The sequence below is a fragment of the Alternaria hordeiaustralica genome (genome assembly GCF_023758085.1).
Source record: "Alternaria hordeiaustralica strain BMP 2776 chromosome Unknown scaffold_46, whole genome shotgun sequence".
Lineage (NCBI taxonomy): Eukaryota > Fungi > Ascomycota > Dothideomycetes > Pleosporales > Pleosporaceae > Alternaria > Alternaria hordeiaustralica.
Window position 1 is genome coordinate 18,933 of NW_026056818.1, and position 123,963 is coordinate 142,895.

The window sequence follows — 123,963 nt, forward strand, 5'->3', positions numbered from 1 at the left end:
GGATAACGTGGCACATGGGATGATTGTATTAGTATCAGGGAAATCACGGCATTTGTGTCGTGGTAGCAAAGAGTAGTAATTCATTAATCGCACGCTACTTTACAGACAGAGAAACAACGCGCCGTCAATTGCCCAAAGCATTCCATCTTGCAAACTCAAACAACAATAAAAACACAACGAAACATCGCTGTGCATCCAAAGAAATACTTCTGCAAAACAGTCTTCTCACGCTTTGTGTACCCTCTCACGCCTACGCATACCGTAGGATCCACCAGGAAGCTCACTCTCCGGCGCCTGCGGTATACCGATATGCGTAGTGAACCCAGTCTCGATAGCGGCTGCGGTCATAACAGCAGTAGGGTTCTGATGCATTGGCCATGGAGTCTCGAGTCCGGCTGCGCCGAGTGAAAATTTCTTGGATACGAAGTTGTCCATGACGGAATGCGGACAGCGAGTTAGGCCACCATGCACGCCTGTGCATTCGAAATGGACATTGCTAGTCGGCGAGGGAGTCGGCGTGGGAGTATGCAGTGCGTTGTAGTCTCGCAGTTTCGATAGAAAGTCTTGCGTGGCCGATACCCCACACCAAGTCAAGCCGTATTCACCCATGCATTCGAGAAAAGTACCGTTAGTCGGCAAGGGTGTTGGCCACGGAGTCTGGAGTGCAGGTATGTGGAGTTCGGAATGTTTGGATAGGACGGCGTCTGTGTAGTATTGCGGACAGCGAGTTAGGCCACCATGCTCACCCAGGCATTCCATAAAGACACCGTCAGTCGGCGACGGGGTCTCGAGTGCGGCGGGTTCGGGCTCAGTTGCGGTTCCATGAAGAACCTTCGAGGTGACCCATTCCGGACAGCTTATCAGCCAACCATCATCGCCCATGCATTCCAAAAAGACACGGTAATCAGGCTCCGGAGTCTTGAGTGCGGTTGGGTTGGGCTCCGTTGGCGTGTAGTATTGCGGATAGCGAGTCAGGCTGAAGTCTTGACGCATTATACCAATCTCGACAAGGCCATCCTCGTTCGACATGGACTGAACCGAGTCATTGCCATCGTAGTGGTCCGGATAAAGTGCCCACGAGGAACATTCGGGGGTGTCGCATGCACAGTAAACCCGCCCTTTCCCATCCCCGCAGTCGACCAAAAAAGGATGGTAAGTGAGTGGAAACATATATCCCGGTTGGTAGATCGAGAAATTCGCTGGATCGTAGCCGTTTGGACAGCAATAATGAGCGATCTCGTCGTACATGTAGCCATCGACTGGCTCGTTGGAATCGCTGGCAGTCGTCGAACCGAGTCCACCTTTAGCAACCTCACTCGCCATTTGTCGAATATGACTCCAGTCAGCGCTGTCTTCACCTAGACTCCACGCCATGACGCCTCCGAGCTTGTACTTGCGGACGATGTTGTCGAATTTCCTTGTGATGAGTTCTGGTGTGTCCCATGTCCAGAAGAGGCTGTTTGTGGCATCGAAGTAGTATTGTCCGCCAGCTACCTCATCGGTGACACCGTGCTTAGCGGCTAGTTGCCACGACGCTGTCACATCGACGTCGGTACATCCAGTCCCAAACGCGTGTTGACAGGCGCCGTTGCAGTGTTCGGGCGAAGTACCACAGTGGCCGTGTCGGGAGCAACAACTGAATTCGCATTTGTTCCCCTTTTCTGGACCGCAGGTACCGTCCAAAGCAACAGTCAGTGCCCAAGGGTTGATGGGACGCATGTGGAACCATTCGAAGGTCCAGGCGCCCGAGGTGAATGTGTCTTTGCCCCATGCATCCTCGGCGAGAGCGATGGGGCAGTTAAGTGGGCTGGCACTGCAGTCGCCTTGCGTGGTGAAGTATTTGGCGTAGTATGCGAACCCGAGGTTGAGCTTGGAGGGGGGTGCTCCCATGGCGAGGTAGTCTTTTATGCTGTTTTCAGCATCGACGACGGAGCTGTGGTGTTTGGTTACTGTGTCTCGGCGGTTCATTAGGTCGTAGCTCATCACCTGGGAGAGTTAGTATGATCTCTGCAAGGTTGGTGTGAGAGAGATGATGTCACTTACGTTGATGAAATCGACGGATGGCCAGATCTGAGGTCCGGTTGTTCGAGTGTATCCAAGCATGTCAACTACTACTTGTCAGTTGACTTGCTTCAAACATGTATATGATGACTGGCCTTCTTTCCCTGGGACAGCGATCGAAAGCAGTTTCTTCCCAATAGCGGCACGGATGGCAGCCAGTAACTTAGGGAACGCGGCGATCTGGTAAGTCTGATCCCAGTTCGCCACTTGTTTGTAGTCCGCCCCGTTGCCGCCAGGATATTCCCAATCGATGTCTTCTGTTGTGAGCATCGACAAGTAACCAATGTAGGTAGATGGTGTACTCACCGACTCCATCTGCTCCAGTCCTGGCAAGCATAGTAGCAACATCAGCGGCAAACGCGAGCATCGATGCGTCGGACTTCGTGGCTTGACAGAAACCAACCGTATCGCCCCAGCCGCCAACAGCAATCATGACCTTTGCGTTGGGGAACTCGGTGCGGATGGTGTGTATGGGAACTTTGGGCTGGAACGTAGCTGTTGCGTTGGCTGGGGCAAAGGCGAGGATGACATGGTCGATGCCAGCTCGATCTCGTGGGTTGTCTGGACGCGTTGGGTGCCATTCGTCTGCGTATATGACAAATCGGGCTGTTGCTGATATTGCGAGTATCATCGACGCAAGAAGCGCCGCGGATGGGAAACGCATGCTGGAGCTGGGATGTACTCAACAGCTTGTGAATGGTCGAATAGAAGACTAATAGACAATGGGGTGATGAATGCTACCAAGGTAAGCAATACGTGTTGTCATGGAGAAGATGGAAGCATATCATAGAGATAGATGTCTCCCAATCTGGCCTGTGGCGTCCATCGTAGCTACCTCAACGTGGTGTTTGTTCTTGCAGACTGTCTGAAATGGAAAGAGCAATGATAGTTGAGAGCTCTTTCTGACAATAACTCTAACAGCGAAACTATTCGTTCTCTCGCTCTTCGATAGAAAATAGAATGGCACGACGGAAAGCACAAAAGCCTAACAAAAGAAGTAGGCGTCGGTTGACTAGAAGGTGTAGTACATTCTGTACTGTGTGGCTCTCAACACAGTCGCCTTCCTAGTTAACCCGACGTGAAGAAGAGGAAGTCTTGCAAAGAAGCGGGGAATTCATCGTAATAGCAACATTCAGTCTGGTGAGCATTGCCATGTGCCGAGTACAACACAAGCTCGCTCGCCGCTTCAGATGCTTGCTGATCTAGAAGGGGAAATGGCGACTGGATAGAGCCTCATGAAGACATGACCTAATGCGCGCTGGAATGGGAAGTCTACAGGCGTCCACGACTATAGTCCAAGCATGAGACTGATCATATAAACAACGATATAGCAGAGATGAGAAGGGTGCAGAGTGTAAGGTTGTGTAGTCGCTCCTACCTATACTGATAGCCGAGATGCAACAAAACAGCGCGATCAACAGCTACTGGACAATTGGAAGTCGCGGCCAGCCAACGTCGATTTCCGCATAAACATGCAACTCCTACATCGAAGCACGTCGCAAATTCCATCGTCATTGGAATCGGGCCCGTCATCCGGTTTCGCAGAAATCATCGGAAATGCTTCGTCGGGCCATCGACTTCCCGAAGCCAAACCCACGTCGGTTCTATATCCTTGTTACAAGTCGTTAGTGTTGCTATGTATGACAACGTATACACAGGGAAAAGTATAGAGAAAAGCGCATTGCAGAAAAAAGAGTCAGATCTTGCAGGAGCTATTTGGAGGCATGCATAGCAGACTGTCGGAACTATAGCGACCATTCGCTCCTGGGTACAGGCTGCTGACATTCTCAGTGCGAACACCGTACAACAGCTACGTGACATTGACAGGACACACAGTCCTTGTAGCACACCAATCCAATCACTAAACTCTCCACAATCACGAAACCGTCGCTGCGGCAGGTGCTGCATGTCAGACGCGGGCGCACGTCGTGGGGACGATGATGCGGACAGCCGTTGAGAACCACGGTTCACATGCGTCGAGTCCACAAGCGACCGGACAGCTCACCCAGTCCGCGTCAATTTGCAGCACCTGGACCGCGATCGATGAACCGTCTCGCACGTGATAGTCCGGCGGATCCGTGATCGTCGGGCCACGCAGCTGCAGCCATGCTTTTCGGGCTGCAGCAATATGGAGCTCTGACCAATTATGACGCGACGAAAACGCGGTGGCTGGGGAGAGGCTTGGAGCTATCAACAGCTGGCCGCGCGCGACATGGATAGGCTGAGCTGAAAATGCCTCTCTTCACGGAGGAGCTGGCGCATCATGCATGAGCAGGCCGTCCGGCCCCAATTGAAGCATACCACGCAACATTGGGATCGGCCCACTGCCAATGGCCATGGTCGTGGAGCTGCAGCCAGGTCGGGGAAGCTCCCGGCAGCTCTGTGGAGCTCCAATGCGACTCGACTCTCGATTGCGACACCAATTGCTGGCCATTGCCCGGTCAACAGCCGTGCTAAGATCAGTTGCGCGTCCGAAATTACCTCGGTGCGAGAAGCGCCAGGATGTGATGGGTTCTCTGGGGTTGAATCGGTCCATGGCTGGGAAAAAGGGGAAGCTGATACGCGCTAGTGCTCCGTGTCAATAACGCTAGTCCCAGCTTGAACAGCTCTGCCAAAGCTTCCCAGCCTCCACAACCCTGCGACCATCGATACGCCGACACAACAGTGATCCGACTGACCGCCAATCTACTTGATCCCCCTCCTCGGCCAGCCTGACTCCATCACTCCTCCACCTACACCCCGCTACTGCATCCAATTGCGCATCTTCAAGCTGCTGCACGTCAACACCATAAAGCTGGCGACTCTTCAGTAGATCCTATATCTCCAAATATCTCCACGTGAGACCCTCAAAGGAGCCAAGAAGTTCTTCTTGATTCCTTTCGAATTGTTTTCGAACGGTTCGAAGGGTTTTCAGGAACGAACGACCAGACTCCGGCAAACTGGATTTTGAAGCACGAGTATGCTCTCTCACCGCGAGTGTATAAGCAATTATGCTAATCCACCCAGGTTCCGATCCCCTTCAGTGTCTTCCCGTCTGCGTATCGGAACGCGGAAGTAAAGGAATCTACCAGTGTCCAGGTAGAAGAACAGGAAGCACAGTTCGAGCAACAGGCTTCTCACGGACGGGAAGGTCACGAAGAGGTCCACGAATCCTTCTCCGCTACCGTCCTCCCTCCTCCTCCGGCTCCCCAACAGCAGCAGCAGTTTGAGCAGCAACACCACGACACACACGTCAAGGAAGAGGTCCGCATCTACGAAGAAGAGCGCCTCCGTCGTCCCCAGCCTCCTCCCCAGCAGCAGCAGCAGTTTCAGCAGGCTCCCCAGCCCCAGCAGTTTCACGCTCAGCAGCCTCCCCAGCACCGTGAGGAGCTACATATCCACGAGCAGACTCGCTACAGACAGCCCGGACAGCCCCAGCAGCCCCAGCCCCAGCCTCATTCTCAGCACGTTCAGCGTACTGACCGCGTAGAGTTTGAGCGATCCCACGACCGGTAAGTCCGATCCATTGTTTTGCCAGCGCATCTTCGCACGGATCAGCACAACAGACCAACCCCCTGACTTTAGCGGCACCCAGCCACGCGCTAGCCGCTAACCCCTTTCATCTGTTGTTGTCCTAGCGACATGCATGCCCCACTTTTCCCTCACCTCCTCTAAGCTCTTCCTTGCCCAACCCAAAGCTGACCTTCCTTTCTTCCTTCAGCTACCAACCTCACCCCCAACCTCCTACATCATCCCACTCCCACGTCGAGGTTCAGGACAGGACCTACGATAGACACTTCAATACAGTCCACGGCCCTGCCACCGACTACGCTCCATCCCAAATCGACGTTACTGAACGTCAGATTCGCGAACGTACCCGTCCCATCGTCGCCGGTGCAAGCTACTCGAAGGAGACTTACACCACCAAGCACGACACCTTCCCCAGCAGCAAGCACGTCGAGTCTGTTGCCTCCCACCAGCCATCTGAGGTCCGAGTAGAATCATCTGCTCGTTCCACTGCCGCACCCCCCAAGCACCGCAAGCGTGATATGGGATATTACGACAACGAGGGCCAATACCACTCGCTTCGTCAAGGAATCTCCCACGCCGCTCACAAGGTCGCCGACCGTATCCAACACCCCATCCACCCTCACCGTCACCACCACTCTCACGAGCACTCCTACCCCGGTGCCAAGTACGACGACGACCGTGAAGAGGTAATCGTTAAGGAGAAGTACACTTCGGCTACTCCTTCTGTTGCCCCTGCCCGCCCCGTCCAATCCGGAGCTCCAGTTGAAAGGGTCGTTCGCGTCCACAGCTCCCCAGCCCCAGCCCCTCCCAGGTCCACAGTCTCTGCTGCTGCACCTGCCCACCCCCACTCCATCACCCACGCACCCGCACCCGTCTCTGCTTCTATCGCACCTGTCCCGACTTCTGTCCGTACAGTCCGCAAGATGGCTTCCACCAAGACTATCACCATCCCCTGCCACCACATCCGCATTGGCGATCTCCTGATCCTCCAGGGCCGCCCTTGCCAGGTCATCCGCATCACCACCTCCTCCCAGACTGGCCAGCACCGTTACCTCGGTGTTGACCTGTTCACCAAGCAGCTCCATGAGGAGTCCTCCTTCATCTCCAACCCGGCTCCTTCCGTCGTTGTCCAGAACATGCTCGGACCTGTCTTCAAGCAGTACCGTGTTCTTGACATCCGTGAGGACGGTCGCGTTGTTGCCATGACCGAGTCTGGCGATGTCAAGCAGGGTCTTCCCGTTCTTGACCAGAGCGGTCTCATCTCCCGCCTGACCGAGTCCTTCGACAACGGCCGTGGCAGCGTCCGTATCCTCGTCATTGATGACGATGGTATGGAGATGGCTGTCGACTACAAGGTTGTCCACGGATCCAGGTTGTAGAAACATCTCGTCAATGGTAAGCATCATCACCATCACCCACTGTCATCGCGCATCATCTAACATTACTCAGGTCTCATTCAAACGTTCGATCTTCAATCATCCCTTAGGCGTTTGCTTGCTCATGGCCCCTCATCTTATACTTGTGTTCATAACTTTTGCATCGTCACTTGACGGGTAGCATGGCGCTCTCAGGCATCGATCGGTGTCTATCGCTCTCGGTGTTTGGGTTGGTGTTCATGTCTGCTTGTTCGGGTGGTGGAAATATCGGAGCTACATCTGTGGATAGTTAATGAATTGCGTCTCCTTTAACAATCGTGTCATGCATTGTGATGTCTCTGTCTTATGTTGTTGTGATTGCTCCTTCTGAACTCTATCGTCATTCCCTAGTGATGTCTATCGCCCTAGCTATCCGAGGCTACCCCGCGTTCTCCACGCGCTCCTCCACTTGGACACCTTATCACCAGCAGCTATACCCGGCCCACACAACATGCGAACAACGCACGTATCTTGCGTTCCTCCGCGATGTAGTTCACCACATGAAACATCTGACACCTACTCGCCATGCCTCACTCAGACCACTCTCCATCCCCACCACGCGATCACTTTCCCGATCTTCCAGTCTTCCCCGACAACGTACCCACCGCGCCACTTCTCCGCATCTCGCTTCAAAAGTTACTCGACCACGACGAAGAAGAACAAAACAGATGTTGGCAAGCATGTCGCGAATTGGGTTTCTTCTATCTCGACGTACGCAGCTCCAATATACATTCAAACAGTAATAGCAACAATACTTCCGATTCATCCACTGTCGATGGTGATGCGCTACTCCAAGATGTGGATTAGCTATTCGAAGTAATGCGAGACTTCTATGATCTAGATGTCTCTGAGAAGATCAAATACGATTTCAAAGACCAAGGTAGTTACTTTGGTTACAAAGGGTACGGTGAAGGTTACGTCGATAAGCAAGGGACGAAAGATCGGAATGAATTCTACAACGTACATCTTCCTCCTTTCTTTCCAACTCGAACATTGCTAGCTCAACTACTAACTCACGACTTCCAGATCTCTAAAGACGACATCCTCTGCCTCAGTGCCCCCCTTCCCTCCCCAGCGGTCCTAAACCCACACCGTAACCTATACAGATCCTATATCACCTCCTCCCACGCAATCTGCATGCTCATCACTTCCCTACTCTCCTCCCGCCTTCCTCTTGCAACAGAGACGAAGTCAGCAGGCGGCCTACCCGCAATCCACCGTCTGCAAGCCTCATCAGGCGACCAAATCCGCTTCGTCAAAGCACCACCCCAAGAACAATCCCTCAAAGGCGTCGCACTGGGCGAACACACAGATTTCGGCAGCGTGACCGTCCTATTCAACCGCCTAGGTGGCCTGCAAGTCAGACTGCCATCCCACATATCCCCTCTCGCACCAACATCCACATCCCCTCCACCCACAGCCATCGAGCAGAAACTGTGCGAAGACGGCTGGACATACGTCCGTCCATTACCGGGCCACTGCATCGTCAATCTAGGCGACGCACTGGTCAAGTTCTCAAACGGCGCGTTGAGGAGTAACATTCATCGTGTTGTTGCGCCGCCTGGGGAGCAGGGGAGCGTGGAGAGATATAGTCTTGTGTATTTTTGTCGGCCGGAGGACGATGTTTTGTTGAGGAGTTTGGTCGAGGGAGGAGGCGTGGAGGGTGAGGAGGAAGAGGTTACGGCGAAGGAATGGATATTGAGGAGGGCGTTGGGGAGGAGGGAGGCGGATGGGTGGGAGAAGAGTGGTGGGACGGAGGCGGTTAGTATGGGTGGGAGGAGTGGGGGGATGAGGACGTGATTGAGAAGAGGGGATATGTAAGTGTACAGGTGCGTGCAATACTCATGTAAAGTATGTAGCCAAAGTCCAAGGTAGGTTTAGCATAATGGCTACATACAAAGTTCTCTTACTCCAAAACTTGGAAATTGTCGAAGCCATGTTGTTTCCCTCGACACTGTCATCTCATCTTCTACCACGAAGGCAGTATATAAATCAAAAATGCTCTCTACCTCTTGCTTTCTTCTATCTTCCCCTAATATATGCGGCTTTCCCAAAAGAATGAAGACATATCTGATAGCCTTCTCTTCTCAAAATATCGAACGCATTCATGGATGATCTGTTCTCCGCCTTCGGATCCCAGCACAGCAAGAGGATATTACCAAAAAAAAAAACACTCTCGGGGGAAACGATGTCCGAAAAACCTTCCAATGTCACCTAAGTCTGAAGCGCGATTCAAAGATATTCGAAACTTTTTCATGTCGCTGTTCGTCGTTCGGAAAGAAATGGCCTGCACAACGCCCCATGCCTGCTCCTTCCCTTCTCCAAGTCTAGGCCTTCGATTACATCCAGCCTACCTATCTTCCAAAAATACGTTCGACTGGACTCATGGCATCTGTCTCGGCTCTGTGTACAACAACAAACAGCCAAGGAAAAAATTACATGTCGGCTTCTGCCAAAGCATTGCAGCTACCTAAGAAGCCCAAGGCCTAAATTTCATGTCGTTTCTCCAGCACTTCGCCGCAAACACCCCTCCGCCGCCGGTGCGTATAAAAGCACATATTCTCTCGACCTCAGGTCTTCCACGCACTCTTCACCTCCACCTTTTTCAGGACCAAAAAGCATAGCGCGCAAAGACATGTGTCTGCTTTGTCTCAAAAAGAACTAATCCAAACACATGGTCTTTGCTTCAACACACCTGGGCACTATTCACATCCACCTCTCTCTGGACCAAAAACTACGGCACCAGACAACATGTGTCTGCTTCCTCCAAAAATAAGCGCCACCAAAACAGCATGTTGCTCTCTTCCGCCATTCCCCCAAGTCAGAACCAACCACAAAAATCTCGAAGAGAGCGCGATGGCTTTTCTCTGCCTTCCGAAAAAGACACTCTTACAACGTGTGCCTCTGTGCTGCTGTGCCCCTTTTCCAGTCTTCCGCCAAATTGAATCAGATTGTATCCTCCAAAATCAGAAGTTCAAAGTTACATGGAAGAAGTGCGTTGAAACGAAACTTCAAAACAGAATGGCAACGTTATCATGTCGCTTCCTGCTCTCTCCGTCCTACAAGGACTCACAGAGGGGTAATCAAAGTCAAGGCGGTCGGAATCATGTTGCGTTCCAGATCTTGAACCTGATTTCATCAAAAGCTCCTCGGACTGCCAGTATGGAGAAGTACGAAGACCGGTTTGCAAGCAAAACCTTCCAAAACTCACAACAAGAATCGTTATGTCTGTGCTTCGACTTTCTTCCCAGGCTTGGTAAATGTGAACAAAGTTACGACACCGTCGGCCTATGTCTGTCTAATTCTGCACGTCCACCTCAAAAGGCATAGACATCGAATATGACTTCAACCAAAAAGCTGAACTCAGCAACAAATGACGGTGAACAACGATGATATTTTCTCATTCAACGATAAACTTATTTTCCAAAAACACAAAAAACGCTTGCACGCTTCACCCATAGGGCTTTGGTTCGTTGCATCATCTCAGCCATTCATCCCATCTCAAATGGCTCAAAACCAGTCCAAGAGAATTCTCCAACGAAACTGCGCTTACTGTCCACCCATCTTCTCATGCGTGCTCATCAAACTACCAATGAAAGTAGTAATAAGCCTGCTCTGCACGGCAACGATATCATCAGGCACAAGCCAGATGGTAGCGCCCATCTTTCGCGCAATACTGATAGCCAGCTTGGCGTTCTGGTAGCATTCGTCGTCGTTGCGGCCCTGGGCGACGAGGTCGTAGTCGACGTAAGCGGGCTTCATGCCGGCGAGGACGTCGAGCAGGAAGACGGCGTTGGAGAGGGAAGAGTCCTTGAAGGAGCGGACCTGGGTGCTCTTGCCGCCCTTGCGTGCCATGTCGTTGGCCCACTTGATCATGTCTGCGTCGGAGATTTCGCGCTTGCCGAGCTGTTGGGCGAGGCCGTTGAGGGTCGAGACAATGTCCTTGCGCATCAGCTGCCATACGAGACCGAGGGTGAGTGTGCGCTGGCCGTCGGTGATGTCGGCACCTTGGATACCTGGTAGCGAGAATTGGACCTGCTTGCCGAGCTCGACGGCGTAGTTGGTGTTCTCGAGGGCCTTGAAGCGCATTAGCTCTTGGCCTTCGCGCGGCTTGTTGACGTGTCGCCAGTTTACGCTGCCCGGAATGACCTTGTCGTATGCTTGTAGGATAACTGTGCCGTCCTTGAGATCCTCGTAGAACGATTGTACGACGGGCTTGACGTCGAGAGAGTTGAGCCACAGAGTAAAGACACGGGCCTCGCGCTCTCCTGCCGCATCAAAGTCGTCAATCTCGGCCTTTTCCTCCTCGGTGATGGGGTCGAGGCAGGGATGTGTGTTGAACAGGTTGGCGACGAAGGCCAGGTTGAGCTTCGGGTTTCCAGCTACGAGCGATGTGGGTGTGAGGAACTTGCGGCAGTCGAGGGCGTCGGCGTTCTGCAGGACCATCTCAGCGCGCTGGAGGAGGTCGGTTTGTTGGAGCGGCGCGCGAGAGCAGGTTTCGGGGGCGAGCTGGCTGAGGAGGACGGTGTAGTTCTCGCCATCCTTGACGTCGGTGGAGAAGTTGGAGACACTGAAAAGGTTAGCTTTATGATCAGTATGATTGAGCTTGTACATACGTTCTGTGCCACTTGGCGTTCTTCAAGTGGTAGTTGAACCATCTCAGCAAGATCTGCTCCGGGGGCAGACGCAGGAACTGCTCCAGTGTCTCGTCGTCCTCCAGTAACCTGTACAATTCAGGGTGTAGCTTGATGTCAATCTTGCCGAGCAGACCTCTCCGGATGACCTGCCAGATCAGACCCAGAATCAAGTGCTCGCGTACTTCGATGATGTCTCCACTGCCAATGTTGACGACGGAGCACCCGATACCCTTGGCCGACTCAATGACAATGTTGTTGTTCTCGGTGAAGTGGAAGTTGTTGAGCGACTTGATCTTCTTGCCCGGCTTGTTCAGCACACGTTCGTCGATGGTGTCCGGCACGCTGTCGTTGATGAGCTTGGACAGGACCAATCCGTCCTTGCAGGCGTCGAACATCTCAAACGTGTCGGTCGGGAAGGGCAGGCGGTCGCCGATGTCTGGGTCGCCGGCGAGGACGGCGTTGATATGGCGCGTGAACTCGGTGCGCTCATCTTCGTTGATGGTGTGGGTGACGTTTGCCGAAGAGCCCTGGACCTGGATCCTGCCACCACCGACGCTGCCTTTGGAGGCGTGACCTGGGTTCGAGGGCGAGTTGACGCTGGAAGCTGTGCCGGCTCGCGGGCGGGTTGGGCCGGTCGACATGCGCTGCTGGGCAGGCGACGAGACGCGCAGTTTGGAGATGAGCTGTTGCGGTTAGCTTGCACGTGGTACGTGGTATGCTGCAATGCGTACATCTACATAGTCGTCGAGCTCTACTCTCCGCGAGCTGTCGAGTTCCACCTCTTTCAGGGCCTGTCGCACCACGTCGTAGGGCTGGTGCTCCGACTGCTGGGCGCCCTTGATGACGGTGCTCTCGTCGAGGTAGCCCTTGTCGTCGATATCGAGCTTGCGGAAGGCATCCTGCAGGCCAAAGATCTCGCCCTGCTCGAACTGGGGGTATTTCCTGTGCGCAATGGCCTGTTAGCTACCGTGGAAGCCAGCGAAAACTGTAAGAAGGGCGGCGCGCCCACGTACTTTTGCAGCTTGATGATGTTCATGTTGGCGGTGCAGGTGGACAGAAGTCTAGCACAGCGGGGAGGATATACTGGGCGGCAACGTGACTGCCTGGCTCCGCCTCGTTCTGGATGCGCGTTCGTCGACTTTGAGCCTCTGTTTTGCTTACCCGATGACGACGTGGGGCGACTGCCAAGACGGACGCCTCGAGGGGCAGGTCGCAACTTGATCCCGGATTACGTACGCACGTCACCGCGCTCCCTGCATTAGGCTGCTATCCCTTCACCTGTACCCAACGCGACCACACAGCAGGTCGCACACACGACTCTCTCGTACCCCTGGACGCGCAAGTGCCCTTGAATCTTTTCGCCGCTTCATCTCTCTCCAACAACCGCCCGTCATCAATGCCCAAGGCGCCCATGGGTCCCTAGTGTGTGAAGCGGTGTCCATTGCCACCTCACCCGTCGCTAGAGCCAGCCTTAGTCTCTACTTATGAAAAAGCCGCATACATACAACGCATCACAGCACACCACGGTACATCACAGTCAATCGCGAACGCATAACATCAGTGGAAAAAGAGCTTTTGATTCCCTCATTAACATCATAAGGTCCATGTCGCCGGCTCGTCCAACGAAAATAAGACACTAAACCATCCCGTCTCCTAAATCGCTCAAAATGGCTTGACGGCTGTCCGTATGCTATTCAGCCCGAACGCACCACCTACTAAAAAACAACAGGGCGACATGTCGACTCTAGACATGTCCGCCAAATCAATGTCATCATTGCGTGAACATCCCGTCGTGTACGCCTGCATTTTCGTCAAACATGACGCGCCGTTGTTTCCCAAGCAGGAAAGAGTACTGGAGTTGTGTCGCTCACGTCGTCGGTCCCACTGCCACATGTGTCCGGTATTAACGGTGGGTGTGTTGGCGTATGTCGAGCGAGAGGATTACTGAGGTGGCAGCACGAACGACTCCGAAAAAGCTTCCAGACTCTTTCCAGCTCCAGAAAAGTAAAAGACGTGGTTGTAGAATGTACAAGACTTGCACGTGCTCGTGCCGCATGCAGAAGTCGTATATCATGAGACTGAAAGCCCAGGATATGGTGTCGTGGAACACTAGTTCCGAGAAGCAAATGGTCGTTAAAGTCGTGAATGCCGAAACGTGTTGAAATGTAGACAAGAGACATAACCAAAGGAAATATAAACACTAGGAAATACGAGAGAGCGACAAGATGGGCGTCTGCGTCGCCCCGAGTCGTTGCGTTTCGGTCCGTGAGTCTGCTGGTGAATGTCGAGGTACCATGTTGTGTTGCTGCTGAAAAGACCGCTCGCTCAATGCCGCGAAATCGCTGTAGATAGAGGCCAAACCGCCTTCTAATGTGAGAACAGGCAGCTGACCACCCGAATGCTTGCGCGAATGAGTCCGATTACCGCCTGGTACGCTGAGCCTGGGCCGTCATGGTATGCGCGCGCTGGATGCCAGGGTTGGGGTCGGCGTAGCTTCCACCAACTCCACCAACTGCACCGCCCTCCATAGTCTTGCGTCTTTTGAGGCCGCCCATATCGTCGCCTTGAACGCTGTCAGGGCGGTATGGATCCTGCTCCTCGTCGTCGCGACCGCGCTTACCGGAGTTGTTAACTCCGTTGGAGGGAGGGTATCCCTGGCTGGAGTACTGCGAGACAGCGCCGGGACCCTGGTAGGCGTCGTGAGCTGTGTTACCGTTAGGGGCACCTCGGGGATCGCTCATGACACTGTAAAGGTTGCTGGAAGGGGGTCCCTGACGTTGCGGCGTGGAGTAGCCTGGGTTCCATTGAGGTTGGCCGGTAGCTGCCGATCGAGGCGTGGCTCGTCCGGACCCGTTTTGGTGGGGCGATCCCGTCATCTCAGGAGACAGGTGGGCGTGGTCGGGGTGCATGGCGCCAGGTGCACCGTTGGAGGCGTATCCGTAAGGGCCTCTGTTTCCGTTGTAAGGAGCGCTGGCGTGGGTGTACTCATTTTCATGATCGCCCTCGCTTCCAGCTTGGGGAGGAGCCACCTGCTCGCTACCCTGCGGCATCATGCCATCGGCTGGCTTCACGTCGCCTTCATCCGGCACATCGCTGATGCGCGATGGTGGTGCCATCTCGGTCTTTGGGTAGGAGCCGTCTTGACGGTATCCCATCATGGGCTGGCCCTGTGCGTATTGGCCTGGCTGAGATGGTGGTCCTGAGTACAAGGGCCTGGAGCCATCAAAGCTCTGACCAGAAGCGTAGGACATACCCTGCTGCACAGCGCCGGGTGGAGTGCTGGCGGGGGTGGTTGGTACAGAGCGCGTGTTGCTCAGTCCAGTGTCGATGGACAGCGGCTGACCTCCTTGGGAGTTCTGGACGTTGGCGCCGTTCCACTCGTATGAGCTACCTTGGTTGCCCATACCCATGATGCTTGAGGCGCTTGTGGGAGGAGTAGGGAAAGTGTGAGCCCGGTCGATGCCTGGGCGACCTGACGAAGGGTGCGGCTGGATAGCATGCGGTGGCTGAGACATGGCAGCACCAATCGGGTTGCTCATCGAGTGGTGATGATGGAGCGACGGAGGTTGCGACGCTGCCGGTCCGGACAGGTATCGCTGATGTGTCTGCGTATGGTCAGGTCTCCGGTTCCCAACAGCAGCCATGGCAGCGCTTCCTACACTTGCCCTCGTCTGGTTCGAGGGATGATAAAGCAGTGCTCCAATGTCGTGAACAAACAGAGGATACAGCTGCTCGGTGATCTTCTCCTTGTTGGCAAACTCGAGAGCTCGCTCGAAAGGAATCCTGTCTCAAGTTAGTGTGTGGAAGTCACATGCGAAGTGGTGACACTTACCAAACACCCTTGAGATGCATTGGGCCAATCTTAACAACATGGCGCGTCTTCTCGCTCTTCAGTATGCCGTCACGACGACCCCGGGTCATTCCCGCGACATTAAGAAGCTTGGTCCCGTTGATCATGTGATTGTCTATAATGGGTCAGCTCAGTATTCCGTCGTATGATTGAAGACTGAACATACCTTCACGGCGAGCAACACAAACGCCCTTGGCTTCAACCTGGAAACAAAGACTGCCTTCGTCTTCCCACAGTGTGGCGGTCACACGAGGCTTCATTCCTGGGGGAGCGACCTGGCCAGTGTGGTCGAAGGTCTGAGATTGATAGCTCTGCGAACCTGGTAGTGATGATGCGGGGGCTCCGGACGACATAGCTAGAAGAGTCAGTTTTATCTCTGAGGAGATGGCATCAAGCTTACCTGGCAGTTGGAGCGTTGAAGGCACCATAGCCGGATTCATTGAACCAGAAGAAGCAGGCATCTGCGAAGGGACACCAGTGGGGTAGCCATATGGATATCCGGGCGGGCCTTGGCTGTACTGGTGTTGAGGCTGCATCATCGAGGATTGTTGCGGGGGGTACGAGTAATGCGACAAGCCCGAAGGGGGACCTGACGCCGGAGCGTGGGTAGCGGTAGCCATGTGGGGTTGATGCACGTCAGCATACGATTGCATCTGGTTCATGCTGTTGTAGCCGCCCGTAGCAAAGCCGTATCCGTCTTGGGTGCCGAATGGTGACTGCGCGTTCACGTGGGAGTCGCGACGGATAGACTGTGGGGTGTGTTCGGGGGAGGGCGTCTTGAACCCAGCGGCCTGACCGTTGATCGATGCGGCGTAAGATGTATGGGAACCTGCGCTTCCACCAACCACTGAACCAGAGCTAATGGAGTCGCCTCGTGGAGAAGAGGAATTTGAGGAGGCGCTAGGATGCGATTGTATCTGGGGTAGGGCTGGTAGACGCTCGTTGGACACTGCAGGCTTGGGCTGGTAGTGGGATTGGTACCAGGTATCGACGGGGCCGCGGGCGTGGACCGACGAGATCGACGGGAGCTCCAGCTTTACGGTATTGACGTGTTTTCGCGTAGAAGTCTCTGTGTCGCTCTTCGAGAAGCTTTTCGCGAGGATGCTCGAGTCAGTCCTCACGATAGCCGAGCGTATTGTTGTGGCGGAGCAATCAGTCGACGCTCACGAAACTAGATTGCAGTATCTGCGCACGTATCCGACAGACGATAGCTCGCTGATGTTATAGCTTGCCGCAAAAGGTTGACAGGACGAATGATCTTCACCGCAAGTTAGTTGTTTGCTTCCTCAAAACGAAATCGGTCGACTGCAGCGGCAGCCAACGAGACGCGGCCAGACACGTGTGCAAACAAATCCAACTGGAGAGGCAGGTTTGAGAGTACAATGGGGAGAGTCGAGTGAAGGGTGGTGGACCGGGGTGATTGGGGTGGGAGTGCAGTGGTGGTAATCGTGAATGGAGGAACTGACCAGGATGACTTGTCGATAGATAGACGCGACGCAAAGCTCAAGGCGCGAGTGAAGCTGCAGGCTAAATTCGAACGCTGCAAACAATGCTAAAGTGTCAAAAAGCTAATCGTTACGTCGTTGCAGTCGTGAAGCAGGAAGAGCTGGTAGTCGACAACGCTTTTGACGCTCAGGTGCAAAACACGCAAAGGGACGAATTGACGAATGCCGGTCTGGAAGAATAGCTGGAGATGGCTGAACGGGCTCGAAACATGTGCTGCAGGGTGGACGTGGGCGTGGGCAGTGTTGTTGTCGTGAAGGGTCGTAACGTCGTCGCGCTTCGTTAATGCGGGCCGAGCTGTATCGATACTGATAACCGCTGCACCTGCAAGAAAACACTACGCGCAGCACGCGTCAGTACTCGCACGTGGGACACAAAAGAGGAAGAAGTGAGTGCAAGACAATCAACAAGCGGCCGTATATGGGATGTAAACAGGGAAAGCCAACAGAGAGGCTTCTTCGCAGACTGCGGTGGGGAGGCGGAGGGTTTAGAGGCGGAGGTGGTTGGGATGGGACCTCTTGCTAGTGCTGGACCAACCAGACAACGCGCGACAGATAGGCGAAGGAAACGCAGGCGGCGTGTCCGGCGGGCAGCATTCGAGCGTGGCAGAACAGAAGAGAGTGGGTAGACCCTTTGACTTACCAAATTCTTCAACGAACGAACGCGAAGAGTGCGGACAACAACGACGCTGGACGGTTGCTTGCGTGTGGAGAAGGAAGTCGTTCTTGACGGCGATGCTGCAGGATTCTCTGCAGCGCTCGACAGCAGGCAGGCCGCAGCTAAGAGGGCTGACCGAGACAGGCGAGCAACGCACGCCCCGCCAGGTAGTCTGTTCGAGGTGGCCGCTTCTTTTGCAGGCGGCGTGTCCAATGCTTCTACACTGTCAGTGCGCGATGGGCGTCGCTGGCAAGTTGTTCCGTAGAGAAACGCTGTAGCTGCGTGAACGGGCCGGCGCGAGTTTGCAGGAGCGGCTCAATGAGACAGGCGATGCAGTCGAGATGAAGCCGCAGCAGCGCGTGAAGCCAGAGACGGTGCGCCCAAGGTGCAGGCTCTTTACTGTACCTAGGCGCGGGTGGTGGAGATCTTCTGGGGACTCAGCGCTGCACACACACGAGCCGCCGCGAGCACACAATCTAAATTCACATCGGGCTTGGTGAGAGTCGCAGAGGACACGATGGCATGGGGGTGGCCCGGCTTGCGCACCCAGCCTGGACCCGCGAGCAACAATCCCGTGAAAGGCAGGCCGTTTCGCTCTCGACGCACAGACTCCACCTTGGAGCATGCTGACTGGGCTGATCCGCCGACGGTGCGGTTGACAAGGGCGCTGGATGGAGAACGAGATGACAGGGACAGGGCTGCGAGGCTATACCGCGACGACCACTATGCACGCAAGCGAGCATAGCACTCTCGTGCCAGCCACCACCCTGGCCCAAAGAAACACGACAGCAGACGCATCCTCTCGCACGCCTGCTGCCATGAGCACGTCTAGGGACCGTCAGACTGCTGCTATTCCTGTTCGTCCCTCCAGACTCCTGCCAGCTTCCTAAACACTGGCGATGACATGGCGGGCAAGGATAGTGGGCTCCATGTTTAGCGGGCGCCTACTTTTTTTCACCAGTGTGCCGCTTCCTGAGGCATCGGATGGGCTCCCGATGGGGATAACACGGCTGAATACATGGGGCCATTGAGAGTAGCCGGAGATATTTGACGCGCAGTGCAAATACACCTAGTCAGTCGTCGAGTGATAGGGAGCAGTCGCGCAAGGGCTGCAGCCTTTGACTAAGCTGCGCCGGACCGCGTTGATGCGGAGCATAGCCCAGAAACGCATCCCAACAAGCGATCGGAAAGCCCCAGGTCAAACGTCTGGGTCCATATCACGCACAGTCGGCTGGAGCTGCTGAGTGGCCCGGCTGGCGCGATGATTTGCACTGCTGCGAGTCAGAGCGGGACGCTTGGTAGTGCTCACTGAGACGAAAAAGCAGAGAGAGACACTGCAGCACTGCCGGCCAGCCACGCTCGCTCTGAAACGGGCTCAACTGCCGCGGCATGCCCATGGGCTGACCATCATCGTCATCCTTTCCTCTTTCACAGCGGCAATGGATGCTTTGGGCAGGACGTAGATGAGATCCAGCTCCCCGAATGTCTCTCGACACCCTGATGCCGTGCGAATTCCCTGCTCAGGCTAAATGGGCGCCCCATCCAACTGTCGCAGGGATGAGGCCCGAGAGCGAGCGGGATAGACGGACGGTAGGCCGTGCAAGCCAGCTGGCTGTTTGGTCTGGTATTGGTCAGACCCCATCTGATTGGCTGTGTAGTCGACGGTATGGACTGAGACCAGCGTCTATCAAGGCCATCGGCTTATCCACTCGACGGCCTGGACACGCAAGACATGAAGCGAGCATGTGAAGCAGGTGCGACGTGGAGACTCGACTGTGTGCGACAGCCATGTCATGTCCGCAGCGTCGACCATAGATGCTGGAAGCCCTCCACACTGCCATCGATGGACAAACGTGCCGACCGTGACACAGGCTTGGGCTTGACGTTGGATGTGGACGCCGCAGAGTTTGATAGGATGCCCACTAGTTGCGGTGAGTAGATGCGCTGGCGACGCTAGCCCCAAGCAGCCCTGCCAAGCCGAGGTCACGCTTTCTTACTGCGCCCTCAACAGCCACCCGCACTACCGCGCTATGAGTGCAACTCAATATTCATCACCGTGTCTTGCTGTCGGAATCTCTTGACCCAGTACCCTGGCAGTGACCTAGTGCAGTATCACAAGGGCATTCCTTTCGGCCAGCTGAAACAGCAATACGGCCGGACGCCTCCCTCGCCGCAATCCTCAAAGCGAGAAACGCCCTGCCATGTCACTGCGTCACGGGATTCGCAGCACAGCGCACGGGAGAATCCGCCTCCATCCCTGCCACAACCATGCGAACGGTGACAGCCTCGACTCTGGGACTCAAAGCAGGCCAGCCACTTGACAGTTGGCACCTGTCCTGCCCATGTTATCGCCTCAGGCGCCAAACCAACTGTTCGCATCCATCTGATCCCCCCCTGCTAGCCGCGGAGCGCACACTGATGCTCTGACGGCCAATCCTCCCATGTTATCTTGCAACATGTGGTCTCAAGTCTGGTCGGGAACAACATTCCCGCACACCTGTACCACTACTGACGGCATCAGATGAGGGCTGTCGGAGCATATCGCATCGTCAGTTGATCCTCGCCAAGATTGGAATGGCCATGCCAGGAACTCTATTACAGTGCGGTAGTACAGTTGCTAGTATGTGAATCACACCAGAGGCGAAAGGTAGGACCAGAAGCTCAAGCGACCCGCACCGTATTACCGTGTGTAAGTCTACGTTCAAGGAGCTGTGCGCACCATCTCCTCACCAAGGCGCAGTCACACCCTCGTCGCGTGGACTACCGTGGCTAGCAGATATGCACAGGTGTAAATAAACGTGCAGTGCAGCCGGCGCGATGTGGGAGCGGATCGTGGAGAAAGGCCCGCGCCTGTCTCTACCTCTTACTTGCTGACCACCACCACAGCGGCAGTCGGGACTGGCAACTTCAGTGTGTCAGAGCAAATACCGTCCTTGACCGATCCGGTCGAGCGCCCAGAGGTTTCAACCTCTCAGCACAAGACCAGCGTTCTATTCTCGACCCTTTGACAGGGTTCATCAAAAGGGCGACTCTTGTTGCATCAGCCTTAGCTCCCTCGAGCATCGTGTTCTCGTGTAGTGGCCACGCAGTGGGGTCTGTGTACATTCCTGTCCAACTGGCAATAAAGCGCAATCTGTACTCGGACCACAGCTGTCTGTATCCCCGGAGGAGGGCGTCGCCCTGAGCCTGCTTAGTACAACTACCAAGCTTATCATCCGCTTGAGTGAGAAGACCGCTCTAGAGAAAACAAATCATTCTCCACGTCCAAGTCAAAGACCATCTCGAACACATGTACGAACGTTCCTGCAGCGTGAGGCAATCCCGCGATGCGGCCGCGCTTGGGACAATCTAGCCTTCGATTGGATAACGCCGCGTATGCAGCAAGCCGCACTTGCATATGCATGTGATATAGGGTATCCCTGCATGGTCTGAGCCAAGCTCGTGCCCCTCAGTCGTCCACGATCACGGCTCGATCGAACTGCTGGAATAAGGCCTTCACGTGCGGTTCCACTGACAATTTCATGTCTTCGCTTGATAGCACACGAGCGCGAAGCGACCGTCGTGGATTCAGAGCGAGATATTGAATTCTTCCGCGACGGTCATTCTGGAGCCCTTGCTTCCATATTGATCAGCACCACATCCTCGTTCAAGCGTTCAGATAGGCGTTCGGCTACCAATCACCACCGGCCACGTCAGGAGACAGCAGAGCCGTTATCGGGGTATCGACGGAGCAAGTAAGCCACGACCGCTCCTTGCAGCTCGTGGGGTGCGACCTCTGATTTTGATTGGCGGGTCGACACGCTCACCGGTCTTGCTTCATGGGTTTTCGCCCCACCCCTTGTCACGCTCTGTGGACGACTCGCTTGTTCCGACGTTCTCTAGCGTCTTTTCGATTGCACTCCAGATGCTCTTCGATGCTCAACAAAGTTCAACAATGAACAATCGAAGTGAGGGGTTCATTGTTCGGTTGAGATGACTACCCGTTTTGCCGGCAACAAACATCCTCTAGAAGCGAAACCTTCACCGCTCTTCTATTCTTGTACCTCGGATCTTCAATGGAAGGTTGAAGCAATCTAAAAGCTTGCTGGCGAGCTAGGGTGAAGTAGACGGCCGTGCTCCCCCCGCTGCGCCGCACGCTCACTGTATGTATGTACTTCTAAAGTGCCGGCAGCGACGCAGACGTTTTGAAGTCGTCACTTGAGTCAGAAAGTCGCCGGTGGGCACACATGTCGACTTCCGCCTCCATGCAGCATCTCAACGGCAACCAAAGCAGGCTGCCATCTCGCAGCAGAGTCGCTTGTGGCTAGGGCAATGCATGATCCGCACGACATACCTACATGCGTCAATTGTATGTCTTGCCACAATTCAGGGTACACTGCAGTATGCCCCACGCTATGAAGCGGATTACATACGATGATCAAGAACCTTGGAATGACTCGAATTGAGGAACATACGTTCTAAGAAGGGTCTCAGCGCAACTATGCATAGGCGGCGATGGATTTCCATGGGTGCATTCAGCCTACCGCGACGTCCTTGCTGTACTGACCGTCGGACCCAGCTGTATGGACACATAGCGACCCGGTATACTACTGCAGAACGCGGCTGTACCGGTATCGACGTTCCATACATCGACTCATCTTTATCCAAAGACGTACTTTCGCCGGGCAACAGGCGAACAGATAACGCGTGCAAGCGCTATTGCGCTATCTACTGGAAACACGCCACCTTCGATATCGTCTCGATACTACACCGGCTCGCTAGGGAAAGCAAAGTGCGTTACCCGCGTCCTTGGTAGTGGGCGGCTGGATAAATCACCACAGTCGCTTAAAGGCATGGTCAATATACCTCAGTGCGTCGGTAATATGACGGCATTCTAGAGCTCTCATCCGAGGGTCTCTACACAGGACCGAGAGCATCGCGCGATATTCTACCACACACGCCTTCCCTTCTGGCCTTCAAACCGTCTAGCGTGTTTCGATAGGTAATCAAAATCAGGACTACCGGGTCGTGTTGTCGTATCCGAGCAAAGCAAAAACACTTCGAGCCGAGCTGGTTTTGGCCGAACCTCTAATCCGTGGCTATGCGAACGGATTACTCACCGAATGTAACGGGCTATGACGCCTAGGCCCGGGCTATTCACGCCAAAGCGTTGCTAAAAGCTAGATACGCGTCAACGGTGGTCCACACACAGGATGCTCGAGCTCTTCCATCGCTATCCGAATACACCGAGGAGAACGTGCTCAGCCAGCCATCCCGGGATACGCCGGGGTGGCTGGGAAACATGGGCTGATCTGTTAGGAAAATCTCTGCATGCATCGCGGGCCGAGAGAACTCGCGCATTAATCGTGTTGTGTTCGCATGTCACCTAACTATAGAATTAGCGTTAGTGCTATTAGAACATACCTAGAATAGAAATACACTACTATAAATAAAGTTTTATATTATATTAGCTTAACTATCTCTTATATACTAGCTTAATATAGTTTAAAGTACTATATAGAATTAAAAAATAAAAAAAAATACTATAAAAGTAATATAAAAGCTTTCTAAGAGCTTTATAAAGTGCTAAGTAACTATAAGCTAATACTACCTCTCTTTTTTAGTGCTTAACTTAGGCCTATAATCTACTTTACTAACTAATAAAGTATTTAAAAATATTAAGCTAACGTTCTACTAGGCTTATATTAATAAGAAAGTTATAAATAAAAATATAGTAAAGAATATAGTAAGTATTCTAAGAAAAAGTACTTTAAATACTTTCTAAAAGCTTTCTAAAGTAAATTACTTATTCTACTTACTATAAAAAGTAATAATAGTTTTACTTTTACTATAACTACTAAGTAGTATATTATAGTAATTCTAATATACTTAAAAATAACTAAAAAAAAGTATATATATATTATATAGCTTCTAGAATTTACTACTATAATAAAAAGTGCTTTAGTAGTAGTATTATAAGTAAGCTTTATAGTAAAAAGCTTTTAAAGCACTATTTAAATACTTTCTAGTTTTAATATATAAAATATACTAAGTATAAAAAGTACTTAATATTTTTCTTTTATCTTAAATACTATATAGTATACTAAAAGTACTAATACTCTAGTATTAAGTACTATTTATACCTTTAAGAGCTTCTTAAAGAAAGATATACTTACTTTAAAGTAATACTAGTACTATATAATAAGATAAAACGCCTTAAAAATACTTTAAAAAAAAAAATTATACTTAAGTATAAAGATTTATAACTAAGTTTATAGAAAGCTTTTAGATTACTTTTAGAAAGTATTCTAATAAGCTTTAGTATATTTATTTTTATCTAAAACTAGTTTTAAGTAGAAATAGCTTATATATTATATAAAGAAGATTATAGTTCTATTTTTAGATAATAGAAAAGATAAGTAAAAAAAATATTTAACTTAAAAGGCTATTAAAATATATTTTAATAGCTTTTTAAGTACTAATAAAGAATAAGCCTTAGTATATAGAGTATAGTAGCTAGAAGTAGTATAACTAAGTAGATAAAAAGTACTTCTTTTACGCTATTTTATCTAAAATTAATATTAAGTATCTTACTTATCTATTTTAAGAGAGTTTACTATAAAAAAAGAAGTTTAGAGGTTATTATAATACCTATATCTTTATATTAATAAGAGAATAAAAGTATAGTATAATATACTATTTAAGAGCTTTCTAAAAGTATTCTAATTACTTTATAAACTATAACTACCTTTAAAGCTAAGTACCTTTAGTATTATAATTTTACTTTAATACTAAATTCTATATAGTTATCTCTTAGAATGTTATACACTACCTTTATTATATTCTTATTACTATTAGAAAATATAAGTATATTTCTTTACCTTCTACTAAGTCTATAAATAAGTATATTAATAATATTATAAAGATTTTAGCTCTAATATTAACACTAGACTTAATAGTTAGTAAGTAGCGTATAAAACGCTCTTTAAAAGCTTTCTAATAGCTATCTAGTATAGTTTCTTAGCTTTTTATAGCTTAGAGTATATCTATAGAAGTATAGCTTTAAATCTATAGAAAATATAAGTATAGTCTTTACTAATAAGTTCTATATTAAGTAGATTATCTAGTAAGAGAAGATAATTAAGTTTCTTTTTAGAGCTAGACTTAAAAGCGTAATATATAAATAAAGAATAAAGTACTAAAATTTAATAAAGATAGATACTACTTAATTACTTTTTAAAAGCTTTCTTAATACTATCTAGGCTTATATCTACTCTATTAACTTTTCTACTACTAGAACTATAATTTACTACTTTCTAAACTAATAAGCTATTCTTCTACTTAAATAGAAGACTTAGTAAATAGATATATTCTTTAAGCGCTTAAATAGACTATAGTATAAAATTCTTTTTATAATATTTAATAAGATAATAAAGAAGTATAAGTTAGTACTAAAATACTCTATAAATATATTTTAATAGCTTTTTAGTAGTTACTCTAAAAAGAATTATTACTAATAATAATAGTATTAAACTCTACGCTAATAGCTTTATAAAGTTCTTCTAGCTTATTAAAAAAAGAGTAAGTATATCTAAAAAGAGGCGTAAATTCTAGATTTACTACTTATATAGTAAAAGCTTATTAGATATTACTATTAATATAGATAATAAGTAAATAAAAAGTAAGTTACTAATAAAATACTTTTTAAATACTTTTCTAATACCTTTATATAGGCTAGAGCTTATTTTTATAGCTTATTAATAAGAAATACTATACTTAGAAGTAGTAGTACTATTATACTATCTAATTTTATATTATATACTTTATAAGAAGTATTTAGCTTATAGTTCTAAACGCTAAGTATAGCGTAAACTCTATATAAAGTAGAATAATAGCTTTTCTTACTACTATCTCTAATACTAAGTACTATACTTAGATTACTTTTCTTAAGAGTAGGTTCTTAAAATACTTTTATAAGCCTTTTTAATAGCTTTTAAGTAATAAAAGTTATATAGTTATAAATTAAGTAAGATATAAGAAGTACTTTATTATTACTATAAGTCTATACTAGGCCTATAGCTAGATACTTCTTAATATCTAAAATAAGCTAAAATCTTATTCTAATATAGCTAAGTAGGCTAGGTAGAAGAGCTACTACTATAGAATTAGTCTATTACTACTAGAAAGTATTATTAGATAAGAGCGCTTTCTAAAAGCTTTCTAAACACTTTTTAACTTATATATTTAAAGCTTATATATAAAATCTCTAAGATATTAAATAATATCTTATAAAAACTAAATATAGCGTTTACTATAAGTAGCGCACTACTTTTAATTAGACTTAATAATATAATAACTCTATAGTAAGAGAAAGTAAGTAGATATTATAATTAAAAGGCTTTTAGAGCGCTTTCTAATAGCTATCTAAAGTAGAAGATAAAGCTAGCCTATATTATAATTCTAGAAGATAATAAAACTATTCTTAAGTTAGCTAACTTCTTTAGTTATATACTTAAGTGTAGCTAATAGTTTATAAAAAGTAGAAGTAGTTAAGAACGCTAGACTAGCTTAGTTACTAGATTTTTACTAGCGCGCTTCTTTCTAGTGTACTTCTTTTTAGCGCGCTTATCTCTAATAAAAGAATAAAAGTAAGTAAACTAAAATACTTTTAAAAAGCTTTTCTAATATATTCTAAGTTTATCTAGCTTTTAAGCTTTAAAGTAGTAAGTAGTAAAAAGTAGTTAAGTACTTAAAGATAAGAAAGAGAGACTTAAACTATAGAAGTAGTAACTATAACTTTAAGAAAGAATGCTAGCTTTTAAAATAAGAAAAAGAGAAGTAAAAATTAAACTATCTTAGAACTCTAAGGCGTAGATAGCTTTTTAAATACTTTTAGAAAGCTTTTTACTAATTACTATCTAGTAGTTATAGATATTAAAACTCTTATAAAATAGTATAAAATTTAAGAAGTACTTAACTACTCTTCTTATAATCTTAGTACACTTCTTAGTAATACTATATAACTTTTTATTTATACTTTTATTTATAGTATACTATTTTATAAAAGTTTTAATATCTATAACTACTAGTATTAATAAGTAGAAGAGATTAAGCTATCTTAGAACTCTAAAAAGAAGATAGTATTTAGAGTACTTTTAGAAAGCCTTCTACTAATTAATACTTAGTAGTTATAAGTATTAAAACTCTTATAAAATAGCTAAGTATTATAACTTTTTTATTTTATATTTTATACTATTTTATAAGAGTTTTAATACTTATAACTACTAGTATTAATTAGTAAAAAAGATTAAACTATCTTAGAACTCTAAGAAGAAAATAGCCTTTAGAATACTTTTAGAAAGCCTTTAACTAATTAATACTTTACTTTTCTAAATTTATTAGCTAAGTAATTAAAGTATAAATACTAGACTAGCCTTTTATTTTTTTCTAAATTAAACCTTACTCTATTATTTTTTTTTCTCTTTTATTCTTTTTTTTTCTCTACTACTTACTATAAGTAATAAGATACTACTCTAAAATATATATATATACTAAAACGCTATTTAAAAGCGCTCTAATTATATTTTAAAAAATATACTAAAACTATACTACTTTCTTTTCTTTACTAGAGAGCTTAATAAAGTTTAAAGAGAAAGATAGTAATAGTAAGTATATTATTTTTATTAGAGAGCTCTTTTACTATTACTACTAGAAGAAAAATAGTAAGAAGCTTTATAAAGTAAGTTAGCTTTTATAAAAGTACTATAAATATATTCTAAATACTATCTAGAGAAAGTTCTTAAATTATAACTTTCTTATTATTTATATTAAGAAGTACTATCTATAGTATAAGGTAAAGACTAGAAAGGCTAGCTACTTATTACTTATAGTAAAGATAGCTACTTTTATCTTCTATAAAAAGATTTTAAAAGTTTATACTACTAGTAGCTAGCTAAAAAAAACTTTTAAGAAAAATATACTATAAAAAAGTATTCTAATTACTTTTTTAATATACTCTCTCTATCTATCTACTTTAATATCTTTACTACTAACTTAAAAGCTTTCTAAGAAGCTTAAACTTTTAAAGCTACTTTTTCTAAGAAGTAGTAAGTATAAAAGAGTAAAAGTTATACTAGTAGTATCTTTACTAAGGTATAAATTAAGTAATTATAGAGTTTAAAAGAAAGTAGTAAGCTAAGCTTTTTTATTATATTAAAAGCTATATTTCTTACTTATCTAGCTAAACTATAATATCTATAAAAAGATACTTTTAGAGTAAGATATTACTAAAGTATATAGTTAGTATAAAAAAAAAAAATTAACTAGTAAGTATACTAAAATACTCTTTAAATACTCTTCTAACGCTTTTTAGTATATTTACTTTAAAAAAACTATAAAAATATATATTATTTTAAATTTTAAAGCTTAGAGAGATTTTTTATAAAAAGTAGATATTTCTATTTTATAAAATACTATTAGACTTACTAGAAACTATATATTTAAAGTAACTTCTAGTAGCTAATATTCTTATAGTAATAGCTACTATTAATTCTATTACTAAATCTATCTCTTTTATACTTAAAGTAGTAGACTAAAAAGTATTAGTAAAGTATTTAAAGTATATTTTAGTATTCTTACTCTTACTATTAGTTCTATACTTCTTTATATAAATAGAGTAAGATATAATATAACTAGTAGTAAGTATAATACTTATTATTTACTTAAAGTTAAACTATAAAGTATAGTTAGAAAGCTTTTAAATAGTATTTAGATAGTATTTTAATTTACTTACCTCTTCTCTATAACTACTAGTTAATCTTAGAATTAGCTTTAACTTCTTAACTATTATAAAAGCTTATTAGTAAGCTAGAGTAGTAGCTTTAGTAGTAGCTTAACGCTTAGTAAAAATATAGTTATACTTAACTTAGAGCTTATTATACTATTTTATATATTATTAGAAAGCTTTTTAAGAGTATTATAATAGTATTTTAATACTTATACTTAGTAAAAGTAATAACTCTTTAGTTTAGCCTACTTTTTTTATTTTCTAAAGATACTACTTTATAAAACTTATAAATATTAAGAAAATAAGTATAAATAAAATTATAGAACTTTATTCTTTTTTATATATTATTAAAAAGCGTTTAAAAAGTAATATAAAAGTATTTTAATATAACTTACTTTATATAGTACGCTAAACTTTTTATAGTAGTAGATAACTTTACTAAAGTTAACTATAAGCTAGTTTTAGTTATTAAATTTATAGCTAGAGTAACTTAAAGGTAAAGTAGTAAAAGCTAAGTATTACTTATAATTATTCTATATATTATTAGAAAGCTTTTAAAATATATTAAAATAGCTTTTTAATAGTTTTACTTATAAAGCTATATAGTACTATAGTAGTTAGTTAGTTAGTAGGTAGTAAGTAAGTAAGTAAGTAAAAAGTAAGAGAGTTTAGTTTTAAATTATAATTTAAATATAATTTTATATATACGCGCTAGTATAAAGCAGCTTAGTATCTTAGCTATAGTCTACCTTAGCAAATCCTATAGTTAGGTAACCTGCATCCTTGATTGTGTTGCAGTCTAGCGTTGTAGTTCATTTAGTTATGTTGAAGTTGCTTGAGTTTTGCTGCGCCTGCCTTGTGGCTGGGTTCGCATTATGCGAACCACGGTACCAGGTGTCATAGCGTGGTGCTACCTTTCAGCACGCATGTATACTTACGTCTACACACCCTGCAACCACCAATACTAGGTCTTTGCCTTCTGACCCCGCATCGCAGACGGCAATGTCGGGTGTCGACCACCGACTGCTCCCCACGCGTACCTACCTAGGTACAGTTCTGCCTCAATGTACATGCAGCATGCGCATATCCACGCATTGGGTCCCATTGCCTTGCCTTTGTTGACATCAACGATATGGAATAACTGTGGAAACAACATCACTGTTACTGTTGACGACTGCATTCCAATTCGCGGGAAAGTTGACAATCCCCCGACACGTTCGGCTCCATTGCGCCTCTCATCGCGACATCATCATTCATCGCGACCGGCTAATGCTTCTCCCCAACCCACTCCGAATCACACACACCTACCAGATCCATGAAACAAGCCAGGCTAAAGCCTGAAACATACAAGTTTGCAACTACGGTAAAACCAGCAGAATACCCATCCGCAATCTCCTGCGAACACATGTTGCAGATCAAACATTCAATGTTGCAAGTGTCCACGATGCCATGTTCAACCCAAGACGGGCGCATCCCTCCTGTCGAGTAATTGACGTGCGTCGCGGGTCGGCTCTGCATGTTTTGACACGTTCGGTATCTTTGACCCTGCATTGCAGACGTGCCTCGGTGAGGCGTGCATGCGCAGGCTTGCTCGTGTCTCAGATGTGGCAGGATTGTACTGCTGCAACCTTGCTCGTGGAGGTTGTGATGTAGAGTAGGATGACATCACGTGTGTGATATGCGCCTGCATGCGCACTGCGCGTGCGCATTGCGTCTTCATGCCTCTATTGTTATGCGATTATCTGTGTCTAATAGTTCGTATATTCGCATAAGTGAAAAGTCGATAGTCGGATGAAGCCGACTTTTTGACATTCATTCGAACATCAAGTTGCGCCTGCCTCGATAAGCACGATGCATATGTGACCCCGCGTGATGTGCAATCTCAGCGCGCAGACACCCAGATCACAGATATCCAAGGTCTTTTAAGTTCTAGCTACACCAAGGTGCCCGTAGTCAATCACAGTTTCTCATCATCGACCAAATCCTGCCAAGATGATCATCGCAACGATACTCTGCCTCTTCGCTCACGTCTTTGTCACATACCCGCTGTACCGACTCTATCGTAATTACGTGTCCGCACGTAAGTCTGGCTTGCGCATCATCATAAGTCCTGTCACCCCATATAGTCTACAATGGCAGCTGGTAGCCAGTCTATTCCGAACTTGCCTGGAAAGATACCGGTGGTTCAGGGCCATTGACTGGACATGTTGCTGGCAAGACAACGACAAGTTACATCAAGAACTTGGTCTCTGCTTCATTGTGGTGGCGCCAGGGCATAATGTGCTATGTACGAGTGATCCGAAAACGATTGAATATGTACTCAAGGATTGGAGGGGTTATGTAAAACCTGACAATGTAAATGGTGAGTCCGACGATATGTGATAGGTCACTGGAAGCGGAAACTGACTACGGCTGTAGAGATATTGGGCACGTTTGGGCAAAACGTTGACACGGTATGTGCGACATTCTCTAAGAACTCGCAGTCCACCCCATATTCTTAGTACTCGGAACCGTAAAAGCTAATTCAGAAAGTCAAATGGCGATGATTGGATCCGTCATCGCAAACTCACAGCGCCTTGCTTCAACGAGCGAGCCTCAGCCGCGGTATGGAACGAAGCTCTGCAACAGTCGAAAAACATGATCGAGCGTTGGCTCTCATCACCCGGTGAAAGGACGAACAGCATGATCAAGGATACCAGTACATTGGCGCTCAATGTCATATCTTCAGTCGCTTTCGAGAATACGGAAGTTAATGAACTGACACCAGGTCACCAACTGTCACTTCGCGATGCACTAGTGACGGTTATGAGTACTCCAACCTCACCGGCTATAGCGGGTATCATGCCGCTCTTCAAATTTCCCGTATTCGAATCGCTGCTTCCAACTAATATTAAGAGACTGCTACTCGCCATGCGTGAGTTCCGGCAGTACATGGACGAAACCGTCGTGAAAGAGCGATCAAAAGTGGCCAGCGGGCAATCCAAATCTGCTACACTCATCAGCACGCTCACCAGGGCAAACGACGAAGCCAAATCTGGAAGCGGAGTGTCCAAGTCCAAACTCTCGGATGTTGAGATCAGAGGCAATATCTTCATATTCGCGGTTGGTGGACTGGAGTCTACGTCTATCACGCTATCATATGCATTGGCTTTACTGGCTGTGTATCCTGAGATCCAAGACTGGGTAGCGGAAGAGCTCGATGAAGTTCTGAAAGACGAAGCAACTGATGACCCGGAGTATGCAAGAGTATTCCCACGACTGAAGAGGGTAATGGCTGTCATGGTACGTCCTCGTTCTTCATAAACACCGGCCATCTACTATTGCGCGAAGCATGATCGTAGGCTAACAGAATGGGAAGTACGAAACGCTACGTCTCTACAGTCCTTCGCCGCCTCTTCCGCGTTCGCCCTTCCCTGCACATCCCCAGCGTACTATCCCACAGACCAGTTTAGATTCCAAGAAAGCCCATGAGAATATCGTTCTTCCGGCTAACACCCAAATCATGCTCAACTCATGGGCTTCTCACACCTCATCCGCCAACTTCCCCGATCCGCTTACTTGGAACCCGAAGCGCTGGATTCAGTCGCATTCCGCCGGCAGTAGCAAGGTAACTCTACCCGAGATACTGTCTGCTGAAGAACTCAAGCACCCAACGAGTGGTAGTGGATTCTTCGCATGGGGGACTGGCCCGAGGATCTGCCCGGGAATGAAGTTTAGTAAGGTGGAGTTTTGCAGTGTGTTGAGTAGCGTTCTGAAAAAAGTCAGGGTTGAAGTGGTGTGTCAGAAGGGCGAGAAGGTAGAGGCGGTGAGGAAGAAGGTGGTAAGTGTGTTACGGGACTCGTGTGCAGACCCGCTGCTACTCCATGTCAGACAGCCAGAAAAGTTGGAGTTGCGGTCTATCGAGCGCTAGAATTCATCGAGATTGACTTTGAACGCAATCATAGGGGAGAGGGCCCTTGAACACGTGTTATAAGACAAAAGATTTGGCAGCGGTGGTAGTTGTCAAGGTTCCGTGTAATCGCAGCAGAGTAACAAAGTACTTGTTACCCGCACTGGAGAACATATCTTTGACTAAGCTGCATATTGTGTAGTCTTCCTCTCCCGAAGTCTCCCACGCCATGCGCCTATATTGCGGCGTCTTTCCACCTCGGCCCGCGTCAACTCAGGTGCTCGCATCATAGTGGTCAACCGGCCCTCCATCTCTTTCTCGGTGAGTTCGCCTTCCACAAACTGCCAGGTATCCGTTACGACGACATATTCGACCTTATCTTCGGTACCGTGGTGCATCCAGCTTCGTCCACCCAGCTTGCTTGGGCCCTTCCAAGTCCATTCCTTCAGCTCAGTGTTCTCAGCGCTCAGATACCCCTCGAGCTCATTCCTCTGGAAGTTGCTGCCTTCTCTTCGTACAGGTAGTTTCCATTTCTTGTTTCGCTTTATGATGCGCATCATCTCCGCTTTCTTCCAACTGAGCGTCTCGTACTCAACCCTCAGTACGCGCAAGCCGGGGTTTCCTTCGAAGTAGCGAAGCCACTTCTCTTCCATACTAAGTGGCGCATTGCTTTCCCAGAACCACCAGTCGGAGTATCGTATGGTAATAGTAAGCTGGGTTGGTCGGAACTGAGGTATGCTGAGGATGTAGAATAATTGATTTCCTTCTTCGAGCCAGAACATCTGCGTGAAAAGACGAACTTTCTGGAGTGACTGAACGGCTTGTGGAGTTAGGTTGCGGCAGAATCTTTCGCACGCTGGAGTGCATGTACGGCCATCAGGTCCACGATCTACGTCGAGATCAGTTTGGCGTAACGTCACAGGCTTCGCATAAACGTACTAAACCAAAAAGCCCATTCCAGCTCTCTGAGGAACACTTTCTGACCCTCCGCGTACGCGAGCTTGCACGTGCGCAAAAGTGCAGTGCTGCCCTTGAGCGGACCTTAGAAACCTGGTCGGTACCAGTACGAGTCTTCTGGATACGCTGCTGCGCTGTCTTCATCCTGCATGAGCGCCAATTGGAAGATCTCGTTACGGATCTCGCCAGGTATGACATAGAACAGCGGGCTTTGAGGCTGAAAGTTGGAGGGTGGAGGGATAGGATCAGACGCCATTGGGACAGCGCTAGTTTCGTAGCTTGAGATAAATGGTAGATGATCGCGAAAGCTGTCGAGAAGACGTTATGAGTTTACCTAGGTATGTACGGCAGTTTGGAGGTTGTCGTATTAGGTAAAGGCTGACGGCTGCCTGTTTGGCGGCCCCGGGCACGGCCGATATGGTAAGCGGCCCTGCCCAGGCTGTCGTTGCCCAATGGACGGACGCGCTAGCCGTCGCAGACCCACCGGATGGTCAAATACGGATATTCCTTCAATGAAGGCTATGGTGAAGGAAGGAAAGCAGCAGCCCAAATCCGAACATAGACGTATAGGAACGTCGACTGGATAAAATGATGGGTCGGGCCCGAAGGTGGCGAGTGGAGCTGACACGACGGTTATCGAAGGCAAGTGCATGTGTGACCAAAGAGGGGAAATCACACGAAGCAGCTACACAATCAAACGCGACTAAAGTGACCAAGCATTTGGCAATGAGGGCGCTGCTATATCTAGGTACTGAGGACTACTACATTCGAAAGCTGGTAATATCGCTTGTAGGAAAGAGAGATGAACGGATGAACGCGTGCGGAGCTAGCATGTGAGAGTTGTGCTAGTCGTACTCTCCAATGTTGATCAAATCATTGTCGAAGGTGGAAGGAAGTTGGCACGCTGCATGGATATCCTGTGATGCTTTGCTTTCCAAAGTTATCTGGCAGTGACCCATCCTGGTGCTGCACGGGCTTTGACAGAGAGCACAGCGCGACCACTAGACGACCTTGCGATATACAGTGAGTGAAACCTGCTCGAGCTTGCGACATCTGTAAATGAAGTGAGAGAGCAGTCAGCTGATAGCGCGTTCGCAGCTTACCCAGTCGAGACTAGGCTCGTTCGCGACTTCCTGCTCTCCAGTACTGAACCAGGCTATCGCTCTTTCATCTCACCTGAGATCATCACCCCACGCCTCAGACACGCGCACTCGTCGACATGACTGACTTATGCGGTCTCCCAGACGAGCTCCTGCTCGCAGTCGCCAAATGTCTACGAGACGACACCAAGAACGGATACAGCGATCTCAATCACCTCGCGTTGAGTTGCCGGAAGCTACGACCTATTGCGCAAGAAGTGTTCTACACGGATATCTCAATCACTCCAACCCTGGAACGAGGTCTCGCGCGTCTCGCGCGCACTCTCTTGCAGCGACCCGATCTTGCGAGAAGAGTGCTGAAACTAAGCATCGAGCTGTCCGGCATACCAATCATGCATCTTGAGAGCTGTGTGTCTTCGAGAGAATATCGTCGAGATGATAGGTGTACTTGCGGTATTCCGGAGCTTGGGGCCCACTTTATCGGGTTTGCGAGCACTGTCGAGTCAAGGAACGATATCACACTCCACAACGTTGGCTGGGAAGATATGCTGATGAGTGGCGTAGAAACCGCTCTCGTCAAGCTCATCTTGTGTATCACCCCGGCTCTCAGTGATCTCACACTGGAAAACCGGGGCTCACCGTTGTATGCCAACTACAAAAACCTCGTTTGGGGTGAATTCGGAGAATTGTTCCAAGACGTAGCCAGACACAAGGAATTCGCAGAATGTTTCCAGGGTCTCTCTAGCCTGACTCGACTGACCACAAATGGTTACCCACCATGCAACTGGCTAAGTTTACCCCGACTGGAAGCCGCGAGTATCAACCTATTCGAAGACGCTTTCTATTGCGACGATTACATCAATTCCAACGAGATAATGTGGTATATCGCACCTAGCGGAACTGTTTCTACGAGTTTGACCCGTCTGATCATTCAAGCGGACTTTGAAGCGTTTCACTCTCACGAAGCCACTCATGGGCAGGGTGTGTATGGTCACATGAGAAGCGTTGTCCGTGGTCTTACAAACTTGACCCACCTCTTCATTCTATACCGCACTCTTATCGATCCATATGGCAGGTTCAATCCCCTCAACACTCCACGAGGATCTTTCGCGCACATTGTCTCGCATCTGGAGAGCCGCAGTTTGACGAATCTGACTCTGGACGTTGAGCCCGCCCTCAAAGATCTGGTCAGGTACACGATCATGTTGGAGTATACTCGCGGTGTATCTCCAATGACCTGGCTTGCTGGATTACCTAAACTTCGCAATCTCAATGCCCCACAGGAAGCTTTCTTCTCTGCGAACGAGGAATTCCGAACTTGTCATCTACCTACCACGATCGAGAGCATCAGTATCATGGATGCGACGTACGAGACCAAGCGCTACCTCAAGCATCTCCTGGATCGCCAAACAGAATGGCCAAACTTGAAGACCATCAAGATTGGGGAGAGTCCGTGCAACGACCACTCCGTATATCCAGCGGAGAGCGATGACGACGCTAGCGAAAGCGACGCAGGAGAGCGGCGGAAAGTCTCCGAGGCTGATGACTCAATCTACGAACAGGCTCGGAGCCGTGGTTTGAGGGTGGAGAAGGTGCAGGATAGAACTGCATGGAAGAAGGGATGGGAAGGTCTGGGTTTGTGAAGAGAGTATGTGAGAGCGGGGACGAGTTAGTCAGCAGACAACTGTGCGCTCAATCCGGACTGGCGAGTGGCAGAGAACGGTACCTAAGCAGACACTGCAATCCAAAATAGCAATATAAACTAGCAAATAGCGATAAGAAATATCTTACGGCTGTAGTAAATGTGAAAGCGGATGATGCATCGAACAGGTGTCTTGAGAAACTTGAACAAGCGCGATGGTACATGTCTTCTAGAAAACCCACTAGCCTCAAGACGATTGAGCACAGCAACGCGCACTTGTCATAGCTTCGGGTAAACTATGCGCAATCGGCTGAGCTTTGGGCAGCTGAGTAAACTCCGGGGGTCGCAGAGCGGGCGTTGCCTATGCTGAGACCACAAGCCATCACGAGTGGTCGCAGAGTAAGTATGGGAGCGATCATATGGCTTGAAAACTCTTGCACCGGTGCCATATCGCATGAGTCTCTTCTCTAGTGTTATGGGTCTGAAGTGGTTGCCTGAAGTTCTGAGCGATATAATAACATATCCAGGAACAACATGAGGTGCGGCGAGAACCTCCGGGCTGCAAAACTGAGTCTCGATTTTTGGTCGAAGGTTTTCGCGAGATAACGATATGTCCAGAGACACCATATGGTGCGGCGCGTACTTCCGGGCTGCAAAATCGGGTCTCGATTGTTGGTCGAAAGCTTGCGCGATACAATTCTATGTGATGCGGCGAGTACCTCTGGGCTGTAGTGTCGGGTCTCGGTTCTTGGTCGATGCGCTGATTGTATTCGTTATGTCGTGTTATAGGGTAGCTCCATGATTCTTGTGACGTGATAATATGCTCGTTGGACGCTTTGAGTGGAGCAAAGACATAGACGACCTTATGACTCTTCGCCGTCGAGTAGTGCGGTACTGCAGTTAGCGCGCTTTGAGTCTGAATAAAAGGCAGCCCATTTCCCCCTCTCTCTCTCATCAGAACTATCCTCTCATACCATTTTACCATACCCGTCCGAACTCGCTTCAGACAAAACCAGTACGCATACCAGTACGCCAGATAAAACCATTACTACATCACTACCAATACCGTCGCCATGTCTACCTTTACGCTCTTCCCAAAACTACCCAAAGAGCTCCGCGACGCCGTCTGGCAAGCGAGCATGGCCACAACAGCAACCGTCGAATTCGACGAAGACGAATACATGGTCACAAGCATTTCGTCACCAGCCGCCCTCTTCACCACATCAAAGGAGGCGCAGGCCACAGCGTCGTCCTCCTCTCACCAAAAGTTCCCCATCTGGGGCCCAGAAGACTGGGAAGATCTGGCCATAGATCCCGAGAACACGATCCTCGAGATCGTCATCAAACCATCAAAGTCCGCCACCCTCAACATCACATGGACAGACATCTGGGGTGTACTTGGCGACGCACTACCAGCCACAAAACGCCTTCACATCGCCTGCACCCAGCCTGAGCGCCTGGCCAGGCTGTACATGGCAGAGGAGGCAGAATACCTTGGCGTCGGCCAATCTTGCGTCGAAGCGGGATTGTTCAACAATGCCGAAACCGTTTCGGGTGAGCGAAAAACCCGACAATCACTACACACACACCTCACGGTCACTGCTAGCAAGCATACCGTTGAAGAAATCGACCAGAACGCCTCTGAAAAAGAGGTTACCGTCTGGAAGATGACCAAACACACTTTTTCGGAGTTTGGGCCTGAGGCCAAAGTTTCCGCCAGCAAGGGGCTAGCGCGCGTAGAGGTAGACAATGCCTGTAAGATGTCCGTAAAGCAGCTTCACGACGCTGCGAGGACCTTCGCGCTGCCCGCTGAGGAGGGGGAGGGGGAGGTGTCAGGGGTCGAGGAAGAGGTGGAGGAGAAGTCAGGGGCGGAGCTGACGGAGGATGCTATCGCAAAGCATCTGGAGTGTCAGGGGCAGTGGCCGCCTAAGGCAAAGGATTTCGACTGGGATCCAGAGGGCAGCGTCGCGAGTGGGGATGACGAGGCCGTTTGGAAGTGGCTGTAGTCGCTTCGCCGGACTTTTGTGTTTGTTTTGGCAGCGGAGAGATGCGATGTCTGCTCCTGGCTGAGGTTTGGCGGTTGCATTCGGCGCTGGGTTGCGACGCGAGTTGCTCCCGGGTGAGGTTTGGCGTTGCGGTTTGCGCTGGTTTTCGACGCGAGTTACTCTTGGCACCATCATTCGCCGCACTTGCGTTTAGTTTAGTAATAAAGTCGTCCTCAAAATACTTCGTCTTCTGCTACTGTGAATGCATTCCTGCCTACACTATTGGGTTGTAGTATCCAAACCTGTTCTTCGGATCCCACTCAACCTTCAACTTGACCAACTTAGCGAGCCTAGCATCGTGCCCATACATCTCAGGCCTATCCTCTTCTCCGTTAGCGTAATTAACATAGCAGTGTCGCTTCTGGTTGGTGCGGTCGAGGCCAGTGTATAGCGCATCACGCATCGCGCGCGTGTGTGCGTACGCATCTTTGGTGGTCTGCGTATCGTCGCCAACCCACCACAGAACCGGCGATGCAAGAATTGGATACTCGCGTTCCTCGGGTGCCAACGCAGTGGAAGATACGTCGATAGCTCGTACGCCCTGCATGCCGTAATTCTCCATCAGAGTGATCGATGTGTTGAAGCGTGGATCTGCTGTGATGTTACCAAATAACGTGAAGGCTTTGCGAACACTCTCAAGATCCCAGGTAGGTAGAGAGACACCGGCTCCTGCAATGTTCTGGTTTCGCCTGCAGGGTTGACCTCCGAGGTTGTTTCCAGTCACCGTGTATAGCTCTACGTAGTTGACGTCCGTGGAGACTGTGATAGAGATTGGGCCGAGCGCTTTAAAACGAGCAGCATAGGGTTCAGCTTCCGCTTCCGTGCCCTCGTAGGCGACAGTGTATGCCACGACAGGCTAGTAAAGAGTCAGTATCTGGCAGGTGTATTGCGAGGCTGCGCTTACATTGACGGGATCAGCAGCAGGTATCCTCACGAACAGCCCTGTGAGCGCTAGCTTCGCAGAGCGTTCCGCACTCGGCTCTTCGAATTCGTTGATTAGACTGAAAAGCTCCTCGACCTTGTCAGCCGCGAAGATGATCGAGTAGACGGTCCAGTTGGAAGGAATATCGTAAGTCTTTACTTCAAGACTTGTCACAATGCCAAATTGATGGCCTGCACCTTGTAGAGCCCAAAACAGATCGGCATGCTTCGTCCGGGAGGCTTCTACAATCTTGCCGCTGGCAACGACGATGCGCGCGGAAACGAGACCGTCAAGAGAATAGCCGTATTGATTCTGGAGGAGACTGTGGCCACCTCCCAGCAGTGGGCCTGCTACTGACACGCATTCTCCAAGCCCGGTAACTGGTGAGAGGAACAGTAAGTGGCTGTATGTCTGCAGAGACTGGGTCAAACTCACCAGCATACTTGCCCGAGGCGAACAGGGAGCGGGTGATCTCATATTGCATCGTTCCGCCTCCAACAGTAGCAGTCTTGCCGTTCTGACCGAGTGTCGTAGTATTGAGCTTCCGCATGTTGATCTGAATTCCGTACGATAGGTTGTTAAGCGTTGTGGTCCACCCATGACCACCGGTAACGGCCAGGAATGGGATGTTGAAACGATTGGCCAACGCGACCGTAGTCTGCACGTCGGACTCAGTCGCGACTTCAACTACCACGTTATAGTCAGGAGATATTCGTGGTGAAGCGCCACGGACTTGAAGGTCGTCCCAACGAGCATCCCCTGGAAACGTGATGATGGCGTCCTTGGATAGATGCAGGCTCAACGCGGACGCTGCGAGCTGCAGGTCGTACGATCCTGACGCATATGAGCGACGGGCGATGCAGAGCAGCCAAACTGCAGCGGTAAGAAGAAACATGATGACCGATCGATTCCGCCAATGCTAGAGTGGGAGGGTCGGATGCGGATAAGGAGGTCATGGAAGGTACTGTGCACTAGAGTTGCCTGTCGCTCTGCGTAAGCTTGTGCCTCAGAATGCAGGCAGCATGCTACCTCTTCTGCACTGCGCAGGTCAGTAAGTCAGCTCCGGATTGTCGCCAATCGCGCGAACGTGTCGCTATCGCACTGCATTGCTTATTCGATGATCAGGACTGCATGATGCAGAGCGACGCCGCAGAACGCCGCAGCTGCGGAGATGCCTCTCGGGAAGGCAGAGTTGTGTCATTCCTAGGCAAGCATCGATTTGCACCTGTTTGATGCAGTTAGTTTGGCTGTCTGCCCTTGCCGTATAGTCGAGGGCGATGCCAGGTGGGCGCCAGCGAATCGCGTCGGGAGGGGTTGGCAGACGCGAAGCAGCCGCCAAGGCGGCGCGCGGATGGTCCCGAGGTCCCCCTCTCGACGCGAACTACGTCCTAACCTACGACACGTCAATACCTCAGAGTCGTCGGTAACGCGACATTGTGTTACGCGACATTAGTTACGGAATCACGCCTGCCGGTAGGCGCCAAACTTTGGTATCCTAGCAAGGGAAGTTTTGCCATCTTGGTGAGCGTTGTATTCCGTTCAAGATTGGCAAGGATAGGTAGCTACGACTTGTGGCCTCATCCACGAGAGCGCCGGATAAGCGCTTGGCCAATATCATTCCATATGCCAGATTAAGATTATCTCCCTGAATGTCTCGCTGTATAATGTTCCAGTACTACATTCACCGTCCGACAAATGTCTTCGTCCAATCCACTATGGCCGTTGCACACTCCTCAGGCGCCTCCTCCGCCCCAAAATGTCCAACCCCATCCCCCAACCCATGATTCTCAATCTTGACTCCCTCACCAACCCACTCCTTCCACACATCCGGAAAGTCAAACCTACTCCCAATACTCGCCGCACTATACACCAACAGCAACGGCACTTCAATCTTTCTCCCCTCTTTCTGGTTCTTCTCTTCCCTCTCAACATCCGTCGTAGCACCTTCCTTGTAGTCTTCACAAGTAGCTTTCAGCGTATGTTCTTGGTTGAAGAAATCGCCATAGACGGTCAATGCATCATTGGCTTTCAGTTTCTCGATACCGGCGTTGCTCTTTCCAGACCAACGTAGGATCATCTCTTGACACCATTTTGAAGGGCCGAAAGCGGTGATCATACGCGTTGCTAGATCGACGTTTGCGAGCAGCGGCCAGTGAAAGTAGCCCGTTATCTCCTTTGCGGCGGTGGCTGGGGGGGTGAAGTGCTGCCATTGTGTGGAGGTTGGGACCTATCAAGATTAGCCTGCCTGACACAAGGAAGTCCAGGGCGGAAAAGCATACGATGTCAATCAAACAAACACCCAAGATCTCCACTCCATCCACCCCACTAACAGTAACGTGATGAGCAACTCTGGCTCCACGATCATGCCCAATAAGCACAACCTTTACATCCCCATCTCCGCTCTTACTTTTATTGACCTCCGTCTTCAATGCTTCGAGTACCGCCGTTCCTATACTCACTTTATCGTTCTTCGCAATCGGTGTACTAGCGCCGTAGCCAGGTAGATCTGGGACGAAGAGCGGTGCTTTAGATGAGAGCAGAGGGATTATGTGTCGCCACCTGACCTTGTGTCAGACTCTTCGACGTATTGAATGCAGGATTGGAGACGGAGGAGGAAGTTACATGTAAGCCGATTGCGGGTATCCATGAATGAGAACGAGTATGGGATTATCGTCGCTGGCATTCTCTAGTGAGCGCGTGTAGCAGCAAACTTTCTCCTTGTTCAAAGTGGACTTTGAGAGACCGAGATCGTTGAACTTGGTGTCTTGGATGTGGAGGGCGGATCTAGATGCCATGTTTGCGATCTGGGCGGCTCGGATTGGTATGTCGTTGATTGGGAGTATAAATGCGCAACTCAGAGGGACCTGAAGGTTCCAAACCGGATAATGAAGTGTGCTGTTTGGTCTCGGTCAAATGTCGTTCTTCGCGCCCTTTCGTGCTGTGGACTACAATGGGGTAACTATTAGACCGAGGTATGACGCAATCACGCGATGTCACGTGTATGAACAATCGAAGCCCTGGAGGGCACCACCTGGGCAGGTTCAACGCAAGTATTTGTTCCTGAAAGACAGGATGATGGAGTCAAATATCCCATATCTTTTAAACTACGATCAACACCCTCGGATGCACCGTATAGTACCACAGGTCCTCTACCCGAATACCAAGAACGCCAACGCTATGCAAAAATTGTACTGAACCCTTCTTTTGACTTATCATTGCTCTCTCGCCAAGATCATCTTCTCACGCTCTGCCTTTCTCCGGACTGTGCCCTTCTTCGTGTGCCTCCTCTCATTTTCTTCCTTCCTCTTGACAGCCTTGAGCTCCTCGTTCTTGATCTCACCCGCCTTCTTAACAGTCTTGGGCAGATGCCTGTGTTTCTCGATGCGCTTGATCTCTGGCATATGCTTGTATCGCTCCTTGAGCGCTGCATCGTATTCGAGCTTCTGTTTTAGAGCGAATGACTTGACGCCCTGCCTCTCGGATGCTCTGGCTCTCCATAGGCGGACATTGCCGTCGTCTGATCCGCTGAGTACGTAGTTGTTGTCAGGACTCCATGCAACGGAGAAGACGCGCTGCATTCGCTTGGTGTGGTAGACGTCCCGGGCGTGGCCCTTTGATCGCTCCCAAATTCTTATGGATCGGTCGTAGGAACCGGTGATGAGCTCCTCTCCCGTTGGAGAGAACTCAATCGACATGACTGCGGCGACATGCCCTTTCTACTTGTTGTTAGTGACTGCTGTGCCCTGACCTTTACGTTGGACTTACCAAGACTTGCAGCGCACGCTTCATGTTGCGCATGTCGAATATGTATCCATTGTGGTCTTCCGAAGCAACGGCGAAGTTGTAGGCTTCCATGGGATTCCAGGAGATGCAGTTGGCGGGGAAGTTGAGCACAGTGCGGTGTAGGGGTGAGTTCGTGCGGGCGTCGTAGAGGATGACAGCGCGGTCGGTCGCACATGATGCGAGTATCGAGGTTTCGACCTGGTTAAACTTGACGTCCGTGATGGTGTCAATGGCCTACTGATTATTAGTATACGCCTCAGGTCTGCTCTACATGAAAGACCTACCGATGGCCACACAAGATTGGAGACAGGAGCCCCTGACGTCCTCGATGTATCGTATATGGAGATGGAGCTGGATCCAGCAGCAAAGGTCGGTAGCGAGCGATGGTGCGAGACGGAGGTGAAGGCTGAGTTGCCATGCCATGTAGCTTTTGGCGCTGATTTCGAGGCTTGCGCATATGGCTCGAAGAGTTGAATCTGGCGGTCTGATCCACAGGTTATGAGTTTCTTGTCCCGCGTCCAGCACATGCCCTTGACGAGGTTCTCATGCGCCTGCGCCTGCCACTTCTCCTCCCGGCTAGTAAAGTCCCAGACCTTGACGATGCCGTCGCCACTGCCACTGGCGAAATGCTCGAGGGAGTTGGGGTCCTTGGCGAAGGAGTATACACCGTCTACGTGGCCAGGCTCGAAATCGCCGAGGAAGGGCTGCGCAAACATGCGCTCGACTTTTGTCGCATTGAGGGCTCTGGTGTATTCGCGCGCACGTTCAAACGGATGCAGGTTGGGGTCGAGGTTCCTCGTGACCTTGGCGACGCTAGAGCCGGGGGCCTGGGTGGACGCCGTGGACCGGCTGAGGGCCTTGATCTTCATGGTGGTGGTTGTCCAGCTGTGTCGACTGGCCGTCGCGAACTTTGCGGGTCTTCAAGATTTCCTAGAGGCGGCGGCGGGGCCAGCCAACCAGCGTGTTTGGCGCTAAGAATTAATGTGGGGCGGCGCCGGCCAAACTCATCGGATCAAGCGACATGCCACACACCATTTTTGCTCTGGCGACAACCTCGAACTCCAGGACCAAGAACCCCATCACTAACCCGGACAACAGCCAAAATGAAGTTGTGAGTGCCCCGATGCTGCACACGATCCTCTCTGCGATACAAATTGGCGCCCCGCGGTGCTCCCCGAAATGCGCAGCGGGACGCCAATAATCGCACCCTTGAAAGCCCACAACATGCGACAGAACAGCTGCTAACATTCCACCAGCCTCAAGGTCGGACGCGTTGTCGTACGTTTGAAATCGCTCGAAACACCCCCATCGCACTCACTCACAGTCCGCCTAGATCATCACCCGGGGCCGCTACGCCGGAAAGAAGTGCGTGATCATCTCACCACTTGACAACGGCACCAAGTCGCACCCCTTCCCCCACGCGCTCGTTGCCGGTATCGAGACCTACCCCTCCAAGGTCACCCGCCGCATGTCAAAGACCAAGCAGGCCAAGAAGAGCAAGGTCAAGCCTTTCGTCAAGCAGGTCAACTGTACGTGGACATGAGGACGCACTCGCTGGGCAGACGCTGATAGACGCAGACACCCACATTATGCCCACCCGCTACACCATCGAGCTCGAGAACCTTAAGGGCGTCATCTCCGCCGACACATTCAAGGAGGTCTCGCAACGGGAGGAGGCCAAGAAGACCGTCAAGAAGGCATTCGAGGAGCGATACCAGTCCGGAAAGAACAGGTGGTTCTTCACTCCCTTACAGTTCTAAGCTTTCCTTCGGTTACGGCTGGGCGCAGATGGGCATGATTTGATACGGAAGATGCTGCGTGAGCGGTGGATATCATAGGATGACAGGACACACAACCGGCCTGCCGTCCAGGCGTGTATTTCGGCTTGATAATCAAAGCATGAAAAATCCGGCATCCGCTCAAGGCATCCGGCTCAATTCACGAACTTCATGAAATGAACATGATTTTCACGTTGGCCTCTGTCTACTACTGGATGATACTGATGATGTAGTGAGGCTTATGCTGACAATGCAGGATTAGAACAACTAGCACTACCGAAGCGAAACAACGAGCCGATGCACGCCACGACCTGAGCGCCCCGTATTGCTGCCTTCACGTGCGACAATGTAATGAGGCAGACGGCCTCGGTCCCATCTACGAAGAAGCCGTCTAGGCCCTTGCTGGTTCAACTCACATGCTGATGCAGTGCACAGTGAACACCAATCAATGGAACAGAAGGGATATCATGTCATTAACCGGTCTATCTTTGAAGGAAAGGCGCGCAGACAGGCACAAGAAAGTTACTCGACGTTACATCGACAAGCCATACTGATGGACGCCCCTTCGCCTTTGCTTTTCCGATCAGCGAGCCCTAATCACCTCGCCTTTCATCGTACAAACGCCCCGAGATACTATGCAGGTCATAGTCGCACTCTACTGCTTAACCTCATCGACCTTCTTCTTCGTCTGCTCCTTGCCCTTGTTCAGGTATCCCAGCACAACGTCACACGCATCGCTCACCATCCTGAGCTCGAAGCTGACTGTCGCAACACCCATCTTGACGACACCGTTGTTGTAATGCGTCTTCTTGTACTCGTCTTCCCAGGTGCTTCGCACATATGTGACGGGCGAGAACGCGTACTCCTTGAGTTTTGAGGTGTCTTCCTTGACGATAGGGAGATGTGTCTCGAGGGTGGAGAGGCCAGAGTCACCAAGCTGGTCGGCGCGTGCCAGGTAGGGCGAGAGGTAGGAGTATGGTGTGCGCAGGTAGGGGTGGAAGGGTGCAACGACCGAGTTGTAGGTATTGCTGGCGAGGTTGAGGGCGCGCGAGCCGTAGGGGTTGGATTTGAAAGTCTCGACGCTGTCGTGGACTACGGGGTAGGAGTTGAGATGCTGGAGGCTGTTAGTCTCGTGCTCGTCTATCGAACCTCAAAGTATGCAGTCGCGGAAGTTCCCACGGAAGCTTTTCGGACGGCTTCCGCGAAGTAGGGTTCATGCTGTAAGAAGGTTCGTGGAATGCTGGGTTGATTGGCTGGGCCATAAGCTCCGCGCCTGCATCGTGGGTTTTGTGCGCCGTGTTACTGGTCCGAGTAGATTGCAGTTCCCAGGTGCTCGAAACCCCGCGACGGTCCGCAATCTATGCCAGATCGCAGCAAAGTGACCCATGATGTGTGTGAAGAGACGTGTTTGCGGGTGTGATGAGAAAGAGAAAAAGTAAGTAGTACATACCGACAAAGCTTTTGAGCTGGGCGTCTCGCCGTTGGTCATAGGTGCCTGAGAGCTCATGTTGCCGTCGTCGGTTGCGTGTGGTGCCATTAATCGTAATAGTAGATATGCAGTGTTGCAGGTTCTACTGTGGTGGAAGAAGAGTTGTTGGGTTGCGAGGCAGTGGAGGAGTAGCAGTAACGTAGAGCAAGAGAAAAGGGTCCTGGTCGACCTTATTATACGGCTGTGCGCTATGATGTGACTGTATTTGGTTGGGAGGCTTTGCTGAAAAGGGCGTGGTTCAGTGGGCTGGGGTGAAGCAGATGCAGTGGCATGTGAAAGTGGCTATCGTCGACAAGCGCCATGTCAATCTACGCGGGGACCTACCAGAACGTCACTACCCAAAGTCGCCTTCTCGCCTCGCATCTCGTCTCGAACGTTGAGACTCAGCGTGCGGAGTCGATGCAAGTCAGACGTTACACAGAGCAAGCCGCAACATGCTGCCTTCATGTCTGCCCCGCGTCTCGAACTCTATCGCGCGCCCGTTGAGCGTTGAGGAGCTGGCCTGCAAGGCGTACAGCTTGCGCCTGGCATGTGAAAGACGCGACGCTTTGGCCACTCACGACGCGGCGACGTCAGATAAGGTCAGCCACGCCCCTCTCCTGTTGGCGAAATATTCAAACAGCTTGGCCGCCCTGTATACACGCATATGTCGGGCTTGCATTTCTTGTCCTATCGGTCGCGTCTCGATGATACGGTACGTCGACTCCGCTTCCGCGTCAGCTATCGCGGAAGGTCCAATTGCTTGCCACAAACCTACCATGGATCGGTTGGCATCGTGCATGGCAGCTAGGAGTCCTCGCCTCGCAATTGGGTTCTCTTATCACGTCGACAATTCCAGCGCTGCCATTGAACGGTGACGGGAACTGGCTCCGTCATACGTGCCGCATAGATACCTCCTGTGCATCAGCAGGATTGCAGGACAGCGCGCGTCTCGATATCAATACGGTGGAACGTGTTGAGGCCCTTCTGGGTCCTGAATGAGAATAGAAACCTGCAAAGCATGTGAAAGTGGATGACGAGGTTTGGCAGCGCACGAATCGTGTTTTGGCGCACATGCTGAGCGCGCTTACTCACCGGGCGCCGATGCGGAGCTTGCATGTCACGCGTTGCGGCTCAAGCTCACGAGAAAATCTCCTTTCGTCTTTGTTCTTCAATGGCTTGGCTATCACGAGTCACAACGCCTTTGATCAGCTGCTACCGAGCCCCGATGGAACCGCGGCATGCATCTTCCTCCGAACCTCGATAATCGGCATTCCTACTTCAGTAGGTGGGCCTGCCGGGAAGGATGCGATAAAGACAGCACGCCACTTTTCACCACAACGGCGGCTTTCACGTGCTTATGCAGTGTGGCGGATCGACAGGCTAAGCGAGGACGGTTCATCGATGATCGCTGTCGTTTGTTGAGGCTAGTTTGACGACATGCGTTCTTGTGCATAAGGAGATGGGCGCAGAGCCTGTTGCGTAAGAAGGCAGCTACACGGCAGCGCGTGGGACGGTAAGGCGCATACCGATAGAAGCAGGTCGGCAGTCGATATCTTCCTCGAGCTTGGGATGGTTTGTCGGATCATCAGGGCTTGGCTTACTCCTACCAAGATGCAGGGCGGTGCCATGGACTGTGTATCTTGGGACGAGCTCCATTACCTGAATTGGCTCAAGGTTACATATCACTTATCAGCACGAACGGCGTCAAGGACTGTGATAGATGTAACAAGATCATAAGAGCAGGACATGTCCCGGCCTTGGGTCTGAGTTTGGGCATTTGTATATGGGCCAGCTGCTCAACTATTGGTACTTACCGATCCTGTGACTTCTGCTGGTCCCACATCCTCCGGAACTGCCCGTCCGGTTTCTGAAGCAGTTCATGGGGGTGCCCAGACTCAACCAGGCGCCCCGCATCCAAGACTACAATGGTGTCAAAGTCAACAATGGTAGCCAGCCGGTGCGCAACCGCTACAACTGTACTGCCTTCAAACTCGGTTCGCACAAGATCAAGAATCACCTTCTCTGAAAACGAATCCATAGAAGAGGTCATCTCGTCCACCACCAGGATCTTGCTTGGGCGGAGAAGTGCCCTGGCAACAGCGAATAGTTGTAGTTCACCTTGAGACAGACCAATGTCGGCCATGTCACTCTCGATACCACCCCGATCAGCGACCAGTGAAGCGAGACCGACTTTCTCCAAAGCCGAGTTCATCTCGTCGACACTCCTCTTTTGCAAAGGGTCCATATTCTCCCTCATCGAACCAGGCATGATCAGTGTCTCTTGAGGAATCGCCGTCAGGCATTCCCGGAGTGAGCTTCGAGGAATAGTAGTAAGATCAACATCGTCGATATAAATACTGTCGCTCGGGATATTCTCGAGCATTTGGAAGAACGAGAGCAGAAGAGATGATTTTCCACTTCCTGACCTGCCGCAGATACCGACTTTGGTTCCTGGTGCAATACGAAGACTGATTCCGTTGAGAACATCCGGACCATCTGGAGTATAGGTAGCGCGCAAGTCTTGGATGACGATCTTTCCATCTGCCGGCCAGTCTTGATTAGGTCTCGCGATTTCTAGTGGCGATTGCTCGTTTGGAGTCGTTTGTTCGAAATTCTGGCAGCGAAAGACGGCACTGGCAGACGTCTCAATCGTTGTCCACGCGACAACGAAAGTAGAGAGTTGACCGTTAAACCCCAAGATGTTGAGCAATGCTAAACCTAGGGAACTCGCAGATGATGTCGACGGCACGCTGACAGCTAGGGCTACAACAGCGGTGGCGATCACAGCTGTTAGAAGGTCCAGCATGAGGCCCAACCATCGTTGGATACAAAGCAAAAGGTAATGCGGGCGTTGAGAACGGTCCAAAAGGCTGATGAATTTCCCATGGGAAGCAGATTGCCATCCAAAGGCGCGAATGGTCGAAACGCCATACATCGTCTCCTGAATCGCGTCAACCAAAGGCGCTTGTGTTTCGAGGTCCATGTGACGGAGCTGGCGCGACGTGCGAAGGTAAAATCGCTGTAAGAGATAGACCGCCAAAAGCAGGAACGGCAGAGTGGCACTGGCGTAGCTCGATCCGGCCAGTATCAATGCCGCGCTGCCCAATACCATCGTAAGGCTCTCCGAAGCTTGCAAGATAGGACCGGCAGCAGCGCTCTCGATCAACGTCATGTCATTGGAGAAGCGGTTCACGATCGACCCCAGATTCGTCTTGAAGAAGAACCAGTATGGAGCGTTCATTACGCTGTTCAAGATCCGTTGATGGAGGTGCGCTGATGAGTGAGGTACAGCCCAGACGAGGATGATCCAGAATTTGGCAAAATCGAACAGCAATGCGAGCAGCGCGAACGCAATGTGCCAGCCGATCCAGTACCCCAGAGAATGTGGCGATGCTTCTGCATCAGACCACCACCGAACCCAGATCTCCATAAACTTCCAGAAAAACCCTGCCAACAATGTTGCGGCCAGAAACAGAAGGGACAATCTCAATCCGAATGATCTGAACCAGTACGCATAGGTCGAGAGCTCTCCGGTCCGGCGTGCAGAGGGAGATTCTAGAGCATCGTCTGACCCCGTGACCGAAGTCGCCGGAATCTCGACAGCATCATTCGGCCTTTCGTGGGGATTGCCCGTATCCTTCTCTTCTCGAAGCTCGATGCTATGGAGGAAACTGTTCCGATTGCTTATCAGCTTCTCGAATGACCCTTGCTCAACGATTCTGCCTTCGCATCCCAAGACGACTATTCGATCAACCTGCTGGACAAAATACGTGGCGGTATGAGTGGTCATGAGGACTGTCAGACCATGCCGCTTTGCTATGCCGGAGTAGCCAAGGACAGATCCAGCGATTTGTTTGAGGGAGACGATGTCTAGCCCACTGAAGATGTCATCTAGCACCAAAACAGGGATCCGCGAATAGAGCGCTTTTGCAAGGGCAAGACGTTGCTTCTGTCCGCCACTCAATGACATGCCTTTATTACCCACCGCTGTCTTCTCTCCGGCCGGAAATCGGGCAATGTCGATCGATAATGCGCATGCGCTCACAATTGTGCTGTACCACATCGGGTCATAGTCGGACTCTCCAACGATGATGTTCCGGATCGAGTCGTTGGGCAGCCAGGGTTCTTGACAGCAGAACGCAAATGAGTGGAAGTCCCTCGAGACGGTACGACTGCCAGTACTCAGCCTCACGTCGCCGACGATAGCGCGAAGTAGTGTCGACTTCCCGCTTCCAATCGGTCCAAGTACGAGGGTGAAAGATCCTTCTTGCAGATCCAGGGAGATATCCCGAAGGATGGGGCGTTGATGATTGCCACCAGCGTACACTGTCACATTGGTCAGACTGACGCCATTTGGAACCATCGCCGTCATCTCAATGGGTGTGGAAGCACTGTGAAGATCTAATGAGGGCTCAGCGTTATCGTCGTTGTCGCTTTGAAGGAAAGACTGAATGCGCAAAAGGCTCGTGTGAGCCAGCTGGAGGTCAATGATGGCCCAGACCACCTCTTGTATCGGCGCGGACAGTAGCGAAACCAACGACAAAGTACTGAACGCCACACTCGGGGTCAGTTTGTCGCCGCCGTTGATCAAAGTAAACATCATTAGGGTGAGAGTCGGCCCCAATGCATTGGGCACTGAGGCGAATGTTTCCCTTACCGCGACGAATTTCCGGTATCCAGCGTAGTCAGCCAGTTCCTTCACTCTCAGCCCTTGAATCTGATTCGACAGGAACTCGGTCAACCCCAGCATCTTGAAGCCTTTGGAGCAACCGAGTACAGCAGTTGTGTATGCAACACGTCGTTGAATGGCATCGTGCCAGATCCTCTGGATCGGCAGACCTCGCTTACTATTGAGGGCACTGATGATGGGCACTGCCACTCCCACTGCGATTGGAGCGATGCAAGAAACACCACTTTGACGAGCTAGCAATGCTGCGACACCCACGATTTCGAACGGGGCAGAAAACATCTCTCCGACTCGCTGCAAGCTCATGCCAATGCGCAACACGTCAGTGCTTACTAGCGTGAGCATATTCCCATCTGAGAGCTCGGTGTTGGAAAGGGCCAAGCTCTGCGAATGCAATGCGGAGATGAAAATCACGCGCAGCGTAGTGAGAAATCGGTCGGCCTGCCTTCTGTACGTCACCGTCAAGAGGGCCATGACCAGGTAGATTAGCATCGTCGCCGCGATCAAGCCTTTTCCGGTATCATGATCTCGCGAGTCGTCTCCGAGCCATTTCGTTATTCTGTCAATCAGAAGAGGCTGGGTGAGCTTCACAGCGCTGAGACAGAGACGTGGCAATATAGTCGCAAGCAGACTCCACTTGGTTGTCGATATCATTGCTCGCAGTAAGGGACGCTTTCTGGTGTGATATCGGCCTGTTCGTTTTGTCAGAAGCAGGCTAAAAAGATTTGAAATTGTGACTTACGGAAGCGTGACCAGTACTGCATGAACCGCTCTTCTACTGATTCAGACAACAGGCTGTCATCGATACCGTACAAATCCTCGAACTTAATGTTCTTTCGATACGCGAGGAGAAAGAGCGGGCCAAGCCACCACAGTGCCGTTCGATCGAAGATGTTTGCGAGTGCCTCCGGCGCGTAGGCTTGATACGGCGGAAGTAGCCATGGTCTCTTGGATCGTGCTTCGAGAAAGAGCATGACAATCTTGATGGCCAGGCAAGTAGTAAAAATGGCTGCGACGGCGGTGTCTGAGCGATGACGCAGCCATAAGGTACGAGCCTGTGGAATGTCCAGGATAATCGAGATGAGGATGAAGACGCTGATCATATCGCTGGGCTTCGCTGAGCGCATATGCTCAACGGAAGACAGCCAAAGCAGGCCCAAGCAAGCGAGGAAGGACAAGCTTGCCGCTGCCACAGCGGTTCGACTAACATTATTGGAAAGGGCCCAGGAAATCAGTACAGCGCATTGGCATAGAGCCAGGAGTGATATGATGGCTTGTTTGCCAAGGCGCACCCATGATCTTGCACATTTCGTTTGTTGTCGTCGCAATTGGGAGGCTCGGATTGGGAGAGCGAGAAGTAGTAGAGCGCATGGCGCAATCTGGAAGAAGCTCTGTTCGAAGACTAGTGTGAAGTCGAAGTCGTCGCAATACTGAGGACCGAAGGTATCGTCAGAGACGAGAGAGCAATTCATGATGAAGTCCGCGTATTTGGCAATGACTATGCAAAGACGAGAGTCGAGAACTCGCACGCAATAGCCTGTGGATCAAAACGTGGAAACAACGCGTTAAACCAACAAGAGACAATGGTAGAGCAACATCGCAACAGCTGCACACTATCGCAGAAGCGAGATCCTACACTAGCTAGAAACGATTAATAAAGATAAGAGAAGAGTAAGATGCTTTGATTGTCAAGTCCCAGGCTGCCACCTCAAAGCGGACTTACCAACGGAGATAAACACCGGCTCATCACTATCGTGGCTCGATGGCGATTCGTCTCTACCTAGGTAGTCTGCCATACCCAGGTAACAACATATCTGGCGATCTATCCCATCGTACGTCCAGTGTAGTATCACACTGTATTGTTTGGCATTGATCTTGGCAGGAATGACGACATGCGTGAAGCGGCTGCCATGATGCTGCCTAATCCCGATCTCGTAATGCGGGGTAAGGTTCTTCCATGCGAACAATGAACCTGATCCAAGGAGACCGATAGCTCAACCTACAGCTGAATATGATCTAATGCTATCTTGTTGTTCGTTCCACGTTCGGTGCGCTGTGCTACAGGTTATCGGGATGAGCCCCAGTAATGATAGTGAGCATTCATCCATTCACTACTACGTAGGTATCGCAAGAGGCACACTCGAAGCCTTGGACTATTCTTCGGGTCAAACTATTGCCAGGTTATGCAACTGACTTCTCGACAGTCTATCGGTACTTCATACTATAGAAAATATAGTTCCGCGCTGATTCGGATGGACCACATCGCATAATCCTGAGAAACCATCGCCAAATGGCTTTGGAGGATGCTTCACTATGTACCGTGTGCCAGAGGGCTTTCGATATTCCTGAAGAATCTGGTGGAAATCATAGAGCGGTTACTTACGATCCACAATGCATTGCTGATGCAGCTGCAAAAGGTTGCCGAATTTGCATTTGCCACCAACACACACTCACCGCGAAATACGGTTCTATCAAGAATCTGGAACTCAATAGCAGCCTAGATGTGTCTGCACAAAATCCATATTTTGTTCCAGGAGTCTTTCGCATCTACCCGAAAGATGATCCGAAAAATACATCACACTATCTGTACATGGAACATAACGCTCCGAATAAAGGCTTCATGGTACCGAAAAGCCTCATGGCGCGACACACAAAAGACCAAAGATGTTTCGATCAGGTGTCGAAATGGATGCAGCACTGTTTGGTGAGTCATGAACGATGTGGGAAGGCAAGATTGACCCTCACTTACGACACGTTTCCTGCGCGTCTACTGGAACTAGGAAAAGGCTACGCGCGGCTTGTCCCGAAAGACGATATCAATGATCTTGGAAGTGCGCACTACGTAACGCTGAGTCACAGATGGCAAGTCAACATAACGCCGAAGCTCTTGCGAGATAACATTTCGAGGATGCAACGAGAAATTGACCAGGAGGCCTTACCACGAACCTTTCAAGATGCCATCTTTGTCGTGAGAGAACTGGGTATCAAATATCTCTGGATAGATGCGCTATGTATCATTCAAGACGACGTCGCCGATGTGCAGCGAGAGATTGCTTTGATGGGGAAGATCTACCAAGGCGCGCTGCTGAACATTGGTGGCCTTTTGGATCAAGGGACGACAAAGGAAACCGGGGTCGGCTTATTTACGATGCGCGATCCGAGGCAACATACGCCTTTCGCTGTTAATATTAGATGGCTTGGTAAAGACTTGCAGCTTCGTGTCTACGGGTCCGCCACATTTAAAGAGATTGCGAAGGCCCCGCTCATGGGTCGCGGATGGGCGTTGCAAGAGCGTTTACTCAGTCCGAGGTCGATCTATTTCGGAGAACAAATACATTGGGAATGCACCGAAACCTCGGCATGTGAATCCTTTCCGGAGAAGAAGGCACAGCCTTTCTTTAGCTTCCCGAGGTTTGGACATTCTGTCCCTCTCCGCATCACCACACTACTCGAAGAGAACGTTCCGTTTCGAGTAGGAGAACATCACAAGCCGGATGTGTATCGAAGCTGGTTGCAAGTCGTTGAATGGTTCTCAAACTGCAAATTATCTTTCGGAGAGGATTGTTTCCCGGCCCTGTCGGGCCTTCAGCGTCAGTTTGAAGAGGTGCTGCAAGATGACTATCTGGTGGGGATGTGGCGCAATGATATGATAAATGAGCTTGGATGGTTTGTAAAGCACGAAATACATGGGTGCGAGCTTGAAGTCTATCCGGAGAAATATAGAGGTATTATCACCTAGCAGTAGCCTTTCCCACTTTTGACTTACAAGAGCAGCACCATCTTGGTCATGGGCGTCGGTTGTCACTCCAGTGGCATTTCCGATGCATTGGGACTCAAATGAGTCCTTCTCCTCAGAGAAGATCGTCGCCAGAGTCGAGTCTATCGAGACGAAACAGGACGATGGATTGAGTTCAGGCAAACTATCTAGCGGTAAATTGCGAATCTCTGGCCACATCGTACGGAGCAGTGAAAGAAAGTATGAGCAAGCACCCCGAATCATTGACTCTTTCTCCTCCAGTTACGAGGTTTACGATGCTGGATGCACTGCAGATGCGCTCCGGTCCTCTAGCGACAGCTTTCATTTTATCCTCCATCACTACGATACGACATTCGGGACTTCGCGCAAGATGGATGAAGTCAGGGTGCTGCTTGGATTGATCGTCGAATGTGTAGATCAGCGGTTGCAAACTTATCGGAGGATTGGCATGTTCAGGCACTGTTTCGGGTGTAGTGACGAACCCTGCGAGTACCATGAGTTCGATGACTGGGACCCCTCTCGAAGCGAGCGCCACACGATCACGATTGTGTGACATCGTTTAATAAGTTGCGCGAATAGGATGGGAGTCGATTGATGGGACCGTGCTGAGAAGAAGACACCAATGACATATGTGCTATGCAGACTTGAGAGCCACGTTTACAGGGTGGCTACCTTGAGTAACCTCGTGGTGCGGGGTAGGCTACGCAGGCAACTGCAGAGGGAAACAGTCTGTTCTCTCAAATAAACAGCATTACACCTTAGATTGCTACTGAGAATCCAAATCTAGGGATAGCAGATCATAATCTTCACCTAGTCATATTACATACCGCGGCGAGTCGACCCCTAGAGGATCGCAAGCTTGTCTTTCTCATTGGCGGACGCGTCCTATCGAGTGCTTTTCCTTGTAGCCTTCGCATCGTCTACTGGAATGCACGTCCTGGAACTACTGCTCCCACAACGGCAGCTGGTTTTATAGAGACGCATCCCTTTTGGATGTACTCTCTTTAGCTAGCCCTGGAGATGTCAATCCTCGCCAGTTCCGACCAGCAGTACACACATATCTAGGTAGGTACAATCATGTCTTCTATTTTTGGTTCATCGTGTTCCATCACTATTACGATGCATGCTCTTCGTTGAGCGTCGATGGAAAACGCTGCGGTCTATCTATCTTTACCTTACAGTTTGGCGACCTGCAGCTTCTTTAAAGTTAACAATCTGCATATAGACTGGTCGGAATGGAACCCGTGCTGTGTCCTTCGCTATCTCCGTCAATGCAACACGGATTTGTCTGCGCTGGTTGCCAGGAGTTTCTCGTACAGCCAGATAAAGCTGTAACTGATCCATGCCGAGTCACGCGCGAGGGGCGTACTATAGTGCTGTCGGCAGAAAGCGGCTGCCTTTTATGCAAGGCATTGGTTCGGTATCTACATCGGAGACGCGGAAGAGTGGACTCATGTTGGGAGATACACATCAGCTTCAGTGCGGACGAACCTGATACCATTCTCATAGATGAGAGCGGAGAGTACTCACTACAATCAACGACCCACTCACTGCCGCTTCTACCGACATCGTCCTACAGCGTGCCGATCGATTGGTTTTATCAACGACTCGAATTTCAAGTTAGTCAAAGTAATCCCTCTCCTGACCAACTTGCTTTGCCTACTCTACCCGAAAACACCAGCGATCGGCGGTGCATGGCCCAGGCTTCCGCATGGTTTGAAAAGTGTTCGGAAACCCACAAGCGCTGCAACCAGCTTTCAAATATCCAAGATGTGGAAACAATGCCATCGCGCTTGCTTGCGGTCAGTACGCAAACAGTGAAGGTCGTAGCCCCGGCATGCGCAGGGGACATAAAAGCCCCTGTGTATATGACAATTAGCCACAAGTGGCAGAACCCAATGCCAAAACTGCTGCAATGCAATATCAAGAAGTTGGAGTGGGGTGTGAACGTCTTCGAATTTCCACAGCTATTTCAAGACGCCTTTACATTGGCTAAGGCATTGCAGATACCATACGTCTGGATTGATGCTCTGTGCATTATACAAGATGACGAGGCTGATAAGGCATCTGAGATATCCAGGATGGACCACATTTATCAGAATGCCGTCCTCAATGTTGGTGCCACTGGAGCCGCTGATGCTGCACGACCACCGGCAGACAGCGACTGGATGCCGGACAGTGCGACCAAGGGCAAATGCGAATCAGAGATGCACGAAGAAAGCAATGTCGATTGCAGCACCGATGTTACAAATGATTGGCGTTTAAGAGATCAAGACAGGACGAGTGCAGAGAGAGATGACTGGTTCGCTTTACAACGTTCGCCTGCGAGCCCAAGTCTTGACTTGCCGGGATTCGGTAGTGGACAGAAACAACCACAAGGACTGAGTTCAGGCTTATTCGCAACCCGAGACCCCCTGGTCTATTCACCACTCGCTGTAACAATCAAGCGAAAAGGCAGAGAGTACAGCGGTATCCTCTATGATGGATATCATGCGGACGACTTCCAGGGTAGTGCTCTCTTCAAGCGTGGGTGGGTGCTACAGGAACGACTTCTCAGTCCCAGAACAGTATGTTTTGGCGAACAGATGGTCTGGGAATGCTCTGAGTTAGTTGCGTGCGAGACCTTCCCATTCGGTTTTCCATGGTACTTTCCGGAATCCAATCTTCGCCTCGGAAGGATCTTTACTGAATACAACGAGAGTACCAAGCAATATGAGCAACACAAGGCTTGGCTAAACGTGGTTAAAGCATTCAGCAAGTGTCAACTCACGTACGATTCGGACTTTTTCCCTGCCTTATCAGGTCTCGCACATCATTTTCAAGTTTCCCTTCAGGACGAGTACTGTGCCGGGCTATGGAGGAACGACTTCATCGCAGGTTTATGCTGGTTCCGCGACGACCAAGAGCTTAACCAATACTCTCCGTTCCCCAACGGCTATCGAGGTAAGCTCTCTTTCCACCATACTGCCTTTGCGCCACCTCTAATCTCATTAGCACCCTCGTGGTCTTGGGCCTCTGTGAAATTTCCCGTCAATTTCATCGATCTCGACTACCCTGACAACAGCGCAGAATCTGGGTATACGTGTATTGGGCGAATTGAGGAAATCGACGTTACACCCTCTGGTCCCAATCTTCTTGGCTGCATCTCATCCGCTCGTGTTCACATCTCCGGCCACCTTCGCAAAGGCCTTCGACAAGTATCAGAACGTAACATAAGACGCTCCTGGGAAGACAATGCTGAACAGCACGAGTGGTTCGACACAGGATATGGAGGGAAGGATTTTCTCATTCGAGACATGAGCGCTGCCTACTTCCTTCTACTTGTGCAGGACGAAAGGACGTCGTTGGCCATCGGAGATGACCACTATGTGTGCATCAAAAGGCTCATAGGTATTATTGTCGAACCTGTTGACGAAAGCAGAACAACGTGGCGCAGAATTGGTGCGTTCGATCATCCTCATCCTCGATGGATGGGACAGAAGGGCATTCCAGACTATCCCGAATTTCGTAACTGGGACCCAAATAATTACGAGAAGCATGCAATCACGCTTATCTAGACGTCTTCTTCTTATATGCACAGATCCCGATACATCATGTGTCTTGTGAGGCTTGACTTTAATGTATTGGAACTATAATTATTGATATCTGACGTGAATTACACTTCATATATGTGCAGCTGCTAGTATCTAGAGAAAGCATAAGAGAATAAAACCTCTCGCGCTCGTGTGCTGTTTCCTCCTTCATCCATCTACACAGACTCCATCATGGCGGCACAATTGGACCCAGGCACCCCGATATGTGTTGCTTTGCCAGTAGATGTCACGATTAAAGACAAGCATCGAAACCAGATGGATATGAACACTTTTGCCATTTCACAATGCAAACATGCTAAACTACATCGATATTAACCCGCCTTTTCCCCAAACGCCCAAACCATGCTTAAAACCACATGCACTCATAGTAACGTACAAGCAAAAAAGATCCGCAGAGCCTAATCGCTACTCCGCCTATGCTTCTTACTCTTCTTCTCCTTCTTCTTCGGCGACTCTTGAACGACCTCTTCCACCTCCTCAACAGCGTCCACATCCTGCATCTCCACGTCATCCATCTGAACATCGCCATCGACGTCCTCATCTTCCTCCTCTTCTTCTTCAGACTCAGACTCGGAGTCTGAATCGCGCTTCTCGCGAACACCGTTGGAGATAGCTTCATTGACCTCCTCCGCGACGTTCTTGAGCGGATCCCTGATCTTGACCGGCGCCAGCACGTCAAACGCACCCGTACCGATACCACCCAGTCTACCGACGACAATGCGTGCGCTGGGGTTCTTGAGCTCGTCCCAGTCGCGCTCCATGACGGCGTCCTTGAGGAAACCGACGGTGGTTTCGAAACTCATCTTCATGAAAGGACTGACGTTGCCCTTCATGCCGATGCGGTTGAAGGGTGTGAAGCCACCGCCCTTGGTCATGGTGTCGGCGATGAGGTTGAGATGGCGTTGGTCGACGGAGATACCGTGACCGGAGAAGACGCCGTGCATTTCTTTGACGATGGTCGCGCGGGCGGCTTCGACACCGTAGAGGTGCAGCATGGCGACGATGTCGTTGGTCATGGTGCGGTTAACGTCGATGATGTGGGCGTACTCGCGCATGGCGATCAGGTTGGAGCCTTCGGTGTTGATGACACCATCTGCATCTGAGTATTGAGCGGCAGTGATACCGGGGATGACGTGGATGGTGGCGAAGTTGGCAGCGTCTTCTACGTGGTGCAGCATGAGCAGCTTGGGAGTCGATGTCTCGAACTCAAACGTGATCTCACAGAAAGCTCCCTTGCGGTCGTCAAAGGTGAAGTCGTGGATGTGTTCGTTGTCGTGGCAGATGCGGTCGTGGCGGATGTCCGAGGATTCGTCAGTGGGTACGAGTGTAACCTCGTCCTCGTCGTCAGAATTGAGTTCCGGGGTAGCTGCGCGCGAGGGCTTGGGGCTGCCACCGTAGGTCTCGTCCTCGTCGTTGATCTCGTCTTCTCGATCAAGGTTGTCGTTGACTGCCTGTTCCTCCTCTTCTGGCTCTTCGTAAGCCACGCTGTCTTCACGTCGGCCTCGGTCCTTGGCGTGAGTAGTGTCGTTGTCACCCTCGCCGTCGTCACTGTCATCGTCCTCTGCACCGCCTTCCCGTCCCGCGCGGAAGGTCTCCTCTGACTCTTCAACTGTTTGCTCTCCGCTTCTACCAGTCTTCTCGCCGATAGTTGGGATGGCAGCCGACTTCGCCGTTGACAAGGATTTGTTCGCAGCCTTCTTCTTGAGGTCGGCCTTGATGATCTTCTGGAGACGCGGGCAGAACTTCTGCTCGATGGACTCGGCAACGTCGCGAACCTTGATAGCGTACTCCTTCGTGTACTCCTTCGCCGGGTAGAAGTCCAGGCGGATCTTGTAGCTCCTGGCTTGATTATGTTCGCGACCGGAACCAGTGGTCTCAGTCACAGTGACCTTGTCGAGCACAGCCGAGAGTGGCAGACGACTGATACTCTTGGCGAATTTGTCGTTGTCTGATTTGGAAAGCTCGGGATGGGGATATAGTTGCATCGACGGGGTAGAGATATTCGCACTAGCAGTCATGACGATTTCTCGTAGACGGGGAATACCGAGTGTGACGTTCTTCGCAGAGTGACCAGCCAAATGGAAAGTGTTCAGCGTCATCTGTGTTGAGGGTTCACCGATAGATTGGCCAGCAACGACACCTACAGCCTCGCCAGGCTCGACCAGGGACCGCAGGTACTTGAGGTCAAGCATTTGCTCAAAGGTACGCTTGAGGATCTCACCCTCCTCGTCCTTCTTCTTGTTCTTGAGCAGCTTGTCGGGGTTTTGATCACAGTACTATGATTGTTAGCCTCTAACAGTCAACTAGAACGAAGTAACTTACGTCGCGCTTAGCCTGCAAGAACAGTTCTGAAGTACTACCACTATGTCTCGATGGCGTGTAAACTGCAGTAACAGGGTCCATTGCAGCCACATCACCCTTCCTAGCCTTCTTCGCCGCCTTCTTGTTGTGCTCAACTGCTTCAGCACTAGAAACCTTCGGGTAGGCTTCAGCAGTGTGGAGGGATTGCGCTAGCGAGTAGAAGTTCTCCGCCTGGAACTTGAAGTCATTGAGATACTTCTGCTTGGTTGTGTCCAGACCGTCTTCACCGTACAGGAACTGGACCATAGTACCGTCGGAGTCGCGGACAGAGGTGTCGTATTCGACCTTGAGACCTTCCATACCCTTGATGATACATCTTTGCAGATAACCGGAGCGCGAAGTCTTGACAGCAGTATCGATGAGACCTTCTCTACCAGCCATCATATGGAAGTAGTACTCTTGCGGTCGGATACCAGTCAAGAAACGGTTGACGATATAACCACCAGCGCGTACGCTCGTCTCGAAGGGCTTGAAGCACGGCAGTGTCTTTCCAGAAATCATGACTGGAACTCTTCGGCCCTCCAGAACTTGTTGACCAAGATTACATGAAATCTGGTTAGCGTTGACCATACTACCCTTAGCTCCAGAGCCTGTCATGGCTTGCATTTGGTTCTTGGGGAATGGTTTGATGAGCTTATCGGGCAGACAGGCTGAGGTGACCGCCGAGGAAATCTTGCCGTTAGCAGTGTTGGTGAGTAGATCCAGACCGTGCTGCTTGGTGTCGTCTCGTAGCACGGATTCAAGTCGTCGCCGTAGTTCTGGGTTCATAGGGTCAATCTTCTCCGCGTCCATGGTGACGTACTTGGAGGCGACCTCGAACCCAACCTTCTCCGCTTTACGGAGCTCTTCCAGCCTGGCACGATCTCCCTCCTCTGTGAGAATTAGATCCTGGACACCGCAAGAGAAGGCGCGCATGTGAAGCATCTTGGTAAGCAGCCGTCCGATGATACTGAGGGCTCGACCAGCAATCGTCTCTCCGTAAGCCTCGTAGATGCCGTTGATGAGACCACCCGCGGCAGGTCCGATTTGACCCTTGTCCATGATACCGGAAAGCAGTTGGCCATCTTTGACAATGACGAACTGCTCCTCGACGTGAACACCCCAGAGTTTGCCATTGGTTGACGATTTGGATGTGAGCGTCAGTTCCTGGTATTCTGCGGGCTTGATGTTCTTCAAGACAGTAGTGATGATTTGCTTTCCCGTCCACATCGGCCTAGGCTTCATGATAGCAGGATTAACTGTTTCAAGTCTACCTGAGGTGGTATGGCCGTCTTCCGGTCGCAGGCAAGAGTAGAGTAGTTGATGGTACTCTTCTCTTGTGAAGAATGTGTCCTTGTTCGAAAGCCAGACTCCCATGGAGATATGATCTTGAATCAAACCACGCAGAGGCTTTCCAGCAGTCGCAGATAAGTATTGATGATCAGTATCCGCTACCGTCATAGCCTCCGCTCGGGCAAGCTCATTCTGGGGGAAATGCATGTTCATTTCGTCACCGTCAAAATCGGCATTGTATGTGTTACAGTTGGCGTAGTGCATGCGAATGGTCTTCTCTCCCGGTAATACACGGGCGCGATGTGCCATCATTGACGGCTTGTGCAGTGTCGGCTGTCGGTTCATGATAACAACATCGCCGTTGTTCAGGTGACGATGCACTTTCTTATTCCGAGCTCCATTGGAGTATGAATTTGTGGGTGCAAGCAGTTGGTTGGCCAAAGCTAGTCGCTCTTCGTAGTTCTTCTTCTTCAATGACACTACTTGTCCAAACTCGTTCTCGATGGCATGCGCTCCTGGCCACTTGTCGGGACCATTCAGGACAGCTTCCTTGAGATCGTAGAAGTTGTGGTTCGTGACAGGCTCTGGGTATGTAAGTTTCATGGCGAACACTGGAGGGACACCGATTTCGTTGGTCTCGATGTTCGGGTCAGGCGAAATGACACTGCGCGCGGCGAAGTTGACACGCTTGCCCATCATGTTCTTTCGGAAGAGACCCTCCTTCTTTTCCAGACCCTGCTTGATACCATCGGCGTTTGTGACTGCAGCGCGGCCTTGCACGGGGTTTGCATCGCGATCGATGAGGGCGTTCACGGCACCCTGGAGGTTGACAAACTGGGTCTGCATGTCGTCGAAGTTACGTTTCCGGTATCCGAGCTCGTTCTCCATGCCTCGCATCTCCTGGCTAATCTGACGGATCGTGTCACATGCTTCGAGAATGCTCTTGTAGAGCTTGTTCCTGGCGGATTCGGCAATAGAGTCGCCCGTCTTATCTTCGGGTCTGTACTTGTTGGGTGGTACGACGATGGCCTGTGTGAAGAACATGTCGGGGTTTACGTCCACGAGAGACTTGGTTCCGTGAGGGCTGTACAGAAGTCGCATCATCTCAGTTTCGCTCTCGAAGAGTAGGGTCATGGCTGCTTTGACCTCTGTCGCGTTGATATACTCTTGCGCACTCTCTGAAACAGCGGATGACGACTTCGCTTTCCGTGCCATGCGGGATTCTGTAGCGAGGAGCGACCCGTCGGCCTGCTGTATATCCTCCATTTCGATGCCCTCGTCCTCGCTCGAGTTGGGATCCAGGTCCGCGACTCCCTCATCCGCGTGTACATGTTGCTTTTTCGCCTTCGCATCTCTGCGAGCCAGGATGTCCAGAGGGTTTTGAAAGGACATCTCTTTTGCAGCCATCTTGGCCTTGTCCTTTTCGCTCAGAGGCTTACGGAAAATCTTGATGCCACGGTCCTTTCGGTACGTTGGGCTGATGCCCGTGCAACTGCCGCAGGCCTTCCGCTTGGTCAGATCGGCATAGAAGTCCTTGATAACTTGTCGCCGCGCATCGGAGATGGTCTCGTTCTTGTCGCGGACAGCACGCGCATCGTGCTTTGTGATGCCGGCCCTCTTCATGCAGCGCTTTACGTAGTTGTTGCGCTGGGTGATGATGTCGGCGTTGTCGTCGTCATCGTCATCCTCGGAATTACCGGCGTCTTCTGTCGTCTTGCCCTTCTCCATGCTGATGTGCTCGTGCATTTCGTTTGCTTCCTTTACTAGTCCACATCTTATCAACCGCAGCTTGGAGACGAATTCGCTGACTTGGACACGGGGGAGCTTGAGCTGGTGGCAATATGCGCACTTGCCCCGGAGCAGTCGCAGCAGCTGGTCCATGAATGTGAGGTGGTATACGGGTACGGGAAGCTCGATGTGGCCGCAGTGGCCGGGGCAGCCTTGGAAGCTGGTGAGACCGCATGTTCCGCATCTTGAAGTTTGTTAGCGGAGTGAATGAGCTTGTAGGAACGCGATTAAGCTCACGCATTGTCCAAGAAAGCGCCCAAGGCAGCATCGTGCAGACCGCCAGGTACCGGGTGCAGCAGCGTATCGAAAGTGGTCGGGTTCGTGATGCGCTTCACCGAGAGCGACTTGATATCGTTTGTCGTCAAGAAGCCAAACTCGACGCCATTAATGGCCGAGGAAGTCGGCTGGTGGGTGTTCATGGCGGCGCCAGCTTGTCTTTTGCGCCTATTGTCTGAAGAAGTCGCGCGCAAAGGCGTTTAGTGAATGTTCGCAGCAGCGCGAGCCTTGCGGGGAGTTTTTTTCGGGACCAGAAGAGTTCGGCCAGGGTTTAGCCGGCAGTGCCAAGGCGCTTGTCGAGGCGGCAGCGCGGATTTCGCGTCACTCTGCAGCGACTGGCTTTCATCATCCACCACACCCCACCCGCCAGTTTTGGGACACACTCGCCGGCTACATCCTACGCGCATCACATGTAGTGAATTGCGTTGGTTTTCTACAGCGCTCTAGCGACGACATTGCGCGAATCCATCTTAACTTACCCCCGGGCCTCCGCATACGCCAATCACACGACCGTCACTCCTTTATCCACACATCCACCATGACCATGGCAGAGAAGCGCCCGTACCCCGACGGCCAGGGCCCGAATGGAGATGCTAAGCGCGCAAAGGCTTCCGATGCAATCGAAGCCGCGAGGGCGAAAGCCAAGGCAAAGGCCGCTGAGATCGCAGCCCGTTTCGCGAAGCAGCCCGCAGCTGCAGCTCCTGCACCGGCGTCGGCTGGCGCTAGCGAATCTGTCCAGGACAAACTAGCTGCCATGAAGGCACGAATGGAAGCGCTCAAGGCCGGCTCAGGAATCGCGAAAGCGCCAACACCAGACTCGACCGGCCCTCGCTTTGCGACAACACTGGGCAACCGCCGCTCAGAGACACCCAAAGTCGACCCCAAGGCCAAGCCCGCTGCCTCGAAGCAGAAGCAACAACAAGAGGAGGAGCTGGAGAACCCATACTTTGACCCTAAGGCTGCCGCTCTTGCCAAGAAGAGAGGCCCTCGTGTCCTGGCCTTCAACGAGCATGGAAAGTACCTCGACCAGGCCTCCAAGCTGCGCGCGCAACGTCGCCTAGAAGAGATCAAGAAGACTCTCGCCATCCAAGCACGTCGCGCTGGTCTGGACGAGAATAGCGAGCGCGGATTCCTGGTTCAGGCACCTCCGGACATCGAATGGTGGGACGAGGGTATTCTGGCCGAGCCTACCTACGAGTGCTTGGACGACCCAACCAAGGTCAAGGTTGAGACCGACGATTCCATCATCACTCTCTACGTCCAACATCCTCCCCTCCTGAAAGCGCCCCAGGATCAGCGTCTAGTCCAGGTGAAGCCCATGTATCTTACCACCAAGGAGACACAGAAGCTACGCAGAATGCGCCGTGCGGCCGACCTCAAGGAGCACCAAGCGAAGATTCGTCTCGGTCTGGAGCCGCCTCCGCCACCCAAGGTCAAGCGCGGAAACATGATGCGTGTCATGGGTGAGCAAGCTATCGCAGATCCTACTGCTGTAGAAATGCTCGTCGAGGGACAGATTCAACAGCGCCACGACGATCACATCACTGCAAACGAAGACCGGAAGTTGACCAAGGAAGAGCGAGCGGCCAAGCTTGCAGCCAACCAAGAGAAAGACGCGCAGAAAGGTCTCTACATGTGCGTCTTCAAGATCAACACACTCGCCTACGGCAAACATCGTTTCCAGATCGACAACAACGCGAAAGAACACGCGCTTACCGGTATCACCCTATTCAACCCTGATCTCAACTTGGTCGTTGTCGAAGGCGGCGCATATGCAATCAATAAGTACAAGAAGCTCATGCTTCATCGTATCAAGTGGCATGAGAACGGCCCACCGACTGAGAATCAGGCCGAGAAGCAAGCATCGGATCCAAAGTGGCTGAGGCCAGTTACTGATACCGGAGACGTCAAGGACCATTCATCCAACAAGTGCATTCTCATCTTCGAGGGTGAGATCAAGGAACGCTCCTTCCGCAAGTGGGGTTCAAGAGTCTGCGAAACCGCTGGCGAGGCTCGTGAGACACTCGGACGGGCTAAGCTTGACAGTCTGTGGGCGCTCGCAAAGAGCATGGAGTGAGCGCGTCTTTCATCGCGACTTGACTATCTAGGATTACACTGCATCTTTGGCGACCTGGGCCGACATCATTTCGGACACATACCATTCAGGGCGCTCACTTGGAAAAGCGAATTTAGGAGGTCTTCTCTTCATGCTAATGTAAGTTTACTCATAACTCCATAGTTTGGAATCTACGTATTAATGCACCTCCTCTTGTTCCAGCCGCGTAATCGTGATGTTGCACATAGTCTGCATCTACCTGTGCCATGCTAGCCGAGCTACGACATGGCCTACTGGCAATGTTCTTTCTTCTGAGCCTCTAGAAACCTACATGGGTATGGTAAGTGTCATAGCATGCAACCTCCATGTGATGTATTCGGCAGAAGTCGAGATAGATATGAGCGTAGGTGTTTCCCTAGTACACTGTCTTCCTCAAACCACATTACGAGCGTGTCTTCTGTTCTCTCCACTTCAGTTGTATGCAGCAACGTGCCTCTTGGAAATTTTTGTGAGCTAGATACTATAGTCGTATGCTCCAGGCCCTAATTTCAGCTACCTCGCTGAGTGGCATACTAATCATAGTTGCAACGGTAGGTTGGGGTGCAAATAGTCACCCATCCATGGTATTGCGATGACGCAGAGCGAGACGAGCCACTCATGACTCCCGAAATACATAACCACCACATACGCAAAGGCACTCCTCATCAAATGAGAGAGATCGCATTCCTCAGACGCAAATAGTCAAACCATGGCACCATCGACTAAATAGCTCTCTTTCCTCCATATATAAGCCGACAGTCGATGTCTCGATCTTCTATACACACACAAACACCTCCTGCAACCATCGTAGCTATGGCACGCAACACTGGCCTCCGTCACAAATGGACTTCCGCCTGCAAAAGACTTCCGCAAATCTTCAGCGACTCGCCAAATCTGCACATCACGTTACTCCTCGGGTCGCCATCCGTACTATTGTTTGCTGCTTCAACATTTCTCAGGCATAATTACCCAGAAACCTATGCTGTCTGCAACTGGGATAAGCCGGGCGAGATGCGGACCCCATCGCTCGGCTGCCCATACAACAGAGACGTTTTCGAAACGCCCACACACCGCGGCTGGCTAGCCTTCTACGCCCTTGTCGTCATCACGCTTCTACATGGTCTCGTCGCTCATCGCAACAAGCCGTGGCGTCTGCTGCAAGTCACATTTTGGCTTCACGTCCTCACCACGGCCATCATCCGCTGTCTGTCTACATTCTCCGGTTGGACAACACAACCCAACCGGGCGAGCTTGATCTGGAACTCCAACTCACCAGGCAACTTCATCTGGTTATGGCTACTAGTCGAGATGGGGTGTTGGAGTTGGACATATCTCGGCTTTTACGACGACTACTACTTCCGCGAGGCCACGCGCACCGTCCACGACCGAAGTGGCCACCCTGTATGGACTTTCACCGTCGACGAGACTGGTGACAAAAATACAGACGCGTTCACCTCTCCCTACAACCTCATCTTCCGGCCCTGGCGCGACATAGCTGTTCGACTGTCATACGTCCACCTCATTGACAACGCTATCCACGTCATTTGGTTCCGGTATTTCCACGTCGACGCTCCATACACCGCTTACGTCAACAACTCGGAGATCTTGACTATTCTCCTCTTCGTCATTCTGGCTGTATATACGTACACGCGCATGCGTACACACGTATACTTTGACAACAACACCACAGATCCTCTCGACGACACCAAGAGCAGCGTCCCATTTCCCATACACTCAGTCTCGCGCGACCTTTGCACGTTTGCGTCACCGCACAACCTCTTCCGCACAGCGTCGCGGAACCGTCAGCTCCTCCTAATCTTTACGTGCCTCATGTTCATGTTGTACCTTGCGGCGCATGAATTTCTTAAAGCATCCCAGGCCGACTTCTGCGGATGGTTTCTCTTGCGTGGTCCGAGTGTTCTTTTAGTAAGGCAGATCCACGACTCGTGGAAAGAGTACAATAAGGCGTGGAAGAAGGGTGAAGAAGGTGATGAGCAGTGAAAGATTAGTGTGGCAGGTGTGTGGTCCGATTCCTGTTATGGGGAGGCAGAGTGGATACTCTCGAGAAGGGTGTTGGGAGATGTGGAAGAGTGATAAGGAGGCTGAGGTGCAGTGGGCCATTAGTGTAGCAGATGATCTTTCACTTGTGTATCAGCGTTAGGTCGGCATGGGTCACGAGGGTTTGTGGCGTAGTCAGTTGAAAATAACACCGTTCATCAACACCGCTATCGCCTCTCTCAATGCTGTCGTTCTATGGTCTACGAGAGTTGTGAGGTTATCCATCATGTGAGAGGCCAGCAAGAATTACGCATACTCAGTCCTGAACAACAGTCGATTCACATACCCAACCTATTTACAAAAGAGCAACACGTTCCCAAAATCCATCCCACACACATACGCAAAGAAAATAGCAGGTAGTCTAAATAGATTGGGGTAATTAACATCTTCGTACTTGCATCTACACTTCCACCTCGTCCTCCTCCTGCCCATTATTCAAAACAACATCCCTCTCCATCTACACACCCAGATAAGTCCCGCTGGTAATCTTCTTAACAGTGGCGACAGGCTTCCAGCCAATCGCCGGACTAGGCGGCGCATTTTCCTCTGCGTCCGCAAACGGATCCGCCTCACCGTCGTCCTTCTTCGCGTTCAGTGGCGCACTCATGCTAACGCCTAGCCCGCTGCCTAGAGTCAATGACTGCTCGTCGCTGATCTCCCAGCGGGCCTCTGTGTTACCGGGTTTAGCTTGGCCGTCGGTGATGAAGCGGGCGCGGAGAGTTTGGGGGGCGGAGTCCTTGAAGAGAGTCACATCGCCTAGGCGCCAGTAGATGAGGCCTTTGTCGCGCGAGAAAGTGCCGGTGGGTTTCGATTGGCAGGATGTGGCTTTTGATCCGGGTTCAAGGCGGATTACGAGGACGAGGTTGCGGACGGTGATGCTGGTTGCGCCGCCGAGTTCGAATCGGGGGTTGAGGGAGTAGTTGAGGATGGCGGAGGTTTGTGTGGGTTCTGACTTCCAGGCTGGTGACAGGATGAGTGGTGGGAGGGATGCGATGTTGCTGTCTTCGATGTGAAGCTGGTAGTGGAAGGCCACTGATGTCTTCATAATCTTCGATAGGTCAACGGTGTAGTTGCCTGGGCTATCTGTTGACTGCTCGATGAAGGCAGGGTTGGGCGCTACCTTCTCGAGCACGGGGAAGTTCTCCAGACGTATGCTCTCGGTGCCCAATGGACCGGCAGAGACATCGACGGGGTTGTACGCGAGCGCGACCTGCCCGATTACCATGGCCTTGGTAACGTTACCCTGCTCGAACCAGGCGCTGACGGTCTCCACTAGCGACGCATTGAGCCCTGGTTCATGCAGGTCCGGATGCCTGATCGTGGTGCTAGCGGAGCTGCTTAGCGATCGGCCCGATCGAATGGATTGCGTATCCGATGCTGGGTGGTCGTCTGACAGCAATGCGCGATGGGGAGGTTTGAAAGCTGGAGATGCAGGTTGGGGGGGAATAGCAGGGGCAGGGAATGTTGCTGAACCGGGGCCAGAAGCGAGCCCAGAATCACTCGTTGGGAGCGGAGGTACTTCGCCTATGCTTTGAAGCTCGGGTGCTGCGGGGTTTGGTACGAATATCGTGTTACGAACATCTCGGCGACCACGCAACGTGCTTGACCGCTTCGGCTGGGCAGCTTGCTGTATGGGTGTTAGTATAGGATTGAAGACACCTCTGCTATTACTTACTGTGCGCAGCATGTTGACCAGGTTGGCGGTAGCCGCATCAGCATCTCCATCTTCCTCTTGAATGGGTGCATTCCTGATGTCGAGCTTAAACTGGGGTGGTGCGTTGCCGTCATTTTGGGCCCTGTTAATGGTTAGCTGAGTAGACTGTCGTGTGTATGGTCATCTTACAAGCCTGCTTCTCTCTCGGCTTCGGTGATGGCATCAAGAGCTGATGGAGGCACAGAGAAACCCTCGGCATCTTTTTCGGGTTCTGGCTGCGTCTCTGTAACTGGCGGTGGCGGAAGTGGCTCTTTGAGTTCTGGTATGGACTCTTGGACAGGCGCGGTGCCGTTGACGGCGGCTGGTGCATCTGTCTCCACGGTCGACTCAGGTGTGGGGCCATTAGGCGCAACATCAGTGCTGGCCTGCCGGGTAATGCTTTGGGAATCGGATCTTTGAGAAGTACTGGGTCTCTGCGATTGTCGCAGAGGTGATATCGGGCGTTCCGCAGTAGGAGGCAGCGATGAGCCCTGGTTGTCACCCTTTTTCGATTTGCCCTTGCCAAATCCACTAAATGCCGAGCCTAGGTTTGAAGAAGATTGTCGGTCTGGTGATTGTGCTCGGCCATACGGATGCGCACTCTGTCTCCTCCTCCCCAATACCGTGCCGAATCGCTTGAGAGGGTTGGAGCTGTGTTTCTCCGGCACAGAGCCACTCTTCTGGCTCCGGTTGTCATCAACCGCGGTAGGGGATGTTGGTCCAGAAGCTGGGGGTGCTAGGGTGCGCGAGGGAGTTGGTGGGTTGCTCGGTTTCCGCGAAGGCTGGGGTGCATCTCCGCTCCGCATTCGCAACGCCCACGTTTGTATTTCATCGGCGGTTTCAATGTTCAACATGGCATTCAGAGTTTCTTCAGCGGTAGTTCTACTCCGCTCTACCTGGTCTACCTCATGCGTTTGGAATTGCGTGAGCACATCACGCAGGTGGTTCAGGCGGGTCTCGTCAATGGCCTGGAGCTGCTCGAAGACATAGGGTGCCTGCGAGTCCCATTGCAGCTCCGCCTTCTCGATATCCTGTACTGCGTCGGCAACGGCGGAAGCTTTGGCCTTCGATCCCTTATCACGAAGCTTGCTTTGCTTCTTCTGCGCCGTGTCGATGTCTTTTGCGATTGCCGAGAGGTTCCCCTGGATGTTGCCGAAGCCCTGAACATCCCGATTGTTGGCAGAGAAGTCGCGAAGGGGTCGTTCGACGTCGGCCTCGATCCGGGAGGCCAGATGCGCATGCGATGCGGCGATGGATTCGGTTGCGCTCACGATCTTCTGCCAGGGCGTCGCGAAGATGCTGGCCGTGTTAGCTGGTGCGCTATGAGACGAATGGGGCGGGTGCATACCCCAGGTCCGAGGACTCATCGGGAGGATGTCTGTTTGCGAGCTTGCGCAGGCCGGTGACGTATTGTTCTTCGACGCGACGGCGTTCCTGCGCATTGGTGAGCACGTGTGGATGGCAATGCGCGGCAGCTGGGCCGGACGCACCTGCAGCCAGTCGGCAATGTGGGTGTTGAGCTGGCCGACATGTCTCATGCGGGTGTCGAGGACCGTCACGGCCTGGGCGGGCGACAGCGATGTCTATACATGGTGTGAGCCGAAGAAGTTGGGAGGGCAGCATCGAGGCACTCTCACCAGCAATGCCGGGTATTCTTTGCGTTGGAGCTCCATGGCGAGGAATGCGGGGGACGGGCGCACAGCCACAGAGAAGCGATTCGGGCTATTTACATGGAGAGGCAGCTCGGCGGGCTGGTCGGGAGTCGTGGAGCTGTCACAACTGCGCTGGCTGTCATGGCTTGGGGCTCGTCGCTTTCGGCCTAGTCCACCGCGGTTGCGTCCGGGAGTCTGACGTAACCTGGGAAACGACTAAACCTCGAGATGCCTCCCCTGACCCAGTCGGGGCGCTGCTGAGCACTCTGAGACGCGCCAGAACGTGTCGAGCGATTGCATAGACATTGATTGACCTGGAAGACCATGGCCACGCTGCCTTTGGGCACCGACCGCGCGGGCTTGGGCAGTGGCGGACGCTGAGTCGGGGCGACTGGTCTCCTTCTCTTGCCTGGCGACACCGCTACATGTCTCCTACCTCGACTTCTGCGTCTGAGTAATCGCGCCACATGGCTTCCTCGGACTGGCGAGCGAGCTTGGGCTTCACTGCCCGCCTGATGGCTGTCACAAAAATGCAGGTAACATGTTTATACCGTCACGCTAGGGAACCTGGTACATTATAGTCCGGAACAGGGCCCGACCATGTGAATGGCATACTTGCTTGATCGCGTTCTTCGATGGAAAACGACGATATGGCCCAATCAGCACGCGTGGAACATGGAAATTCAAAACTAACATTATTGCAGGACATCAGCCTTCCAGGCAGCGGACCCTTCATTGTCGGCAGACGATGCTCGCAAAAAGGCCACTGTAGCTGAGACGACAATCTACGCCGACGCCCACTCTCTGGTATAGACCAATATGGTGCTTTATGATTCCATTTTAACCATGTCACAGGACGACTACGACAGACTGTGCAACGACAAGATAACAAATCTGCCCAGACCGTCACTCGACTTTCCAACACCAGAGGTCAGCAGTTGCCATACTAAAAACCACAAATCAACTAATTCGTATCCTAGGACGAAGACTATGTCCCAACACCCGGCGGCAAACCGATTGGCAAGTATCAGAATGCACTGTACCATCGCGAAGGTCTCTTCTCCGTCATCTACAAAGCGCCTGCAGTTGGAAATGAAAGCTACTTTCCCACAAAGTCACCCACCAAGACCAATGTCGTGGCACTGAAGATCACTACACCATCGGTAATGGAGCAACCGCACGACTCACAGCGAGAGGCCAAGATTCTGACCATGGCGGCATCAGAGCGGGTCATCCCTCTCATAGAGACTTTCCGCGAAAACGGAAGCCACTTCGTTCTGGTCTTCCCATTCGTGCGCCACGATTTCAACGACCTACTGCGGGACAAGAAGCTGTCCAAGAGCCAGATCAAGTCGTGCTTGAAAGACCTCTTCACCGCCCTAGCCGACATCCATGGCAAGGGGATAATACATCGCGACATCAAGCCTTCCAATATACTCTTGAAATCCCTCGACGGACCAGCATACCTTTCTGACTTCGGCATCGCGTGGGCACCCGAAGCGCCGGGTCCAGAAGCAGCGGATGCGAAGATCACCGACGTTGGTACTACCTGCTACCGACCGCCAGAGCTGCTGTTTGGGAACCAGAAGTACGGCTGCAGCTTGGATCTGTGGGCTGCTGGTTGCACGGTTGCCGAAGCACTCGATCCTAGTCACGAGACGCTGTTCGATTCTGGAGAGTTAGGAAGTGATCTGGCGTTGATACAGAGCGTCTTTAAGAAGCTCGGAACTCCGAACTTGGAGGTCTGGCCGGTAAGTTCATGCGTCTGGCTTACCCGAACTCTTACTGATTGAAGCAGGAGGCTGCGGGTTTCCGCGACTGGGGCAAGGTGCAATTCTACGAGTACCCGCCCCAGGACTGGTCGGTGTTGCTGCCGAGCCTTTCAGAGCAAGAACGAGATCTTGTTGGCAGCCTAGTCAAATACGAGAGTGGCTCGAGAATGAGTGCATCCAAGGTGAGACGACAGGCTAGCCTTGAAGACGTGGCTAATTTTTTATCAGGTCCTAGAGCATGCCTACTTTTCGTCGTGAACATGGGGTCTGGTTGTTGGTCTGGGATATTCGCGTCCGGAGCGATGTGGAGGAGCGGGGCAATTCCGCACGCGTTGAACATGCAGTCATTAGCATGACGTACCGTATATAATTGAAATAGTGATATAATTAATTCTTGTTAGCCGTCCACTGAAAAATTAGCACCAGCCTAGAGAATCAACTGTGGGCGAGTGGAAGTACAGGTCAGCGCAGGGTGCACTAGCCGGGCAGGCAGGGTTGATCCTCGGGCCATTCACAAGCAACAGCATCACCAGGGCAGAGTAGAGACAGGACAACAACCGCATTGGCCCCCTGTATGCCATAACCGCCCTCGGAGCCCAAGCCATATTCCCCTACCGTCGCCTGTATGTTGTCGCCGTCAAGATAGCAGCTTCCCGGCCCTGGCCTCAAATCGCAGCCCCTCATAGCACCGCCGCCATCGCACCTCGATCCCCGCCCTGCAAAACTTCCGAGCCCCCTCAACATGGCGTTCCTATTCCGAAACAAGCAGAAGAACAATCTCGAGCTTACCCGCTCCATCAAAGAGCTTACATTGCGGCTAGGACAGGAGGACAAACCCAACCCCAAGGTGCGACCAGCCGACTGCAGTGCAGCGCTTGGGAGACACGGCTGACATGTGATAGCTGGAGGAAGGACTAGCACTAGACCTGCAGCAGATGAAGATTAGGCTTCAGGGCACACCCGGTGCGTTCGTCTCTTGCGACATAGTAGAGAGTATACTGACGTGCCAAAGACACAGAAGTAAATCCCGAGGCTGTCTTCCAGCTGCTCACGAGTATCCTAAACGAAGACCTACTCTACGCGCTAGCAATCAACATCCACAAGCTCCCATTCGAATCGCGAAAAGACGCCCAGGTCATATTCTCGACCGCATTCCGCTACAAGCCCGCCGGGCAGGCCACACCACAAGTCCTAGAGCACGTCGTCGCATACCGACCGGATATCATAATAGCGCTATGTCGAGGCTACGATAGGCGGGAAAGCGCCATGCCATGTGGTGGCATTCTGCGCGAGGCACTCAAATACGATGCGATTGCTGCGCTGCTGCTCTACGACGAGCCAATGGAGGATGGCCAGACGCTCGACTTGGGCAACGTGAACCCGGATCTACCAGCCACCGGCAATGGTGTCTTCTGGAAATTCTTTGGGTGGATAGACAAGGGCGCATTCGAAGTCAGCGCAGACGCATTCAACACATTTAGGGTAGGTTGGCTGGCTGGGCATGGCAATTCACGGGCTAACATGCGATAGGAAATCCTGACAAAACACAAGCCATTAGTGGCTACGTTCCTCCAAACGAACTTCGACGCCTTCTTCTCGAAATACAACTCGATGCTGGTCCAGTCGGAGAGCTATGTGACGAAGCGCCAGTCGATCAAGCTTCTGGGCGAGATTCTTCTCGACCGGGCGAACTACAACGTTATGACGCAATATGTGGATTCGGGGGAGCATCTCAAGATCATCATGAAGTTGCTGCGGGACGACAGGAAGATGATCAACTACGAGGGCTTCCACGTCTTCAAGGTTAGTAATGATAAGTGTGCGAAGATGTGCGCATGTTAACAAACGCAGGTGTTTGTTGCCAACCCCAATAAATCAGTCGCGGTGCAACGCATCCTTATCAGCAACCGCGAGAAGCTACTGCGCTTCCTGCCGTCGTTCCTGGACGATCGGACAGAGGACGAGCAGTTCATCGACGAGAAGAGCTTCTTGATCCGGCAGATCGAACAGCTGCCCTCAGCACCCGTAATGCCGCCGACACCGACATAGTCATACGTTTTCTCAGTTTAGACTCGCATCTGATGGCGTTCGAGGTTGGATATCCTTGGAGTTTTCCGTGGTCGGCGCAGTGATCGGCGCACTTTTCATCGATGGAAGGTTGGCATGCAGGGCGGACTGCAGATGCAGGGCCCGCAGTGCATTGGGTTCGGAAGTCGGGTCGTGAGCATCATGCTTTTCCAAAAGCATGTAGGCACTCTTGGACCAAAAATAGTCAACAAAGGGATTGCAGATTGTGGGTGTTGGACAGTCCAACATGTGCATTTTCCATGACATAGAGAATGATGCATACCAAGTGGTCGCGTGCAGTAGTCGGCATCTCGGCTGGCAGGCGTCTAGACTCCATCTTCATCACCTGGTGGATCTCCCGCGGCGAGCTTCCCCGCTTAACAACTAATTATGACACGTGGTGGTGATTGGCCGCTGCTGGGTGCGCCGTCTGAAGAGCCGGCCAAGCCGGTGTCACAGAGTGCAGGCCGTAACAATCAAAACGTCGCGCGCTGCGGCAGCGGGCGTGATATTGTCGCGTCTGTCTGCTCGTACCTGCATCCTTCTGTCGCGTTGAAGCATCCCTTGACGCATCTTCCCGCTAAGCCCCTGATGCTAGCCCGCTGCTAGCACTGCTAGGAAACCGGGCCAGCTGGCGGGTCTTCCTCCTTCTCGGCTTGGCGACGAGGCTAAAGCGAATCAGGTGCACGCCGTCGAGCAGCATGACTTCAGAGGGGGCCCGGATAACTCGCTGGCTGCAGTTGCAGGACACCGCTACACAACAAGGCCCGCTGCTTAGTCCGGGGAATGAATTTCCTCTGAGAACACTGCCCTCCCTGCCCTCCGCCAGCTCCCTCTCCGACCTGGCTTCGGATGACGGCCGCAGAGTCTCGCACCGCACCAACATTGCGAAACTCATCCACCCGCCCACCCCTACCATGACGGATGAGCACACGGCCGCTCGCAGACGTTCCTCCTCGCTCGCCGGCGCCATCCTGCCCACCAAGACAGACCTGAAGAAACACCGACGCCGCCGTTCCGACCACATTGCCGAAGAAGGAGAGGAGTCCTCCTCGGGTGCAGACCGCTCCGACTCAGAGTCCAGTGACAGCGCCGACGACGACGACATGAGCGCCGACGGGCTCGAAGACGACGAGGAGACGGGCCTCACCAAGCGCGACAGACGGAGACGCCGGAGAAGAAAGAGGCGGAACACGCTGCTCGACCAGCGCATCGTGCCGGATGATACATATACCAAGGAGGAGAAGAAGCTCGCCGACCAGAACTTGCTCAAATCGATGCTAGTCAATGGCGTTCTGATATGTCTATGGTAGGACGTCAATAGGAGTACGGTTGACACGCGCTGACAGCCCCAGGTACCTCTTCTCGATATCGATATCCGTCTACAACAAGTGGATGTTCAAGGAAGCCAAGGGCGACGGCGAGGCCAAGAACATCTTTCCCTTTCCGCTATTCACGACATGTCTGCATATGATAGTCCAGTTTACGCTCGCCTCGCTCGTCCTATTCCTAATACCCTCCCTCCGACCGCGACACGATTCCCTTAACCCGCACGCTGCCGGCTCGCGCGTAGAGCCGGTCGATCCCAAGAAGCCGCTCATGACCAAGTGGTTCTACTTCAGCAGACTCGGGCCGTGTGGTGCAGCCACTGGCATGGACATTGGCCTGGGCAACACGAGCTTGAAGTTCATCTCGTTGACATTTTTCAGTAAGGGATGACGTCTCCTTTCTGCGATTACAACTAACAGCAACAGCTATGTGCAAGTCATCTGCACTCGGCTTCGTCCTCATCTTCGCCTTCCTCTTCCGCCTCGAACAGCCCTCCTGGCGACTCGTATTCATCATTCTCATCATGACCTGCGGTGTCGTCATGATGGTAGCCGGCGAGGCTGCCTTCCACACACTCGGCTTCATCCTCGTCATGGTCTCGGCCTGCTCGTCCGGCTTCCGCTGGTCGCTGACCCAGATCCTGCTCCTCCGCAACCCCGCGACAGCGAACCCATTTTCCTCCATCTTTTTCCTCGCACCCGTCATGTTCATCAGCATACTCATTCTCGCGATACCCGTGGAAGGCTTCCCCGCGCTCATGGAGGGTCTTTCACAACTTTTCGAAGCCAGGGGCACCGGCCTCGGCATTGGCATTCTTTTGTTCCCGGGCGTCCTCGCCTTCCTTATGACCGCCTCCGAGTTCGCTCTGCTGAAGCGCACTTCAGTCGTCACCCTTAGCATTTGTGGCATTTTCAAAGAGGTCGTCACGATTGGGACTGCGAACCTTGTTTTCAAGGACCCCCTTACGCCCATCAACCTGACTGGGCTTGTCGTCACGATTGGCAGCATCGCGGCATACAATTACATGAAGATCAAGAAGATGAGAGAGGAGGCGCGCATGAACGCACATCTCCAGAACCAGGAGACGTATGCGCCTGTCAACACCGTGGATCCGTTGGAGCGCGACAGAAGAGGAAGCGTCGTCGTGCGGCCAGGACAAGGCATCGTACGCAACAGTCTCCAACTTGCGCCCGGGCTAAGCGGGGCATCCGTATCTGAGAGCCCGGCGAGAGCAAGTCCGATCAAGACTGCACGAGACACTGAGTAGCATACATGTGTGTAGCAAGCAAATCATTCTGGATTTCAGCGTGTGTATTGTTGGGTATTTCATCGCACTTTTTTGTTAGCATCATCAGGCGTTCAGGACACTTGGGAAGTTTTGGAAGGCGGGTGTGCGAATGCTGCCGTGCCGTGGGATTACTATACCCTTTCCTTGAGACTGCATCTGAACCACATTCGCTATGTACTATCATATCAATATTTATTTCGTGTGTTTCAACAAAACTAGACTAATGAGTGATGCGCACTGTACAAACGTGAAAAGTTCAACACCCTACCTGCTAGAATTCTACGTCGTCTTGGAATTTAGGAAACTTCAGGTCTCGTCCTGGTGTAGACGACAGCGCACCTGTTCAATATCTGGTTCTTCCTTGTATGGGGCGGATGATCCAAGGTAGTTGTTCGGTACTACGTGCTGTAGTGCATCTTGTAGCTTGAGATCCAAGGAGTAGACAACCAATCGACTACCGCGGAGGCATTTCGGGGATCGGCGGGACAATCTAGGACCCTTGGCCGCAGTTACCTCATGTGGCCATGCACGTCGAGAACACCTGCCACAACCACCTGCACATCCACATCTGGCGTTGACCGTCAGACCCCCTTCTCTCCCCTCTCTCGCCGTTTACACGCCGGCACATCTGTTTCGGGCAAACGTCCGCACTTGCGAGCGTTAAGCGCTTCGTTTCGCACGACGCAGGTTTCAGAAGCCCCGAAAGTCCGGCAGTACGGTACAGTAATCAGCCTCATCGTGGCTTATTAACTCGCACTGCTTCTTGCCTCTCTACCTCCTACCTCACGCGCAATACCGCATTCGCTTTTCCTGTTCGACCGCGACCGCGACATCACGTCGCTTTACTGCCGCCTGCCATGCGGCTCCTCACCTCCCTCCTTGCGCTTCCCCTCGCGCTGTTGCCTTCGCTTGCCTTTGCGCAGGATCTCGAAGTCCAAGTCACCAGACCGGCGGAATGTACGCGCAAGACTCAGAAAGGCGACAAAGTGTCGATGATGTATAAAGGCACGCTGCAGAGCGATGGCAGCAAGTTTGACTCGAGCTACGACCGTGGCGCACCGTTTACATTCACGATTGGCAAGGGCCAGGTGATCAAGGGCTGGGATCAGGGTCTGCTGGATATGTGTATTGGAGAGGCCAGGAAGTTGGTCATCCCGCCTGGGCTGGCGTATGGGAATCACGCTATGGGTGATAAGATTCCTGCGGGATCAACGCTGGGTATGTTTGCTTTATGCGGAGAGTTTGGGTCTGGCTAATGGTGCGTGCAGTTTTTGAGACCGAGCTTATGGGCATCGACGGCGTGGAAAAGGAACCTGCGAAACCTGTTGAGCCTTCGAAAGCTGCCCCTGCGACACCGACACCGACACCGACTGGTATTACGGAGGACAACGTCAATGCCAACGACGAAGAAGCCGCGCCCGAAAACGTACCCAGACCGACATCTACACCCTCGTCTGAAGCTACTCCGGCAGAGACTAAGCCTGAGAAGACAGCAGTACCAGCCGCCGAGCCTAGCAAAGCTGTAGCCGCACAAGGAAACCCGATGGATGGCGAGAGCGACAAGGGCGAGTGCAACCTCCTTGGAAACTTTGCACTGATTGTACAAGGTTTCCTTGGACTACTCGCCGTATCCTCTCTTGCAATCAAGAGGCTGAGGGAGTCTCCGCGAAGGCCCATAAAGATCTGGTTCTTCGATGTCTCCAAGCAGGTCTTTGGCTCGGTTCTGTTGCATCTGGCCAACGTCCTGATGTCTATGCTGTCTTCCGGCAAATTCGACGTCGCAGCGACAACCAGCGCGACGACCAAGTATGCTGGAACCAACGAGGAGGGTGACCAGCCGAACCCGTGCTCGTTCTACCTCCTCAACCTGGCCATCGACGTAAGTTCATTCCCACGAACATCTGCAATCAGCAACTAACGACCCCAGACCACGATCGGTATCCCAATCCTCGTGCTCCTCCTCAAAGTCCTCCACGCCGCATTCGCCAAAACCCCGCTAGCCAACCCCCCAGAGTCCATCCGCAGCGGCAACTACGGCCAACCACCCCGCGCAACCTGGTGGCTCAAGCAATCCATAATCTACTTCCTCGGCCTCATCGGCATGAAACTCTGCGTTCTCGCCATCTTCGCTTTCCTCCCCTGGATCGCATGGGTAGGAGACTGGGCACTGCGCTGGACAGAAGGAAACACTGCCCTGCAAATCACTTTCGTCATGTTCATTTTCCCGTTGATTATGAATGCGCTGCAGTACTGGATCATTGATAACTTTATCAAGGATCCTGAACATGGTAGTGGTAGCGGTAGTGAGGGCAGGTATGGTGTTGTTGGTGAGGATGATAGCGAGGATGAGGACGACGAGGAGTGGTTGGAGCGCCAGAGACGGAGGCGTGAGGCGGGTATTGATGGCGAGGACAGTGATATTGAGGCTGCTGAGGTGGATCCGTTGAAGGAGGCTAATCCTACGATGGTACCGTCAAGGAGTAAGAGTTTAAAGGCTGGAAGCGACTACGATCCCGCTGTTGATGGGGCGAGTGGCAGTTTGAAGACGAGGACGGAGTAGGATGGTTGTACGTAGTGGTTTGCGGTGTTTGCATTATCAATAGGCTTAGTTTGTGTACTTGTCTCATAGCGGGATTGGGGTTTTGGAATAGAGGTGCATCATCTGTGCAGAAAAGTAACATTGGTATTTTGTGCGAGTGTGAAGACTATATGTCTCCTACAACATCGGCTTGATCTGCGCTGCCTCTTTAAAGTCCGCACCAGTCTTCGACCGCACCTCATCTACGGTCACACCATCCGCAAGCTCAATGAGCGTCAAGCCCTCTGTAAAGTCGACATCAAACACGCACTACACCAATCGTTAGTCTCCAATCCATATAACTCGAAAAGGAAAAGAGGGGGTACTCACCAAATCCGTAATAATCCTGCTCACACAGGCCTTACCCGTAAGCGGGAACTCGCACTGCTTCAGAATCTTGGGCCTCCCCTTCTTATCCGTATGTTCCATGGTAACAACCACCTTCGTCTTCTCCGGATTACTGACCAAATCCATCGCACCGCCAAATCCCTTGACCTTACCGGGCAACATCCAGTTGGCCAGGTCACCTCTAGCGGACACTTGCATAGCACCAAGGATAGTCAGATCAATCTTGCCCGCACGAATCATACCGAAACTCTCTTCGGAGCCAAAGCAGGACGCGCCGGGGAGAAGAGTAACAGTTTCCTTGCCAGCGTTGATGAGGTCAGGGTCTTCGAGGCCCTTTTGCGGGTAGGGACCTAGACCGAGAATGCCGTTTTCGGACTGAAGTTGGACTTCAACGGAGGGGTCTACGAAGGAAGGGGCTAGCATGGGCATGCCGATGCCTAGGTTGGCGTACATGCCGTTTTTGAACTCCTTCGCGGCGCGGCGCACGATGCGTTCGCGTTTCGAGGCTGCGTCGCCGGCGCCGAGAGCGGAGACGGCTTCCTGGGGGTCTTTTGCGTTGACGACTTTTTCGATCTTCTTTTCCGCCGTCGATTGGATTACGCGGTCGATGTAGATGCCGGGGACGTGGACGGCATTGGGAGGGATCTCGCCGGGCTCGACGATGTGTTCTGCTTCTACGATTGTGGTGGTTGCGTTGCGGGCCATGGCGCCGTTGAAGTTTTGGGCAGAGAAGCGGAACTGTACGTTGCCTAGGCGGTCGGCTTTGTAGGCTTTGATGAAGGCGTAGTCGCCTTTGATGCTTTCTTCCATTACGTAGCTCTTGCCTGCGAAGACTTTGACGTCGCGCGGTGTGGAGTATTGGGCTACGCTGCCGTCGCTGTTGTGCTTGAGGGCTAGTTCGCCGGTCTGTACGACGGTACCGAAGGCGGCGGGTGTGTAGAAGGCTGGGATGCCAGCGCCGCCTGCTCTACATCGCTCGGCGAGGGTGCCCTGGGGTGTGAGTTCGAGCTCTAGCTCGCCGGTGAGGTACATTTGCTCGAGCACTTTGTTCTCGCCTACGTAGCTGGCAATCATCTTCTTGACTTGCTTGCTTTCCAGTAGTAGGCCGAGGCCTCCTCCAACGATGCCGGCATTGTTGGATACAGCGGTTAGGCCTGTGATGTGTGGTGTGCTCTTTACTTGGTGGATGAGCGTGTCTGGGACGCCTGAAAGTCCGAAGCCTCCGCATAGTAGCGTACTGTCAGAGGCCATGTCTTCGATAGCGGCTGCGGCACTGGGGTAGACCTTGTTGATCTCATTGCGGCGCAGGGACGATGAGAAGGAGCGCGAGAGGTTGAGGTATGTCTGGTGATGTCAGTAGATGCTTACGAGCCATCGGGAAGTATGCGAGTACTTTTGTTGTGCTTCGCGAAAACGTGCGCGCAGTGCGCAGTGTGAGGGATATTGACGGCATGTTGGACTGGGCTTTGCGCAAGTATACAAACTTCCAGATTTCCAAAATATGCTATGCAGCGCGCGCTCAACTCACAGACTGTTGAGGTGTATATGAGGAATCACTGTGGGGAGAATTGGAGCGCTCCCGGATATCTGTATACCCAGGCATCGTCGCAGCCTCGGGAAGCTCTAGTATGGGTTGCGTCGGCATCTTGACGCGGGAGGGCGGAACAGCGCCGACGCGGAATGTGGAGGAAAATCGAGGGCCTGGAGTGCGGAGTAGTCAGGTACTGCGTGGTGATTGGGTGGATTGTGGCGGACTTGTTTTCCTCGTGGCCAGCTAGCTCCGGAACGTCAGACATCGATGAGCAAGCACGCAAGGTCGTGAGTCTTTCTTCATTCACACATCCACATAAGGCACTCGTACCTTGACATACCTAGTGGAGACATGCCTCATCCTACCTTCCATAGATGTCTCCGACGGTCTACTGGCGCTGAACTGGATCGATAGCGCGTCTACCTATACAGGTAACATGAACATGGCGAGACGTACACGAGAGAGCATAACCCAAGGAGTTGAGGAGCTATACCCAGCTTTCTTCAGCAGCGCATGTGTTACGTGCATTCAGAGAGGGAGGGTATTGCGTTCGCTCATATAACAGCCCTCTAGCATACGTTTTCTAGACTATTCTTTTAGTTGTTTCGTCGTTTTATCGCTGCTTCAAATAAGCCCTCCGTTCGCGACTCTTCTCGTCATCTAACGGGTGTTGTTCATTATGGTGCTTCTGTCTGCCATCTTCCAAGGTCGGCTCGAAGAACACCCAAATCGCACAAATTTTACTCTCATGTCGCGTGACAACAAAAAAAGACCTAAAAAAGCAGCAAGACATAGCATTGTAGAGAATTACGCACTCTACAGTCCTAGTTTCGTAGACATTTCGCTAATACGTTTGTTGAATAGAGACTCAGATAGGATGAGGGATCCCAGTCTTCTGCTTCCCCTCTATGCCCTCTTAGGTTTAGCGTCTTATCTTATCAGCAATAGGTCCGAGGCCTTTCCAATGCGGATCGTAAAAACCCCCTATGCCATCTACAATGCCGTGCGCCGCAAAGAGAAAGTGTAGAGGAGGTACGATACGGGTTACAGGGGAGCTGGAAAAACATGGGGTAAATCCGCTCCTCGATTGTCTCAGGGAAAGGAGGGCACTGAAAGAGTATCTGGAAGCTCTGGGTTTGATTGCCGATGGTGAAGGGATTAGGACCAATAATTATTCCCATTCCTTTCAAAGCGACGACATACATCAACTGTATACAGATATCTCGGAAGCGGGGGCGGCTCATATCAAATTGCTAGCCGACTGTCCGGACATACGATTGGAGTTCACAAAGCCCAGCTGCTTCAAGCAAGACGCTCAAAGCTTGATAACGCGGTACGGATTCATATGGGGGGACGATGGCTGCAGAAAGGCCCACAACGAGCTCCGAATTAGCCAGCCGAAAGATAAAGCGACGTAGGATTCTTGTATCCGGGGAAGACGTAAGCTGACAAGTTTAGTATCGAGACATTGTTGAGATGTATCATTGGAAAACGCGTCGCCTTTTCGGTTGTACATAGGATAGCTAAGGAACGCAGGGCAGCGAAAGCGAGACAAGAGAAAGCTTCCTCTGCCTTGGCCATGCGCTCTGCCAGAGCCCCTCTGGACGAGAGCATGGCCATATCTTACTCGTCCACTCCCATGGCTGCCCATAGCGATGTAGGAGAATCTGATAGCGATGATTCTGCATCGGATTGGAACCCCAACACGGAACTTTCCTCGAGTATATGGGATAAGCGGGCCGAAGCCCCGCAGAAGAAGACGAGACATGGGAAGCTGAAGACGCAACAAGCAATTTTGCCCATCGGTTCAGTCACACCGACACCAGAGGAAGAGGATTTCACAAATACATGTCTAGAGCTCCTTAAGCAACCCTCTATCAGCCCCATCTCACCTCACTCCAATGCGGAAGTCAGCTATGACGATCTCGGCAAGCATACGAGTTTAGACTACGTACACACGCTTCCAGTCCCAGAACAAGAGGAGGAGATACCGGCCCATGACCCAGCACATGCTTGCGGTGATCAAAAACCTCTCAAGGACCTCAACGCAGAAAAGGAGAAACCAGCCCATGAACCAACACATGCCGGCGATGACCAAGATTCTTCCGAGAACCTCACCTCAGAAAAGGAAAAACACCTCCAAAACCTCGCCTTCGACGAGCTAGTCGAAGTGCTCCAGATCCCAAACCCGCAACACTCCACTCTGTCCAAGCTCCAGCCATATGTAAACAACATATACACGCCAAAGACGTACGAAAGAATGAAGATGACATTAGGCCCTGCCTTTAGCAAGGCTTACGAAGCGATGCAGCTATGGCACGAAATCCACGGAAAGCTAAGAGAATTCAGAGAGACTACCAAGTATGAGGGCAAGGCTGGTGCGGACTGGCAGGCTTATAAACAGGCTTTGAGATCGGTTTCTTGGAAGGAGTCCTTGCCGGCTATGACTGCGCATCGTCAGCTGGGTCTGTTTGTGGATGAGTCTAAGAAGCGCGGAGAGTGGTTCGTGTCGAGCGCCGGTTTTGCGGACTGTCTAGCCCGCTTCTATGCTACACTGCTGCAGCCACCGAATATATCTGCGGAGGATCTTGTTGGTGGGTTTGAGGAGTATAATGCTGAGCTTCTAAAGTGGTTCGAGGTTGGAGGATGATGGGAAAGAAGACCTTGCGGGTAAGCGCGCGGAAAGCTTATGCGGGTTTGGATGGGATACGGGATGGAAGAGAGATCTGATGCTATACCAGCCCATGTTCATGACTCTTACATACATGTAAAGTGTCGATTCATAGCCAAACGTTGCCACAATAGGAGTCAGTTCGGTATCTGTCAACGCCAGTCACTTTCTACATCAGTCCAAGTCATATTCGAAGACTCATGGCGGGAAGAGTAAATATATTTCAACTTCTCTCGCTGCTTTCAACTTCCTACATACACCATTGCCCCTCAGATCTACTCCTACATGCAAAACACTGCACTCTTCGCTATCAATATTTATCTACACTACGCAGACGATCAAATACTCATAGCCCGATACTATTCGTCCTCCACATTAAACGGCCACGATGATTTTGGGACTCGACCACTTCACCTTCAACGAAATCTGCTTCTCAGTCATGCTAGCATCCTATTTCCTTGTGAACTTGATCAACCTCAGCAATGCGACGCCTATGGGATCGGGCTCGGCGATCGAAGGAACGATGGCTATGAGTTCAGCGTTCGAAGCGATATCCTCCATGGCACCAGCTGGTGTACTTCCTGGTTTTCCTCCAAGTGGTGCGTCTCATGTGGTGACTCCGCTGGCTGGATCGGGTCAGGCTGCGGGTGGATCGCCAACTGCTACCAAAGCCGCACCCCAGCCTCACGAAACTCTCGACTACGGCCCTGTGAATACGCCGGATACGGGCTGCGAATTCGGTAATGCCATCGTCGTGAACAAGTGTTCCGTTCCCGTCAACATCAACACCATCGGCGGATTCCGACTGAACGGAAGCAATACGACCTATAGCACACCAGAAGAGCAAGTCGTATACCCCATCGCTCCTGGCGAGACATACAGCGAAGGCTTCCGTAGCACGTGGGTATCCCCCGATCCGGACAACATCAAAGGTAACAACCCAGACACCGACAAACTATGGGGTCAAGGAATCTCAATCAAGATATCCTGGGCAGACAAACCTGGCAATAAAGACACCACACAATTCGAATACGCCCTTACCTACAACCCCAAAGCTCCACAGCCATACCCTCTACTCTGGTATGACGTCTCGCTTTTGGACTGCGGTCAACCGGCTAAGCACAACGGCACCGATTTCACTGCCACGGATGCGGACTACAAGGCCAAGACGGATCAGTGTCCCGGGTACCAGGGCGGGCTAACTTTGAAGTTCGAGCCTGAGGCGGGTATCAAGAATACGTGTCCGGAGATTGATTGCGAAGGGGAGTGTCGCGATATCTACAACTTCGACAGGACGAGGGAGCATGAGCCGACGAAACAGTGTTGGGGTGAGTTCAAGGGGAACATGATCTTGAGCCTGTGTGCTGGAAGTGGTGAGGGGACCGCCAACACTCGCAGAGGTGTTGGAAAAGACGAGGATGCTCAAAGCGCTGGAAGTGTCTAGATCAATGTGGTTTGCGGTCGTTTCATTGATGGTTGTTGAATGAGCGGTGTTGTCTTGTCGGTGTGTTTGAGGCTTGCTGGAAATTTAGTAGTAGATGTATTTGTCATTCGCTTGGCTTTCCTACACGCTTACGTTCCGGTGACGCAAAAGTGAATTTTGCTAGATCGTATAGTAGCTGGACCTTTGATTTGAGAGATATCATCTATGGCGAGCGTTGTTGTTCATGTTCGCGGTGTACTGGCGCAGCCCTGGAGGTAATGGCGAGACACTCTCACGTGGTCTGTGCTGTAAGGTTAAATCCGATGCTGGTGCGCGGGCAGATGGTATTTGTAAAATCTAGATGGTCCTTTATTCGCATGCCATTAAACTTGCGGAACAGCTCATGCTGCAGTAATAATCATAGTTCTTCATGGAGAGATGCCAGATCTCGCACGGATAGGCTACGCGCGGCTCAAACGTTCATGTTCGCGTCATTGGGGTGGCGATCATCACGATCTGATCGGCGATTGCGTACCGTGGTTGTTCCAAAGGTAGGGCTCCGCGGACCCTGGATAACGGTTTGCACAAAGATCATCCTCACCGAAGACGGCTGTGGCGTCTCGATATTGAGATTGCCAGGAGATCTGCATTGGGTAGTAATGGGCAATGTAAGGTACCCGTTCGAAGACTTCTGGATGATGATTGGTAGGGGTAGTGGTTCCGAGCGTCGGAACGGAAGCGCGGTAAGTCGCGGATGAAGATAGATTGCGAGTACAGGGCTGCGAGCAGGCATTGTCTGATCTCACGATACCTCTGCCGAGGGTGACGCGGGCATGGCAGTGGGTACCTGTCAGCCGTGGTGTTCGCACGTGAGGCAGGTACCCGCCAGCTGACGGGTAGAGATTGTTAAAGTTTGGAGCGCAGCGTGTCTCGCATGGCAGCTGCTCGGCACATTGTTACCATGCACGTTGTCTTGGGATTCCGCCCCGCCGCATTTGACAGGAGCTAGAAGAATGGAAGCGCCAAAGCCGCTGAGGCTTCCTAGTGTACTCTGGTATACTGCAAAATCCAGCCGCATGGTCCGCCCTCGAGTATAATGACACCACAAGTGGCTCCATGGGCTATTTGAAGGCAGGCGCAGATTCGGGCCGAGACGTGACAGGACGGCCCAATTTGCGGGATAGCGTATTCAACACGTCAATCGAGAGAGGGACAGCAGCGTCGCTAGTGAGGCTCTTGAGTAGTGTCGAGAACGGTGGTGCGTCGAGCGTCTCTGAGGCTTCCGGAAGGAAAGCTGCGTGCGCTAGCCGGGTTGGGACGTCATGGGAAACCGTCTTGGAAATGTGCAGGGGTACCCATCCAATGGGGAAACGTGGCATCCCGTTGGCCATGGCTAAAATAGTAGTTGACGCCATGTCGAGCGCCCCAAGAGCGGTCGACGGGGATGGGTGGTGAAGATAGCATCACGATGTAGAGACAACGAAGAGACAACGGAGAGGGAGAATGCGGTGCGGTGAGTGCGGGCTGTGGAGGTTGGGCGTCGCTGGTGGTTTCCAGATCGGCGTAGGCGCGGCTGGAGTATCGAGAAACCCTGATGACGTCGCTGGCCGTGATCTAGCGGCTCGCAGCCAACAGTCAATTTCGTCCAAGCGGGCGGCTGTAATGAGACAGGAGCAAGACGGTCCCTCGCGCCAATACACATCGTTTACGCGATCCACGATCCATCCAAACTGCTTTTGTCCAGCGCGTGCAGTGCGCGGCCTCGACGTTTCTGTAAGTGTATGCGGGCGTGTGTTGAAGCCCACGGGCGCGAGGCTATCCTGCTCCTGATCCTGGCATGAGCCCACCACCTGATTCTTACTCACCAAGCACTCCCAGCTTGTTCCTGCGCTCCGGTGGGATTCGGCCTCTGCTGGCAGTCTGACAGCGCGAAACCACTGGTGGCCATTAAGTTGTGTTGTTGACCTGTCCATGTGCTGAGGCCGCTTCACCGTCCATTCTTGCCAGGAGCACACTCCGCGACGTCATAGCTCACCATCCCATCTATGCCCGCCGCTGCCTCGACCCCATCACGACACCACCTGCGCGTTCTGTGGGAGACTGGGGAATGCAATAATGACAAAGGCCCCGTCATCCTCTCCTAATTCAAAGAGAGAGACTGCGCCGCCACCCACGACGCGCCCGCCACTGCAGAGACTGGCCGCCAGCGACGCGAAGACATATCAGTCGCAGACTTCGCAGCCCTCGCCCGGAACCCGGACCCCGAGCAACCCCCGCGACGATGCCGCCACCGACAGCGAACTGAGCGAGGCAGAGAGCCAGCCGGGCGACGAGGACGAAGGCGCTGGTGCCGAGGAGCTGGCCGCGGAAGAAGCGCCACTGAGCGAGGCCTCGCCCGACGAGATGGAGGTGGAGCGCCTGCGCGGCCTGCAGCTGAAGATGCTGCAGCAACAGCAGCGGGCGCGCATGCGGAGCTCGTCCAACAATGCCGCTGTCGCGCTGGGCTCCCGCCGCATATCGCCCATCAAGGAGGAACCCATGCCGGGCATCTCGCCCACCCTCGAGGGCGCCTTTATCAGTCCAACCCCGAGCCCCAACCCGCCGCTCCCTACGGGCCTGACCACGTCGACCGAATCGACCGAGTCTGCGAGGACCATTCGCGGCAGCATGCCACCCACGCCCGCCGCCACCCATGCCGTTCGAACGCCGTCGTACCCTTTCCCTTCCGTCCCAAACACGCCACGATGGGCTTCGGCATTCCACATGCCCTTCACCAGCCTATCGCCCACGGTAGCAGCGGGGCAGTCGCGAGAGTACGCGACCCCGCAAGAGCGCATCGCCTCCGAGAGCAGCACCCCCGCCGCATCAACCACGCCCTTCGCCCCGGGAGGAAGGAACTACCAGAGCCCAGATGCAGAAGACCCGCGATTCCCGAGTCCCAATCTTTACGACATCGTACTGCGCCTGGGTGCCGAGCCCGGCCTCGCTGCTTGGTGGACGGCGGTAACGTCCATCATGCGCGACCACTATGGAGCGGAAAGAGCCACCTTGGCAGTCCCAGCGGATGCGTCTGACATCGAGAACGTGCCATGGGGCCAGAAGACTAGTTTTACTGCCATGGGAAACGAGGGAAGCCCGCATGCAGCCACCTACCAGGAAGCAGCAGGCCATTTCCAGTCGGAAGAGAACCCAAGCTCACGCGACTATGAACATGCCGACATGCCTCCTTCCACCGTGATCCCGGAACGCAGACCAAAGCTATTCTCCCATCACTCCTTCGCGGGCCATGAACGCCAGAAGTCCAGCGCCACTCCAGATACGCCCACACCGGCATCACTCAACCGGCCAAGAGGTCCAATAAGGTCTGCCAGCCACGCACCCCACATGGCTGCCAGGCCAGAGCATCCGCTCAGGCAGGTCTCACAGGCTTCCTTTGATGGCGCCTCTCCTGCATTCGCTGGCTCGACCCCAACAGGTGGACCTACCTTTAGCGATCCAGAGTTCTCCAGTGTGGGAGAGCCTTCGCCGCCTAGCGCTGTGTACCATGTACTGCGTGCTCTCGATCACGAGCCAGATGCCCTCATCGACAATACCGGTGTTAACCGTGTCTTGGAGAGAGGGCGCTTGGTCACTCTGACAAGAGATTACTCGACTTCGCATTCGACATCTAAAGAAGACTTGGGTAAGGACAAATCGGAACAGAATAAACCTTCTGCGATACAGGGTAGTGCTGCTGCACAAGAAGCTCACAAAGCGGCCGCCGCTCGTGGCCGTGCCAATCTGGCTACGAATGATCCCCGCCTGCCGCAACGCTATGAAGAGTACGAACAGTACCCAAGCTCACCATGGGCACAGTCGCCCGCCCCGTCACCGGCTATCCAGAATGATGCTGATGCCAATCCGTTCTTCGCTACAGGCAATGTCGACGAGGAGACATTCAACCCGTCGCGTTCACCTCAAGACTACACACAATTTGGCATGGTTGAGGCCATTGGCGTTGACAAAGCCAGTACCGTCACACACATACCTCTGGTGCATCCCATTCTATCTCAGATCATGGCGTCTCCAGCGACCTCCACGCCAAGTCAAACGCCCTCCATGACGCGGAGACAGTCCGAACAGTCCATGTCAACGTCGCTGAACAAGGAGGACTTCGTGCGGAAAGCGCCCATTGCGATTCTTTCCATACTGTCGCCCATTGTGCCGTATCCGCGGAACCTCACCAACTCATTGAAGCACCTTGGCCCTCACCTTGCTACGTCATTCTCCAATGCTTGGCACTTCACCAATGCTCAAGCTCAAGTCGCGTCGGTCCGACAACGGCGCATGACAGCTGGCACTTCTGGCGGCATCAGCCTCCCCTCGGATTCCGATAGCCTCGACGATCTGCTCCACCTTGATCTGGAAGACATCACCAACTCAGCAGCGGGCAGTGTTACTAGTCCTTCCGACTACTCGGGTCGATCCAAGCACAGTCCCGGAGACTCCATCGCCGGAACACCTGGCTGGGACACTTCTTCTGTCGGGTTCTCGAGCAGACATTCCATGGGCGGTACCCCTGGCCATCTTGCAGGTAGCGAAGCGGTTGAGAGCTACTTTGATGCGCGAAAACAATATGGCAAAACGCTGAATGCTCCAACTTCGACGCCTCATGAACAAGCTGCACGCAAGACAGACAAGCGTCCTGCAAAGAGAGTGACTGTAAACCCAGTAGCTGAACAGGCCAATGACGATGCTTCCAAGGCACGTAACGATAAGCCAGACGAGTCATTGAGCACGCGTCGCGCCCAGATGCAGAGCAACTCCAATCGAGGCCACTCGTTCTTGCACTCATACGGCGCAGACTTCAGCTCGTCGTTCCAGTCTTTGCCCTCGGCGACAACACCCGGAGGAAAGCCTCACGCTTCGCATGGTCACGTGAGGAGACCGTCCATCACCGAAACGTCTGAAATGCCACCTCCTTCAGAAAGTCTACTCCGCACAATCACCGACTCGTTACCGGTGCAGATCTTCACCGCCGCTCCCAACACCGGAGCAATCACCTGGGTCAACTCCAAGTTCCTCATCTATAGAGGCCAGGATCAACGCCAGGTGTTGCGAGACCCATGGGATTCAATTCACCCAGAGGATCGCGATTCGTACCTGGAAGAGTGGAGCAGATCGCTACGCACTGGCCAGCAATTGCAGAAGAAGGTGAGACTGCAACGATTTGATCAGCAATACCGATGGTTTTATGTACGCGTCGCCCCACTCAAGAACAAGCGTCAACAGATTGTTCACTGGATCGGCACCAACATGGACTTTCACGAACAGCATATTGCCGAACTCAATTCTTCCCGACAACAAGAGACAGCTGCGTCGGAAGCCAAATACCGCGCGCTAGCAAATTCAAGCCCGCAGATCGTGTTTGTCGTGTCAGATCGCAGGGGTTTGACGTTCTGCAATTCGCAGTGGATTTCTTTCTCTGGCCAAAGTGAGATTCATGCCCTGGGCAACGGCTTCTTGGAGCATGTGCACCCTGATGACGTTGTCAAGTGCAAGCTTCCCGAGTTGGATGAACACGGAGTCGCCAATGTGCCCACTTCGATGCCAGCAGATCACGGTAGAACCGACTCAAACTCATCGGACGCTTCATCGGAGACTGAGCGAACAATCACCAGCCCAGGTGGATCAGTACCAGACCGCATGGACATGCCTCAGGCCAAGTTGTCCAAACTAGCAAGCACTGGTATTCTCAGGGTTGCAAAGGATGCAGATGGACGGGCATCTTATTCCACCGAAGTGCGACTTCGCAACAAAGACGGTGACTACAGGTGGCATCTGGTCAGGATCTTGTTAGAGAATTCACTCTCTGAAGACGGCGATGAAGAGACCTGGTATGGCACAGCTACCGACATCAATGACCACAAGCTGCTCGAGCAGACATTGAAGGAAACCATGGATGCAAAGTCCAAGTTCCTCAGTAACATGTCTCATGAGATCCGTACTCCTCTGAACGGTATCTCCGGCATGGTCAACTTCCTGCTTGACAGCACGCTCAACTCTGAGCAGTTGGAGCATGTCAACATCATAAAAGCTAGTACCGACAGTCTGCTGAACCTCATCAACGACATTCTCGATCTGTCAAAGGTCGAAGCCGGTATGATCAAGCTGTCCATGGAATGGCTCCATCTGCCGTCGCTTCTTGAAGAGGTCAATGACTTGAACATGGGCTTAGCCATACAGAAAGGCCTTGAACTCAACTACCTTGTGGACGAAGGTGTGCCAGCAGAGGTCAAGGGTGACAAGTTCCGCATTCGCCAAGTTCTTCTTAATGTGGTTGGCAATGCAATCAAGTTCACCGAGCGAGGAGAGATCTTTATCCGATGCAGATTGCAACCACCCGATCGATCTCGGCCCCTGCGAGATAACGAGACCATGGTTCGGTTCGAAGTGGTGGACACCGGTCAAGGCTTCACAGATGCTGAGGCCAAGTACCTGTTCAAGCGATTCAGTCAAATCGACGCCAGCAGTACCCGGCAACACGGCGGAACAGGACTCGGCTTGGCTATCTCTATGCAGTTCGTGGAGCTACATGGAGGTAGAATGGATGCACGAAGTGCGCCAGGCAAGGGTTCGACTTTCTTCTTCACGATCAAGTTTGGGCTTCCCACTGCCGACGACTTCCCCAGGCCGCAGGTGTCGACACCAGGCACGCCAGCTTTTGAGACACCGCTCGCAGTGCCAGCAGTGCCTCCACTACCCCAGCCCTCGGCTCTTCAGAAATTTGTTCAGTCACAAAATCCTAGCCAAGCACCGATCAAGCGTGTATCAAGCGTCTCTTCGGACAAGAGCGAACCTGTCAGGTCGCCTGCATCTAGTCTGTCAGCCTCTGAGCGTTCGCGCGACTCTCCGTCCCTCTCCTCTGGTAGCTCGGATCACTCTTTGACAAGTGCCGCTCTTACTGGACAGTCAAGCTTGCGTTCGGAAAGATCTTCTGCGTCTTCGTACCTGCAAGAGGCCAGCCCAGCTTCAGACCCGGATATAAAACTAGCTCTGCCACCCAAACGAACCGATAGCGAGGAAGCCCCCAAGCCCGACTCTTCCACCTCCATTGATTCGGACAAGACCCTCCGTGCGTCTTCACCCCATCGTAGTCTGTCACCGCTTGGCAGTGCTCTACAACCTCCCATGTATTCTATTCTGGTGGTGTGCCCATTGGAGCATAGTAGGGAAGCTACGATCCGACACATCAGGAACACGCTTCCTCAGGGAATACCTCATCAAGTGACGGGTCAGGCCAGCGTCATCGAGGCGCAGAAGATGATGGGTGGCGACAACCCTGTACTATTTACCCACGTTGTTCTTGTATTGCACGACACGGCCGAGGTGCACGCCATCGTGGACCAGATCTTCAGCTCCATGGCGTATGGTAACACATCTGTCGTCGTAGTCTCTGACCCGTCGCAGAAGAAGGAGCTCATCAAAGAAGCTCCAGTCTATGACTATGAGCAGCTTCACATGGATCGACGCCTGCAGTTCATCTACCGGCCTCTCAAACCTTCGAAGTTTGCCATCATCTTCGACCCACAGAAGGAGCGTGAGTCTAGCACGGATCGCAATCAAGACAGCGCACAGCAGGTCGTTGTCAGCCAAAAGCTCGTCTTTGAAGAACTCAAGCGTCGCGTGGGTGGCAAGAACCACAAGGTCTTGCTGGTCGAAGACAACAAGATCAACCAAACGGTTAGTGTCCTCTACATGTAACTTCTTGCGCATACTGATAGTCTTCAGGTCATCTTGAAATTCCTTGCCAGGATCGACATTGAAACAGAAACGGTACAGGATGGTGTCCAAGCTACCGAGACCGTCTTTGCAAAGCCACCCGGCTATTACTCGATCATTCTCGTAAGTAGTAACGTCTGTTTCTTTCGGACAGCACTAACGCCATCCAGTGTGATCTACACATGCCCAACAAAGACGGGTATCAAGCCTGCAAAGAAATACGGCGATGGGAGAAGAAGCATAGCTACCGCCGCCACCCTATCATCGCGCTCTCTGCGAACGTCCTCGGTGATGTTTACGCGAAGTGCGTGGAAGCAGGCTTCAACTCTTACGTCACGAAGCCGGTGGAGTTCAAGGAACTCTCTCTTGCCATGACCAAGTTCCTGGATCCGGCCGACCCTTCGAAACAGCCCGCTCTCATGAAGAAGAAGTGAGAGTGGGGGACTTTACCTTTACGCACACGTACACATTGTATCGAGGCAGGGTACTCGATTTCGCTCCTACCTGCATCAGCGAACGGCGCAGTTGGGGAGACACTGGACGTGCTACTAGGCACACCGGATATGACAGTGGTCCACGTTACTACCATCGCACTAGAGGCGCTGGTTGCTACTTGGGATGCTTCACGCATCTCATATCCTTAGTTTGGTTATGCAGTTGGATTGTTAATGGATGTAATGTTTTCAAGGCGAATGCATGAGCATTTGAAGGCGTATTGTTACTTTGGAGCGAACGCAGCTGGTGGAGGATGATTCCCCGTGGTATGGTTCATCAGGCGGCATTATGGCAGCAAACTCTGCCTTGGGATAGAAAGAAGGGGGACATTATACATGGACTTGATACCTCAACACGCAGCGGGGATGACTATGCTGACGCAGCGCTACGGATGAGCGCGAACTTGTACAATAGCAACGATGTAACGGAGACGAGAATATATTCAAACCACCAATACTGATGCTCAGCTTCCTCATTTTCGTCTGATGGTGCGATGAAGATGTCTCACGCGACCGTTGTGGACGCGCTAGACATGCATATCGCGTCAAGAACGCCTTCTCCACCCCCAAAAACCCGCAATGCAAACATCACCACTTTCTCCACGCTTTAGTCATCTCGGCGCTGATTGGCCGGAGCCCAATGCATCTGACATCCGCATCGCGCTAATTGGTGGATACGAACAGGGGTTCGTGTTGTCGTCATTGTCTGCCGGAGCTTCCTCATCGCCTAAAGTCCGAAGCGCACCCCTCAGACACCTGTCGCAGGCTGACACTATACCCTTTGACCTCCCTTGATTCTCAGGCTGTTCATAGCAACGCGTTTGAGTTTCTACTTCACAGCATGGCTTCTGCGACGGGAATACCACCAAATGCCGCCGCGGCGCGCGGACAGAGTGAACAAGAGCCTCTTCTAGGCAGAAGAGGAGATGCCAGCCAGATGCATGGGCAGCCTCTCTACCATAACCTGTGGATTGGTATGTGCTGTCAAGCATATGTTGTAAGGAAGAAGTCTAACAGACCCAGGCACCGCTCCCATTGCGCAAGCAGGAATATGGATCGTAAGCACCTCAACACCTCGCATACCACGCCCATACTAACGCGTCAAAAGCTCGCAGCCATCATCTGGGGAGCCATCTTCTCCAACAAACTCATCTTCTTCTCCGCGCACCCAGTAAGCCCCTCACCCCTCAAACCTCCACCACAACCAACTAACCAACCCAACCACGCAGCTCCTCAACTCCGTAAGCCACAACACCACCCTAATCACCCCCTCCCGCCAACCGTATCATTGATACCCCCTAGGCCGGCTTCCTCCTAGCCATTCAAGCAGCCCTCGTCCTGCAACCAACCCACACCCCCGAACAAAAGCGCGCCGGCACCCTCGCCCACTTCCTCTTCCACGCGCTCGGCGCCTCCGCCCTCACCGCCGGCCTCATCATCATCGAAATGAACAAAGCCGGCCCGGGTCACGAACACTTTGAATCCGCGCACGCGCGCCTCGGCCTCACCTTTTATATCCTCGTGTACATCCAGGCTATTGTGGGGTTCACGCAGTACTATGTGCCGCAGCTGTATGGCAGTGTGGAGAACGCGAAGAGTATTTATAAGTATCATCGCATGGCGGGGTATGTTATTGCGGTGTTGGGGCTTGCGACGATTTGCGCGGCGACGTGGACGACGTATAATTTGAACTTGGCGCATGTGCAGCATTGGGCTGTTATTGTTGCTAGTGTGTTGGTGCTGGTGGGGGTTGTGCCGAGGATTAGGTTGAGTAAGTTTGGGTTGAAGAGGGAGGAGGGGGAGGTGAGGTTGCAGTAGATGGGGACATGAGGAATGAATGTGCTTTCGTGGGATGAAACGATTTATGTGCAGAGAATTAGGACTAGGTGGTATATCCGGAATAGGTGTTGTTAGGAGTCATGGATATGGCGTTTCATAACCAGGCGTGTTCTTACGTACTCGGTGCTATAGCAAACAGAAGTGTAGCATTTGTGTATTTTGTTTGGTTGGCTACTCTTCAGGTATCCAGCAGCCGAACCACCTCTATGCTCCTCAACCTCTTTTCGCCTCGTGGTTCAGATCATATTCCTCTACCATCCCTGATCCTTCATAGCGCATTCGCTGTTCCCCCCTCAGGCGGCCATAGTCAAGTCCATCACTTCCAACCAGCCTCCGTCTTCATCTTGAGCAAGCCAAAGGCCAGTCCATTGAACTCGGTAAGCAAAGCTTCAACCTCAGGCTTCTTCACAAGCTCGGCCATGTGTTCCGCGATGGTCTTCGACACAATGTCCCTCAGACCTTTATCGTGTTCAGGAGTAGTAGAGAAAACGTGGTGAGCCGCGTTTGCGAAAGAGGGATCGTTCCAGAAGCTGTGGCAAGCTCGCTTGAACTTCTCAATCACCAGCTCTTTTAGGCCTACCACGTCGTATTTGTCGGCGATTTCATAGAGCTTAGCGTGGATCATCAGCTGTGTAGATGAGCCGGGGATAGAGAGTGTTGAGCCAGAACGGCATTCCTCGCAGGTGAAATTTTGGCATGTGTAGTTGCACTTATCACCGCAGGTATGGTGTTTGCATGCATATCTCTCACTGCAGTCGTATCCATAATAGTCACAAGAGTGAGGAAACGATGTTGGAGTTGCGGGTACGAATAGCTGTCTCGCTGTCCGCGATTTCTTGTGCGGTGGTGTGGGAGTCGGGGGTACTGTGATTTTCGTGGAACCGCTCAGCTCGTTGTCGGGAAGAGCAGGATCGTATTCGCCTTGGTAGATGTACTGCATCATCAACTTGACAATAGCGGGTTCGTCTTCTGGGAGATCGACACTGCCTTGCTCAGTCTCCTGGACTACAGTCAGCAGGGCTTCAAGTGGAAGAAACATAGACGACGCGACACACCTTGCCTCCGAACTTGACAGCGCGAGAAAAGAACTCCGCGCGGGAACACACAACATTCTTGTGAACCTTGTACGAGTCGGGGCCGCAGGTCACAGTGAGATCGGAGAAGTTGCCAGAGGCGAGTAGACTACGAGGCGTTAGTTTGTTAACCTTTTAACCAGTGCTAATGAGCTTACTTCTTGAAGGTGAGATACAGCTGGTTGCGCGCCGCTTCTGCCATGTTTGCTGTTGATCGCGGTTGCAGTGTTTGGTGAGTGAGGAATCCCCGAGGTAGAGGGTACCAAAACAGGTTCTCCCTAAACTTTTACCCCCGGCGCAACTTTTTTCCGGGTTTAGTTAGTTGTAAAGTGAAGGTGAAGCAAAATTGACAGTGTCGTCATGGATACCTAGGTACGTAGGCATGCATATACGCATGACTTCAGAGATCAACGGGTAGAAGCGGTAGATGAGGAAGGTACGAAGGATGACATTGCACGTATTGTTTCCACGTTCCTTAACTGCCCACTTGAAGCCGACAGCTTTTCTACGATGGCTTTGCTTCTCGTAAGTTCTTGTCCTTCTACATTCTTGCATCCATGTTCACTCTCGAACTCTCTCATGATCCAGCTCACAATCACTCAACCTGTCTTCTCCATCAACTTCCGGAGACAGACTGCCAACCCGTTGAACTCTGTGAGCAGAGCTTCGACCTCCGACTTATCCATCAAATGCTAATGTGTCCAAAGATCCAGTCTGAGTTGGTAGAAGCATGTCACCTCTCTCTACCAACCATTTTCGATGATCTTCTCTTCCAGAATACCCAGAGCAAGGCCGTTGAACTCTGTCATGAGGACCTTGACTTCAGGCTTCTTGACTAGTCCCATGTGTGCACTGATCGTGGCACTGACGATATCGCGGAGGCCCTTGTCTGTGTCGACGGTGGTGGAGAAGACATGGTGAGCGGCGATGGAGAACTCGTCCTCATTCCAGAAGTGCTTGGATGAACGGCTGAACTTCTCGATAGCTAGGTCTTTAAGTCCGACCACGTCGTATTTGTCCGCGTATTCGTACATCTTGACGTGGAGAAGAAGTTGATCGACTTGGCCGTTGAGTGAAGGCAGCGACGGGGCGGAACGCTTGCACATCTCGCAAGTGTATTTGCGATTGGCACAACAATAATTCCAATTTGTGAGATTGCACGTATGATGTGGGCAGACAAAAGAGTGGCTACAACGGTGGTTCATTTCACACGTGTGTGGAAAGTCGTAGCTGTATGCTTGCCCGTTGTGATTACGCTTCGGGCGAGTATCGTCGACTTTGGCAGATGCTGGATCTAGCGAAGATTCGCCGTCTGGCAGCAAAGGTTCGTACTCGCCTTCGTAGAGGTATTGAATCAGGAGCTTGACAATGGCCGGTTCGTCATTAGGAAGATCGACGGTACCGCTCTCAGATTCCTTCTCAAAGTATCAGTCTCTGGTATATGTTTACCTTGTCAAGCACTTACTTGTCCGCCAAACTTGATCGCACGGGCGAAGAATTCGGCGCGCTCGCAGACGATGACCTTGTGGACCTTGTACATGTCACTACCGCACTTGATGGTGAGATCGAAGTATGCGCCCGATTTGTGAGAGCTGGCAGTGAATTAGTAGAATGTCGACGTGATGAAAGGCTACAAGAACGTGAATTAGGAATGGAACTTACCCTTTCAGTGAGGCCAGAACTTGCGTCTGAGCTGCCTCCGCCATCGCTGTCGTTTGTCGCAATTGCAGTGTTAGGGGAGAGAAGAAGCTGAAGAGATAGAGGTTGGGTTCTACTCGATTCTTTGCGGCCGGAGCGACTTTCTTCCGGGTATGTTCAAGCGTAGAGTGAAAGTGAAAGAACGTCGCAAAGGGGGTGTGTGTGAAACATGACTCAAATGCAATGTGCTCGTCGTGCGCGAACGCAAGACAAGTGTAACTTCAAGCGCAACAGACATCAAAGGATGAACACATGTATTTTATCGAGCTGGAGTTCAGAAAGGATTGCTGTAGGATTGTACAAAAGCAGCAGTGGAGTATCAAGACAAACTCTGTGATATGCATCAATGTCTAACGCTGCAAAAAGAACATCTAAATAACAACTACTAATTTACAACCTCGCCTCAACCGCCGTCCCTTGCGACTGCTGCTCCTGAGCCTGCCCTTGACCTTTCTCTCGTATCGCCTCCTCAAATATCTGCATAAACCGCCAAACATCACTGAAAGTGTTGTACATCGGTACAGGCGCAACGCGAATGATACCGGGTTTCCTCTTGTCGCAGACAACACCATTCTCCACCAGCGCCGCGCTCGCATCGTCGAAGACATCTTCTGGAAGCAGCACACTCAGTTGTGCGCCGCGGAAGCGGGGATCTGTGGGTGTAATGATCTCGAAGGGGAATTTGCCGTCCTTGATGTTGCGCGCCGCGATCTGAGAGAGCAGGTGCTCAGCGTATGCGGTCAACAGTAGAGATCGTGATCGTAGGTCGGTCATGGAAGTCTTCTCGAAGACGCTGAGCGAGCCGGCTAAGCATGTAAGGTCGACAATCGATGGGTTAGAGCATTGAAAGCCCTGCGCGCCAGGTGTAGGAACGAACTTGTTGTCCATGAGGAAGCGCGATGACTTGTCGTGGCCGTACCAGCCCTTCAATCCCTTGTAGTGGTCGTTATTACCGTGCTTCTCGTGGATGAAAGCACCGGCGATGGAACCAGCGCCGGCGTTCATGTACTTGTACGTGCACCAGCACGCGAAGTCGACATCCCAGTCGTGCAGCTTCAACTCGGCGTTTCCGGCAGCGTGTGCTAGATCCCATCCGATGGTGATGTTGTGCTTGCGTGCGTGTGCGGTGATGGTGGGGATGTCGAGTAATTGGCCGCTGTAGTACTGGATACCGGGCAGCATGATGAGAGCCAGCTCATCGACGTTCTCGTCAATGAGCTTGAGGATGTTCTTTGTGGTCATGATGTATCCATCGTCCGGCTCGACCAACAGCATGGACTTCTTCGGGTCAAGACCGTGCCATTCTATTTGCGACTCGATCGCATACCAGTCGCTAGGGAAAGGTCGCCACTCGCACATGATCTTGTGCTTCTTCTCAGTTGGCTTGTAAAAGGCAGCCATCATCAGATGCAGGTTGATGGTCAATGTGTTCATGGCAACGATTTCTGAAGGTGATGCGCCGACGATGTCAGCCATCTTCTTTGAGCACCCAGCAGCCATGTCCTGGTAGGGTGTGAGCGGCGAGTCCTCTAGGGCGGTGAAATGACCGCCAACAGCGATAGATCCCCATGTCTTCAGGTATGCGTTCAAGTGCTCGCCAACAGCTTTCGGTTGCAGACCCAGAGAGTTGCCGCAGAAGTAGATGGCCTCGTCGTCTGGTGTTGATGCAGGGTTGGCGGTTTGTGCGTCATCGTTCAGGGTTTTCCGCTTTAGCTGCGCTTTGCTGGGAACAACAAACTCGGGTCGGAACGTCTTGGGAATGTCTGCACTTTGATCGAGGGAATGCGCAAAGTCTGCTGATTCGGCGTTTGTTGGCCACTGTGGCTTTTGCCCTTGGCGAAGCTGTTGGATTGCGGCAGGTGCGTCCATGGTGATGATGTGCTGTCGGTTAGGGTATGTCTTGGGGAACCAACGAGATGCGATGTGATGTACGAATGTGATAATGATACTGAGAAGACGGCGTCAGACTATATATGCATCACGATCTGGCCATTACGTCTCCAAGCAAGAGGCTTGAGGCTTGCATCAAACTAAGCTTGCACCTTCTTCATTGGGGTATCGGACTCTCATCCGACAACGCTTCCGTCATTCCGAGCTCGGAAGACTATCGGAACGCGACCGTGGGTTGAGTGTGGACCTCGCTCTTCAGCGCAATAAAGCAGGAGTTCGCCGCTACAAGGAAGGACGTACCCTTCCGATATTACTGTGCAACCTTACCGTCGCTACCTTTTCCGCCGCAATGAGTCCTCACAAGATTCCCGTCCTCCCATCACCCGATGCACTCCCTAATTACGGCATCTCAAAGAACGGGTTCTTACCTGCCGAGCCACCACTAAGACGCTTACCGCATACCTACTATCAACCATGGGAGAAGATCGTTGAGCAACTTCCAACCCTCATAGAGACACAACAAATACGGCAATGGGTTGACGAATTGCCCGTTCTCGATACGTCGCATCTCTCCAGTGAGGCAGAATGGCAGAGAGCACACTCGATGCTCGCTGTCATAGCCCAGGGCTACATATGGGCAGGTCCCGAGCCATCAGAGGTATGTCAGCATGAAATCGCAGTACCTTAAAGTCTCCAGTCACTAACAAGGAAGCTAGCGACTACCCCCAGCGATCACTGTGTCGTTCCTTCAGACTGCCGACTATCTTGAGGTGCATCCAGTGGCCACATATGCAGCTCTGAACTTATGGAACTGGACACCACTCAACGAAGACGCCGACTTGACGCAACCGGAGAACATGGTTGCACTACACACAGCGACGGGAACCGATGATGAGTCGTGGTTCTTCATTATTTCGAATGCCATGGAAGCAAGAGCAGGCCCGTTGATCGAGGCCATGCTTGGTGCTATTGAAGCTGTCGAGACTGATGATGCCACAACGATCATACAAGCCCTGCAATACTTCCGACAGGGAATGCAGCGCATTGGCCAGCTCTTGGAACGCATGGATGAGCGGTGTGACCCGCAGATGTTCTACCACACCATCCGACCTTTCCTGGCTGGGAGCATGAACATGGCGAGTGCCGGTCTACCAAACGGCGTTTTCTACGACGAAGGTAACGGAAAAGGCACATGGCGCGCTTATCGTGGTGGTTCCAACGGCCAGTCTTCGCTGCTACAATTCTTCGATGCGGTTCTCTCTGTCGACCATTCGAGAAGCGGCGGCTTTCACGCAGAGATGCGTGGGTACATGCCCGGGCCCCATGCCCGCTTTCTTGACGATGTCCAAGCAATCGCAAATATTCGAAGCTACGTCGATAGTCATGCAGACAACACTGAGCTTCTGACCGCATTCAACGAAGCCGTCGCGGCGCTCAGCGGCTTCCGCGACAAACACATCGCCTTGGTGACTAGGTACATCATCATACCGAGCCGAATGGGAAAACCCACTACCGGTCCCAAGAGACGAGATATAGCTTCCGCCTCGACGGAGTTGGCGGCCGAAAAGCCGAAGACGCAAGAGTTGGTCGGAACTGGAGGCACCAAGCTGATACCGTTTCTGAGAACATCGAGAGACGAGACTAGTGAAACAAAAGTCGTGCATTGAAGTGTCTTGGGAGAGAATTTGAAGAAGAAACCCACTCGTGACGCCATCCCATCCATCTCGAACTTACGGGAAGAAGTCACCGCCCATCTGCTGGTCGTGGATGGGAAAAAGCGGTATGTCAGCCACGGATACGCCATCAAGGTTGTGAGTGCCCGGCTGCAAGAAATCCTGGAGACCCTGATCGTTCTCACTCGGCCATGGCATGGCAAAGAAGTCGGCATCGTATATAGTCCAATCGAGTGGCGCTGCGGAAGACACGTGGCGCTGAACGGAGTCTCGGGAGACCAGCGACCCGTGGCCGAGCTGTGCGTCGCATTCGTCCACTTGGGCCGCGATGTTAGTTGACTCTCCAGGCAATAGGCCAAACAATTCCGACGATGCTTGCTTCCTTTTACGGCGCAGATGCAGCTCTCTCTTCTTGGCATGTGCAGTGGTAATCTTGAGCAGCGATTGCGCGACCTGTGAGTATTGCCGGGCATGAGGGTCGACTTGACCAAAGTAGTCCATGCAAGTGATTGCATCTTTGCAGCTGTCCACTAACATAAGTCCCGAGTCCCCAAGAATGCCGACAGCAAGAACAAGTGTAGCCGTAAAGAGCCAGGATCTGATACCTGTTAGCCTACTCAATAGGGCAAGATAGCTTTACTTACACTATCAGTGGCATCTTACGAGGCAACTGCTTTGTAATCGTCACGACTAGCAGAGTATCCACTAACGTCGACGCGGCATCAAGTGCAGCATCTGCGTACTTGCGCTTCTCTTGGTGATCAGCTTGTGAGCCTCCGCTCTTTAGAGGAGCGCCCATGTACTCATATAACTCGTAGATGAGGAAAGGTCGGGTAAGTAGCATGATGCCGTAGTAATAGGAGCAGAGTGTGGAGCAAGCACCCACTACGGCTTCTCGAGAATGAGGTCTGGTCGTAAGATGAGATAATTTCTGCAGCCATTTGGACGCCCAGCTCTTCAACTGTCGCGAAACATAGTCTGCAATGCGTAGTGATATGCGTTTGCGAGAGTACACTTCAACGACGACACGCTCAATAATCATGAAGATCTGGACGCTGGCATCCAGTATATTGGCATCATCGGTTTCGGTGTTGTCTTCAAAAGTGTTGTATTTGACGGTGCAATCGACATCTGATGTGGACGGAGGTCGGCCTAATGCGTTGCTACATGGGGAAGCAGAGGATCAGCATATACTACCAGAGTGAAGCTGTGCAGACTCCGCAACGTGTGAGACTTTGGTTGAGGACATCTGTAGTTGTATCTTACCTTATCAACTGGTCGGTGACGCGAATGCTCTTCCAAATCCGGTCTCGCACCAGCTTGACGGTTTCGCCAAAGGATGCGTTAACTTCCGTTCGGTGTATGCCGATTGCATATGCGGCACGCGCAGCCAGGGCTGAAACAAGTTAGCGTATTATGTACTGCCAGTTCTTTCTCATTTCGCATACAGAAGTATAAGTAGGCTCCATTCGGCTGAGACGCTCGGAGCATGTAGATGGCTACGAGGGCAAAGCCTTGAACAGTAGACACGTTCATGCTGCTGCACATATGCTTCAAAAGCACATCCCGAGCAGTATTGAACCAGGCTTCTGCCTTTTCCTCGAATCGCTCTTGGGCGCCGATCGCAAGGACCAGATAGAAGACGGCAGCTGCAGCATCGTCTGGACTCGAATTCCTGCTGCCTGCCCATGCTTTCAGTTCGGGAGCAAGATCCTCTCGTTGGAAGAGCTGAACGAGGCCACTACTTGCAGCCATGAACTCGTCGACTAGTGCGTCGACCTGATGCACATCAATAGGAGGACATGAATGTTGATCCGCTGAATCAGGCCGAGCGATCTCAATGATGGGGTCGCGTGTAGCTTGAACAGTAGCTCTTGGATCCACCTCGGATGTGATGAGATGCCTGACTGTCTGCAGAAAAGACAGCGGGGCGCAGTCGCCAATGAAGATAGACTTTCCCTGGGCGTCACGGAGGATGCGACCCTCAAGAGGCACCACTGTATCGCCTTGTTGATCATCTCTGCTCAATGTTGGCGAGAGTGATGTTCCATCCTCGGCAGCTTCGCGATCAAGCCTTTGTCGCACAGCATCGTCCTGTTCATCTCGATCGCGGTTATGAGGTGTATGGCCAGTTGAACGGGGGTGATGACGGTGGATATCGTCGGAATGGACACCGTGAAGGGGAGTGTGACCGGCAGAATGCGCTTGCGGGCGTGCATGAGGGCCGCTGAACGTGCAAGTAGCCGCGCGATCCTTCCGAGTGCAATAGGCGCATGGTTGCTCACCGTCGCACTTTACCTTTCTTTTCTTGCACAGATCGCAGGCCGCTGCGACGCGCTCAAGTCTGCGCCGTTTCTCCGGACGCGTTGTTGCCAGTGCATCCGGTGTTGACATCTCGTGGAATAATGTCGCGTCAGCTGAGTGCGAATAGTTAGCAATCGGCTACCAGAGCGCGCGGCTGCACCCTGTGGTGAAAGGAAACACTCGACGGAACATCCGACGAAGCTGAAGCATCGGACGGATGCGAGCTTCGGCTGAAGACGGGCTTGCACTGCGCTAAGACTTAGGCCGACGCACAGACGTCATCGCGCGGACTCTTTCCGATCGTCTGTCCGGCATCCTCATCACGCTGATAGGGTATTTCTGTAACACGATCACAGTTGAGATTGAGCATGAGGCATAGCATTTCTCTAAGTTGATGATATTCCGCAGAGACACGTGACTGGCTTTAACGCCACCACTTCCACCAACGCTTCACAACGCGCTGCAAGCCTCGCTTCTCAAGCGCGCCCTTCTCATGCCCAACGCCAATTGTCCAGACCAACGCGCTCAATACCTCCCCCTCGACAACACCGTCTATCTCCCTTAGACCTCTCTCCTCGAAGCCCAACCGCTTCAAGACGTTTGCGCTAGCTGTGTTCTCCGGTTTACAAAAACCGCAAAACTCCTTGAGTCCTCTCTCGTCTGTGTAGTACTCCATCAAGCCCGCAGCAGCTTCAGTAGCGTACCCGTTTCCGAGGTACCGGGGGAGGAATGTGAACCCGACATCTGGGATCGTTGGTGCGGACGGTTCGGACGGGAAGCGCGCGAGTTGCATTGAGACGATGCCAATTGGCGTTAGGCGTCGCTTCGAGAAAGGAACGTCTTCGTCTTCGTGCGGTGAATTGATGTTCAAAGCCGAGTTTTGTCTGAGCGAGACCAGGTAGCGGCCATAGCCTGTTTGCTCCATCCTCTCAATATCCTTCGCGATGAAGTTCTTCCCAACATCGCGAGGGGGTGTGATCTCTGTCATTTCCGCATCGACTGCGGGCTTCTGCTCAGCGAGACCTGGGCTAAACACTAGCTCGTATGCGAAATCGCAATGAGCATCATTCTCAGGATCAAGGTGAGATATGAAAAGACGAGGTGTTGTGAGGTGGAAGTCAAAGTCAAGCATTTTGTATAAGGCTAAGGAAGCTTGTTTGATGCCCAATCTGTGCTATGTGTGTTTTCCTTTTGAACACGCTGGATGATGGCTGCCTAGAGATACGAAAGACGGCTCACATAAATCGGGTTTAGCCTAAACGTTACTGATCCTTCGCGCCTTCACCTGATGGCGGAATCATGCAACAATATTTCTTCGCGTGATGATAAGCAGCAACGAAGATGATTGATTGGTAGTTCTAAATGGGTATACCATGCTATTGAAAGACACCCATATAACATATGCAAGATTCTGAAAGTCTAAGGAGCCGTCTGTGTCGCAGTCGCCGCAGTCCGCCAGTAGGCATGAGCTTGCATGGCAGGAGTGGTTGTCGCTGGAACGTCATCGTAACACCTGCCAAACCAGCCCTTCGAGGTGCAAGTGGTTGTCGGTGCAGCTGATGTAGTAGTAGTCGTAGCAGTCGTAATAGGACCGGTAGCTGTCGTCTTGTCTTTGCAGCCGAACCATCCGGGCTTCAAGAAGTTAGTCATGTTCGCACTGTTTTGAGGTTCTGGAACTCACTGTTTGACAGGTACTTGTACTTGTGCTAGTTGCAGTACTTGATACGCTGGACGATGTAGTTGATACCATCGTAGTAGTCTCATCACGACATCCCCACCACCCAGGCGTCTTACATGTCTCCGTCCGCGTCCTCGATGATGTGGTACTTGTTGGTGTTGTAGAAGTACTCGTTGTCGTGGTTTTCGTCCCGTTCTCGAACTTCCATAGGTAGCAATCGACACAACCAACATCCTCTTCTTGGCATTTTGCTGCCTCGTCGTACTTCATGTACACATTGTCAATGGCGTATCTAAGGCTGTGTGTCTGTGTGTTCTGCCTCCAACCCCAGTCCTTGACCACGTCGTATGCACATTTCTTTCCGGTATGGCAAAGGGTCTCAAAGGCGTATCCGCCAATAGAGCAGAAACTCGTCGCACCGTTGCAAGTTCCCATGTACACGGGGTCAGCGGTGTGCCCGAAATGGAAGCCACCTGTATTCTTCCTGAGTGGAGCAACGTCACCAGCAGCTGGTAGTCCTAAGCGCTTAGCTGCTAAGGCTTGTGGGTATGCTTCAAAGGTCACCGCGGGGATACCGTGCTGCAGGCCGATCAGAGAAGCGAGGACGCCTCCTAGACTGTGCCCTGTCGTCATGATGTGTGCATCCGGATAGATTTTGACAACCTCTTGATACAGCTCGACAGTCGCGGCATAGTACCTGTTCGGCTTCCGTAACTCGTTCTTGACGCATTGCTCGTCGCAGCTGTAGGTGCCAGTCTGGCAGTCGCATACCTTGCGCCAAAGATATGTGCCGCCCTGTCCGCAACAGCAAGAGCCGTACAGGTTGTCGTTCTCTTTGTCGTGCACGGACGTTCCGTCGCCTTCGAACATGGCTACCGTCGTTCCCTTTACCGCCAGAATGATGGTGGAGTTAGTGTCGTCGCTGAACACATGGCCTCGGATGCCACTGTCATCCCAGCCAAAAGGGACCGACGAGTTGTAATGCCCATCGACGTCCATCCATCCTGCGTCGTCAGGGCCGACTTTGTAAGCATCTTCGGACATGTTTGCGAAACTGATAACGGTGTTCTTGTCCGTGACATCCGGACCCGGAATATCCTCGGCGATCCACATGGGCGACATGGGGATCTGTGCATCGTAGCCACGTAACGCGGGCCTTTCTATCTTGACTGGTGCCGACTTGATAGTGAAGGGCCCGATGCGGGAGTCGATACCAGCAACGGCAAACCGCTCTGGAGTCACATCAAATCTTCGTGCTCGTGGCCCAGGTTGTCCAGCGCCGTGATCCAAAAGGTGGCGCAGAGTGAAGCCGTTTGGTCTTGATGATGTCTTAGTTGTGGTTTCCGCTAAGGCGGTCGGCTCACGGGGGTTGCCATAGCTAGTGTAAGTCCAGAAGATGCAGGCAAGCAACGCGACCTGCGCGAAGACGCCAAAGGCGAAGAGAATGGTAGAGGGCCTGCTCCGATGATTAAGAGTCGATGAGTTTGATGGCATGATTTGTGGACATTGCAGAAGAGACAACAGGGCGAGAGAGACGGGACTGTTATGATAAGCGCGGCGATGGCTGAGTCGCCGCTGCGCACGGGCGTAGATGGCTCGTGACGGTCGGGCTATGCCTGATTCGGTTAGCAGCCAACGCTACGTCACGCGTGCTTCATCCACGCGCTCATCTCATCCGACGTGGATTACTTCACGACTCGCGAACAACGTGAAAGTCATCGAGCAAGAACGCGAAACTCTTTGAGCGCCTGATGTATTGATAGGCTATGGTTGCATATCAACAATATAGTTTGAGCGGAACGCGTCCCGCCGCTATTGCACCGGCAGCCGGCCAGGGACGATCAATGCACTGCAGCACATCAGCACGGTGCAACTGCCGGTGTCTGTTTTCCACCTCCATCATGTCGACTTTGACCAACACGCTGGGCTCTGTCAAGAGACCGTGTGAGGCGTGACAACACGTCGATTCGCGGCGCGGGCGTTGAGCTCCACTAACTCCGGACCGTTGAGTCCTGGTCTTCCTGTTGAAATATCATCAATGTGTTGAAGCTTCCTTTTCCATATCATCTCAGCAATCATCGATCATGGCTTTTCCCAAACCGCTTCTTTATCCCTTGAAAGGTCGCCGGCACAGCGTTGGACAAGCTGATTGCCGCACAGATTGCGCCACAGGTCACCGGAATGACATGACTGGTCTTACAGCCATCCAGATACCCTTTCAATACCTGATCAAGCTCATGACCCGAGAATAGCCCGCGGATCTGCGTCGCGCCAGCATCCATTATCTCCTTCGCGTCCAGTTCGGGCAGGTTGCGGGCGAGGCTTGAAAGCAGTCCGTTCGTGAATGCCGCTTCACTCGATGCGACAGAAAAGACAGTGCCAGTATTCTCCATGAAGAGCGACATCGATGTTACAGCGGCCAAGTCGTCAGCAGAAACGAGGGCTTGGTTCGCAATCATCGGGATCTGAAGAGCGAGGCCTACTCCCGTGGCTGTCAAGAGCTCGAAGCCGACCCAGTCCCTGGTCGGTGTGCTGGCATCCAAGGAGTGTATCTTTACGTTTCCAGCTACTGCCAGAATTGCGCCCACTAAGAAAAAGGGCTTGTAATGGCGCCAGAAGGTGAGCGTTCCATTAGATATCATGGTGAAGAGTGAGACGCCCATGACGAGTGGAATGAGTCGGACACCACTCTGCGAAGCCGTGTTGTTGTTGACGGATTGGAACTGGATTGGCAGTGTATACATGAGTGGGAAAAAGGCGCCCGCTATGAAGGAAGCATATAGTAGATTGGCGAAGACGAGTTTGTTCTTAAACACGCGAGCTTGTACCATTGCGCAGCTTCCCATATAGCGTTCGTTGATCGCGAAGCAGATGAAAAGGCCTACGAAACCGATAAAGCTGCCAATGATACGAGCACTAGTCGGAGGCATGATGCCAATCCAATGCGTGGCTAGGATGAAGCAAGAGAAGCATCCGGATAGCAAGATGGCGCCGTTGAGATCCAAGTTCAGAAGCTTCTCGCGGAGAGGTACATCCTTGGGCTTTCCTGGGTCATGGAAGCAGAGGAACATCGTGAGCGCGGCAGCGAAGCCGATCGGTAGGCTGATCCTGTGTAGTGTCAGCGCACCGATCTTGACCTTGTAGGCCTGTGTGGTTTCCATCTATACGAAAAGCATTTGGTGGAGAGTGTGTTGTAGACGGCAAAGCTGCCAAAACACAGATCGGGGTTCACGTACCAAAAGCAATATCTCCATCCAGGGCCGTCTGTCAAAATGCCACCCAATAATGGTCCCACGACGCTCGCAGATCCAAACGTCACACCAAACACACCCATATAGGCGGCTCTATATTGTGGTCCAGCTGTCATTGCGACGATGATGAACGCACCCGTCATCACTCCGCCACCGCCCATGCCAGACACGATCCTCCCGAAGATCAAAACCTCGCTTGTTGGTGCTGTTGCGCATATCACATTGCCAATTTCAAACACCGCAATTGCAGACATGAAGGTGGCTTTGAGGCTGAAATACTGGTAGGCTTTGCCCCATGCAGATTGAAATGCGGTGTTGGTGATAGCGTAGGACGAGCCATACCAGGCCAGGCTGCTGATGCTACGGAATTGCGTGGTGATACTCGGGATCGCGGTAGCGATGATTGTTGAATCCAAAGCAGCGAGAAAGATGGAGAGGGCGAGGCCGACAGTTATCAAAGCCAAGCGGATACCACGCGGGTATTGAACGGGTGGTGTGGCATCCTCTGGTGGGGTGTCAACCTTGGACGCTGCAAGGTTGGTGAGCTCCACTGGTTCGTCGCTCATGATGTCGTGCCTTGAGGCGATTTCGTCGAAAAATACGATGTTAGAGATGGACATTCGAGATTGCTGGCCGTGTCGGTCATGTAGAGCGTAGTGTCAGCGCTAGGAATCGGAATAGGTCAAGTGTCGGGATAAAAGCTTCCTCGGCTGGTGCTTACACCGATCCTTGACTAACAAACTCCTTCCTTGGCCCTTTGGAGCTCAGCAGGCTTAGCGGAACGAACAATCGACATGAAGCTTTGGAGCTGTTAGGGAGGGATTCGCTGCGAGTCTGAACTGGCAGGCGATGTAAATATGGGCTTGGATTTAAGTATGAATAGAACGTGTGCGTCGGGGACGACCAGGATTCTATCATAACCGCGTTTGATGTCACAGACGATGCTGTGTAATACTGTACCTAGGTACCGCTACTACTGCGTCTATTCTAGCCCGTCGGTACCTAGGCAAGACCGTGTGCTGCGATAGCTATACCTCGTGTTGCAGTCTACAAAAGCATTAGAGAATGTTGAATATATCTATCAAGGTAGAAGTATGCATCGTATTAGGAGCTAGCTACTTCTTAATATATAATGATGTGTATGCAGCAAACACGACACAGATTCTAGCCACCCTTGCAGCCCGGGCAGAGAGATATGCACACAGCCTATTGATACGAGTCTTCTTCGCTATATTACTGGCACTTTGTTCTCATCTTTCTGCTCGTGCACGATGCGAAATCCCGCTACTGATGTCCGTGAGGCGTGGATGACCTCGGGCATTATCGCGATACGTTGCGTCGTCTGTGGGCCCGTATCTGGCCACTGATGCAAGCAGTCGGCGCCTGGCATGGATGCCTAGCTACTATAGACGGCTAAGAGCTGTCGCGACATGAAATTTCATCAGGTATCTTTGGTGGGGTGGATGGGTGTTGATGGTACGGGGGGCTGGTGAGGTTTCGTGGGGATGTTTGGGCTGTCGCTTCCCTGCCCAGGTGGCTGTCGGTCCGCAGCGCGTCATCGTTCCCAGCAGCCAGGCGTGTGTCGCGTCGAGCTTTCACACCTTCACACCTTGACGCCGCTTCTGCCCTCGAATCCTCAGCGTGCGCGCCAGATTCATGACAAACATCATGGCTATGACACCAAGAATAGCGACGATGCATGCGAGTGGAGCCAGGATGGAAAAGACGGAGAAGACGTACGACGCCATGCCGAACGAGTAGTCGTTCGCGAGAGGCTCTGTCGAAAGCCCAACCTGCATCGCGGAGAGCACGATGGTAGTGTATGCGAATAGCGTAATGAGACTGTTAACGTTGTCACGCATAAAGGCTCCATACGTGCTGCAGCCGCTTAGGTACCCGCGCACCTCGCCCATGGTCAAGCGATATATCCAGTTCAGCCGCCCAAGTCTCAATTCGCCATAGTTGAAGCGTTGGTTGACGCGTGGGCGGTCTTCCAGCAAGCTTACAGACGATGCAGCCGACGCATCGATGGTATGCGTCTGTACCGAGGTGCAGACGACCTCGCCAACGAGCGCCAGCCACCCAGGCCAAGTGACTTCTTTAGGAATGAGGCCGTGGTTGATGGCTAGATTGTAGTCAACCTCCCTTTCGATGAGCGCGACATACGACAGCATGAAGCCCAGTGCCGTCTCGTACAGGTGCCGACGTGGGCAAATCTCCGTGACCCAGAAGTTTGGGCAGAGAAGGAAGCGAGGCAGCGGTTTGAGGAGAATCGACGACGAAGACGCTGACGACCAAACAAGATGCAGATCCAACTGTTCTGTCACCACAATCTCCCGTTTCTTGACCACTTGGTAATGAAGAGGTCGCGGCGCGCTTGGAAGGCCCACAAGCCATAGCCATTTGTGGACTTCGTTCAGTCGGCGAACATTCAGCTCGATATCCAAGAACGCGCCGATGTTGTTGCGGACTGGCTCGATTTTGTAATTTCTCCGGTATGTTGCTGGCAGCAACGGTACCTCCGGCCCTGAACTACCATCCGAGCTCTCGGTCTTTAGCAGAGCTGTGCGGAACGGCACTGGGTATTTCATTGTTTGCTACATGGTATTAGCATGTTATCGGATGCTCACAGGGCTGCTACTGACCTCGCAGCAGTCAATCATTGTACAAACAACATGGTTCCCACAGGAGGGGAATGCGACAGCAAGAGAGGGCCGGAGTCCGTCGCCCAGCGTACTGGCGAGCCTCTACCCGGTCCCGCGCCATCACGAACAGCGCCAGGCGATCGATACTCGGCACTCAAAACATTTGTGATCAAGCGGCTGTGCGCCATCTCACGCGTCTTACCCTTTTCGGTAATTTGGCCCCCAACATAAGCGGCCCCCAACGTCTCCAAGGAAATCCACATGCAGGGGGTAAAGAAGAACATCTACGATGTCAAATCAGCGCCGCCAGATAGATAGCAGTTCTAGCAAGCCCCTCTAGAGTATCTAGGAACGTCTTCTAAGTCTTATAGGTTAGCTATTGCAATCTAACACTTTTACAGCTCTTAACAAAGCTTACAAATAAGGTAATAAAGATAGTTAGCAAAAGATCTTTATTGTAAAAGGTAAGTATGTTGTTCTTACTAGTTGCTCTATTCTAATAGCTATTTTTAGGTTCTAATTATAGCAACGTTAATAGAGGTATTATTATAGATTCTTCTACATTATTTCTATCTAATAATTCTTCTACTACCTACCGCTAGATACAATAACATTAAAACAATCTATAGATACTTATAACTATACGCTTTAATACAAAAATAGATATAAGTAACTAAAGAAGAGAATAATAGGCGTATTTTATTATTCTTATTCTTTCTAGCTACTCTAACTACTACTACTTTATACTAATACAAAGTGTTGCGAATCTATATACTATATATTAAAGAACTAGTAAAAACTAGAATAATATTACTAGCCTAGATTTCTATATATTAGATTAATAAGATAATACCTTTAAGAGTTATCTAGCTCTTTTTATAGTCTATAAGAATAATATCTATTAAGTACTTATAAACCTTATTAACTATATTACTAATAAAGCTTAGTATATTAATTCTATAAATAGAGTTAAGTTTCGCAGCTAGAATATTTCTTAAGCTAATAACTTCTTTCTACTATTACTCTAGACGCGCTAAGTCTACTAGAGATAGTTAGTAGATACTATAAAGAGAATTGCTAAGTTCTTTAAAAGCGTGTCTAAAATAGAGATAAAGATTATATCTAATTCTATAGAACTATTAGTATATAATTTTATATTAATAGATAAGAAGCTAAAGATTAGCTATCTAATTAAGTATAAGTACTAAAATCTTAGAGATTATCTACGTTAAGAAGTAAATACGCTTATATACGCTAACTTAGTGTAGCGTAATAAGCGTATAAACTAGTATTTTCTCTTTTATTAATTCTATAATAAACTAGCTATTTATACTTAGGTAGCTATAGATAAGATTAATACTATAAAAACTTAACCTATTCTCTTTAATATAAGTAGGTCTAGTAAGGTAGTAGATTTTATAAAATATATCTAAGAATATAGCACTATTATAAAGAGAAGATTACTATAAAAGTAGAAAAACGTTAACTTTTATAATAAGAACGTTTATACTATAGAGAGCTCTAACACTTCTATATCTAGCCTAGTCTCTAGTAATACTTATAGTTGTAATTTACGTAGATCTAATATCTAATAATTTATCTTTACTTTTGTAAACGCTTTTAACTAATAAAGCTATAAACTCTACTCTAATTACTATATTATACTAGATAATAACTCTTACGCTAACGTAGCTATTATTAAGTATAGATAGAATATAAGTAATATACTAGTCTTCTAGAATACTAGAGAACTACCTATAAAAATAGTAGAGAAGTCTAATTATACTCTTATCTTACTAAAGTTTATTCTTTACTATTACTAAACTAAGAAGGTCTCTATATTAAAGGTATTTAAGCTTTCTATATAGAGTAATTTTAAAATACTAGCGTATTCTATCTAACTATTTATCTACGTAGCTATAGCTAGAGATATACTATAACTAAATTAAGACGTTAATCTTAATAAGCTTATACTTATACTATCTAAGAAAATAATAATACTTAATAATTTATTAGAATATAATATATATAGTAATTAAGATCTAGTAAGAGCCTAAATATACGTTATAGAAAGTATTTTAAATCTAGAACTAGAAAAGCTCTAGATAGTAAACTTATCTAAGAGTAAATAGATACCTCTAACGTAAGCTCTCTTTTTATAAGAAACTACTTAACTAACTATAAAGCTAGTATCTTTCTTAAATAGAGACGTTTATTAATACTTTAGTAGTCTATTCTCTAAGGCTAATACTAACGTTATTATAAAATTATAGAGGTTAATAGAATTACTTTAAAGATAATAGAACTACAGCACTTCTAGAATATACTATTAGATAATATTAGTAGAGAAGTAAGTAAAGCTTATAATAGTAGTAATAAATATTACATTTTTAGATCTAGCGCTAACTTTTAGTAGACTTATAGAGTAGGTACTTATAATACTTCTACTAAATTAGAATATCTACCTCTATAGATTATTTAGAATAAAGCTAGATAAAGAAATTACTATATATATTTAGAAAAACTAGGTTATTAGAAATACTATAAAAAATAACACGCTTAGTTATATTATTAACTAGATAGGTAATAGTCTTTCTCTAAAGAATTTAATAACGTTATCTAGCTTTAAGACATAGATACTACTCTATTATAACTATTATACTAATAAGAATAACTACTAGTTTCTTTAACCTAAACTCTCTAATAGTACTACTAAGTATAGATCTTACTAGAAGTATAGTACTATATATACCTTTAAAAATATACTATTACAACTTATAAATAAACTACGTACCTTTTAGTATTTTTACGCACACGTACTATATTATAAGTACTAGATAGAGAAGAAGAATTATAATAATAATAGAGAGTAATATAATATATATATAGAAGTAGAAGTTATTTATAAGAGAGAGGCCTATACGTAGTTTCTTAAACTAAGAGATAACTTATTATATAAGCTAGATTATAATAAAGCTTACTATAATAATAGATATAAGAAGATAGTGTATTATTCTAGAGATAATAGTAGATTAAACGTACGTTATATTATATAGCAAAAAGCTTATAAATCTATTAAGTAAAAGCGTTACGTTATAAGTAAAGAATAATTTAAAGAAGTAAATCTATTAGTAGTATAGATTAATTAAGTTATTATATTTACTATTAAGTTATTTATAGAACGTATTATATTAACACGCGTTAGGTTATTAATACTAGAGAGAAGATTATAATATAGAGCTATTTATGTATACGTTAAGAAGTGTTTTATATTATTTTATCTAGTATAGAGATAGTAAAAGTAGAAAATAGATATATAGTAACTAAGGCTAATAAGAATAGAAAAGATAGATATAAAAGTAAGTAATAAACCTTATAAATATATAGAGTATACCTAAAAACTATAATAATTATAGTAATTAAAGTTAATACTATATAGTAATATAATCTACTACTTTAACTATAGTTTAAGTGTATACTTATAAGAAGAAGCTATATATATTACTTCTAGATACACTAGAGTAGAAGACTAACACTATAGACTATATATCTAGAGATAATAGTAATAAATGTCTACGCGTATATCTAGCTTAGTTAGATAAACTATAGAAAGAGATATAGGTATAAGACTACTACGCTGTACGTAATAAGAGTATATAAGATAGTACTAACCTTATATAGTACTTTAGCTACGTAAATTATATTCTTAAAAGTAGTAATAACTAAGGTAAGTACGTCTTAAGCTAGTATAAGTATAGCGCTAGATAGGTAGTTTTTAAGAAGCCTACTAGCAACGTTCTAAATAATATAATTAGTAAGCTTTAGAATACTTAAATAATTTAATTTATACCTTACTACTAGTAAGTAGTCTACTTACTATTCTATAGCTAGCTTATTAGCTAAGTAAGACACTATTAGTAATAAGCGTAGTAATAATATAAAAACTATAGCTAAGAAGTACTATAAATTTATTACTTACCTTATTAACTTATTATAAAGTGTAATACGTAAATAGGTAACTAGCTATATCTATAGTATTGTTTAGAACGTCTATAACTTCTTTATAACTAATAATATATATTCTAGTATAGATAATAAGCTATATAAACTTCTAGGTAATAGTAGAAACGCTAAGAACCTTATTCTACTAGAAAGAGAAGTTAGTATTCTTTATAACATCTATTATAGATATATTAGTCTAGTAATAATAGAATAGTACTAAAGAATAGATATTACTAAATAGCTATAAGAAGTAGAAAAGTAATAGTAGTAATATAAAAGAAGTAAGTAGAGAGAAGTAATTTAGATAAATAGTTAAGAGTTAGCTTTATATACCTTTTCTATAAGCTATTAGAATACACTACGTCTAGCTAAACTAAGCTAGTAAGATACACTAAGTAGCTTAACTCTACGTAATACTATATATATATATAGCTAGTTACCTACTTACGCTACGCTATTAGTAGTTTATATCTTAGGCCTACTTTTATTCTCTTTTCTATTAAGCTCTAAAGCGCTTTTTTTAAATTTATTAAAGTATTACTTAAAAGTTTCTTTCTACTTCTATATAAACGTTCTACTGCGTAAATATTTAGTCTTAGTAATATATATAGTTACTACTTTAATAAAGCTTATTATCTAAGTAGCTATATTAACTAATATATTATATATATCTTAAAAATAATACACGTCTATAGAAGATTACTTAGTAGATAAGAGCTAATTCTAGTTATTAGTTATAGGTATTAGCTTTAGAGGTATAATAGTAAAAAGTAGTCTTAGTTTAGTTTAGTAGTAGTTAGACAAGGTTTATAAGTTAGTAGTAATATTACTACTTAAAGCTTAAAGTTAGCACTATAGTAGTAAAGCTAATATTATTATATTTATAACTTATAGCTTATAATAGTTAACTAAGAAGAAAGTAGGTTAGTAGATACTTAGATTAATAGATCTAAGAGATATAAAAAAGCGCTAAGGCTACTATTATAGGTAGCCTCTATAGTAAGCTCTATATAATTCTAGGTAGACCTTAACTCTACCTCTACACTAACACTACCTATACGCAGCTAGCTAGTATTAGTTACACTAGTGTAATTATCTTTACTTTTATCTACTTAAGAATATTCTCTATAGCTAGTGCTTAATATAGTAGCTTTATAGTATCTAGTCTACGCTATTACTAATTATAGCGCTTATAGTACCTAGTTTCTATATCTAATTACTACTTTTATTACACTAGTAATAGTAGTAGACTTTACTACTTAGAAATTATAGATAACTATACTTTACGTTCTTTTTCTAGATTATACTACTAGTATATACGCTATAGAAAACGTTTCTACTATATTAAATATTTTTATCTAGTATTACTATCTAATTGTATAAAACTATATATAGTCTATACGCTCTTTACTTTAGAAAGCACTTATCTTAGAATATAACACTAAATCTATAGTAGATTTTGTAATTACTACTATAGGTAGTATAATAGTACTAGTAAAAGTAGACTAGTATAAAATATCTTATTTATAAGTATAGTTATACGTTTTAAAAATTTTATACACTACTAATATATTAGTTTCTATAGTAGACTATTTTATAGACGCTTTTAGCTATACTAAAGAAGTTTAAGAGTTACTAGATATAGCTATTAGCTATACTCTTAGAGTATAAAAAGACCTATATATATATTATAAATATTAGCTTATAGGTATATAGAGATAAGTGTAGAAAACTTTTAGACTTATAGATAATCTTTCTATAATAGAAGCTCTCGAATAGTATAACGTTTAGACTACTACTATTAATATTCTTTATAATATTTATAATCTTATAGCTTCTACTATTAGTCTCTTAGAAGTATAGAAAGCAATCTAGTATAGTATTACTACTAATCTATGGAGTCTAGTAGCTAAACTCTATAGTAAAGTTACTATAGTAAAAAGAATAATAGAGATATGCGTTAACTTAGATATATACTATAGTTTAGCCTATAATATAGAGACTATAATTAATAAAGTAATTATAGAAGGTAGCTAATAGGCAAGTGCTATAACTAGAACTAAACTTTCTTCTAGACTTAGTGTACTAAGTGTAGTCTAACGTATATCTACTAATTTCTATATTTAATTAAAGCTTTAATTCTTCTATATTATAATATAGCTTTAAGTTTAAATTTAAAATTAAGTCTCTTTATATAATTTATTAGTAAGATTATTAAATATTCTATAGTAAACTATCTCTTTTAAATTTTTTATAGTAATATTTATATAGCTTGCACTAGTAGCTATACTAGCTTAGCTACTTAGTATATAACTACTACTTATATAGAGAAGATGTTTTCTTTTCTATATACTTTATATCTTTACTCTATTCTCTAGAATATACTACTATCTTATAGTAGATATATATAATCTACGCTAGTATATAAACACTAATTTCTAAAGAGGTATAATACTACTATATAGCTATATAGCTTTAGCAAGCCTATATAGCTAGAGAGATTATTTACTTATATATAAAACTTTAAGATTTCTTCTAATAATCTTCTCTACTATCTATAAAATTTTAAAATACGCACCTATCTAGCGCTAAAAAGACCTTATTATTACTACTAGATAAAGCTTCTAGTACTCTATCTAGAACTAGCTTATAATTTTAAAGCCTATAAATACTATATAGTATTAATCTATATCTTCTAGTTTAAACACGTTATATAAGCTATAGCTAATAACTCTAAGCCTACTAATATAGTAATTAAAGACTCTAAACTTTTACTTAAGATTATTAATACTATACTTACTTCTATAGAGCTTTAATTTATTACTAGTCTTAGCTAACTTAGCTACGCTACTAGCGCAAATAGTAGTATTAATTACTACTATAAGAAGAATATACTTAAAGTTATTCTCTAAGTATATAATATTCTACTTTAGTACTATAATAAGAGTTAGACTTATATAGTAAGAGCTTATAAAGCTACCTAGAATACTATATATTATAAAAGTTAAGTTTAAGTAATAAGTAAGATTCTGCGTATAGGTTTATCTACGTAGAGAAGTAAACTTTAATATTTCTTACTTAATTAGCGCTAGGTCTAATTAGGTAGAAGTTATAGGTTTAATCTACTACACTACCTCTCTCTTTAAAAAGAGTAAGTTCTAATACTTTTAACTTCTTTTTTACTTTATATAATATACTAGTTAGTATAAATATAATATAATTATAATTATAAATAAGATGCTTATATTGCAAAAGCTACGCAGGCTAGAATATAAGTATTACACTAGTAATAGCCTCTCTATTATTCTTCTATATACTATTATTATATTCTTTATTATATATTAGTTTATTTATTTAGAGTATAGTAGTTAGTTATAATAATATAGAATCTAGTTAATTAATAGTAAAGTATGTTACTATAGTAGTATTCTCTATTTAAGTAGTTAGTAAGTAGATAGCCTATAGCTTTTTTTATTATATTAGTCTAAGGTTTTAGCTAAACCTAAACGTAGTAGACTTAAGAAGTAACTCTCTAAAGGCTAAATTATACTCTTAAGCTATCTTATTAGATCTCTAGTTTCTAAACTAATAGTAACGTTAGTTATAGTGTCTACTCTAGATCTTATATATATTAGTTAGCTAGACTTATAGTAGGCGTTCTTATTATATAGTAAGATAGAAATGTAGTAGCACTTTTCTTAATTATAGTAACTTATATATACTAAAATAGAACGTAAGTACTTACGTTTAGCTATTAGTAATAAATATTTCTATAGCGTAAATACGCTAAGCGTTATTATTATAAGATTCTATTAGCTTACTAGTGTCTTAAACTAAGAGTAAAGCTTAGACTTTATAGAATAGTAATAGTAGTAGTTAAGAATAGTCTTAGCGCTTTTTATAAGATTTATATATAGTTTCTAAGAAGAATTATTAGATCTATCTAGGTAGTTAGCCTATTATATAAAGTACTAGAGAAGCTCTTTATACTTAGTAAATAGGTCTATTATCTTTTTATTAATATAATAGTCTTTAATAAACTCTATAACGTAGTTTTTATTATCTTTAATATTAGAGTATACTACTACTAGCTATTTCTTATTTCTAATCTAACTAGGTATTAGATCTTTAGAGTATAAGTATAATAGCTAAGAGTAGAAGATATTATAGAGGTAACCTATTTTCTTAGATAGCTATAGCTTATATACTAAGTTATTAATAGACCTAATAATCTTAAAGAGACTCTAGTTCTTAAAGTCTAAGAAGTAGTTTAGTTATAGCATTTTTATATTTTTTATATTAAGTATAATAAAGTTACTAACTTTAAAGATAGGTGCTAGTAAGTAGTTATTATTAATATATTCTACTTATTTAGCTTAGACCTAGCTTATTAAGTAATAGAGTTCTTTACGTAGCTTATCTAAGTATTACACTAGTTAGTTAGCCTAGGTCTTATCTATTTAAATAGAGCTAGCATTAGTCTATAGTATAGTAGTAGGTAGCTCTAGCTCTAATTATAGTTTATAACTCTTAGTTATATAGAATAGAGTAACTTCTATACTTACACTAGTAGTTAAGTTAGCTTTAAACTCTATAATTAGAAGATAGAGAGCTTAGTTATTCTATTTATAGTTAATATATACCTAAAGATATTATTTTAAGTAGGTATTTATATTTTCTATCTAGCTATCTATTTATAGGTAGAAGGCTGTTAAATACTTAGAATAGATACCTAGTCTCTAGCAGAAGCGCTTCTAGAAATAACTAGTAAACTAACTACCTCTATTAGTAACTATCTTTTTAGAATAACTTTTCTTTCTCTATATATATTCTATAAAAGCTTATACTAAAGTATCTACTATAAGCGTAGCTATAGAAATAAACTTTTTCTTTTTTATTAATTAGTTTATAATAATAAAAATATTAGTAAAGACCTATCTATTATAGAAATATAGTAGTAGATAGATAATAAAATCTATAGAGATATATAACTAGTATCTATAAGAGACTAGTAAGAGGTATAGTAGTTTATATTTACTATTATAGTAGCTCTTAGTCTATTTATAGATAAGATAGTTATAGAGATAGTGTATAATATTAGTAGTTATCTTTAGCTAGTAGTACTAGTAGAATAGCTAAGAGTATAACTTATACTTACTACTATATCTACTATAGAAGGCTTAGTAAGCTTATTCTATTATCTTAGTATAAATGTAGCCTAAGCTAGGTATATATACTTTATCTTTAATATAGAGAAGACTATTCTAGAGAGAGTAATTACTAAGTTTAATATAAAATTAATAGCTACTATAAATAAAGTTATATAGAATATATTAGAGCTTCTTCTATATAGCTTTAATAAGCTTCTTAAGAACTCTATTCTTTTTCTTAGTATATTTAGCTTTAATAGTAGACTATAAGTCTTCTTAGATAGAAATAGTAAAGTCTTTATTAGCTATATTAAGAGAAGTAATATAAATAGAGAATATTATAAGTACTAACTTAGTATATAATTTACTAATAGTATCTTCTTTACTAAGCTAATATATTATTTAGACTAGAGTAATTAAGTGTTTAAAGTGTCTAGAGTAGTACTAGGCTAGGTAGATAGCGTAGTAGCTACCTCTATTCTTTTTAAATTAAAGATATATAATCTATACTTCTAGATTAACTTAGTTAGTCTTAAGAATAGTCTATACTTAGTATTACTATTATTTATTATTATAGTTAGTAGAAAGATTACCTAGCCTTTAAGTAAGCGTATTAGATTTAGTTTCTTATTTGCCTAGGTAGTATTTAATATAGAAGTTAAACTCTACTAAGAACTCTATCTATTATACTTATCTATAATTAAGCCTCTTATTTATTATAAATATCTAAAGAGCCTAGTAATTAGAAAGAACTTTAATTAGGTTTTTTATACTAGTAAGTTTAAAACGCTACTCTTTAAAGGCTTATATAATTACTAGTAGCTTCTTATTATAGATTTTATAATTATACTTAGTAGGCGTTATCTTCTAGAATAAAAAAGCTACTAGATAAATGTTAGAGCTAGAGATAATTAATAATTAGAAATAATTAAGTATATTGTAATTAATTCTACTATAAAAGAAAGTTAGAATAAAATCTCTAGCTATATACTTAAGAGCTAAGCGATTACGTGTCTATAATTAGATAATTATAACTACTCTCTAACTTTAATACACTCTCTAGAGTAGTAAGAGTATTAATCTACTCTACTAAAATTAATTCTATTAAATCTACTATAATTAGTATACTCTAGTAGAGTCTAGGCTTAAGAATCTAGAGTGTAGTAGTAGGTTATAGCTTAATTAAGCGTTTAATTAAGCTTAATACTAATAGTAGTAAGCTCTTACTTATTTAAATAAGGCCTAATAGCTTAGAAATTAACTCTATTAGTTTAGAAATTACCTTATAATAACCTAGAATCTAGCTAATAGCTATAGAAATCTAGGTATTACACTAGTAAGATATAATTCTAATAGTAAGATCTAGACTTCTAGTCTTTTCTAGATAAAGTTTATAGTGTAATTAAGAGCTTAATAAGCTACGCTAGCTATCTACGTAGATACACGCTTAGACTAGAATTAGAGACTTTATAATAATAAGTCTTTAGATTCTTCTCTTTTTTACTATAATTATCTACTTCTATATTATTAAGACGCTTACTAATAAGCTACCTATCTAATTAACTCTTCTACTTAAGATTCTTATCTCTTAAGCCTTAGCGCTCTTAAGTTTTACACTTAATTCTCTACTCTACTTAATATACTACTCTACTTACTTTTCTACTCTACTTACTTCTCTATTCTCTTTATTACTATAGTAAGTTCTTACTTTTATATCTAAATTAATAGCTAACTATTATAATTTAGTCTAATAACTTAACTTCTAAATCTACTTCTAGCTATAAGCGTTAGCGCTTTAGCTTCTACTATAATAGCGTTTTACACTTTAATTATAATACCTCTAGTAGTAGTAATTATAATATATAAGCTAGTACTTAGCGTAATAGCGCTTAGCGTAATAGCGCTTTACTTAACAATACTCTATAATTAAGTACTTAACCTCTCTACTACGCTTAACTTAAAGAGGCTACTACTTAAGTTTTATCTTTCTTTTCTAGAATACTAGTAGCCTATAGCTTATTCTCTAGTAGCTTTATATAAGGTAACTAGGCTTCTAACTCTTAACTATCTTAGAGCTTTATAAATTCTAATAATTAACTAGATTAGAGCTTTATAGCGTCTAGTAACTTACTTAGTAATAATAATCTATATAAAAATTATAAGTAATTAGAGTTATATATTAAGCGTACCTACTTAGGTTATAAAAGCTCTTAGTTTAATAACTTTAATAATAAGAATATCTAAGAAACTATTAAGCTTATTTCTAAAAGTAGTATCTTTA

At 49.2% G+C, this 123,963-nt stretch overlaps 34 protein-coding genes across 34 annotated transcripts; 17 read left to right on the top strand and 17 right to left on the bottom strand.

Annotated features, from left to right (window-relative positions):
* Positions 1–225: 225 nt before the first annotated feature.
* Positions 226–2,692, bottom strand: J4E84_010765 (uncharacterized protein; the record flags this gene model as incomplete). Its single annotated transcript, XM_049393320.1, has 4 exons — positions 226–1,986; positions 2,044–2,108; positions 2,139–2,318; positions 2,368–2,692. 4 exons carry the CDS (start codon positions 2,690–2,692, stop codon positions 226–228), a joined length of 2,331 nt encoding a protein of 776 aa, XP_049238938.1.
* Positions 2,693–4,104: 1,412 nt separating this feature from the next.
* Positions 4,105–6,950, top strand: J4E84_010766 (uncharacterized protein; the record flags this gene model as incomplete). The annotated part of the gene is made up of 5 exons (XM_049393321.1): positions 4,105–4,139; positions 4,976–5,018; positions 5,068–5,304; positions 5,531–5,552; positions 5,848–6,950. The coding sequence occupies 5 exons, from the start codon at positions 4,105–4,107 to the stop codon at positions 6,948–6,950; spliced, it is 1,440 nt and encodes a 479-aa protein (XP_049238939.1).
* A 3,585-nt stretch (positions 6,951–10,535) lies between these two features.
* SAC6 (Fimbrin, actin-bundling protein) lies at positions 10,536–12,659 on the bottom strand (the record flags this gene model as incomplete). The annotated part of the gene is made up of 4 exons (XM_049393322.1): positions 10,536–11,556; positions 11,603–12,306; positions 12,355–12,565; positions 12,637–12,659. The coding sequence occupies 4 exons, from the start codon at positions 12,657–12,659 to the stop codon at positions 10,536–10,538; spliced, it is 1,959 nt and encodes a 652-aa protein (XP_049238940.1).
* Positions 12,660–14,043: 1,384 nt separating this feature from the next.
* On the bottom strand, positions 14,044–15,826 carry J4E84_010768 (uncharacterized protein; the record flags this gene model as incomplete). The annotated part of the gene is made up of 3 exons (XM_049393323.1): positions 14,044–15,406; positions 15,456–15,588; positions 15,640–15,826. 3 exons carry the CDS (start codon positions 15,824–15,826, stop codon positions 14,044–14,046), a joined length of 1,683 nt encoding a protein of 560 aa, XP_049238941.1.
* A 15,209-nt stretch (positions 15,827–31,035) lies between these two features.
* J4E84_010769 (uncharacterized protein) lies at positions 31,036–31,701 on the top strand (the record flags this gene model as incomplete). Its single annotated transcript, XM_049393324.1, has 1 exon — positions 31,036–31,701. The coding sequence occupies one exon, from the start codon at positions 31,036–31,038 to the stop codon at positions 31,699–31,701; it is 666 nt and encodes a 221-aa protein (XP_049238942.1).
* Positions 31,702–32,469: 768 nt separating this feature from the next.
* J4E84_010770 (uncharacterized protein) lies at positions 32,470–33,500 on the bottom strand (the record flags this gene model as incomplete). Its single annotated transcript, XM_049393325.1, has 2 exons — positions 32,470–33,176; positions 33,338–33,500. The coding sequence occupies 2 exons, from the start codon at positions 33,498–33,500 to the stop codon at positions 32,470–32,472; spliced, it is 870 nt and encodes a 289-aa protein (XP_049238943.1).
* Positions 33,501–34,463: 963 nt separating this feature from the next.
* On the top strand, positions 34,464–35,987 carry J4E84_010771 (uncharacterized protein; the record flags this gene model as incomplete). The annotated part of the gene is made up of 1 exon (XM_049393326.1): positions 34,464–35,987. The coding sequence occupies one exon, from the start codon at positions 34,464–34,466 to the stop codon at positions 35,985–35,987; it is 1,524 nt and encodes a 507-aa protein (XP_049238944.1).
* A 1,072-nt stretch (positions 35,988–37,059) lies between these two features.
* J4E84_010772 (uncharacterized protein) lies at positions 37,060–37,992 on the top strand (the record flags this gene model as incomplete). The annotated part of the gene is made up of 1 exon (XM_049393327.1): positions 37,060–37,992. The coding sequence occupies one exon, from the start codon at positions 37,060–37,062 to the stop codon at positions 37,990–37,992; it is 933 nt and encodes a 310-aa protein (XP_049238945.1).
* A 253-nt stretch (positions 37,993–38,245) lies between these two features.
* J4E84_010773 (uncharacterized protein) lies at positions 38,246–39,848 on the bottom strand (the record flags this gene model as incomplete). The annotated part of the gene is made up of 3 exons (XM_049393328.1): positions 38,246–38,887; positions 38,936–39,333; positions 39,389–39,848. The coding sequence occupies 3 exons, from the start codon at positions 39,846–39,848 to the stop codon at positions 38,246–38,248; spliced, it is 1,500 nt and encodes a 499-aa protein (XP_049238946.1).
* A 786-nt stretch (positions 39,849–40,634) lies between these two features.
* On the bottom strand, positions 40,635–41,748 carry J4E84_010774 (uncharacterized protein; the record flags this gene model as incomplete). The annotated part of the gene is made up of 3 exons (XM_049393329.1): positions 40,635–41,180; positions 41,233–41,512; positions 41,576–41,748. 3 exons carry the CDS (start codon positions 41,746–41,748, stop codon positions 40,635–40,637), a joined length of 999 nt encoding a protein of 332 aa, XP_049238947.1.
* Positions 41,749–42,165: 417 nt separating this feature from the next.
* Positions 42,166–43,605, bottom strand: J4E84_010775 (uncharacterized protein; the record flags this gene model as incomplete). Its single annotated transcript, XM_049393330.1, has 3 exons — positions 42,166–42,669; positions 42,719–42,970; positions 43,021–43,605. The coding sequence occupies 3 exons, from the start codon at positions 43,603–43,605 to the stop codon at positions 42,166–42,168; spliced, it is 1,341 nt and encodes a 446-aa protein (XP_049238948.1).
* A 234-nt stretch (positions 43,606–43,839) lies between these two features.
* On the top strand, positions 43,840–44,496 carry J4E84_010776 (uncharacterized protein; the record flags this gene model as incomplete). Its single annotated transcript, XM_049393331.1, has 4 exons — positions 43,840–43,847; positions 43,993–44,014; positions 44,070–44,265; positions 44,315–44,496. The coding sequence occupies 4 exons, from the start codon at positions 43,840–43,842 to the stop codon at positions 44,494–44,496; spliced, it is 408 nt and encodes a 135-aa protein (XP_049238949.1).
* A 673-nt stretch (positions 44,497–45,169) lies between these two features.
* Positions 45,170–46,051, bottom strand: J4E84_010777 (uncharacterized protein; the record flags this gene model as incomplete). The annotated part of the gene is made up of 2 exons (XM_049393332.1): positions 45,170–45,628; positions 45,965–46,051. 2 exons carry the CDS (start codon positions 46,049–46,051, stop codon positions 45,170–45,172), a joined length of 546 nt encoding a protein of 181 aa, XP_049238950.1.
* Positions 46,052–47,795: 1,744 nt separating this feature from the next.
* Positions 47,796–51,775, bottom strand: J4E84_010778 (uncharacterized protein; the record flags this gene model as incomplete). The annotated part of the gene is made up of 2 exons (XM_049393333.1): positions 47,796–51,364; positions 51,415–51,775. 2 exons carry the CDS (start codon positions 51,773–51,775, stop codon positions 47,796–47,798), a joined length of 3,930 nt encoding a protein of 1,309 aa, XP_049238951.1.
* Positions 51,776–56,199: 4,424 nt separating this feature from the next.
* Positions 56,200–57,645, top strand: J4E84_010779 (uncharacterized protein; the record flags this gene model as incomplete). Its single annotated transcript, XM_049393334.1, has 4 exons — positions 56,200–56,231; positions 56,309–56,996; positions 57,264–57,372; positions 57,494–57,645. 4 exons carry the CDS (start codon positions 56,200–56,202, stop codon positions 57,643–57,645), a joined length of 981 nt encoding a protein of 326 aa, XP_049238952.1.
* Positions 57,646–64,257: 6,612 nt separating this feature from the next.
* J4E84_010780 (uncharacterized protein) lies at positions 64,258–65,796 on the top strand (the record flags this gene model as incomplete). Its single annotated transcript, XM_049393335.1, has 1 exon — positions 64,258–65,796. One exon carries the CDS (start codon positions 64,258–64,260, stop codon positions 65,794–65,796), a length of 1,539 nt encoding a protein of 512 aa, XP_049238953.1.
* Positions 65,797–66,627: 831 nt separating this feature from the next.
* Positions 66,628–67,815, top strand: J4E84_010781 (uncharacterized protein; the record flags this gene model as incomplete). Its single annotated transcript, XM_049393336.1, has 1 exon — positions 66,628–67,815. One exon carries the CDS (start codon positions 66,628–66,630, stop codon positions 67,813–67,815), a length of 1,188 nt encoding a protein of 395 aa, XP_049238954.1.
* A 514-nt stretch (positions 67,816–68,329) lies between these two features.
* On the bottom strand, positions 68,330–71,238 carry J4E84_010782 (uncharacterized protein; the record flags this gene model as incomplete). Its single annotated transcript, XM_049393337.1, has 6 exons — positions 68,330–69,499; positions 69,548–69,668; positions 69,716–70,864; positions 70,914–70,999; positions 71,056–71,148; positions 71,203–71,238. 6 exons carry the CDS (start codon positions 71,236–71,238, stop codon positions 68,330–68,332), a joined length of 2,655 nt encoding a protein of 884 aa, XP_049238955.1.
* Positions 71,239–71,684: 446 nt separating this feature from the next.
* On the top strand, positions 71,685–73,247 carry J4E84_010783 (uncharacterized protein; the record flags this gene model as incomplete). Its single annotated transcript, XM_049393338.1, has 6 exons — positions 71,685–71,749; positions 71,922–72,024; positions 72,073–72,147; positions 72,198–72,968; positions 73,016–73,171; positions 73,218–73,247. The coding sequence occupies 6 exons, from the start codon at positions 71,685–71,687 to the stop codon at positions 73,245–73,247; spliced, it is 1,200 nt and encodes a 399-aa protein (XP_049238956.1).
* A 484-nt stretch (positions 73,248–73,731) lies between these two features.
* J4E84_010784 (uncharacterized protein) lies at positions 73,732–75,038 on the top strand (the record flags this gene model as incomplete). The annotated part of the gene is made up of 5 exons (XM_049393339.1): positions 73,732–73,836; positions 73,892–73,952; positions 74,002–74,471; positions 74,520–74,792; positions 74,841–75,038. The coding sequence occupies 5 exons, from the start codon at positions 73,732–73,734 to the stop codon at positions 75,036–75,038; spliced, it is 1,107 nt and encodes a 368-aa protein (XP_049238957.1).
* A 719-nt stretch (positions 75,039–75,757) lies between these two features.
* J4E84_010785 (uncharacterized protein) lies at positions 75,758–77,652 on the top strand (the record flags this gene model as incomplete). Its single annotated transcript, XM_049393340.1, has 3 exons — positions 75,758–76,365; positions 76,412–76,764; positions 76,811–77,652. The coding sequence occupies 3 exons, from the start codon at positions 75,758–75,760 to the stop codon at positions 77,650–77,652; spliced, it is 1,803 nt and encodes a 600-aa protein (XP_049238958.1).
* An 878-nt stretch (positions 77,653–78,530) lies between these two features.
* J4E84_010786 (uncharacterized protein) lies at positions 78,531–80,233 on the top strand (the record flags this gene model as incomplete). The annotated part of the gene is made up of 3 exons (XM_049393341.1): positions 78,531–78,891; positions 78,942–79,552; positions 79,601–80,233. The coding sequence occupies 3 exons, from the start codon at positions 78,531–78,533 to the stop codon at positions 80,231–80,233; spliced, it is 1,605 nt and encodes a 534-aa protein (XP_049238959.1).
* Positions 80,234–80,389: 156 nt separating this feature from the next.
* On the bottom strand, positions 80,390–82,052 carry J4E84_010787 (uncharacterized protein; the record flags this gene model as incomplete). The annotated part of the gene is made up of 3 exons (XM_049393342.1): positions 80,390–80,521; positions 80,582–81,943; positions 81,993–82,052. 3 exons carry the CDS (start codon positions 82,050–82,052, stop codon positions 80,390–80,392), a joined length of 1,554 nt encoding a protein of 517 aa, XP_049238960.1.
* A 1,690-nt stretch (positions 82,053–83,742) lies between these two features.
* J4E84_010788 (uncharacterized protein) lies at positions 83,743–84,780 on the top strand (the record flags this gene model as incomplete). Its single annotated transcript, XM_049393343.1, has 1 exon — positions 83,743–84,780. The coding sequence occupies one exon, from the start codon at positions 83,743–83,745 to the stop codon at positions 84,778–84,780; it is 1,038 nt and encodes a 345-aa protein (XP_049238961.1).
* Positions 84,781–85,189: 409 nt separating this feature from the next.
* Positions 85,190–86,245, top strand: J4E84_010789 (uncharacterized protein; the record flags this gene model as incomplete). The annotated part of the gene is made up of 1 exon (XM_049393344.1): positions 85,190–86,245. One exon carries the CDS (start codon positions 85,190–85,192, stop codon positions 86,243–86,245), a length of 1,056 nt encoding a protein of 351 aa, XP_049238962.1.
* Positions 86,246–88,339: 2,094 nt separating this feature from the next.
* J4E84_010790 (uncharacterized protein) lies at positions 88,340–94,419 on the top strand (the record flags this gene model as incomplete). The annotated part of the gene is made up of 3 exons (XM_049393345.1): positions 88,340–93,946; positions 93,995–94,108; positions 94,156–94,419. The coding sequence occupies 3 exons, from the start codon at positions 88,340–88,342 to the stop codon at positions 94,417–94,419; spliced, it is 5,985 nt and encodes a 1,994-aa protein (XP_049238963.1).
* Positions 94,420–95,320: 901 nt separating this feature from the next.
* Positions 95,321–96,297, top strand: J4E84_010791 (uncharacterized protein; the record flags this gene model as incomplete). Its single annotated transcript, XM_049393346.1, has 5 exons — positions 95,321–95,453; positions 95,503–95,537; positions 95,588–95,650; positions 95,709–95,720; positions 95,782–96,297. 5 exons carry the CDS (start codon positions 95,321–95,323, stop codon positions 96,295–96,297), a joined length of 759 nt encoding a protein of 252 aa, XP_049238964.1.
* Positions 96,298–96,634: 337 nt separating this feature from the next.
* J4E84_010792 (uncharacterized protein) lies at positions 96,635–97,593 on the bottom strand (the record flags this gene model as incomplete). The annotated part of the gene is made up of 4 exons (XM_049393347.1): positions 96,635–96,946; positions 97,127–97,318; positions 97,374–97,500; positions 97,550–97,593. 4 exons carry the CDS (start codon positions 97,591–97,593, stop codon positions 96,635–96,637), a joined length of 675 nt encoding a protein of 224 aa, XP_049238965.1.
* A 541-nt stretch (positions 97,594–98,134) lies between these two features.
* Positions 98,135–99,097, bottom strand: J4E84_010793 (uncharacterized protein; the record flags this gene model as incomplete). Its single annotated transcript, XM_049393348.1, has 3 exons — positions 98,135–98,806; positions 98,857–98,983; positions 99,054–99,097. 3 exons carry the CDS (start codon positions 99,095–99,097, stop codon positions 98,135–98,137), a joined length of 843 nt encoding a protein of 280 aa, XP_049238966.1.
* A 382-nt stretch (positions 99,098–99,479) lies between these two features.
* Positions 99,480–100,958, bottom strand: BNA52 (Kynureninase 2; the record flags this gene model as incomplete). The annotated part of the gene is made up of 1 exon (XM_049393349.1): positions 99,480–100,958. The coding sequence occupies one exon, from the start codon at positions 100,956–100,958 to the stop codon at positions 99,480–99,482; it is 1,479 nt and encodes a 492-aa protein (XP_049238967.1).
* A 370-nt stretch (positions 100,959–101,328) lies between these two features.
* Positions 101,329–102,646, top strand: J4E84_010795 (uncharacterized protein; the record flags this gene model as incomplete). The annotated part of the gene is made up of 2 exons (XM_049393350.1): positions 101,329–101,637; positions 101,696–102,646. The coding sequence occupies 2 exons, from the start codon at positions 101,329–101,331 to the stop codon at positions 102,644–102,646; spliced, it is 1,260 nt and encodes a 419-aa protein (XP_049238968.1).
* Positions 102,647–102,709: 63 nt separating this feature from the next.
* J4E84_010796 (uncharacterized protein) lies at positions 102,710–106,088 on the bottom strand (the record flags this gene model as incomplete). Its single annotated transcript, XM_049393351.1, has 5 exons — positions 102,710–103,250; positions 103,297–103,815; positions 103,919–104,048; positions 104,101–105,069; positions 105,404–106,088. 5 exons carry the CDS (start codon positions 106,086–106,088, stop codon positions 102,710–102,712), a joined length of 2,844 nt encoding a protein of 947 aa, XP_049238969.1.
* A 510-nt stretch (positions 106,089–106,598) lies between these two features.
* Positions 106,599–110,505, bottom strand: J4E84_010797 (uncharacterized protein; the record flags this gene model as incomplete). The annotated part of the gene is made up of 3 exons (XM_049393352.1): positions 106,599–108,090; positions 108,849–109,742; positions 109,802–110,505. 3 exons carry the CDS (start codon positions 110,503–110,505, stop codon positions 106,599–106,601), a joined length of 3,090 nt encoding a protein of 1,029 aa, XP_049238970.1.
* Positions 110,506–111,480: 975 nt separating this feature from the next.
* Positions 111,481–112,476, bottom strand: J4E84_010798 (uncharacterized protein; the record flags this gene model as incomplete). Its single annotated transcript, XM_049393353.1, has 1 exon — positions 111,481–112,476. One exon carries the CDS (start codon positions 112,474–112,476, stop codon positions 111,481–111,483), a length of 996 nt encoding a protein of 331 aa, XP_049238971.1.
* Positions 112,477–123,963: the final 11,487 nt, after the last annotated feature.